General features: G+C 32.9%; 15 protein-coding genes, 2 long non-coding RNA genes and 1 pseudogene across 21 annotated transcripts; 9 read left to right on the top strand and 9 right to left on the bottom strand.

Moving 5' to 3' along the window:
• The first annotated feature begins 1479 nt into the window (after positions 1 to 1479).
• LOC123903785 (KH domain-containing protein HEN4) lies at positions 1480 to 7322 on the top strand. Its single transcript, XM_045953390.1, has 7 exons — positions 1480 to 2312; positions 3651 to 4070; positions 4158 to 4433; positions 5433 to 5627; positions 5732 to 5814; positions 6406 to 6517; positions 6702 to 7322. The coding sequence occupies exons 1-7, from the start codon at positions 1740 to 1742 to the stop codon at positions 6840 to 6842; spliced, it is 1800 nt and encodes a 599-aa protein (XP_045809346.1). The 5' UTR covers positions 1480 to 1739; the 3' UTR covers positions 6843 to 7322.
• A 1090-nt stretch (positions 7323 to 8412) lies between these two features.
• On the top strand, positions 8413 to 11424 carry LOC123903784 (pentatricopeptide repeat-containing protein At5g65570). Its single transcript, XM_045953389.1, has one exon. The coding sequence runs from the start codon at positions 8437 to 8439 to the stop codon at positions 10465 to 10467; it is 2031 nt and encodes a 676-aa protein (XP_045809345.1). The 5' UTR covers positions 8413 to 8436; the 3' UTR covers positions 10468 to 11424.
• A 568-nt stretch (positions 11425 to 11992) lies between these two features.
• LOC123903783 (probable glycosyltransferase At5g03795) lies at positions 11993 to 18092 on the bottom strand. The gene is made up of 6 exons (XM_045953388.1): positions 17786 to 18092; positions 17348 to 17683; positions 15430 to 15716; positions 14686 to 14918; positions 12743 to 12900; positions 11993 to 12374 (listed from the first exon to the last, which is right to left on the bottom strand). The coding sequence occupies exons 1-6, from the start codon at positions 17924 to 17926 to the stop codon at positions 12273 to 12275; spliced, it is 1257 nt and encodes a 418-aa protein (XP_045809344.1). The 5' UTR covers positions 17927 to 18092; the 3' UTR covers positions 11993 to 12272.
• A 10678-nt stretch (positions 18093 to 28770) lies between these two features.
• On the top strand, positions 28771 to 34925 carry LOC123903781 (kinesin-like protein KIN-14R). Of its 3 annotated transcripts, none has more exons than XM_045953386.1 (18): positions 28771 to 29157; positions 29411 to 29709; positions 29818 to 30054; positions 30154 to 30337; positions 30621 to 30730; positions 30825 to 30924; positions 31045 to 31131; positions 31249 to 31422; positions 31562 to 31835; positions 31990 to 32151; positions 32273 to 32488; positions 32576 to 32613; positions 32716 to 32879; positions 32975 to 33226; positions 33421 to 33486; positions 33679 to 33753; positions 33853 to 33918; positions 34168 to 34925. In XM_045953386.1, exons 1-18 carry the CDS (start codon positions 28989 to 28991, stop codon positions 34648 to 34650), a joined length of 3156 nt encoding a protein of 1051 aa, XP_045809342.1. In that variant the 5' UTR covers positions 28771 to 28988; the 3' UTR covers positions 34651 to 34925. The 3 variants fall into 3 exon arrangements, with proteins under 3 accessions (XP_045809342.1, XP_045809340.1, XP_045809339.1); XM_045953384.1 differs by having other exon boundaries at positions 28830 to 29157; positions 29408 to 29709; XM_045953383.1 differs by having other exon boundaries at positions 28844 to 29157; positions 29408 to 29709; positions 32576 to 32879.
• Positions 34926 to 40128: 5203 nt separating this feature from the next.
• LOC123903782 (dof zinc finger protein DOF5.7) lies at positions 40129 to 41918 on the bottom strand. The gene has a single exon (XM_045953387.1). The coding sequence runs from the start codon at positions 41511 to 41513 to the stop codon at positions 40431 to 40433; it is 1083 nt and encodes a 360-aa protein (XP_045809343.1). The 5' UTR covers positions 41514 to 41918; the 3' UTR covers positions 40129 to 40430.
• Positions 41919 to 53444: 11526 nt separating this feature from the next.
• On the bottom strand, positions 53445 to 55708 carry LOC123903780 (probable mannitol dehydrogenase). Its single transcript, XM_045953382.1, has 3 exons — positions 55629 to 55708; positions 54261 to 54377; positions 53445 to 53944 (listed from the first exon to the last, which is right to left on the bottom strand). Exons 1-3 carry the CDS (start codon positions 55706 to 55708, stop codon positions 53449 to 53451), a joined length of 693 nt encoding a protein of 230 aa, XP_045809338.1. The 3' UTR covers positions 53445 to 53448.
• Positions 55709 to 59712: 4004 nt separating this feature from the next.
• Positions 59713 to 62608, bottom strand: LOC123903779 (probable mannitol dehydrogenase). Its single transcript, XM_045953381.1, has 5 exons — positions 62511 to 62608; positions 61995 to 62111; positions 60908 to 61421; positions 60050 to 60203; positions 59713 to 59947 (listed from the first exon to the last, which is right to left on the bottom strand). The coding sequence occupies exons 1-5, from the start codon at positions 62606 to 62608 to the stop codon at positions 59736 to 59738; spliced, it is 1095 nt and encodes a 364-aa protein (XP_045809337.1). The 3' UTR covers positions 59713 to 59735.
• A 3104-nt stretch (positions 62609 to 65712) lies between these two features.
• On the top strand, positions 65713 to 68621 carry LOC123903778 (probable mannitol dehydrogenase). 2 transcript variants are annotated; one of them, XM_045953379.1, is made up of 5 exons: positions 65713 to 65908; positions 66576 to 66689; positions 66792 to 67305; positions 67547 to 67700; positions 68073 to 68621. In XM_045953379.1, exons 1-5 carry the CDS (start codon positions 65811 to 65813, stop codon positions 68276 to 68278), a joined length of 1086 nt encoding a protein of 361 aa, XP_045809335.1. In that variant the 5' UTR covers positions 65713 to 65810; the 3' UTR covers positions 68279 to 68621. The 2 variants fall into 2 exon arrangements, with proteins under 2 accessions (XP_045809335.1, XP_045809336.1); XM_045953380.1 differs by lacking the exon at positions 68073 to 68621 and having other exon boundaries at positions 65722 to 65908; positions 66792 to 67316; positions 67547 to 67613.
• Positions 68622 to 71177: 2556 nt separating this feature from the next.
• On the top strand, positions 71178 to 73181 carry LOC123903777 (probable mannitol dehydrogenase). The gene is made up of 5 exons (XM_045953378.1): positions 71178 to 71384; positions 71682 to 71795; positions 71917 to 72430; positions 72509 to 72662; positions 72768 to 73181. The coding sequence occupies exons 1-5, from the start codon at positions 71284 to 71286 to the stop codon at positions 72971 to 72973; spliced, it is 1089 nt and encodes a 362-aa protein (XP_045809334.1). The 5' UTR covers positions 71178 to 71283; the 3' UTR covers positions 72974 to 73181.
• Positions 73182 to 78223: 5042 nt separating this feature from the next.
• LOC123903771 (probable mannitol dehydrogenase) lies at positions 78224 to 80273 on the top strand. The gene is made up of 5 exons (XM_045953373.1): positions 78224 to 78484; positions 78785 to 78898; positions 79021 to 79534; positions 79622 to 79775; positions 79861 to 80273. Exons 1-5 carry the CDS (start codon positions 78384 to 78386, stop codon positions 80064 to 80066), a joined length of 1089 nt encoding a protein of 362 aa, XP_045809329.1. The 5' UTR covers positions 78224 to 78383; the 3' UTR covers positions 80067 to 80273.
• Positions 80274 to 85341: 5068 nt separating this feature from the next.
• Positions 85342 to 87055, bottom strand: LOC123904305. Its single transcript, XM_045953987.1, has 2 exons — positions 87023 to 87055; positions 85342 to 86411 (listed from the first exon to the last, which is right to left on the bottom strand). The coding sequence occupies exon 2, from the start codon at positions 86407 to 86409 to the stop codon at positions 85342 to 85344; it is 1068 nt and encodes a 355-aa protein (XP_045809943.1). The 5' UTR covers positions 86410 to 86411; positions 87023 to 87055.
• Positions 87056 to 87103: 48 nt separating this feature from the next.
• On the bottom strand, positions 87104 to 87726 carry LOC123903776. Its single transcript, XR_006808176.1, has 3 exons — positions 87697 to 87726; positions 87508 to 87600; positions 87104 to 87113 (listed from the first exon to the last, which is right to left on the bottom strand). It is a non-coding gene; the product is annotated as an uncharacterized LOC123903776 (long non-coding RNA).
• Positions 87727 to 88980: 1254 nt separating this feature from the next.
• Positions 88981 to 96724, top strand: LOC123903774 (annotated as a pseudogene).
• Positions 90158 to 91363, bottom strand: LOC123903775. Its single transcript, XR_006808175.1, has 4 exons — positions 91302 to 91363; positions 91038 to 91185; positions 90659 to 91001; positions 90158 to 90380 (listed from the first exon to the last, which is right to left on the bottom strand). It is a non-coding gene; the product is annotated as an uncharacterized LOC123903775 (long non-coding RNA).
• Positions 91588 to 93383, bottom strand: LOC123903770. Its single transcript, XM_045953372.1, has 3 exons — positions 92888 to 93383; positions 92706 to 92805; positions 91588 to 92614 (listed from the first exon to the last, which is right to left on the bottom strand). The coding sequence occupies exons 1-3, from the start codon at positions 93358 to 93360 to the stop codon at positions 91877 to 91879; spliced, it is 1311 nt and encodes a 436-aa protein (XP_045809328.1). The 5' UTR covers positions 93361 to 93383; the 3' UTR covers positions 91588 to 91876.
• A 971-nt stretch (positions 96725 to 97695) lies between the features above and the next one.
• LOC123903773 lies at positions 97696 to 100609 on the top strand. 2 transcript variants are annotated; one of them, XM_045953375.1, is made up of 7 exons: positions 97697 to 97805; positions 97895 to 97928; positions 98496 to 98671; positions 98801 to 98920; positions 99054 to 99162; positions 99678 to 99829; positions 99963 to 100609. In XM_045953375.1, the coding sequence occupies exons 3-7, from the start codon at positions 98549 to 98551 to the stop codon at positions 100224 to 100226; spliced, it is 768 nt and encodes a 255-aa protein (XP_045809331.1). In that variant the 5' UTR covers positions 97697 to 97805; positions 97895 to 97928; positions 98496 to 98548; the 3' UTR covers positions 100227 to 100609. The 2 variants fall into 2 exon arrangements, with proteins under 2 accessions (XP_045809332.1, XP_045809331.1); XM_045953376.1 differs by lacking the exon at positions 98801 to 98920 and having other exon boundaries at positions 97696 to 97805.
• A 2091-nt stretch (positions 100610 to 102700) lies between these two features.
• On the bottom strand, positions 102701 to 104968 carry LOC123904304. The gene is made up of 3 exons (XM_045953986.1): positions 104913 to 104968; positions 104354 to 104730; positions 102701 to 104275 (listed from the first exon to the last, which is right to left on the bottom strand). Exons 1-3 carry the CDS (start codon positions 104966 to 104968, stop codon positions 103125 to 103127), a joined length of 1584 nt encoding a protein of 527 aa, XP_045809942.1. The 3' UTR covers positions 102701 to 103124.
• Positions 104969 to 105510: 542 nt separating this feature from the next.
• Positions 105511 to 107252, top strand: LOC123904302. Its single transcript, XM_045953985.1, has 3 exons — positions 105511 to 105566; positions 105749 to 106125; positions 106204 to 107252. Exons 1-3 carry the CDS (start codon positions 105511 to 105513, stop codon positions 107250 to 107252), a joined length of 1482 nt encoding a protein of 493 aa, XP_045809941.1.
• Positions 107253 to 115988: the final 8736 nt, after the last annotated feature.

Genomic DNA, 115988 nt, shown 5'->3' with positions numbered 1-115988 from the left:
AATAAATATTAAAATATATGTATGCGGTTTGGTTTGGTTTTGAAAAATTAATCCGATCCAGCGGTTTTCACAAAAGGACATCCAAACACATGAAAAAATATTCTTTTTTTTTTAGGTTTTTGGTTTTTTTATCGGTTTACGATTTTTATTTGGATTGGTTTGGATTTGAGCACCCCTACATAGAGGTGATTGCGATTCGGTTTGGATCGACTTTGAAGCAAAAATTCATCCGATTCAAAGTTAAAAATTACTTGCGGTTCGGTTCAGGTTTGAATTCCTAATTAAAAATATCTTATCCAATCCGATTCAATTTTGTACAGTTTAATTTGGATCGGTTTTTGGATATCCAAATTACAAATTGAAATTTTTTAATTAAATATTAATATTATAAAGACACGGTAAAATAATACTATGTTTGATGTAAAATATAACATATAGTACATTACAAAAATATGTATGTGGTTTTATTCGGTTTGGATCGGTTTTAAAAAATCAATCAAAAATCTAATTCAATCCAACGGTTTTCATAAAAGGACAACTAAACACATCTAAAATTATTCGGTTTTTTTTTTTATGGGTTTGGGATTTTATTTGTATTGGTTTGGATTTGAGCACCATAGTTACTCACTTAACACCCTACTTCACTTAACCAATATGTATTTCCTCTATTAGTATATATCGGATTTGAATCTCTCCAAGTTTTTCTCTCATGTTTATCATGCCTAGGGTTGAGAATAGGTTGAGTCGGCCTACGGTATGGCCTATATAGGCTCAGGCTAGGCCAACCTATTTACTTAAATACTGGCAAAAACTTTTTTATAAGTCTATTTAGCTAAAAAGATTAGACTGCAGACCATTAAAAAAAGCATTTTATGCCTACTATTTCGGTCTATTTAAATAAATGGTCGTGCTAAACAGTGTCCCCAAGTACTTGTTAAACATACTAAAAATTGAAATTAAAAGATAAAGTTAATGTTAGAATGATGACTTTTTATGATTTTATTTACTTATTTTATTTTAAATTCTAATGATAATAAATTATAAAGTGTAAATGTGGATTTTAGTTAAAATGATAAGGGTAAAAGAGAAGAAAAAATGAAAAGCTAGAAGCTATAAGTTCAGAAGTTACTTGAAATAGCTTATGAAAAAGAAGCTATAAACCAGTAAAATAAGCTATAAGCTATTTCTGAAAAAACTGTTATCAAACAGGTCTTTTAGCTTATAATCCATAAGACAAAAACTAAAGGCTAGCTTTTTTTAATTGCTAAAGATACCCTTATTCAATTTCATTCAAATCCAATTTTATGCGTAAGATTCCGTACTTTTCTTTCTCTTTGGATAAAAACATTAAACTCATTCAATTACATTCTGATTAAGTAGCAGATCTGACATAATAATAATAATAATTACAGTATCTTAAAAAATTCACTATTACAGCGTCCCACCTTAACCTCAGCTGTAATACAACACAATTACACTGTTTCATTAACAACAACCTCAATTTCAACTTGTCAACAAATAAAGACAAAAACTGCTTCAAAAAAACCAAACATTCAGAATAATACCAAAATAAAAAAAAGACCCATCTTCATAACCCTTTCATTTCATTCAATTTCCATTTTCTCACACAATTTCATTTTCACCATGAAAATGAAAATACCTTAAAACGACGCATACCCATTAAACAAAACGCAAAACCCATTTCAAAAGTTCAAAACTTTAAACCATTTGATATCAAAATGCAAGACCCAACTTACGCCGCCGTGGAAACCGATTACAAACCACCACCACCGCCATCATCTTTCAAACGTAACAACAAAACAAAACGACCCGTTTTCAAGGTCTTACCCGGTCAGATCGCGTTTCGTGTGGTCTGTCACTCGTCAACAGTTGGTGGTTTGATCGGAAGTTCAGGGTCAATTGTTTCTCAGCTCCGGCGAGAAACAGGTTGCAAAATTCACTGTGAGGATGCGGTGGCTGGGACTGAAGATAGGGTTATTTTGGTAATTGGGTCAATATTGCCTAAAAGGGGGATTCCAGTGGGTAGTGGTGAAATTGAGGTTTCTAGAGCACAAGAAGCTGTGGTTAGGGTTTTTGAAAGGGTTTGGGAACTTGAAAATGAGAAAGTGGTTAATAGTAATAGAGGGGTGAATGTTGAAGTTTTTGGGAAATTGTTGGCTCATAGTTCTCAGATTGGTGCTGTTGTTGGGAAAGGAGGGAAGAATATAAGCAATATTAGGAATAATACTGGTTCTAATATTAGGGTTTGTGCTGCTCCACATTGTGCTGCTAAAGATGAGGAGTTAATTCTTGTGAGTATTACTCTACTAATTATAATTACTATTATTAAATAATAGGATTTATTTTGTATTTGTATGTAAAATACGTGCATCTAATCAAATCAAATCAGACAATAGATATTTATAGATATTTTAGAAAATAACCTTAGACGAAAATCCGGTTAGGAGAATCTATCTTGTGTGTCCTACAGGTTCTCCGAAAGAGATTAGTCATCGCTAACGGCAGTCGAAATTAACCTTAGACAGGTCATGGGTATGTATAAAAAAGTTTTACACGGGCGGGCATATAAATTAATCACTAATTACTTGTGAAAAGATAGTTAATAACTAATTAATATTATTATAACTATTATTGTTGTTATTATGTTATTGTTATTGGTTTGGTAAAAATTATGTTATTGTTATTGGATTTGACTCTAAATTGACCTCTTTGAATTAAGGCAACTCAAATCATTAATTAATGTTTTAATCTAGAGATTATGTGCACACACTCTTGTAAAATAGTTTTCAACTTGCGTTGATAGACCGCAATTTTTCCATGTCATACCACCAATTTCATAATGCATTTGTAAATAAAAGTGTAATAAGGTGGCAAAATGGTGGATTTTCATTGGATATTAGTACTAATGTAAAACTGTTTACGGCGACAATGCATACCAATATACCATTAAATGATCAATAATTTTTTTTCTCAATTGTTAGACTTTTTTTTTGGTCAAGTAGCCTAGTGGCTAGAAAATCCACCTTAAAGGTGAATAAGTGGAGTGTCCCGGGTTTGAACTCGGGCTCCTGCACATATAGTGCGATGTCCCTACCAACTGAGCTAAGCTCACGGGGACTCTCAATTGTTAGACTTATTTAGTAAAAAACATATTAATTGCAATTATTTCCTTTTGGTTGAGATTAAAAGTGATTTGTTGAAAACTGTGGTATTCAAAAAAATAGCAACATTTATTAAATGTAGTACATTTTATTGATTTTTTGTTAAGGACGTTGGTCATCACTTATGTTATTATTATGAGAATGTTGGATAAGGAAGGATTCAAACTAAGCTTAAGAAATTCATTTCAAATACTAGTATCATTATGTTTTTATTAACGGTCCGTGCAATCATGCTCTTGTTTTCTTCCTAAAATTTGGCATGAAAATCATATTACAACGTGCATGTTGTGTAAGATAATTGGAACTTCAATTTTGAGATTATAGGTCTGTGAGTGTGTGCCTTATGATAAATTACAATATGTAACTAGAGGAAACAGGCAAGTAGTCGAAATTAACACCATTCACTTGTCATTGAACCGACTATTTGAATTTCTTTGTTCTTTATCCGGGAACTCGTTTGATTGGCAGATAAATGGTGAAAGTTTGGCTGTAAAGAAAGCACTGATTTATGTATCGTATTGTCTTCAAGATTGTCCACCTATAGCCAAAGTATCTTTGAATGCACCAACTGTTAACTATTCTGATAGGTCAACCTCTAACACACATGAGGATCTTTTTCCTAACCTTAATTCATGGTTACCTCCTTCCATGGAAGGTTTATCTATAAGCGATGCTTCAAAACAGACAACCAACTCTAGCCTTCCCTCGAAAGGTACTGGACACGAAGTTGTTTTCAGACTCCTTTGCGCTAACAATGTAGCTGGGAGTGTGATTGGCAAAAAAGGGTCTATAGTCAGAACTTTCGAAATCGAAACAGGTGCTTCTATTATCTTTGCACCTCCTATAAGTCATTTTGAAGAGCGCATCGTCACCATTTCTTCTTTTGAGGTTAGTCGCGAATTTCAATAAATCTAAATGAAAACACATTTTGAATTGCCATTAGTTGATGTAGAATTGCCTTTTTTTTTCATCCAGAACCTTGAATCTAGTAATTCTCCTGCACAAGATGCTGTTATTCTTGTCTTTGCTAGAATTGTTGAAGATCACATTCGAAATGGATTTCACCCAGCCTCTACCGCGGAATCACCTGTAACTGCAAGGCTTTTAATTGCACCAAGCACAGTAAATTTATTGACTGGTAATGAAGGTGAGGTTATTTCAGAATTGAGAGAAGTGAGTGGGGCTGATATTCAACTACTGCTAGGAGAGCCAATTCCAGATGTTACTTCAGAGAATGATGTTGTTGTCCAGGTACAATTGTATAATTCAAGACAACTATGTTTTTTTAAAGGTTCTTAAGGGTTTATATGTATTCCCTTACACCGTGAGCTTCTGTAATTGTTTAGATCTTGATTTTGTTATCATATGCTGATATCCTTCTTGATAAAAGGATAACTTTTGTCTGTTGCTTAATTTCCAATTTAAAGTTCTTTAATACGGCAAACAGTTAATTATATTTGGCTTGTAGAAATCCTACCTAACTTACAGAAATATATTTCAGGTCCTGTTTGGATAAATAGCTTATCTAAGCGCTTATGCTATATGTGCTTATCATATAAGTGCTTATGTATGACCTGTTTCCATATTATCCATAACAAAGATAAAATAAAGTCAAACTCTCTCAGACAGTTTCACTAGTGCTTATATGCCAGCAGATAAGCTCAAATAAGTTAATCCAAACAGACCTTCAATAAAAGACTTGAAGTAGAAAAATGGTTGTTGTATCCAACAAAATGGTCCTCATGATTGATGATAGTTTCAGGAGCCTTCTGTCTAATTTGTGCATGCTCATTTAACGATGTCTTTTCAATCCTTATTATATATGCATATTATTGGCGCAGAGTAATTCTTTTGTTGCCTGCATAGTTAAGACCATAAATGATAATAAATATCTTATTGTGTTGCACTGTGTTGACTACCGAGGCATTCATGTGCTCAGAATTGACGGGGGGGCCTTGTTTGGATAAACAATTTAATTGAGCGCTTATAGCATATGGGCATGTCATATAAGTGCTTATGTATACTATATATTTCTGTAACAAAAGATAAATGAAATAAACCTTTTTCATATAAGTTATAAGTTGTTTTCATAAGTTATCTTGGAGAGCTTATTAAAATAACTTGAAAACAACTTATGGACATGTCCTAAGCTGTTTTCATAACCAGAGGCTGAGTTTGTTGTTGTGGCTCCAGCAATCTTTTATTACTTTCTGCTAGTCCTGTTTATACTTAGAGAGATATTTCTTGCAGATCACTGGTGGATACAAATGTGTAGAAAATGCGCTACGTAGAATCACTAGTAGAATCAGGGATAATCCTTTGCCAAAAGAGGTGCTTGCTGAAACAAGAATGAAATCAAGTTTTCAAGTAAATAAGGATACTGTTAGGAGTAAGTTTGTTACGCGCAAGAAATCTTATGTTCCTTTTGGGAGGTCTTCACCCCAGGTATTGTTCCCCTCCTTTTTGTTCACCGTCTTCCAATTTCTATTGCATCTTGTTTTTCCTAGGGTTCTTAGTACAAGATTGTTTAAGAGTTTGTATATTTGCAGAATGCAGCGGTGTATCAAGCTAAAACGATCACAGAAACTGGGGAATTACATACAAATTTCACCGAGAATTCGGAACCTAGCAGGTCAGTATAATCCAGCTGAGAATACACGCCTTTGCTGTGATTCTTTCTCACTTTCCATTTCTGTAATATCTTAGATTCCTATAATTATTTGATGTAGAAGCCAATGCCATGATATTATATTCACTACAAGTCAATAAAAATAGGCTTAACTACACATTTGATCCCTTACGTTTATTTTAAGTTTCAATTTGGTCCCTTACGTTTAAAAAATATCAATTTGGTCCCTTACGTTTTCATTAGGTTTCAATTTAGTCTTTTCCGTCAATTTTGTCACATGTAGCAGTCAATTCGCATATGTGGACTGACACGTGGACACTTTGACACAGTGACACGTGTATAGTTCAAACGGTGTTAGTGACAAAACTAACGAAAATGACTAAATTGAAACCTAATGGAAACGTAAGGGACCAAATTGATTATTTTTAAACGTAAGGGACCAAATTGAAACCTAAAATAAACGTAAGGGACCAAATGTGTAGTTAAGCCATAAAAATAACATTATTGGATAGACAAATAACTCGATCTTTGAAGACATCTTCATGCTTCTGATCTTTTTTTCAACCTTTCTATTTTGCTAAAATTTTTTGACAGAGCAAACATTGTTGCCACTGTCACAAACACTACTGTGGAGATTATAGTTTCTGAGCATGTCTTTGGTGCTGTTTATGGTGAAGATGGCGGCAATGTAGATCGAATCAGACAGGTGTGTCATTATCCATCCCCTTTAGAAAGATATCACAAATTCTTAATATATGCTATGAATGACCGTAATTGGGCCGTGTTACGCTTTCTTCTGATTATTTAGTGTGATTTGAATCATGCGATCAATCTTGTTTTTTAAGTGCCAGTGATTTTAATACGGTCTAGTGTTTTGTTTGCGGGAGCAGATTTCAGGTGCAAATGTTACCGTGTATGATCCTAGCGCTGGTACAAGTGGAGGGAAGGTTGTGATATCCGGAACACCTGATCAAACATTCGCAGCTCAGAGTCTGCTTCAAGCTTTCATTCAATCTGGACAAGGAAGCTGATGACACGGCAAACTGCATTTCATTTCATTTTTCAATTCTTCCATCAAAGACAGGAGGAGGTGGCATCAGTGCTTGGTGTACATATCATAATTCACACATCTTATATAGTCACCTTCACATTGTGAATAATAATATTAACATAGACTCAATCTTTCACTTCAAAATGATGGTTACCTCCTATAGACTAACAGACGTTTTGTTTAATTTCGGTTTCTCTCTTAAAATGGCTGAGTGAGCCGTGATAGTTGACACTGTCCCGATTATTAGTACTATCATTTGGGCGCTATTTTGTGCCGTCTGAAAATACACTTTAGAACAATTTGTGTTGATTAAAAGTGTACTGAAACTATGAGGTTTTTAGTTAGTTAGGGCAGTGAAAGGTAGTGTGACCTATCATCTTGCTTCGACCGATAGAAGTTCATCCATTTTCTTTGCTTTTATTTTTACGTATTGATATTGATGTTCATATATTCATTTTTACTATTGGTTTTTACTTTGCCTATAAATAATAATGAACAAAAGGCAAGGATGGCTCCTAGAGAAAGGAAGAAAAAAAAAAAAAAAGGATAAAACATGAAATTAAATCTATTTTGCAAAAAGAGGATATGAATAAGCAGGTTTATTATTTTCTTGTGTCAAGAGAAATCAGATTAAAAGGGCATAGCAATTGTTTGATATATTTAAGATTTTGATCATTTTCAAATCCACAAATTTGGTCATTGGTTTTCACCTCTGCATTTGCAGTTGAATTATTTATGATTTAATAACAATAGAGAAACGAAGTCTCCTTAAGCATGTGGTCAGAGGTTCGATTCCTGATAATGCGTATGGAAAAAATTCGGCTGGGAGGTGAGACTCCACCTTGTGTGTCCTACAGGTTTTCCGACGGAGATTAGTCAACAACGGTGGAAAGTTCGTACCAATATCATGGTAACAAAAAAAAAACAACGAAATCTCCTCGAGCTTAACTTAGTTAGTAGGGATATTGCATGTAATATGCAGGGATCGAAGTTCGAATGCGATCCTTCTACTCTTTTTCTTCTACTCTTTTTTCTTTTAAGTAATCCGATCCTTATGCTTAATCACCTTAAATAAAAGTTAAAATGTGAAATTCTAGTTACTTGACAAAAAATAAATAATAATAATAAACGAAAATGCATGTTTATATGGATTAAAATTGCACATTAGTCTTAAATAAAAAAAGGAATAATTCACATATATAATCAGTGTAATAAGTGATGAGTCTTTACACCATCAATTAATCTTATCCTCCCTCCGGTCCTTTTTATAAGGAACACTTTGAAAAAATTACACAGACCAATGAAACACATTTAACATAGTTATTTTCATTTAATACACTTATAAATTTAAATTTATTCCATGCATACCCTTATTTAATTACTCTTTATTCAACTAACTTACTTATTTTTAAATTCTCTCTCATAATAAATAAGGGCATAAGTGAAATTGAACATTTAAAACATTTGAAAATTGGTCAAAGTTTCTTATAAAAAGGACCAAATTTTTTGCCCTGAGTGTTCCTTATAAAAAGGACCGGAGGGAGTATTTGACAATGGTATTGTAGCATGAAAATATGAATTTATACACTTCACTCATTGCACAATGCGCACACAAAAAATCCATAACTACCCTCAAAGCAGTTCACACCCACATCCTCAAATCCGGTTCCTTGTTCTCATTCTTTGGTCACAAGCTCATTGATAGTTACATAAAATGTGGCATCATAGCTGAAGCACGCAAGCTGTTCGACGAATTGCCCAACAGACACATAGTTACTTGGAATTCAATGATCTCTTCTCATGTCAGCCGTGGAAAGACCAAAGAAGCAATTGAGCTCTTCAATAACATGCTCTTTGAGGGTGTTTTACCGGATGCTTACACGTTTTCTGCAATCTTTAAGGCTTTTTCGGAGGTGGGTGTTTTGCGTCACGGACAGAAGGCTCATGGGTTGGCTTTGGTTTTGGGTTTTGAGGTCTCGGATGGGTTTGTTGCAACTGCCATTGTTGATATGTACGCGAAATTTGATAGAATGAGGGATGCTCGTTTGGTGTTTGACCGTGTTTTGGATAAAGATGTTGTCTTGTGCACTGCATTGATTGTTGGGTATAATCAGCACGGTTTTGATGGTGAAGCTTTAGAGGTTTTTGAGGAGATGGTTGATATGAGAATTAAGCCTAATGAATATACTCTAGCAAGTGTCTTGGTTAGTTGTGGTAATGTCGGAGATTTAGTTAACGGTAAATCGATTCATGGTCTTGTTGTTAAGTCTGGTTTGGAATCTGTTGTTGCTTCACAGACTTCACTTCTTACTATGTATTCAAAATGCAGTAAGGTTGAGGATTCCATAAAGGTGTTTAATCAACTTGCTTATGCAAGCCATGTGACATGGACATCTTTTATTGTTGGTCTTGTGCAAAATGGGAGAGAAGAAGTTGCTGTGTCGGTGTTTAGGGAAATGATTCGTTGTTCAATAATTCCGAATCATTTCACATTATCTAGTATTCTTCATGCTTGTTCAAGCCTTGCAATGCTTGAAGTAGGGGAACAAATCCATGCCGTAACGATGAAACTAGGAGTTGATGGAAATAAGTATGCTGATGCTGCACTGATTCATTTGTACGGAAAATGTGGAACTGTAGAAAAGGCAAGGTCGGTTTTTGATTCGTTGAACGAGTTAGATGTAGTATCCATCAATTCGATGATCTATGCTTATGCACAAAATGGTTTTGGGCATGAGGCACTTCAGCTATTTGAAAGAATGAAAATTTTGGGACTTGCACCAAATGCGGTGACATTTATCAGCATTCTCTTGGCATGTAACAATGCAGGGTTAGTTGAAGAAGGATGTCAAATATTTTCTTGTATTAGGGATAACCACAATGTTGAGTTGACAAGAGACCATTTTACTTGTATGATTGATTTGTTAGGACGAGCTAGGAGATTCGAAGAGGCTGCGATGTTGATAGAGGAGGTGAAAAATCCAGATGCAATACTATGGAGGACGCTGCTGAATGCATGTAAGATTCACGGAGAGGTAGAGATGGCAGAGAAATTTATGAGAAAAATGCTCGATCATGCTCCCGAGGATGGAGGAACTCGTATTCTCTTGACAAACATTTATGCTTCGGCTGGAAAATGGGACAGTGTGATCGAGATGAAAAGTGCAATAAGAGATTTAAGGTTGAAGAAAAGTCCTGCAATGAGTTGGGTTGATATCGATCGAGAGGTTCATACTTTTATGGCAGGAGATTTATCTCACCCAAGAGCTCATGAGATTTTGAAAATGTTGCATGAGTTAGTAGAGAAGGTTAAAAATTTGGGTTATAATCCTGATACCAAATTTGTGTTGCAGGATTTGGAGGAAGAGAAAAAGATTAGTTCCTTATATTATCACAGTGAAAAATTAGCCATAGCATTTGCTTTATGGAAAACTTGTGGTAGGAATACTACTATCAGAATTTTCAAGAATCTTAGAGTTTGTGGAGACTGCCACAGTTGGATAAAATTTGTTTCTTTACTTACTGGGAGAGATATAGTTGCTAGAGATGCAAAGAGATTCCATCATTTTAAAGGAGGGATATGTTCTTGTAAAGATTATTGGTGAACCACAAATTCACAACTGTTTTTTCTTTAACAGATATGAATCACAATTGTTGTATATCAGGATTTGAAGATAAGATAAATGTGCATTTCAAGAACTTTTTTCACTTCCAAGCTTCCAAAAAATCACCGGGGAAAAATCGTGTTTCTTTCGGAAGTAGCAACTTTGGGGTGGGAAAAAAAGCACCTATGTATTGTCAATGCCATTTGTATATTATTTAAATGAAGTTAGATGCTTTGTTTTTAAGTCCTACAGGACGTCGAATAGCAGCGCTGCAGTGGTGTCAATAGTACAAACGTAATGATAAAGTTTGGAACGACAGGTCTCAATTGCCGAACCAAGTTGGAAATATGGCATTCAATATGTGGAATACTTGGTTTTCTGTTAACATTCTGCAGCGCCATGTTGTTCCTCAAGCCACAGATCAGGTCTTGCCGAGATGGGAACATGCAAGTCAAGGATGATTAAAGTGCAATGTTGATGTGGCTTTTTTTGCCGGAGTCGGAGTCACATCTTTGGGTGCTTGCTTCCGAGATAGTGCGGGTAATTTGGTGGTTATATCACGCAAAGGCAGCAGGCTACACTTTCTGTGTGGAAGGTGAAGCTTGGGCACTACTTCAAGCCATGAAGGAAGCTAGACGTCGAGGTTTAGTTAGGGTCCAATTTGAGAGTGATTTACAGGCCCTGGTCAAAGCTATTCATACAAAGAATGGTGGTTTTTTTCTGAATTTAGGTTGCTTGTTGTTGATATTATTAATATTATGTCATGTGTAAACTTTGAGGTGAAGTTCGTTAGGAGACAAATAAATATGGTTGCTCACACTCTTGCTAGAGCGGCCATTTTTTGGACTACTTTCCATAGTTTTGAGAGTATTCCCTTTTGTGTTGAACATTTATTGATTGACGAAATGAATTAAGTTTGTTTGGTTCAAAATAAAATAAAATAAACTTTGATTGCATATTGTTTTACTTTGTGTTAAGCAAAATAGTAAACAGACAGATCTACTAAGATTTGCTTCAGTGTTATTAAACTTGTACCAATCATTGAACTAGTAGGTTAATAATTCAGTCAATCTAATTCAGTTAAAAATTAGGCTTAATTAGTAAAATGGTCCCTTAAAGACATTTTTGGTTTCATATTGGTCCCTTAAAGAAAAAAAGGTCCAAATAGGTCCCTTAAAGAAAAAAAAGTCCGAATAGGTCCCTTAAAGACATATCCGTTAATCAGTTTGGTCCTATTTAGACCTCTTTTTAGGGACCAAACTGATTAACGGAGATGTCTTTAAGGGACCTATTCAGACTTTTTTTTCTTTAAGGGACCTATTTGGACCTTTTTTTCTTTAAGGGACCAATTTGAAACCAAAAATATCTTTAAGGGACTATTTTATTAATTAAGCCTAAAAATTAAACCAATCATCGACGTATATTTACTATGATTTTGTTGTTATTATAGTTGAAAATTATATAGATTGGATTTTGAACTCAATTGCACTTGCACCTACCTTAATTTTCAACTCAACAAAAAGCCTCACAGAAAACAAATAATAAATAACTGTGTGGATGCAAGAATATTGAAAAACAATCTGTTAAATACAAAACTGTGACGTAGTTATTTACAGTGCCTCTCTGGGTATATAAAACTGAAGTAAGGTGTATACAAAACAAGAATGAGTCTTGGTCCTTGTTTGGTTTTACTTCTACACACACTCAACTCTTGTTTACAGGCCAATCGACGGTGAATTAATAGAAGTTAACGAACTGTAGCTTTGATCCTGACGTACATTGATCCACCAAACAAGCACCTAGAATCAGTATTGGATGGTGTGATGGCGTAACCAGAGGTCATACATAACCATATAGAAAGCATCATATCTCACTGGAGGCGAATTCCACTGAAAGTGTTTCTGAATCTGATACAATATGACAACTTTCATTTCAGTTCCACCATATCAACAAATAGTTCAATTGCCAATCTAACATATTAACTTTTTTTGAGTTCAATGGTTTTAAATTGCTGCCGCGGTATAAAGGTTCGTAACGCAGCCGCAATTTAAAATAATCAATTCAACCACTATGGATTAACAATACAGTATATATTTTCTATGCAGTCATCCAATTAAGTTTTACTACCAATGACTTTTCAAACAATATAACTAATGATAAGAAATTCCAGAGTAAAATTTAAGCATATTATTAGCAATGATATATTTTTCGAACTATAAGCAAAGGGTGAAAAACAAACTATTCCATCCACCACGTAGACCAATGAGAAGATTACCTTTACTAAATTATTATGAAGTGTGACAAACTCATCCTGCGATATTTTTTTGAGGATTTGTTTAAGCTGATATACATCACTCTCCTTGAGTACAACAGCAAACTTTCTCCAGTCAAGAATATCGTTAAAAGGAAGGTCATAGTAATTTGATAATATCACTGCAAAACAACATTAACAACTTGAGGTCAGTTACTCGGTTGTCTAAAGATTCAAAACATCCCAATACCATCCTCAAAGGCAGATCAGAGTCAAAATTGTAACACTTAACGATAATTTATTCAAACCAAGTTATAGTTCAAATGTAACCCATGTAACAACTGCGGCAGAAGTATATGCCCAATTCGGATAAGTGACGTTTTCACTGAATTTGATATTTATTATCAATTTACCACCCAATAATTAAGTACATTGACCTTACTAAGGTGATTGGATGGGTGGAAGGTCCTAAATTTGATTCCAAGGCACACTTTGCATTCCACAATTAAAACAGTAAAATAGTTGCAACTATTATTCATTCCTATCAAGAAATCTGCTTTCTCAAATTGAACTATATAGCAGAAACCTATACCTTGATTATTAAAACTCCATATTTCACATGCTTATTACACTGTGTTAAGCATTCCTATGCTAGACCATGTGAAAATCATAAATAAGAATCAGGAAGAAGGATTTGGGGTTGGGACGATCTTGACTACGTGGCAAGGAGGGTGTGTGACGATGGATTTGGAGTTGGGACAATCTTAGTATAAGCAAGAAGGGAATGGGAACTCCAAGAAGGCTGGCCTTGCCATTTCAATGAAGGCACATATTCAACGGGGTTGGGGGGGGGGGGGGGTCAACGGGGTTGAGTGTTATTTTGAGCCCAAGGGGGTTTTGAAAAAGGAAAGATTGCATGCCATAATGGTTAGCACAAAGGATTGGCCACTCGTCTCAGTTCCAAAATGGTGAGAATTCTATTGCACGCGGTGTGCCAAAAAAACCGGAAAAACAAACCAAATTGTAAACCAAACTAGACTACACAACAAGAAACTATATTATCTAAACCAGTTCAAGAACTTGAACCTGTTTTACAAACAAGTTCAATATCCATAATTGAATTTCTGGTACAGTTGATAAACCGGTTATAGCTCAACCAAAACTATCTACTAAATCCAATAACAAATACATTAAGAGTCATGAACGCTGAACCCTAAAATCCCAAATTATATCTCTAAGAATCGAAGCCATTCATGTAATGAATATGAGACTGAGTTTTTCACAAATATTGATATACTCTGCCAGTAACAGTGGGAGAGGCTTGAAACCGGTGATTGGAGATGCTATGTGTGATGCAATGTGAATTATATTTTGGTGCTTTCACTTGAAATTTGACGAAGTTTCATCCCACTAGATGCTCGACTGTGTTTGTTGTGCAAACTCGAATTGCCATTGCAACTGAAGCAATTCATAGTCAATCTTTCTATCTAAATCTTATGCATGCTTAGAAAATTGACGCATTTCATTTTAATCCTGAAACATTCTTTGTTTTCACCCTCAAGTGCTTGCTGACGAAAGAATTTTGATCAAGGGAGAAAGAAATTATTAATGCTTAACTTCTTTTATATTTATAGCTCTTGCTCGTTTATCTATTTTAACTGGATAAATCTTAAGGTTCAAACTGGTTCTGAACCAAATAGGTTATAATCTGTTTAGAAACTGTTTGTGAACTGATTTACAGAGGCCAAGGATAGGGATTGCAATTTTGCAAATGCATGTTTTGTAAACAATATATGAGAAATGCAAGGTAAATTTATCAATCTTATATCATCCATGAAAAATGACAAAAACCATTAGGTAGTACGTATCTAGCTCGTATATGCTTGCATTGTCATATAGGCATACAGTTTTGAGAAGCACAGCAACCACAAAATTAAGGTTAAAAAATATCAGAAAGGATGACTCACCAGGTATGCATCCATAATGAATAGAATCTGCTATGCGAGCACTATTAACCTGTGATCCACCAGGGCATATACAAAACTTACTCCTGTAAAATCTCTTCTGGTACACTAGATGCCCGGTAGCCCTACTAATTCGGTTATTTGAAATGTCAAGTTCTGTGTCATTTTCCCATACACGTGCAAGAATCACTCTAATTTTAGAGTTACGATGACCGGCCCAAAATCCAAGAGTAGTCCTACAAAGCACAAATTTATCAAATTTTCGAATGGCGCGTAGAAATATTTGTTTATCTTATGAAATAAAATATCCCCACCTAGTGAGAAAAGGATTTGCTTTTTGCTGTTGTATGAAATAAATTATCTCTGCATCCAAACTAATTCTTTTGCTTTTGTTTGAAATACTGAACTCTCTATTACCTTTTCATACTATTTTATATAAAATGGATTATTTGTATTAAAACACTGGTTCTTGGATAGCACACCAGCACTAAAATTCAGATGAGCATTTCATTCTGAATTGCAAAATAAATTAGAGATCATAAATCACAAAAATCACTACATTTTTCATGTATTTAGCTTATTACTTCCATGGAAGATATTGAGATCGACAAGGTCGGTACAGTTAACCCACGTTAAAAAGTCAAAACTTCAAAAAACAGGACCATAACAATCTAAAGCGGGAAACAAATTTGATCCACAAAACCTAAGTGGAAGAGGCAAAAAAATATAAATCTTAAAAAGCTTCACCTGTTTTCTACATCATTTCCTCCAGCTGGAAGAGCAAATGGCTGTAGCACTTGAGGGAGAGCAACATCTTTGTGTGGAATGAATCCAACATCATAACTAGGGGAGCACACTGCTCGAATTGAATTCTTCACTAGTAATGGAAGACCTTCTGTTGCCCTTACACCAACATCATGACAAGTAACAAAGAAGTGATCGGCACCCAAGGTTCTGTTCCAATAAGGATACTTGGATATTAAGCTCTCCACGTAATTTTGTACAATTATGGTCATATTCTCATAAGACGTTCCCTGCATAATATCCAACCATGAGATTAACTACATTCAACATAGAAGTGCACTTAACCATCTAAGCTAAACATTCTAAATCTTTGTTACTACTTATCATTTCCTTTTTAGCTGTATATTTATAGCATCAGGGTAATAAACCACCAACAAAAAAAAAACAATTATTTCCATCTCATAAGCAGGGTTTTAAGACGATAGAACATAGGTACATTACTATAGATATCTATGGCTTTTCACTAAACAGATGCAAAATACTCAGAAAACAGTTGATGCAATTCACACCTTAGAATCAATAGAAAGCAATTAGTGACATTTTTGGTATAGTTTTGGTGGGGAACTCAACATAGAGGATATACGTATCTAGATGTAAGTTTTGTACTTTTAACAGTAGCCTAAGACGAGACCATAATCTAGGCCAAGACATCAAGATTTTTGCCGATATTCTCATAAGATGTGCCCTGCATAATTTCCAAACATGAGACTGACTGCATTCAACCTAGAAGCAGGCACTTACATATCCAGACTAAACATTCTAAATCTTTCTTATTACTTATCGTTTCCTTTTTAGCTATGTACTTATGTATGTATCTACAGAACCATGGTAACAATCCATGAACAATTAATCAATTATTTGTTACTATAGTTACCATTACTACGACTCTTTACTAAACAAGTGCAAAAATACTCAGAAAACAATTAACACAATTCACCCCTTAGAATTGGTGGAAAGCAACCAAGTCATTGGGCTCAAGTGGTTAATGAGTTTCACCAACAAGGACGGATTTCGGGAGAACCCGGGTTCGATTCCTGGGTGGAACAATTTCTTGGCCAGGCTTTACTTACCTCGCGGCCGAACTCTGGACTACTAGGGCCCCTTTCCCCTAGGAACCAGAGGGTTATAAACAAAAAAAAAAATTGGTGGAAAGCAATTGGTGATATTTTTGGTACATTTTTAGTGGGTTACAAGATTTTAAATAAAGGTCCAAAATCGTGATTTAGACCGTAACATATCCATTTTTTTATGTCACCGAAACCACAATACAAACACGATTGAATCTGCATTTAACCACAATTCTCTGCAACATCAAGGACTGCAACGGAACCACAACTGTTACCGTTATTTAATACCCTGGTAGGGAATATGGCATAAGGATCTAGATGTAAATTTCACCAAGTCTCTACAATCCTAACCTATTTAGACCGTAACATATCCATTTTTTTATGTCACCGAAACCACAATACAAACACGATTGAATCTGCATTTAACCACAATTCTCTGCAACATCAAGGACTGCAACGGAACCACAACTGTTACCGTTATTTAATACCCTGGTAGGGAATATGGCATAAGGATCTAGATGTAAATTTCACCAAGTCTCTACAATCCTAACCTATGAAGCACGGACCCTCCTCAGATTAGGTGTGTCCCGGTGTCCGACACGCGTAACTTATGATTACACTGAATTATGTCATTTTCTCAAATTATGATCAATGTTGACGTGTTAGTGTCGGTGTCGGACACTGACACTTATGATTACACTTAATTATATCATTTTCAACCACTAAAAACCAAGCAATAAAACACAACATTGCAAATTAAAAGAAAATACAAAATGTGGGAATAAATTATATACCTTTCCACGCATCTTATGACATGAAATAGGAATGAAAAACAAATGAGCCTGATCAGGATCAAGAGTCCGAAACCGACCTTCCTTAATATTCTGAAAGAAATAACCTTCACTAGCATACTTTCCAGTAAGCTTTCTTGGAGTCTGATAAAAAGTTTTAGGATCCCCATCTGGGTATATATAAACCTTAAAATTCTTCTCCATCTCCGCAAAATTCAACTTGAACACACGTGGCGAGTGATAAACATCACCAAATTCATCACCATCATTACCAACAACATCATCTTCTTGCTCTATTCTTCCTGTACCTCCTAACAGCTTCGGAGCTCCGTCTGGCACCTTAAAAACAAAAACAAAAACAAAAACGAAAAACATGAAAAGGGTTGTTACAAAATTGAAAATTTAGAAATGGGTTGGGTTTAGAATATGATTTTGATGTACCTGAGGTGAAGGGGTGGAGTATTGGAGGGAAAGATAGGTGAATGAAAAAAGAGTGAGAATAGCGAGGGTTAGGAGTGAGCAACGAAGAGAGAAGATAGAGTTGAATGAGGGTTGTTGTTGATTTTGCTTAACGGAAGACATGATTGATGAATGAATCAAAAATCAAATGAAGAAGAAAAAGAAAAAGGGTTTGAATCTGTGATTTGAAGCTTTGCTTGAGAATGGAAATTTCTTTAACTGTTCCATGATTGATGATTTCACTTTGCTCTGCTGCCAGCCTACCTATTTTCCTCTCTTTTTTTTATTTTATTTATTTTTTTTATTGTTTTTTGCTATTTTTAAAAAGACAAAAATAATGATACATTCTTACACTACACACCTTGGTAAATATTGGGTCAATTTTTTCTTTTCGGGTTATAGATAAATAAGTGGAAGAATTTTGAGTTTAAATTTCAATTTTATATATAATTTCAAATATATGAATTAATGTTTAAGAAATTTGCCCAAATTTTTGTTATATCATCTTTATTTTAACTTAGGTCAAAAAATATAAATCAAATTTTTGGACAAAATATATTGAAATAATACAAAGTCAAAATTGTTAAAAATAAATAGCTTTAATCCTTCTCTCTTTTTTGATTTCCTATTTTCACATTTGTTGCAATTTTGGTCGTGACTCTTGTTTTTTGTCCTAAAAATGGTGACTTTTGGTGTAAGAAAGATGAATTTTGATCTCAAATGTGATATTTCATTTTTAATTCATCGTTTGAGACAATAAATCACCTTTTAGAATGTCAAAAATCACAATTTTTAGAGAAAAATACGTGTTGGGGACCAAAATTGGACCAAATATAGAAATTGAGGAGCAAAATGTTTGATTTTAAAATAGGTGTTGCCTATTTTCATGAGTTTATATATATATATATATAGAGTCAGGATCCGTTGACACCAACTAGTTTGACACCAAATGTTACACCTCTCAATAACGTTTTAACCGATATAAATTTTATAAAATCCACCGTTGGATTGAAAGTTTACATCATATAGATCATTCGTGTAAAATTTCAGACAAATCCAAAATCATTTGATATGCTATTGAGACACATAAAGATTAACGGCATTTAAAAAAATACAAAAACCGTTAATTTTGATGTATCTCAATAACATATCAAATGATTTTGGATTTATTTGAAATTTTACACAAATGATCTATATGATGTAAACTTTCAATCCAACGGTGGATTTTATAAAATTTATATCGGATAAAACGTTATTGAGAGGTGTAACATTTGGTGTCAAACTAGTTGGTGTCAACGGATCCTGACTCATATATATATATATATATATATATATATATATATATATATATATATATATATATATATATATATAGGGGTTTTCTAACTTAGACTCTAGTTAGGTCTAAGTTAGCAAGGTGCACCTTTTCAATTGGACCAAAATACCCATCCTTTTTAATTAATTAACCAAAATACCCATTAATAGACGCGGATCCAGTGTCGCGCGCGTACCGAAGGACCATGGTTACAGACCGTTGATTCCCATCAGACAGCCAAGATCTGATCTCATCAAGACTGTCTGATCAATCCGACAGCCCAGATCATCCTGATCCATCAGATTCCAGCGCGTGCGCCACACTGGATTACACCCTGGAGAGAGAAAAATTTGCTTTTTAAAAGTAGGACACGTGTCACACAATGGTTGGCTGGACATGATTTTTGTTCATTTAATACTTTGAACTCAATTATTTCGTTGTAAATTAATTTTTTATTTTTTTATTTTTATACCAAAATTCATAATTTTTTTTTGTCTACAAATAGAGACTTGGTTCGTTTGATTTGGACACCGAAAAAAAAATGCAATTTTTCACTACCTTAATCTCATTTTTTGTCTACTAAATACGTTACTTGTGTGTTGTAATTTAACACGCACCACTCAACCAACTCACTGAAACCATTATACCAGGAAAATAGTAGATAATATTCTGGAACTTTTGGTATATTTTATGAAATATTTGGAGACCTGAAACTATTTTTAGTTAATTAAATGAGATAAAACGGTAATTAAAAACTAATGTTTGCTTCTGAAACCATTTTACTGGTAGAATGGTTGCACATAGTTGTATTCTGAAACCATTTTACTGGTAGAATGGTTTCAATGAGTAATTTATTAATTGTGTTTGCTTCTGAAACCATTTATCTGGTACAATGGTTTCAGAGAGTTGTAATCTGAAACCATTTTGCTGGTAGAATGGTTTCAGTAAGTTGATTATTAGTTATTTGCTTCTGAAACCATTTAGCTTGTAGAATGGTTGCACATAGTTGTATTCTGAAACCATTTTACTGGTAAAATGGTTTCAGTGAGTAATTTATTAATTGTGTTTGCTTCTGAAACCATTTATCTGGTACAATGGTTTCAGAGAGTTGTAATCTGAAACCATTTTCCTGGTAGAATGCTTTCAGTGAGTTGATGTAAGGTAGTGAAAAATGAGATTAAGGTAGTGAAAAATTGGGTTTTTTTTTCTGTGTCCAAATCAAACGAACCAAGTCTCTATTTGTAGAGAAAAAAAAATTATGAATTTTGGTATAAAAATAAAAAATAAAAAATTAATTTACAACGAAATAATTGAGTTCAAAGTATTAAATGGAAAAAAATCACGCCCAGCCAATCAGACAGCGACACGTGTCCTGCTTTTAAAAAGTAGATTCTTCTCTCCAGGGTGTAATCCAGTGTGGTGCACGCGCTGGAATCTGATGGATTCGGATGATCTGGGCTGTCTGATTGATCAGACAGTCTTGATGAGATCAGATCTTGGCTGTCTGATGGAAATCAACGGCCTGTAACCATGGTCCTGCGGTACGCGCGCGACACTGGATCCGCGTCCATTGATGGTAATTTGGTTAATTAATTAAAAAGAATGGGTATTTTGGTCCAACTGAAAAGGTGCACTTTGCTAATTTAGACCCAACTGGGTCTAAGTTAGCAGCCCCCATATATATATATATATATATATATATATATATATATATATATATATATATATATATATATATATATAGGCTTATTCTAACATGAAAGACCCTCTCATGTCTTTCATGGTGCACCACTTATTTTATTTGTTGGATTGAATTACCCACAAGATCTTATCATGAACAGTCAGCACTATATCAACTCTCGTTATTTATTTTTATTAAAAAACACAGATCTTTCTTTCTTCTTTCTTCTTCTTCATCAATTCACATATCTAACAATGGTGAAAGAAAAACAAAATCAGTAATCATTTCAAATTTTCAAGATTTATAGTCTTAAATTATCAAGATCTGACTTTTCTACAATGAGATTTAAGAACAAGATAACCATCATGCATAAATTCTCAAAAGAAAATCCATGTCATTTTACTGCTATTGTATATGAAATCAGAGAAGGTCAAGACTTAGTACAAAATATATTTGGAAGCAACAAAAAAAACTTGAAGATTTGGTTTTTTCATCAATGCTGGTACAAAATCGAAAATTTCCACGACCGCATTTCTTTACCCAATTTTTCATAAGCAAATCTCTCTGTCGACCCCCCCAAAAAAAAAATTCTTGCTCTCTACCCATTTAATCTAAATTATGTAGAGGGGATTTGAGATGAACAATCCTCCTGTTTGGGTTTTCTGTAAAAAATTGCAAGATATTAATTATAATTTAGAATGAATTTAGAATTAATTGTAATGAAATTGATATTTTATATTAGTAGTAACCAAGCCCATGGATCTAATTAAAAAAAAGAAAAAAAAGAGGGTGTCCAATAATAAACCACAAAGTTCAGAAGAAGATAGTGGAAAAAGAGGATGTTTGTGTTTGGTTCTACCGAGGAAGACAGGAATGAGGAAGATGAGAAAATAAATTTGGTGTGGAAGGTGTACTCTGATATTTAGTGGGGCCTTTTAATCCAATGATTAAAAATAGTCTTGCATGGTGCAAGACTTAACCCACTTATTCACCCTAGAGATCGCCTATATATATATATATATATATATATATATATATATATATATATATATATGGGTTTTGCTATAACACACCCATTCAATTTCATGAAGGTGTGCTATAGCATCATTCACCTTTTCATTTGGACACAAAATGCCCTTTTCTCCCTCTTAAATTGTGAATAATTGAATGTCTTTTAAAGTCATTTTCATACCCATGTCCATTCTCTCTCTCACGTGTTCATCTTCTTCAAGTGAAGAAGCTCAACTTTAAGAAGCTTCAAGTGCTAATCACTAACACCATTTGTTCTTCAAATGTCATACTGAACTTAATTTAAATCTATACCTTTCATATTTATGAAATAAATTTTGTTATTAAATTCTGTTAATTAAAAATAAAAGAGAAATTGAAATGAAAATACATTCATCCATGGAGAAATTTGAATGAGCAAAATTGGAATGAAAATACATTACCATCCATGGAGAAATTGAAAAGAAGAATATTGGAATAAAAGAGATTGAAATGAAATTATATATAAAAAGGAGAAAAAAGCTTGAGCATTGATTTGTAGAAGATAGCTTTGTTGCATTATACATGGAGTGATGTTTTTCTCTCTCAACAAACCAACCACATGAGCAAGGCAAGTCAAACATGAAGATAAGACAAGAGCTTAGTTCACGGTTTAGTTTAAGTTAAGAAAATAGCTTGGTGAAAAAAGGAATTATGAATTTTTTTAATTAATTAATGCAATTTACAATTATGACCTTTTATTTTTATTGATCTTAAAAGTGGAAAATGGGGCATTTTGTGTCCAAATGAAAAGGTGAATGATGCTATAGCACACCTTCATAAAATTGAATGGGTGTGTTATAGCAAAACCCTATATATATATATATATATATATATATTAACTTTATGATTTCCGGAGCATGGTAATCAAGAGTTTAGCCGCAATGTAAGTAAAATCTGTCCAATAATTATTCCCTCTAGAAATTGAACTTAGGTTCCCCGGAACTATTTGTCCTAGGGGGAACTCATTTAATTATTCCCAATGTCATGGTTTTATTTTCATGAGTTTGACAAAATAGAGGACCAAAAATTCAATTAAGCCAAATAAAAATAAGGCTTAATTAATATTTTGGTCCTTTAGATATATTTTTTGTTTCACATTGGTTCCTTAAAAAAAAAGTTATATTTTAGTCCCTTAACTATATGACCGCTAGTCACGATGATCATTTTCGTTAATTTATCAAATGTAAGTAGTATGGAATAAATATGTTAGTTATTGTATGAAAAATTGGTTGAACATGTTAATTGTTTGAATTGGTGAATGATGCTGGCTTGTGGAAGTGGAACACATTAATTGATTGGCTTCCACTTGATTTAATTAACAAATTTGCTGCAATCCCTCCTCCAAATGACACTAGTGGCGCTGATATAAGATACTGTATGAATGATTTATCAGGAAAATTTTCTATTTCTAGTATGTATCATGCGTTGTGTACTTTTGAAAATGAGGATTATGTCGTGATGTGGAAGTATATGTGGAATTTGAAGGTCCCTGAAGTAATTGGTTGTGGTGGTGTGTTCTTAGAGGGGGTGATGGAGAGTGGTTGTGTGGTTTTTCAAAATTCATTGGGGCTGGAAATGCATATATAGCAGAATTATGTGGAGTTTACGAAGGTCTTATGCTTGCGAGGCGGATGAATTTTACTAGAATTGAAGTTCATGTGGATTCAGCGGTAGTAGTAAAGGATATTACTACAAGGGGCAGTACTAGTATGCAAGGAAGAGCCTTAGTTGAGAAGATTCGTCACATGCTAGATCTTAATTGGAAAGTGGAGGTGCAGCAACATTCGTACTGTGAAGCTAATCAGTTGGCGGATGCATTAGCCAACCATGGTTGTTCTCTGATGAATGGTTGTATTTATTTTGATGATTGTCCTCATGATTTTAGGGATATCATGATGGCAGACAGTTAGGGGGTTGTCACCCCTCGTTTAGTTTCTTTGTTAGTTTCTTTCTGTTGGGCGTTAGTCCTCTTTGTAACAAAAAATGAAAACTAAAATATGGCCTCCAACTGGGTCTTCAAATCTAAACTCGTATTTCTCATTACACTTGTTTCTTTTTCTTCACCACATGAATCATAATACACACACCATCATATATCCACTTTCTTGTTTTGTAGATTTTTTTACATGAATGGTGGCTTGTGAAGCCTCAAAACCAGATCAAAGGTTTTAGGTTTAGCTCTTGCTAGCATTGCATAGAGTAATTTTTCTCTCACAAATATTCAAAAACATGTCAACATTAGTGTTTGGAATCAATTGTTTCCTCTCACAAAAGTGAATCCAAACATACATTTTAATATGTATAACAAATTTTGGTTTAATTGAGTTTGAATTTAATTTTATTCATGTCCATATATTTTTACTTTCAAAGAAAGTTTGATGCAAAAAGTACTGGAAATTTTTTAATTCCATACACAAAATTTATTGTTACCTTAATTTCTAAGCGTGTGTTTACTTTCATGTTCAATGGTCATTCACAGTGTGTTGAACCTAAAGCTCCAAATAATAGCTTCAAACACACTGTGATTCCACACACCATAAATGAGGTTTATCAACTATCTTTTGTTTAGAGTCTATCAATTTTATCCAAAATACACACAATCTTCAATGCATTGAATAAACACCCTTGTGTGTGAATGTGTGATTGTGCTTGTTAGTGACACAATTAGTTTTCTGAAAATATCCAATGTCTTTCAACAGGTGTGTCGTCGGTTCTCAGTTGAATTTCCACACAATTGGAGAAGTTATTCAGCTCATAGTTCAGGAAATGAATGTCAATATGTGGATAGAGTTGCCGGTTTTGATGACTCAAATGCTTCTTCCCACAAAAATCAGCTGATGAGACTTCACAAGAAGCTATGGAAGCTGAAGATAAAGACAATATTGCGAGTATTAGGTTGTCTCAACCGCAGGTTGACGTGGTTTATAATGGTGAAAATGTAGTCTTAGATGTTAAAAACTTACATACATGCTTTGTTCCCACAAAAAAGCAGCTGATGTGAATTCGCACAGTGCAATGAATGTGCAATGAATCTAGTCCATATTATTGACTAGATACATTAAATGTGCAATAAATCTAAAAAGTAAAGTGTCTCTTATATTAAGGACAGGAGGGAGTATTTGTTATACTTTTTTTTACCAAAGTTATTTGTTATAAATAAGTTTTGTTTATCGAAGTTAAAATAGTAAATGTTTAGAATGAATAAAATAAGTACAAATAAGCATAGAAAATAATTTAGGGATAACAAAAAATTCATACACACAATAGTCGTGGCTATGGATAAAATCCACTATTGACACAAGACAAATAGTTTAACAGTAGGATACATGAAGATAAAATAAATTTATATAGTAACTTCCCATAAACAATGGCAGCCCTGAGCATAGTTCGAGATGATAACTTATGTAAATATTTGATGAACATAAATTTATTTTTATAGTATTGTAAATAGTTAAAGGATAATATATATTTTTATTTTTCTAGTAGCAAATGTACTATGTAAATTTGCAAAATTAACTTTTATTTTTATTAATGTATGCATAAAAGATGAAAGAAAAGAAAAACTAAAAATATGAAATTAAATAAGAGATCAAAAAAATAATTATGCACGTAGTATTACATAAAAAGTTAAGGAGAAAATGAATTCTAATATATTTATGGTGTTATGCATGTAATAACTGGTTGTCGGTATTTTTTGTAATTGATATGCGTGACTTCAATGGTCATACTTAATATCCGAAAACGAAGAAATTGTGTATAATTTATTAATATTAAAATTTTATTTTTTAATTTAAGTTTCATAATTGGTTGGCGGTGTCATGCATGTAATTGGTTGGTGGTGTTCTTGGTGATTAATTGGTTGGTGGTGTAAACTTTAATTTGTAGTCTTTTCGGCACACCTTGTGCCGAAGGGATTATTTGGTTAATATATATATATATATATATATATATTTCATTTTTGCCTTTTCAAAAAAATATATATGACTTCAATAGTCATATTTAATACATGAAAATGAGAGAAAACAAATTGCGAGTTATTTATCTAATATTCAATAAAAATTAAAATGTTATGTCATATTATTTGTGTTTTCTTCATTTCTTTAATTAAATTATGCAACATTTAAATTTCTAATTTAAAAGTAAAATTCTTAATTTTAGATTAAGTTCAAAATTAAATTTTCAATCAAGAGTATTCAAGTTTGATATCTAACTTGTGAAAAAAAAAAGTTTGGTTTCTAACTTGAGCAATACTTGAGTTTTTTTATTTATTTTTGTCAATATACTTTAGTTATTTTTTTGGAATATAACGATAAAAAATAAAGAAGTAATAAATAATTTAAGCAATTTTAATAGCTTGGTTTAAAATATAAGATAGAGTAAATTACGGTTCTCTCCAATGATAGAAGTTTGAATTACTCTTATCTCCCTTGATAGAAGTTTGAATTACATTATTCTCCCATCTTATATTAAAGTATACACTTTAGTCCATTTTAGCAAAAATAAATATTTTTGTGATAACTGTACCAAAAAAAATAATTTGTGATAACAATTAACTTTTTTTTTTTTGTTACAAAAGGGGCCTAAGTCCGATAACAATTAACTTTAAATCACTCTTTTATGTCAAAATAATTGAGTCATCATTTAAGAAATTAATTTTCATTTTTTTGAAAATTTTATTATTAATTATATTTCACCATCCAAAACCAAACTTTACTATTAGCATATAGTCGAAAAAACTTCAGCTCACAAGAAACGTATGCTTTTTTAGGTTATTTTTGGCCTAAAATCATTTCTTTGTATTTTTTTCTTCTCGTTTTTAATCTAAATAAGTGATTTTCACATGCTTGAATAAAAAAATAAAAAAAAAAAAGTGACTTTCACATAGATTGAGTCTTTTAATTGCTTTCTTTTGTTGTGATTTCGTCGTCTTGGTACGGCGTTTGATTTTCCGTCTTGTTGCGGTGTTCGTTTAATTCATATTCAAAGATCAACTTCAATTAATTGCAGATTCAATCAATGATTTGAGCATCACTGTTGCAGATCCGGAAACATGGACATTCCAGTGACTTTAATTTTATCATATTATTTGTAGGCATTTTGTTGTTTGTATGCTACTCCCTCCAATCATTTTTATAAGAACACTTTTTTTATTTTTTTATTATAAGGAATGCCTAACCCAGAGAGAGATTACACAAAAATTAAACGAGGGGTTGCGATCCCCAACACATTAGCTAAGAATAAATGATTAAATTGAGTCAGACATGACTCATAAAAAATCATATAACTCTCCAACAAGTATCTATGATTTGCTAAAGCATCTACAATTCCCAATCAAGCTCAATGCCTAATTTTTCAAAGCAACATTCTACATGAGGCTTTTACTCACTCCTGAATGAATCATTTGCACCACCACAATAAAGTCCATATGCAACTCTACATCTCTAACAACCTACGAGCAAGGTTCAAACCTTCTAAAACTCCCCACAACTCTGCTACATAAGCACTACAAGCTCCCAAAAATTTAGCAAAACCACACCAAGCCATTCACCTTCACTTCCACGAATGAGACCACCACAACCAAGAAACACTTTAAAAAAACACACTGACCAAAAAATCTTATTTTTCTTATTAATAATTCTAAAATTTTATTTCAAAATTAACCTTAATATATTAATTTATTCTTGTCTCTTGTAATTATCAATATATACACTACTATTTTTGGCTTTCTCACCATTTTTTTAAGCAACTTCCCACCAAATTTTGAGCAAGTAAACTTGTAAAATTTCAAATGTTCATGAAGGTTCTCATTACTTTCAAAGGCACCAGGAGTTTAGGGAGCATAGTCTCTGGATTCCACCTCTGAATTTTCTTTTGCATATTTCTCATGCCATATTTACTTCATCCTTTTAATGACAAATTGACAATTTGTCTACCTTCTTCCTGACTCTCAATATCTGATTCATCAACAATCTCAATAGCAATAAGTGAATCCTCAACAGTTTCATTAGCATCATGTGAATCTTCAATAATCTCACTTTCAATTTCAAGTAAATCTTCAATTTCAGAATACTTGTTCAAATTAAAATGATTTTTCAGTTTCCCACTACGAGACTTGAAGTCATCTTCATTAGAGTTATGAGATTTCATGCCCATGTTGATGTGAGAAAGATAGGAATAATGGAGGGAAAAGAAATGATACGTGAATATATAGATTTCATTGGGTGGTTGTCCATATTCGTATGACTCTTTGTGTGTTTATAATTTCCCTCCAAATTTTTTACGGGGAATCTAATTAATGCATAACATTGAAATGTATTATATTTGATACAATTTAATAAGGGTACAAATGAAATTGTTTATTTAAGAAATAATAAATTTAAAGAATGTTATAAAAAGGACAAAAAAAAATAATTTTAAAGGGTTCCTTATAAAAAAATCGGAGGGAGTATTAACTTGGATGTGCTCTATCAATTTGGAATGAATGAATATTTTTATTAATATTTTTATTTTTAGACAAAAAATAAACTTGGGAGATACTAACCTGCGTTTTCACCCCACTACCTTGTCCACTAACAACCTCCCTTTCACAAAAGTCGAGATCGGGTTAAATACTTCGTAAATATTTTTATTTTTAGACAAAAAAAAAATTTGGGAGATACTAACTTGCGTTTTCACTGCCACTACCTCGTCCACTAACAACCTTCCTTTCACAAAAGTCGAGACCGGGTTAAATACTTCGTAATACTTATATTATATAACTTTTTTGCGAGACTGGATTATAAGACGGAGTCATTTGATTTAATATAATTTAGTCATGCAATTCAATCAGTAATCTAATGGTTTGATCAATAAAACCATAAACCAATGGTCTTATCGGTTCGATTTTTAAAACACTTACAAAACCGGGTCAAAGCAAGCCAAAAAGAAAAAAGAAAAAAGAAAAAAGAAGGTAATAATAGGGAAAGTAAGGGAAAAAAGTTAAACGGTCCAAAATCGAAAGCATCAACGGTAACGAGAAATTCAAATTTGAAGAATCACATCACACCGCTCACATCCAAATTTTGAAGCACACTGTCTAATCTTTCTTCTTCGCTCCCTCTCTCAATCTTTCTCAAATTTCATTCTTCTTGCCGAGTTACATGGATCCGATTCAACTCAACGATTTTCAAAATGACCCACAAACCCTAATTTCAGATCACCACGATTCAGTTATGGATGATTCCAACGACTCCATTTTTGATTCAATCCTCTGTGATTCCACTTCCAGACTCATTCCAACTGGATTCACTGCCAGATATGAAAACCCAGGTTAGTATCCCCAAATTAAGTTTTGATTTTTCATGAAATTATGCAAAATGATTCGACTTATGCAATTATAAGTAAATTAGGGTTAATTGGGGTTTTAGAGTTCTGGTTTAGGTTTTGATAAATTGTAAATTCAGGTAGTTTGAAAAATGTAACTTTAATTTAAGCTCACAAAAATGTTCCAAGAATTATGAAAGTTCTTATGATTAATATTTATGTATTAATTTTGTTGAATTATGTATGAATTTTGAAGCAGAGGAGTGTGTCATGTTTGTAAATGCGGGAGGGGAAACTTTTAATGAAGCAGCTGGTGGAGTTAAGTTTCTGGGTGACACTTTTTTTGACGGTGGCAATGTTTTTCGCACAAATGAGCCGATAGTGGAAGGTGGAGATTACCCGTCTATATATCAATCAGCTCGGGTGGGAAGTTTTTGTTATAGAATTGATAACCTTTCTCCTGGGGACTATTTTGTTGACCTTCATTTTGTGGAGATTATTAATGTAAATGGGCCAAAAGGAATGAGGGTGTTCGATGTATACATACAAGAAGAAAAGGCAAGCTTCTTCACACAAACTAGACTTTTTTTTATGATTTAACATTTGAGAAACTTATACATACAAGTAATATCTTGAACTCGTTTTTTAACTGAAATGATATGGCAGGTTCTATCCGAATTGGATATCTATGCAGTTGTTGGAGTCAACAAGCCACTACAGATGATTGATTATAGAGTCACTGTGAAGGATGACGGGGTTTTAGTCATAAGATTTGAAAGTATAAATGGAAGCCCAGTTGTTAGTGGGATTTGCATTAGGAGAGCGACAACAGTTTCACCAGTGACAAGTGATTTCATGAAATGTAACTACTGTGCTGCTATGATTGAAATTCCTCCATCACAGGTTAGGGGTGCAAACTAGTTGATATGTGACTGTTTGAAGTGTAAAGTATCATAAGCTCATAAACATTTTATTTTTTCTGCTTTTATTGGATTGTTTCAGATGAAAGTTATGCAGACAAAATCTACAGCAAAGTATGAGAATAAGATAAAGGAGCTCACTGCGCAGTGCGAGCTCAAGGCAAAAGAATGCTATGAGGCGTGGATGTCATTAACTGAAACAAGTAGGAAAATGGAAAAGGTCCAGATGGAGCTGGATCAAGTGACATTTAAGTCACTCACTACTGGTATGTTTTGCAGGGTCTTCCAATGAAACTTATGAAAGTATGGAAATCAGTATTTTACAGAACTTTCTCAGCTTGGTTAATGAGATTTGTCATCATGTATACGTAGGAACTTAAAGATATGATTATTTCATTTGCTATGCATAGCTTATGGCTGTAATAAAATTATACAGTTAGATGTGCCTGTATATAAATTACATCACACATCCTCATCTTTTTAAACTTCAAATGTTTTTGTCCCAGGTCAAAATATTCCTAATTTTATTGTCAATAATTTCTTTGTTAGAACAAACTGTGGAGAAACAAGCCGAGAACCTGAGGAGTATTTCTAACAAGTACGAACTTGATAAGAAGAAATGGGCAGAAGCAATTACTAGTTTACAGGAACAAGTAAAGGTAAATGACAAAGAGCGATGTTTAAAGTTACTATATTTTTTTTCTCACTTCTCAGGAACACATTAAGAATATCAGCACTAAATTTGTTTTTCAGGTGATGAAGAGTGAACAATCTCGGCTTTCCCTTGAAGCACATGAGTGTGTTGATTCAATCCCTGAATTAAATGAGATGGTTTTTGCAGTTCAGGAATTGGGTATGCTTCAGTTACATTATTCAATCTCCATTTTTGTTAGTTAAGACTGAAGAGTTGTACTTTTTTTTGAGTTTTGAAATAGTGTGAATAGTGTTAAGGGACTCCAATTATTTTGTGCAGTTAAGCAGTGTGAAGATCTCAAAGTGAAATACTATGAAGAGATGACACAGAGAAAGAAGCTCTTCAATGAAGTTCAAGAGGCTAAAGGTATGTTATCATGTTTACTTATTTTACCTAGTATAAGCAGACTATGTTTCCATTTGCAAAGAATAATTAAAAGTCAAAGACATTAAATTCTGCTGTGCTTCTGTTATGAATACGTAGGGAACATTCGGGTTTTCTGCCGTTGTCGACCATTGAATAAGGGTGAAATGTCAGCTGGGTGTACAACAGTAGTGGATTTTGATGCATCAAAGGATGGATGCCTTGGAATTTTGACAACTGGCTCCACAAAAAAATTCAGATTTGACAGGGTTTATACACCAAAAGATGATCAAGGTAAGCACAAAGTGTAATAGAAGAACGGTATTTGCTTGATCATCATTAGTCGTTGATGTCATAATTAGTTCATGGTTATTATTATTATTATTTGAACAATTGGATGTTTTCTAAAGACAATGTTTTCTTTTTTTAACAGTTGATGTTTTTGCTGATGCATCACCGATGGTAATCTCTGTGCTGGATGGCTACAACGTTTGCATCTTTGCTTACGGACAAACAGGAACAGGAAAAACATTTACCATGGAAGGAACCGAGCAGAATAGAGGAGTCAATTACAGGACTCTTGAGCACTTGTTTAGAGTTAGTAAGGAAAGGAGTGAAACATTTTCATACGACATATCTGTTAGCGTGCTTGAGGTTTATAATGAACAAATAAGAGATTTATTGGCTACTGGACCAACATCAAAAAGGTAATCTTTATTGGGTTTGCCATTGACATCTCATCAGTGAGTCAGTTTTGTATAGATAGTAAAGCTTTGTCAAGCATGCTAGAATGTGCAATAGTACTAGTCTAAGTAGGAAACTCTAGTAAGCTGAAATGAATTATCTTGAAATTGTGATCAGGTTGGAGATAAAACAAAACTCTGAAGGATATCATCATGTCCCTGGTGTTGTAGAAGCCAAGGTTGACAACATATGTGATGTGTGGAATGTACTGAAGGCTGGAAGCAATGCTAGAGCAGTTGGAAGTAATAACGTTAATGAGCACAGCAGTCGATCTCATTGGTACCAAGCTTATGTCTTTTTCCCCCTATTTCTTTACAGTTTCATGTCCAGGACCTCTACATCAATGTCAGCTTTTCTTTTTCTATACTTGCCAATGATCACTTGTTTCTTGTTTGTTCAGCATGCTGTGTATAATGGTAAAGGCTAAAAATTTGATGAATGGCGAGTGTACCAAGAGCAAGCTTTGGCTTGTGGATTTGGCAGGTAGTGAGAGACTTGCAAAGACTGATGTGCAAGGGGAGCGACTTAAGGAAGCTCAAAATATCAATCGATCTCTTTCTGCTCTTGGAGATGTGATATCCTCTTTAGCAGCCAAAAGTAGTCACATTCCGTATAGGTATCACTACCATTCTCTTTACTGTGTTACCCATCTTGTTATGTAAATGTAAGCTTCAATGATGCTATATTCTTTTGAATATTTCAGGAACTCTAAATTGACACATTTACTCCAAGACTCACTCGGTATGTCTAGCTATTTCAGCTTTCTTTGTGTTTGTTTTTCATTTTTGGGATCTGGTTTCTCTAGGATTATATTGGAAAAGTTTGTTCCATACTTTATTGCAGGAGGTGACTCAAAAACTTTGATGTTTGTACAAATAAGTCCATCAGACCAGGATGTAGGTGAGACTCTGAGCTCACTTAATTTTGCAACTAGAGTGAGGGGCGTTGAGTTAGGTCCTGTTAAGAAGCAAATTGATACAAGTGAACTTCAAAAGACAAAAGCAATGGTAGACTGCTGATCCTTACTAGAACATATTAAATTTATTTCACTAAGCTTTATAAACAATTTATAGTTTTTTCCTTTGACACTTTGGTGGCGTAGCTTGACAAAGCACGGAGTGAGTGCAGAAGTAAAGACGAATCTATGAAAAAACTAGAAGAAAGTTTGCAAAACATTGAGAGTAAGGCCAAAGGAAAGGATCATGTCCACAAAAATCTACAAGAAAAGATTAAAGAACTTGAAGGCCAGATTGAGCTCAAAACATCCATGCAACATCAATCAGAGAAACAAATTTCTCAATTAAGTGAAAAGTTGAAGGGAAAAGAAGAAACCTGTTGTACTCTCCAACAAAAGGTTGCTTTCTATTCAAGATTGACATGTGGCTCATCTATATATTTCTTAGTAACATCGGTTGTGTAGCATGGTTTTGGTATTAAAAATGATAGCAATGTTTGATGTTATAATTACAAACAAATAGCGTAGGTTCTTTGTTTTGGTTATTGGATCATTTGACACTATGTCTAACAAGACACTTGCATCTTCTGAAGGTCAAAGAGCTCGAGAGAAAAATAAAAGAACAGCTGCAGTCGGAGACAGCAAATTTCCAACAGAAGGTTTGTAACACATTTGGAAAACTGCTTCCTCCACTCTTCTCTAATTCTTTATTCTTGCAAAAAATTTGGCATGAAGAACATGCATCAATCATTATAAGATGAATATATTGGAGAAAAGTTTACCCTTTTTTGTTGGATTAAACAATCAGTTTAGTCCAAAAAAATTTGAGCTATTTCTTGTACATTATGCAGGTTTGGGATCTAGAGAAAAAGCTGAAAGATCAGTCGCAAGGGTCTGAGTCTGAATCTTCCTTTTTAAAAGATAAGGTTGTCAATGGCTAGAGTTGCTCCTATTGTACGATATTTTGCATGTTTGTTAAATGAATGTTTTCCATGAACTCTTAAGTCATTGCATCATATTTTCAGATCAAGGAGCTTGAGAGAAAACTTAAAGAGCAAGAGCAGAACTCAGAAAGCTTGCTTAAACAACAGGTACTAATTTGTTTCTGTTGCACAATGCATTTGAAATGTTGTTTGATAACAGTCACTTAATACGTTTACAAGCTTACACAATGGCTGAAGTAAAGTAATAGTAATAACAGTCTAATTTATCTAACTCCCTTCATACACTGAAAGGAGGAGTTTTATGTTTAACTTTTACGATTTTCTATCTCTGGCTTTTGTTCAGTGAGTTTCATTTATATTGATTAAAATAATTCATGTTGTAATATGTCATGGCAGATGAAGGAACTAGAGGAGAAATACAAAGAGCGAGAGCAACAGTGGAAGCAAACTCATTGTTATGTTGAAGCCGTAAAGATGGCTGCCACACCTGAGATAGCTAAAAGCCGCACAAGTGATGAATGTCCAAACGAGATTGAGACTCGCATTTTATGTAGTTCAAACTCGGTAAACCGCCAAATAAGTCAAGACTCTGTTTTGGCAAAAGGGAATGATTCTACTCATCAGATGAGAAACAAAAGGCAGCACAGAAGCAACGAAATTGAGAACCATTATGTCATACCATCGTCCTCTTTACGCGATAGAAAAATTACAAGGAAATCTGATCCACCACCTAAAATTTTAAGGACCGGTAAGATAACATCAAAACCGACTGCCATTGCTAGTCAAGCTCCCGTGTCTCATAAGAGAGCTAGCACAAGCAGAGATCAGGCTCAAGGAGTTAAAGAGAGGGACAGTAAGAAGAAAATATGGTCAAGATAGAAGAAGGATTTTTCATGTAATAACAATTGACATTGGATATTATTTGTGTGTAATTTTTAGGTAGAGTTTCCACCTTCTCTTATGATGAAAGTGTGATTGAATTTATTTTGTCTAGAAAATACAGGTTATACACAATCATGATTGTGTAATATTGAATGAAGGTTATACACACTATCTCAAAAATTATAATATGGGTTGTGGTATTGTTTTGTAATTATGCTTACTGAGATAATTGACTCTTTTTTTAATTTAATATTTACATAATTCTGGTTTCATTATACATTTTATATAATTCAGGTTTCACTACACCATTATACATTCAGGTTTCAATTCATTTTTGTCAAAAGAAGCAGTGTTAAAATCTTGACTGTATTATGAGTTATATACTCAGTGTCCCACAATTGTCAAAATATGTTGAAATTAACATGTAAAAGAATCTTTAGGATAAAAATACATTTTAATGTTCATATATATTATACAATCTCATATACAATATAGATTTGTCTTCACTAACAAAGTGTGGCATACCTGCAGATAAATACTTAAGTCCTCTAATCAGTTAAATTAGTCTTCCGCTCATAGATACATCGATTTTTCTGAAAAAAACCTTGTCTTCCAAACTCTTCATTCTTTTGATGAATAATTTAATTATATACATTTATTTCGAGTAGATAGACAAAATAACAATAATTGTTAAAAACTTTGATCACGGTATTCAAACTTCAATCACAATATCCGACCAAATAATTTCAAAAAATTTATCAATTTAACGACGAATAACTATATTTATTGGCATCACTAGCCTAAAACTAAAACTTTTGTTTTGTCACCATTTTTGGTTAATTCAATTCTTTCTGCCATGATTTTTAGTTTCGCACTACTTGTCACAAGTAATTAAACACATTATTTATACTTTAAAATTACTTTAGTTTATGTCAAATGGATCCCGATCGATAGTAATTAAAAATACTTAAGAGTAACAAAATGTTAGTTGGTTTAGTGGTGATTGGCGCCGAACTTGGTAGGGAGGACCACGGTTCGATCCTCCGCAACTGCATTTGGGAGGGGACTGAAACCACTTGATGCCAGAACTCGCCCCGAACTCTGGACTACTAGGGCCCCCTTCCCCTAGGAACCAGAGGGTGAAAGTCAAAAAAAAAAAAAAATACTTAAGAGTAATATTTTAAATTATAATATAATAGAAATAAATGCCTATAAAATATTAACAAGTGATCAAAAAAAAAAAAATTAACAAGTGAGCTAAAATTGTGAGATTTAATATGAGTTCTCAAGAGTTTCATCAATTAAAATAAAAAATGAGTACTATTTCAGGGTGATATGTTAATGTGGACCCTATTTAATATACCACCATTGAATTGAAGATGCTTTAAAGATGAATATTTTAAATGCGCCCATAAAATTGTGGTTAGATGTTCGATTCTTATTTTCAAATAAAAAAGAGTAAAAAGTTACAACTCCCTTTAAAAAAAACTAGAGAGACTATAACCAGAGCTGACTATAGGTCTATGCAATTTAGGCCACAATACAAGATTTTTAAATTTTGAATTCTCAAATTAAATTCGAATGTATAAAAGTCTTGAAAATATATTTTACCACCATTCAACTGTGACTAAATTAACCATACATATATAAAACTCGAAATCCTCACATATACCAATATTTAAAAATATAACCAAATCTCCATAGTGTTTAAAACAATCCGACTATAACCACGCATTGCTCAAATTATAGGAACTAAAAGTATATTTAAACCAAATAATTATAAATCCATGAATATGAACTATATAGTTCTCTAGTGATCTAAGAAAATTTGTTGGTCTTTGTATATCTAGCAATCTAGCATCATGTCTTCCTTTATGTTTTTGGTCATACATATGATTGCATATATTCTTTTTTTAGTACTAACTCTCTAATTCTTAGAGAAAGAGTATCGATAATCCAGAACTCGAGACTGCGATGTAAATTAAACACAGATTCTTCCGAATGATTCCCCATCCTAAAAAATTTACTGGTCTTTGTATAGGTTGTGTCATGTCTTCCTTTATCATTCATATGATATGATGATTGCATATATTTGGTTAGTGGAGGAAACTATCGAGTGATTAAAGTGTGGTGTGGGCCAAAGTTTTCGGCGTAGGATAAGGAACGAACAAGAATGATGAAAATTATGGATGGAGTATAGATTTTGTTCTTGTATATGTCATGAACTTCTTGCATACTATTACTATTACTATATGGAAGTTGTAAAATGACGGTTTTCACACTATCAAACACAACCAATCCAACAACATATTTTACAAAAGTGTCTGTCTCAAACTCACGTTAATCACGCAACTTCATGTTCTTCATATTTCGTATGTCACTATTTCCTTTTCGTTTTCTGTTTATATCCTTCTCTTGCATGATTCTTGTGACTCATTTGAACAACCCCTAATTAACAAATTAAAACACACGCATATGACATATAGAAACACAAAAGTATGTCCACAAGTTTTATCTATTGTTTGGCCGGATATCTTTACGCATATTTGAATATGATCTTGTAGTTGTGCGTGAGTTTCAGTAATATTTGCTATTTTGTTTACGACAAAAAAAGAATTTATAAAAAAAGGTTAACTCGATGGGTTGGTAGTAACACCATATTATATATGTAAGATTTGGGATTCGAATTCAAGACACTCACTTATTGACTTTAAAGTTAAATTTTTATTTAAAAAAAATGAATTTTATGATAACTAAAATTGAAATGATCGATATTTAATATTTTATCAAATTTTACTAAAAGTAGTAAGAGTTTATTTTTAGACTTTTCCTTTAGAGGTTCATATATTTTTTTTACGCAAGAGGTTCATATGTTTGACGGAAAAGTGTAAACTTTGAAACTAAAGTTGCATTTGTTTTTTATTATAGCAATTATATTTTATAGGAGATGAGCCAAAGTAACATTTTTGGCAAGTAGCCTAGCCCAGTGGCTATAAATTTCATCGTTAAGGTGAATAAATAGGATGATCGAAATTTGAACCCCAACTCCTATATATATAACTTAATGTCCATGTTAAGTGAGCTAAGCTCACAAATTGTTACGATAAGAATAAGAGGCTTGCCAGAAATAATTAGTTAAGTACAGCTCATTTAATAAAAATATTGCATTAAATATTCAGAGACCTAATTGTTTTTTTTCGTTTACTTACATAGACCTAATTTGAATCATGATATATCTATTTACTATTAGTCATTAGAATAATTGATAAAAATATATTAGAAAGTTCTGGTGAATTTAGTTCAGTTGGTAAGGACATCTCATTTTATATGCACGAGCCGAAGATTGAATCTCAGACACCTTACTTATCCACCTTTAAAGTGAAATTTTTAACCATCACGCTATCTGACAAAAAGATATTAGAAAAAAAATGATATACAACTCATTTGTGACTAAATTTAATTCTTTTTAACGGTGGGTAAAACTTTATTATATTCTTGGTAGATGTTCATTAATTAAACTGTACAAATATATGGGTAAATTTCAGTTTTAAACAAAGTGAAGTAGATTGCATGAATAAATATATGAATAGAAAAATGTGAAGAATGAAGGAGTAAAGAGGTGTAGCATATAATAATGCAAATGTTTGACGCATTTGTGGGGTCTAAGTTCTTTGGAGCCAACAATGAAAGTGAAGAATAAAGACGACAAGCAACAAAAGTTATCCTCACTCACTGCTTTGCTTTTTAACTCTCTTTGCACATCACATAGTGTTCCAATAAGAATCGATATAATCGATAGTTAGTTGGTTTAGTAGTAATTGACGCTGAACTTGATAGGAAGGATCACAGTTCGATCCTCTACAACTATGATCGGAAGGAGGCTAGAATTGACCCCGAACCAGATCTAAGGCGGTCAAGTGGGTCGGATACTGGTGGTGAAAACAACAAACTAAACATGTCAATACTTTAGAACTACAAGAGAGACATCAAATCTCCACCAAAAACCTCCACCAAGTCGAACCACGACTCTTTGTACTACTTATTGGGGAGCTCTGAGAAGCATCAAATGAAACATGTCAATGCTTCAGAACTACAAGAGAGACATCAAATCTCCACAAAAAAACCTTAAGACATTAGATTCATGGACACCTCTCTTATAAATCGAATTACTCGCATTAATTATATAAGACTTAACTACTCACGCTTGAAATCTCACTATATACATATGTGTATATATGCGTGTATATATATGTGTATATATGCGTGTCTGTTATTGAAATAATGTTGACAGTGTTTCATTCATTGAATTCACTTTAAAGAAGCACTTTATCAGACAGCACCAAATCACAGCACACTGCAAGAGAGAGAATAGATAGCAGGGCTATAAACAGAACTTGATAACATATAGTGCAGGGCTAATAAGAGGGCAAGCAGCGAAATCTACGCCCAGCCACTGCGTGTTTTGTGTTCTATTGCTTACTTGCTCATTACTCAGAGACTCACTTCTCTCATAGATACAGTAACAGACATGCTAATGCTAATGCTATATATCCATACTACTACTTCATTTCTGCACAATATATAATTTTCTTTTGTTTCTATATACTCAAACTTATTATAGCATAAAACAAATCAAAGATATCACATTCAATTCTTCTCTCTCATTCACTTAAATTCACAACACTCCAAATCTATCCTTCACAGATCCCAATATTATCTATGCTATGACTGTGACTATTAGTGAAAACGGTAAAATTATTACTTTCACTACACCCTACTAGCTAGTGTAGCTAGTACCTAGTAGTGTGGGTGTGGTGTGGCTTCAAAAATTCTATAGTCATCAACAAATTAATTAATTCAAACTGGACTTAGTATTCAAATATAAATCCTACTATTGAGATTGTTTTACCGTATAATTTAACGGTACGATCTAGACTGTCTGATCTCACATCAACAATTTAAATTTATTACTACGTTCAACTGTGCTACTAGTCATCCTTCAAATCTTAAAATATTGTGGATAAGTGCTTTCGGTCATGATGCCGAGTTTAGACCTCAGTAAGGTTGAAGTACTCTCCGTACAGTTTTTATTAAAAAAATTGCTATAAATTATGGTAAAATAAAATTATGTTTTAAAAAATTTAAATTGCGGTCTCAATTATATGTTGCGTAGGCATTTTCTTGCTGTGCAACTGATATTGAAACCGAAATTTAAAATTGTGGGGTTAGCTTCTATTCAATTTCATATATGGTATAGAGTGCATGTAAAGAAAAAGCACCAAATTTTGCTTTCTCTTTTATATGTAGGACATATAATAAAGGCAACAATTAATAGTGGAGGAGGATCCACATAAACAAAAAAATTTGTAGGGCACAAGAAATTATGTACTAAAGTACTGGCTAAAATTAATATTAGTAAGAATAAGAATTTAGAAAGTAGAACATTAATTAACTTATATATGAACACATGAGGCATTGTAATAATTTGATATGATAAAAGATTATAGTCTTAATTTTCCCATTTGTTACATGACATATATGTTTTCTTTTAAAGCCAATGTAAACACCATTACATAATAACTAACATATTCCTAAAGAAATTTGATTCAAATATCAAAGTTGGCCTATTAAATAATTTCTTCCTAAGTAATTTCTAGAAAAATCTCTACCTCATACTTAGTCTCCAATTTATATTCGCAGTGACTCGCTGTGATTCTGAGAACTTCACTGTGATTCCAAACATACACCGACTCTCCGAATCTCAATCCTCCCTCAAACTAGGGCAAAGCACTATATTGCTGCTGCACATCACTCCAACCATGAACACCGCCACCACCACCACCATTCCAGTTGCTTCCACTATCATGTCCACCACCACCACCGCCGCCACTAGCAGTTGGTGTAGCAGCAACAGAACCATAAGAATTACCAAAAAACCACTCAGTTGGTGTATCTCCACCATTTATACTTTCTCTTCTTGAATTTCCAACAGAAAAATTTCCACCATCTTGCTGCTTTGTAACCTCAAGATTCTGAAACAAAATAGGTTGCAATGGTTTCTCTGTCTGATTATTTTCTTTCTGCTGATTTTCTCCACCACCAAACAGCATAGATAATCTCTGTTGCTGTAGCTTCCAGTGCAAGTCTTGGTTCATAGAACTCAATGATTCAATAGAAGAAGCAACGTTACTATGAATATTCATTGAGCTCATCCCTTGAATTGCACCATTATAATTATTATTATTTCCAACTGAAAAAGGAAAATTCATAGCAGAACCAGCAATAGAATTTGAAGAAGCAGGGTAATTATTATGATTCATAGCAGAAGAAGTTTCTCCAAAAGATGAAAACTGGTTAAATATTGGAGAAAGATTATGATGATTTTGTTGATGTTGAAGTTGAAGCCTTGGAAAAGGTAAACCAGTACCAAGATGAAAATCCATGGAAGGAGAAGAAAGAGAATGAAGAAATTTTAAACCACCAACAAGCTCTGAAGAAGAAGCAGAGTCTTTTGAATTATCACAAGAGAATCTTGATGATGATGATGATGGTCTCATTTTCTTGTTTTTTCTACATCCGCCGCCGATCGGAACGTTGCGTAAAGCTCCACCTTTAGTCCAATATCTTCTACATGTTTTGCAGAAATGTCTTGGTTGTGTTAAGCTATAGTTGTTGTAGTAGCAGAATTTTGTGTTTGGTGAATCACATCTTGGACACTTCATGTTTTGTTCATGTGGTGGTTTTGTTGTTGAAGTTGAAGATGATGAACATGTTTTCTTACCACCACCACCACCAGAACCTTGTTGGTTGTTGTCTTTGTCTTTTGGAGATTTTGAGGTTTTTGTTTCATCAGGTGACATTGTTTTATTTTTTGTTGAGAGATAGAGTTTTGGGAGTAAAGTAAGAAACTTTAGCCTAATGGGGTGGAAAAAAGATGTAATAATTTTATTTTTTCAGTTTCTTTTAGAAGAGGCAAAGATATTGAGAAATTGAATATGCATGGTGGTGTTGTTGAGTTTTGATGAGTTGGTTTTTTTTTTTTGTTTGTTTGTTAAACTTGTGATTGTAATGAAAGAGGGTGAATGAGAAGTTTTTTGTATGTGAAGTTGGGTAAGTAGTCTTTTTCAGATCTAATGGAATAAAGAAAGCTGCATGTGTGTGTTGTGTATAGACATAATTGTGTATATATGGGATGGGATATGGAAGAAGAGAGGTATAGAGACGGAGAAAGTGGGGCACAGATGGCACTAGATCATCCAAAACAGTTGTGTCAGTATGAAGTGATCCACCACTACAACAAAACTAGTATTAGACACAAAATTTAGATAGAATTAAAGACTAAATAAATTTTGAGTTTAGTTTGGATCTCCAGTTATATCCGACTTTCGAGCATATGATTTGATGAGATCTCTGCAATACTTTATAGAAGATGGATAGTTGTCGTCTGATATGATGGTGAGTTTCAATTTGTTGGTTGTATGGTTGGAGTACCCCTTGTACTATCCTTAATAATTTTTTTGCTTATAGAAGATGGATAGTTCACGAGTTTTTTGTTTTAATTTTTTTTCTTTCTGAATGTGCAAATTCTTTTGGTTTTGGTGACGTCAAAGTCTAATAAAAAAAATACATATGTGGCAAACGAAGGTTGACAAAACAGCGTGTGACATGACAAACGAGGATGATGTGGAAAAGATGATGCTCAATCATCCACTTAAAGAGTCCAAATCCAAAAATGAATTTGTAGAGAGAAACCAGATCAAAAAAACGAAATTATAACCAAAAACATATTTTTATTGTTTTTCTAGATTTAAAAATTTGACTCATATTTCTCTAAACACAATATTTATGTTATAGGTTGTACTAAAAAAATGTTGTAACGTGTGAATGTGTGCAATAAGTAACGGAGAAAATTCGGGTTTTTATTCTTTACAAGCCCTTAATATGGTTTACTCTAAAATTGGGGTTCTTAATGAGTGTGGAATTGTTAATCAAGTTCTATGCACTTCAAATTTGCAAATCCTATTATAGCTAGTGGCACAAGCTAGTAATATTGTTGTTTGTTGTTTTTGTATTGCGTGATTAGTACACATAACTTTCCTTTCTCAGCTGGGACATGTTTAACAAACTTTTTCGTCACACATGCATGTCCTTTCTTTCTCTTTTAAGTTACATGTAAACGTGGATTTTGACACTTGTTTTTTGCATAAGATTCTTGGTCACAAACATTGCGGACCAAAATTATGTATAATCACTTTATTACGTACTCTTCATAATCAGTACTATTGGTTTTGGTAACTAGCTCATAACAAGGTAGGTACCAAAGATCACTTAAAAATGTCCTCAAAATTCTCATATTCTTGGAGGGTTTTTTTATTAGAATTTGGGTAAGTTTGTTATGAATTTTTTCAAGAAAAAATCTATAATTTAATTATTTATTTTTAATCGAATACTCTTAACTTATAGTACCATTGATCAAAACTACGATGACTAGTATAAGACATAGTCGCCGTTGTAAGGATGTGAGCAATTATATTTTGCTTGTTGTTTTACAAATTTCAGCTTAATTCCAATAACACTAGCTACTACCTAGTGGCTATTGTACAACTAATTGCCATTGTTCCTCACAAGATTCAAACTTGCCACCTTGAAATTATAAGACTAAGCTCTTTCTCAAGGCTAAAGTTTTTCTTCTTCTTAAGAATAAAAATCACTTTTATCATTCTTCTAAATCCAAAACAAACACCCACATAATTTTGTCTCTAAATATTCTAACTTTTAAACATGAGATTTGTAGTTTTTGCCTCAAGACATATTTATTGTTTAAGTCACATTCATGTTAACATATTCAAGAGTAAATTAATAGTTTTACCTTAAACTCATTTAAAATTAGTTTTCAAAAAACAAACACATCCTATTAATTTGTAAAGGAAAAAGTCTAAGGAATATATTAATTAACAATAGAGTGTAGCCCATACTATTTCTTAAGTAGTGTTCAATTTAAAGCCATAGTTTATTCTCTATAAAATCAAAAAAAGTAGTAACTAATCGTTAGTTGGTTCAGTGGTGATTTATGCTGAATTTGGTAAAGAGACCACAATTCGATCTGTTACAACTACGATCAAGAGAGACTAGAATCACTTGATAACTAGCTCCCGAATCAGATTAGACGGCCCAGTGCACTGGTCGTATAAAAAATTAAAAAATAGCATTAATTAACAAACACTGTCTTACCTGCAACCTAGTGTTATAGAATTGATAAAAAGGGATGCAAAACATAAAGAAGTAAAAGAATGAAAATTAAAAAAGTAAAGGATTTTAATAATTGTGATGGTACATAACCTACATGATAACAATAGAATATAAGCTAGAATTGGAAGAAGCTATAAGAGAAAGAATGAGTGAGTAGTGTGGAGGGATGGTAGAAGAAAGAAAGGGAACACAACACAAAAACAGACAGCAGTAGTACAACAGAACTGGGTGCTCTGTACACTGTCAACACCGTGTCTGTCTATTTTCTTTCTTTGATACGTCGCTTTTCAACCAAAGATTAACTTTACTTTCCATTTCATCATCAAAGCCTCAAACAAAAACCTCACACGTGTGTGATCTTTTTTCTTACATCCCTCTATTAATCTTGATTAAACCAGTTCATGAGTTGTTTAGCTTTCGTTGATTGCACTTAATTAATTAACTCATGCTCAATTATAGAACATACTATATATATTAGACTCTGGTGTCATTAGTCGGTCGGTTGAACCATGAACCAGATCACTAATAAATAAATATTAGCACTGCTAAGATATACGTAGTGAAAATCTACGAATGCAAATATATTTATTTGTCAAAGTAAATGACACGCCAATCGCGAACCTCATATGATACAAATATTCACGAAGTTAAGCATTTCATTTTTCAATATTTATTTTATTTGATAAAAAGGAACTAGCTAGTAGAACAGATGTTTAACTCGGGCAAATTCCTAATTTCAACCAATTGTATCAGCTGGTCAGTCCAATTTTGAAAACATTGATTTTGGCTGTAGGGATGGCAGAAAAACCCAAACCCAATAGACCCACCCGAACCCAAACCCAAGTTAACGGGCGAAACCTGAGTTGACTGGGTTTGGGTGTGGGTTCGGGTGGCACCCGAATATATGGGTGTGGGTTTGGGTAGTATCAAACCCACACCCGAAACTCATTCACCCACCCGTTTATATATTAAATTACCTATTTACTCCTTATGTATTTATATAAGGGTAAAAGTAGGGTTTTGCTCATTCCTTTCCTTCAATATACGATAGACTAGAGCGGCTGTATGGATTGCTCCTTCACTCACTATTACTCCTCTTCCATTCCTTCACTCACTCGAATGATGAAATGCTTATCTTATTACTAGTATTGCTGCTGCTTTAGAGCTTTTGACATTCATATGGATGTTTTGTAGCGATGATACCCTATTATGTCATTTCTTTGTATTTTGCTCCCTTTTAATTTTATAGTTATGTTTTATTTGGTGTAAAATTTATGAACTATATTACCAAATTATGCTAAATTTTGCATTTTATCAAATATAGTTCGGGTCGGGTTTGAGCAGATATTCAATTTTACGTGTTCTTGTTACAGGTTTCGGGTTTGAGTGAAAAAACCCGAACCCAGCGGGTGTGGGCGTGGGTTTCATTTTCCCACCCGAATACCATTTGGATTTGGGTTTGGGTCCGAATATATGGGCGTGGGTTTGGGTAGTATCAAACCCACACCCATAGGCACCCATTGCCATCCCTATTTGGCTGCCAAAGGAATTATTGTATCTGTTTGGATACTCTCTCCCACTGCATGGTGTAGTAAACTGTAAACTACATAGCCATTTGGATAGAAAAGAGAAAATGGTAAATATTTACTATATTTCTTGTAGTTTGGATAATTCTTGACAAATGCCCTCGTGTGATTTCAACTATCCGATCTTAATCAAATGACATATAATTATAACTTTACAAAATATATTTCAAACACAAACTTGGAATGTGAATATAGCCTTGGTAATGTGATTATTATGTATATTATGATGATATAAATGTCAAGTGACTAAGTTAAATGAAATAGTCAAGTATTGTTTAAGCCGTATAATTCCATTAGCTCCTATTACGTATGTATTGATTGTATTGTATGTTTAGTTTCTGATTCTCACCGTACAAATCATTTCAGATGGTCTATTGAGAATTGAGGAGATTGGATTTCTCACGATTACTGCGTCAATGCAGCAACGTTCGATAAAAAAATGAATAAACGAGATAAAAAATGTGTTAATCTGTCAAATCAATAATACATGAATTAGAGCTGTTCGATTATAAATCAAAGGATAAATTTGCTTATTGCGCATAGCTCCGTGAAGCAGCTACGACAGAGAATCTAGATCCGTGAATTGAGCTCGACTAATCAAACCATTCATATTAGAACAATGTGAATGTGTAACCTAAGTTGTCAATCCTAGTACATATGGACACATGGCCCATCTCAATCAAACCACAACCCCTTTATTTGCCACTTAAATTAATAAACAGCAGATTGAGCAAGAATAGTACAAACCCTATAAAAGTTTTGTTCAGTTACAAAAGGAAAGTTGATTAATTAATTGAACTCAAAGACTCAGATTTTTTTTTATAGTCTTTTATTTATAAAAAAAAAGTATTAAAAACAAACAAGTACTAGTACTACTAGAATAGACCACACATAAACCTTAGTTTCTTTTGGTCTACATGTATTATTAAAATTAAATTGATTGAATCCACTCTGTTTGATGTCTGTTTCTATATTTGAATCTGACATAAGGAAGGAAGTACAGTTATGAAAACACTCATAACTGCAAAGATACCCAATCTATGATTTTAACGGTTGTGATTAACAATTTACTTGTTTGTCTTGTTATAGCTTAGTTGATTCAACATAATACCTTTCTGGGAACAAGGAGATCGTTAATTTTTTAAAGTTCAATAATAATAATAATAAAAGTCACCCTTTTACTTTACTTTGAGATTATTATATGCAAATTAAAGTTCCAAATAATCAAGACGTTTGGTCTAGTGGTGAGAGATTTAGCTAGTATACTATAGGTTCCGAATTTGATTCTCAGCTTATTGTAAACCAAAAAAATTCCAAACAATCAAGACATTGAGATTAAGTAGTTAATAAGTTCTCTTTAAGACAAATCATTTTGGTGAAATCATATTTGTTTATGGTAAAGATTATTTTTTGTCAAATTTTACTTACTTTGCGGCCGAATTCTGAATTATCGAAATACCTTTCACTTCTGGAAACGAGAGGATTAATAAAAAAATATTTAAAGCTTCAAATGCAAGTACTAGTGAGGACACTGGACATGTCTCTTATTGCCAGCTATTAAGAAAAAGTGATAATGTTCTACATTAATTGAGTTCATGATGATAAGTCAATTAAGACAAGAAACAATTATTAAACTTATTTTAATTAACATTGAACTTCTTTGGATTGATTTATTTGTCTTATACACTGGTGGAAGTACTGTACTTGTGAAACTATTTAGTGAAATTTATGATAACAACTTATGACATTGATCATAAGTTGTTTTTAGTTTATTTTCATAAATTTATAAGATAATTTGTTCATAGATTATTTGAAAATTATTTTACTTTATCGCTTGTGATAGAAATAATTTATATTATGCTTAGAAGTATAGTTTGTATTAGCGATAAAAAAAATTCTCAATACTTTTGGCTAACAAATAATTTTAGAATAGTTTGCATTGATATTATTGTGTTGTGTGTCAATTGCAATTACATGTCACGATGGTATAGTTATCATGTACTATTTTTAAAATCCGATTTTGAAGAATATTGAGATATAAGTTATCATGTATATAGTATATATATGGAAAGAAAAATAGAGTGTTTATAAAGATGGAAGCACCGACTAAATATTGTGTTATATGGTTGAGAAGAAACGTGCAAAGACGTACGTAGGAATATTGCTATAGTGATCGTGAGTGAGAGAGGGAACAAACAAACATGTGAGTGATCAGTGAGGGTGGCTGGATTCTCGTGAGACCAAACCTAAAACCATACTCATAACATATATAACATTACGTTACATATGATATATATATATGTATGAATATGAATATTACTAGTATGAACAAGTGTTTTATTTCCTTCAACGTTACGTCTCACGAGTTACATCCTTACTATAACTACTTTTACCATTTAGTACTTCGGCATTCAATTTTCAGCTTCTTGAATAAGCAGGTAGAAATAAGAGTGTATATATGCACTTTGCCGCTATAGGCTCAAATATGATCAACATAATATATAAATAGTAGAAGCAAATAATAAAGATCAAGCGAATTCTTCGGTACACATTTTATTTAGATGTGTATTGGTACATTTGTTAATGTGGACAATTTTAATAGGTTTACAATTAATATTTATTAATTTTTCTATATTAAGCGCTATATGAGGACCAATCATAATTATCTACCTCAGCGGTGTACCGGTATATATTCAAATATAAGATGTGTACCAGAGTGTTCACCAGAAAAATTTACTGTTGTACATCCTTTGTTACCATATCTCAATATTGGTAGGAATATCACATTATATAACTCAAAAGGTGAATTTTTAGCCAATAGAACTATTTGACAATTTTTTTTTATATTATGAATGCCCACTAATTATCGTAGGAGCAAATGAGGTGTTGGAATTTCTACCACGTATTCCGGATGCAATAGAGACACTAACACTCTTAATGTTTTAAGAGACAACCCCCAAAGAAACCCAAATTTGGATTAGGTTTGTGCCTTCCAATCAAATTAATTCCTATAATTTCTTCTCTTTTAAATGCTGAATTTTCAAGAATATCAACAACTAACTACAAGGAATTCAAAAGTAGAAGTTGACAATTACCTATTTAGTGGCTTGCTGGCACATATTGACATGAAGGAAGAAAACCATTTTTGAGGATGATTTACGGGGCTAATGCTACGATGGACCACCTTCACAAGTGGTCTACCGTGGACAGGTGATCCACCGAATATGAATTTTACAAAATTTACTATTGGATTGAAAGTTTATATCGTATAGATTATTCATAAATTTTTTAAATTTTTTTGAAAATCATTTGATATGTTATTGAGACCCATCAAGATTTACATTATTTAATAAACCGTTAATCTTGATGTGTCTCAATAACATATCAAATTGTTTTCAATTATTTTAAATTTTTTCATGGATGATCTATATGATCTAAACTTTCAATCCAACGGTGGATTTTGTAAAATTCGTATTCATTATAATGTTACCGTGACTGGTCCACCATGGACCACTTGATGAAGTGGTCCATATTAGAATTTACCTGATTTATGGGGTTAGTTCAATCCAACGACACTATCCTTAAAATGGTTTGACAACATAAACAATTGGTAACACCATATCCCTATGAACATTTGCCATGTAGACATCATTTTTTTATTGATTGGAAAAACCCTCAAGAAGAGTGAGTCAAACTTAATTGTGACAGAGCATAAGCATACTCCATAGCTAGCTAGGTGTAGTGACCTTCTACGTGACTCTCATGGCAAATGGCTAACAGGGTACTCTCGTAAAATTGGAACTTGTAATGCTCTTAGTGTTGAGATGTGAGGGGCGTACTTGGGTATGCAGATTACATGGAGACAAAGTTTTCACCATTTTTAGGTGGTCAATGACTAAAAAATTCTGGTCGACAAGATCATGGAGAATGCCAAAATCAATAGTAAATTGTCTACTTTTGTACGTCGCATTCAGGAGTTTTTGGAGTTGAATTAAAAGATGTATTTCAATCACACCTAACAAAAGGGAAATAGAAATGCTGACTGATTCACTATTTTTAACTTTTCTATAAATTCTTTTTAAATTCATATTATGAAAACTTCTAGTGAGATTTTAAGTTTTTCTTTTTAGGCTTAATCCCTCTTTCTCCTTCAAAAAAGATTTGTACTAGATTTATTTATTTGATCGATAGAAATAAATGTTAACGACAAAATGCAGAAGCATGCTTTATTTATTCTACGCCTAGCAAGTATTAAGGTTCTTCAGATGAACAATCGCTTTCACTTCTCTGATTGCAACATATGGTTGACTACTTGACTCATCAATCTGAATGTCATGAAAAAGTAATCATAATATAAAAAAAAAAAATCAAGTTATGTCCTTTGATGAGTATGATCTTTGTACATAGCTATAGCTACATACCATGCCTGCATCAGAAATCTGTCGACTGATAATAGTACTGATGCTGAAGCCGTTTTTATTATTCATAAAATAAAATAAATATTTTCTAAGGATATGGTGAAAATCGATAAGCATGCATGCTATGCTGTCACTGTTATGCAATAGTTCATCCAATCCTAACTCTTTCCCTTTGCTCCTATGCTACACTTCATTATTCATATTTTCTTGGACAAATGAGTTATATAGATGTGTGCTTTTGGATTAATTACTGAGTTATATAAATATAAGTATGTATTATTGTGTTTGTACTGCGCTCTCGGTGGATAAAATAACAATTTAGTATTTTAGATAACTTATAATTGAAATAAAAATTTGTTATGCGGCTTAAAGAAGAGTTTTTGTGGTCGTTTTTCTTCATAAACGATTTTAAAATTAAACACGATACAATTAAAGTTATTACAATTAGTCACTTAATTTTTAACAAATTAAACACAATTTACATGTTTGAACTCTAGCATAGGAATATAATGTCCATCAATTCCTCAATTCTCCAATTATCAATTGTCTTTTGTCCAACATCATTTACTTCGTGTCCTCCTTTTATTATTAATACCTTCTTCTAACATAACAATTTTAAAATTAAATATGGTATAAGTGGAGTTTTTTATTTTTTATTTTATTTTAAAGAGTTAAAGACGAACTCACACTAAGTAATGAGATATGGAGAATTGCAGGTTTGAACCTGTGCCTCAAACATATCAATCAAACATGTTTAACGTTTTTTAACATTTAAGATGTATTTATGAGACAATTTTAGTTGAGCTAAACTATGATTTGACATTTATATGCTAAAGTACGTAGCTCATTGTAGACTTATGATAGATGACAATAGTTGTCCCCGGTGCCAACAGAAACCTGAATCCATTATGCATGTATTGGGCGAAATTTTGGTCTCCAAACTTGATAATTGGGCGAAATTCTTAAACTTAGGTCTCATGTCTTGGCTTGAATGGAACCTTGATAATGACGATATTGAAAATACACCCCGAAATTGGGTGACTTTCTTTGGCGTCTCTATCAATGCTTTGTGTTAAATTAGTACTCCAACCTTCGACAAAATTGGCTTCTTCATATAGCTAACAAAGTGCAAATGGTAGTTAATAATATTATTAAACATGCGGCTTATATGGAGAGCTATGGGTCCATCATTCTTATTAGATGGGAGCCTCTACTATAGATACTCTTAAGTTTAATGTAGATAGAGCGCATAGTAAAAGAAATGGTTTCTCAGCTTGTGGAGGATGTCTTAGAGACTCTCGGGGTGGTCTTATTCATAGTTTTTATTGCAACCTTGGCCACAATAATTCTTAAGGTGCTGAGATGTGGAGTTTAGTTCATGCTACACATATTGCTTGTCACCTTCATCTTGACCGTGTCATTTTTGAAACAGACTCCACCCTTGTTGCAGTTGTTGTTCTCAATCGTTTTACCACCATATTTGATCTCAAACCTCTCTTAGAAGAAGTTCTTAATATACTTAATCTTCCGGATTGAGTTGTCATTATTCAACATTATTTCAGATAGGCCAACTCATGTGCAAATTTACTAAGCAAGAAGGGATTTGATGTTCATTTTCTCCCAATTTTAATTATTCCTAATTGTAATTTTTTACATGCTCTTTTAGGTTGAGATTACAAGGGTGTTACCATCTCTCGATGATTTAAACCTTTTATTATATATAAAAAAAAAGTGAAGGCACCAAAAGAAATACTCTTGTAAGTAGAATATGTTGTGGGCCAATAAGTGACACACCCTTATCAAATAGATTACTAGACTCATACCTCCAAATTGGATCTCATACCATACCAACATAAAGTACACATTTCATATCCATTAATTAACTTCTTTTTCTTTTATTACTGCAATGAAAAGATTTTATTCAGAAATACCGTGATTATAACAATTTTTATATTATCAATCAATTATAATCTTGAAATACTATGAAAAAAAATTATAATCTTGAAATCACTAAAAATGTTTCACTAAAATAATAAGATTTTAAAGTCACAAGATTGTTTGCAATTAGTTGACAATATACAGTACATCAAAATTAAACTCTATTAAAAATCAAATAAAGTATTGTTATTATTATTTATATAATGATAAAGCACTTTTCTTTTATTGCCATACATAGTGTTTTTTTTTTTTTTTGATAAGCATTGCCATACATAGTGTGAAATTGCTTGCTAAGCTAGCAAGCTTATTTTTTTGTTGGCTTTTATTGCCATACATACATTATACATGTAGTGAAATTGTTTGTTAAGTTGGCAAGCTTATTTTCCTAATGTATTATGAAGCTAAGATACCTATTAATCAATATGAGAAACATTAAGAGTGTTAGCCACATCAATGACAAATCTGTATTTAACATCATTCTTTGCAAGCCTCTCAAAAGCAGTGTTCACATAATCCACAGGAATCACTTCAATATCTGCTGTGATATTGTGCTTTGCTGCAAAATTAATCATGTCTTGGCTTTCTTTCATTCCTCCACCAGCACTACCAGCAATTATCTTCCTCCCTAATTTATAAAAAAATGTTTCTTAATTAATTCCAAACAGAAATTATTCATCAAGAGCCAAAAATATTATAGATCATTAACTAAGACATTGAGCTCTGCAAGTGGTTAATGAGTTCCCTAGGATAGATCGTTCGGGAGAACCCGAGTTCAATTCCTGGTGGTAACAATTTTTTGTCAGATTTTTCTAACCTCGCGGCCGAGAAATTATCGGGTCTCTTCCCCTGAAAATCAGATAATTAATACTAAAAAAAAGAAGTTGATTATAACTTACCAAACATCAAAGGCATATATGGCAAGACAGGAGGTGTAATTGATGCACCAACTAAAATCAATTTTCCACATGTCTTTAACATATCAATTAATGGGTGGAGTGAGTGAGGGCCTGAAACTGTGTCTATGATGCCATCCATTGTGTCCTTCGCTTCCTAAGAAGAAACAAACAATTAAACAAGTTTAAATACATGTTTTTGTCCTATAAAATATAAAAAATTTTCTTTTAGATTCATTTTCTATAATATGTAGTTGAAGTGACAGATATCATTTGAAATTTATACATAAACAAATGTGATGTTTCGAGTTCAATCATAAATAAAGATGTCAACCTAATAATATCGGCATTGCCAGTTGAATTATGGTTTACGGATTATTCTCATTCATTTTTAAATGGCTCATCTTTGACATCAAATTCGACAATAAGGAATCGAATTACACATTAATCATTTTTTTTTTTTGGCATTAACCTTCTAATTCCCATGGAAATTGGGAAGAGGCTCCCGGTAATTCAGAGTTCGTTCGGCCGCGAGGTTAAGAGAATCTGACTAAAAAATATTCTTACCAAAAATCGAATTTGTATTCTCCCAAATGATTTCGATCTAGAGGGAGTTCATTAACCAATTAAACAAATTTATACTTTAAAATTACAATGTTAAGCTCGATCACCACTTCAAAATCATAATTGTATTCTAATTACCTGTATTTGTTATTGATCACTGATAAGCAAGAAAGAATCAGCACCAAGTCTTTCCAAAGCTTCCTCTTTCTTTCCAGGAGAAGTACTTATGACAGTAACTTTCATGTTAAAAGCCTTGGCAAACTTAACAGCAACATGACCAAGTCCACCTAATCCAACAATACCCAAATGTTGTCCACTTTGACACAATCCATGATGCATCATTGGGCTATAAACTGTTAATCCAGCACATACCAATGGAGCTGCACTTTCTAGTGGTAACCCTTTTGGAATTATAATAGCATAATTTTCATTAACAACTATTTTATTTGAGTATCCTCCATAGGTTATTGATCCATCATAGTCATGTCCATTGTATGTTGCAATTGTTTTGGGGCAGTAACTCTCCCAACCCTTGGAGCAATTGGAACATGTCCCACATATTGGACCCACTCCTGCTATGTCACCAATTTTGAATTTTTTGACATTTGGACCGATTTTTATCACTTCACCCACTATCTCGTGTCTAAATTAAATTTGCCACCATTAGCGAAAAAAAAAGGTAAGAAACCTAGATTATATATGCAATGGCAACCAAAAAATGCTCCATAGTGATCGATTTGGTGGTTGTAAATGTTAAATCGATAGTTAATATTAGTAACCACCGGTAATTAGTTAGGTGACTTTTCACAAATGAGTTTTTAAATTGGACAAAAACTTATTTGCAAACAAAATTTGACGACCAAAATTTTCAAATCGATCACTATGAAGATTGAAATATCCCGATCACTACATTTGTTGCTATATTTCACATTGTTACATAAATTAACCAAGAAATATACCCGGGAACCATGGGATAGATGCTATGACTGCCTAACTCGTTCTTGGCAAAATGAATGTCTCCATGACAAATCCCACAATAGAGTATCTTCATGGTGATATCAAAATCTCCGTTTACCCTATAATGTTCGAAGTAGACAATGAATTGTAGAAGAAACAATAGATGATATATAACCATATAAAATTTATTATTATTATTATTATTATTATTATTATTATTATTATTATTATTATTATTATTATTATTATTATTATTAGAAGAGTGATATATTAACTCCAAGAATAATTAACTCTTTAGAGTTACTCCGTTTCTTCACCCTTAATTTTGTTTTAATCCAATGAATTAATATTAATTCTCATTAATAATCACGTGACCTCAGCGGCCTTTATTCCTTACAATATTTATTTATTTACTTTTGTCAAATTTCTTTTTTTGGTTTTCACCCTCTGGTTCATAGGGGAAGGGGGCCCTAGTAGTCCAGAGTTCGGGGCGAGTTCTGGCATCAAGTGGTTCTAGTCGATCCCCTCCCAAATGCAGTTGCGGGGGATCGAACCGTGGTCCTTCCTACCAAGTTCAGTGTCAAACACCACTGAACCAACTCACATTTGGTTACTTTTGTCAAAATTTATGATTTCCTTTTTCAGTCTATATTCAGGACTTCCTTTATTCTATCAAGGACTAAAATCACAAAGAGTTAGTTGTCATAGGTGAAAAAAGTTAATTAAGGAGTAAAAATTACATTTGGGTTTAAGTTCCAGAGAAGGTGAAAAATACTAACACTAATAAATAACTAATTATTGACTTTTGCCGTTTAAAAAAAAAGAAAAAAAGAGTTGTCGGTATTATTATCTTGTAATTCTTTCCCATGTCAAAGATATATATAAAATATATATTCAAAATAATCGTATATAAATGATTACGTGACCATAGAGGAAGATTTATTCTTGCTGGTACTAATCTCATGCATACTAAGCTCAACGCCATGGCAATTAAAGAAGCAGTAGAAGATATTATGCAAAGAGGCTTATCCCATGTCATCTTTGAAAGTGACTCAAAAGTAGTAGTTGATGCTATTCATTCTAGGTAAGATGGACTATCTGAATTTAGTATTTTGATTACTCACATTAAGAATTTATTATTGATGAATAACAACTTTGAGGTCAAGTTTGTTAGCAATGGTAACCTATTCTATATCTAGTCGTTGTGTCTTTGAGTCAATTCCTCGCTATATTAATAACTATTTGATTAATGAAATGCATTGAGTTTTTTTTTATCAAAAAATAAATAATCATATATAAATGAAAAGTAGACGAACATCAAACTCCATTTAAAAAACTAGTATTATTTTATTATTATGTAATTTGTTTACCTTCTAGAGAAGTGGAAGGGGAGAGAGAATTCCTGAGGAGTCTCTCGCTGCCCACCCAAAAGCAGGTACTTCCTTTTCATTTGATAATGTGTTTGCCATGTTGTATCAAATATTAGAATATGATAATAATAGGTTATAAGAGTATGAGAAAATGATAATTTTATTGATCTAAAAATGTTTGTTGAGGACTAAGGAGGGAGTGAAGATATGTTATATATATAGTGTGGCTGTGGGGTTACGTGTTGTGCTTAGGAAGAAAAGCTTCAAAATATTCATATATATATATATATATATATATATATGTTGAACATTGCAAAGCTTCAAATATTCATATTCATATATAGAACATTCCGATTAAGGTTATTTTTCAAACTTCAAACTTGTTCACTTGGAAAAGAAGACGAACTTTTAGACTTGAATTTCAAAAGGATAAATAAATATAAAAAAAAAAAATCAGGTGTAAAATGAATATCTAAACATTATCGATATACATGTTTAATTAACATACATCACCAGTGTAAAATAATTTTACACCGACGTCCAATAAAAAATCCCCTTTCTTCCATGTCATATAAGTTGTTTCAAAATAACCATATATTTATAAAAATATTTTACAAAAATCGTGCATATCTTTTAAATCCATAATATAGTTAGTTTTTTCCCAATAAATATACAGTTAGATTAGTGGTGGCGTCTAAGGTAAGGGCTCAGGTATTTAAAAAATACCGATGGATTAAATAAATGGTTGAGATCTTTTAAAATAGAAAATGAGAACATATAGAATTATCTGCATTCAATTTTATCCTCATGTTTCGTATTCTTCTCCCTATTTTCTCTGTTTTCATCGCTAACTGCTCAAATCCAGAAATTGAAGCCTCATCCGCAACCACAGTAACAATGCTTCATCAAATAGAACCTGCAACCACAACATCTCCCTGAACGAAAATCTAGTTTCAACTCTTACATCTTCATATTCCTTCAATTCCATATGATAATTGCTTTGTTTTTTTTAAAGAAACCAAAGATCCATATGATAATTACTAATTGATTATTTTAAATTGCTTCATTATAAAGCCTGGTCTGAACTTCTGATTGCATAATTAGATTAACAATTTTTTTTGACAATTGATAATGGTAACAATTGTATAATTCGAACAACTGATTACATATAAGTAATGGATCCCCTAAAGAAGAGAAACCATGGCGATTAACAATTGATGATGGTGTTGTTGTTGCTCGCTGTAGATTGTGCAATGGGTGAAAGATTGTTAGCGAGAAAAAGAGAAAAGATGGAGAACATACGAGAAAAACATCACCGAAACTCATGAGGATAAAGTTGAATGTGGATATGTGTAGTTGTTCTCATATTTTATTTTAAAAGATCTAAACCATCTATTTAATCTAATGGTATTTTTTAAATGTCTCACCGGTGAGGGACTTGATAGAGCCCTCACCTTAGACGCCACCTAGATTAGTATATACTTCTTTGGAAGCCCCTAACATGGACCCTATTTATTTTAGTTCATCCATCCTCCTCTTCCTAATAATTTTTTTTTGAAGGACTTGTTGAAGTACATTGAAAAATGTAGTATAAGATAAGGTCTTGAATGGAAAAATAAGTCAAAAATGTCACCGAACTAATATTACAAGAACGTAACTAAATACGTCATTGCAGCCACTTATAAGTATATAAGTAAAATTAATACAAAATTAGGGTAATTGTCTGGGCAATGGATAAAAAAAAACAATGACATAGTAACACTTAATTGATTAAAGAACTACAATACCACAATTTATTTAATTAAGATCATGTTACCATGTGTTTATAAGGCCACAAATTATACAATAAAAGCATAGTACCTAAATTTGCAAATTTGAAGATATTTTTGATTTACAATGAAGTAGAAGAATGAACTTAAAGTTCTTATATATACTTCCCAAATTACTCACTATTAGATTAAAACTAGTGACTTACAAGTTTGAACATGTAGAATCAATGCGATTTTCAATCTTGCTTTTCTCGTTTTCAATGTTGCTTTTCCATTAATTACTTAAGTAACATGTATTATAAAAATGAAAATTTCTAGAAAACTATTGTTCACTACCTGTCTTGCCGACTGGTCGGTGGTCAAGTCTATTGTATAGTCAAATCAAAGGGTTTTCAAGTGTGGCTAATTTTAATTGGCCACTTGTATGGCTATGACATGACATTGCCAATTAGAGTACCCCACAATTTCTATAAATTTTATCTTCTCTCATTCACCTCTCATCTTTATCTTTTCTTTTCTAATGTTTTTTTTTTTTTTTAGTTGTCTAGCTTTTGTCGGTTTTTGTCATTTCGTATGTAAATAGTTGCATAGCCCGTCGTCGGTTACTCATAACATTCCTACTAGTGTTCTTTAATGATTATGGTTAGGTATACTATGGTAATCAACGAGTGTTTTGTAGTCAAATTGAAAACATTATGACTAACTGGAATAGGTGGCACTCAAATGGAGCTTACCCATGCACAAATGGAATTGTCTCGTGCTATTGAACTAGAAGGTGGGAGCAACTAATTAAGTGGGCGTCTGCAGGACCGAAAACAAAAGACTGACCTTGTATGTACAATTATGTAAGCAACTTAGAAATGGGACATGTCTTGTTCTTCTTCTAGAAGTTGAGATGCTGGATGGAGATTAAGATGAACAAGAGGAACCTACCCTTCTTTTATCCCCCGTAGATTCCATTTAGGTCGCCATTGTTATTAATTTTGAAGTTGAAACATTTGATGAAGTCTTTAACTTGATATAATTTTTTTTGTCTAATTTTTAAAATTTATTTGATTTACCTTGTAACAAATATAATTTTGCTTTCAGGTTGTACTGAGATTTTTGTTTTATGTTATGTATAAATTTCATTCTGTCTTTCATGTTATTATTTTTGTTTTTTGTAACAGACTTATTTACTATTTAAGTAACGGACTATGTGTTTCTAGGACCAACATGTTATAATAACACTTGAACCTATTTTCTATCCATACATTTTATTTACGCGCTTAATTATCGATACCTTAAGACAATAAAATAAGCTCATATTAAACTCGTATTAAGAAATGTGACTAAATGTGTACTAACCTCGTGGTTGAAGTTAGTTTTAGTAGCTTTCGTCCATAAATACAAAGAAATCGGTAGATTTGAACTCGGTTTGAAGTTTTTTTGGAGTGTTTTTTGTTTTTTTGAAACCGATGGAATGAGGGGAGAAGGTGGTGGGTTGCTTATATACGTTAGTATAGTCCACTACTTAAGTAGCAGACACTTCTTCTTCGAAAAAAGTAGCAGACACTTTCACCTTGTTCGCTACTTAAGTAGCGAATGACAAAAAAAATCAATTTTTTTCCTAGGGTCTTTGGGGGCGTTAAGTCATAGAGCGTTTTTGAATTTGAATATTTTTTAACCATCCAATTTCTAAGTTGCAAATTATTCGTTAATTAAGTAGCAGTCATGAGTATTTTAATTTAGATAATTAGAAGGGCGCAGGAGAAAACAAAAGAGGTGCCAAAATAAGTTCTGGAAAAATTAACATGAAATTGGGCTTGGGGTGGACTGACCCGTAGTTTTGTGAATGATACCCTTATCAAATATATATTCTATATATACCTCCCATTTGTATCTCATATTCACACATTTCGTATTCTTTAACTTCTTTATCTTTTTTGTTCAAAAAAAGATTAAATTCATAATCACATCATTTAAAATTAAAGTTACAAGACTATTTGCGATTTGTTGACAATATATAGTATACGAAAATTAAACTCCATTAAAAAAATATCAATAAAGTACTTTATTTCATAATGATAAAATACTTTTCTTTTATTGAAATACATTCATGCGGAAATGAATTCTTAAATCCCTTATTTACCTGGCGCCAACCTAATAAAAGATTGAAGTACCAAATCCTTAGATCACTTGAGAGAGGCCTATGGGACATTATGAGATAAAAAGCTCGTCGTGGATCAAGATCAGAGAGCTACAGGTACAATGAATACATATAGTGAATGATAGCTGAAATTGCTTGTTAAACTCACAAGTTTATTTTCCTAATGTATTATAAAAGCTAAAATACCCATTAATCAATATGAGAGACATTAAGAGTGTTAGCCACATCAATGACAAATCTATATTTAACATCATTCTTTGCAAGTCTCTCAAAAGCAGTGTTCACATAATCCATAGGAATTACTTCAATATCTGCTGTAATATTGTGTTTTGCTGCAAAATTAATCATGTCTTGGCTCTCTTTCATTCCTCCAGCAGCACTACCAGCAATTATCTTCCTCCCTAATTTATAAACAATGTTTTCTTAATTAATTTCAAGTAGAAATTAATCAATAAAAGCTAAAAATATTATAGACCAATATTACAAAGTTAATCATAACTTACCAAGCATCAATGGCATATATGGTAAGACAGGAGGTGTAATTGATGCACCAACTAAAATCAATTTTCCACATGTCTTTAGCATATCAATTAATGGGTGCAGTGAGTGAGGGCCTGAAGCTGTGTCTATGATGCCATCCATTGTGTCCTTTGCTTCCTATTGAGAAACACACAGACAATTAATTTATTTTTTAATATTTTTTTTAAATCAAACGGACATTATAAATTTAAATATATTTTTTGGTTTTTCAAAATATAAAATTTTTCATTTTAGTTTTTTTTTTGTTCTCACACATTCTTAAATGACTCATTTTAGTTTTTATATTGTTCATTTTTATTTTATGTTAGAGATAAGTGATATTTTGAGACAATTTTGACATGAAATTCGACAATAAGGTGTCGAAATCCATTAATCATGCATTCGACAACATGTATTTTTGAATGATCTTTTTTTGTAAACATGTATGTTTAGAACATTATAAAACAAAATGAGCTCAACATTTTTTTTTAGGTTCATATTTTTGTTATTTTTAGCTTCAATTTTTTATTTCTATTTTTAATTCTATTTTTAATTCATCGCATGTTCAAAAAAGTTTATTTTTCAAAAAAAGAACTTAGTAAATAAACATTTTATAATATTCTATACTTGTCAGTAAAATATCAATATAACTTTTAAGAGTTCAAGGATATTTAAACAAATTTTATTTTAGTATGGACCATAAATGTATTTTTTGTTAAAATTGTAGGAACTAAATATTTATTATTTTAAGTCAAAAAAAAATATTCATTATTTAAATTGGAACTAAAATTATAAGGACACAATTTTATAAGAAAAATATATATATTTAACTATATTAATACCTTCAATTGTTGTTGATCATTGATGAGCAAAAAAGAATCAGCACCAAGTCTTTCCAAAGCTTCCTCTTTCTTTCCAGGAGAAGTACTTATCACAGTAACTTTCATGTTAAAAGCCTTAGCAAATTTAACTGCAACATGACCAAGTCCACCTAATCCAACAATACCCAAATGTTGTCCACTTTGACACAATCCATGATGAATCATTGGACTATAAACTGTTAATCCAGCACATAACAATGGTGCTGCACCTTCTAATGGTAACCCTTTTGGCATTATAATAGCATAATTTTCATTAACAACTATTTTATTTGAGTATCCACCATATGTTATTGATCCATCATAGTCATGTCCATTGTATGTTAAAATTGTTTTGGGGCAAGAATTCTCCCAACTTTTGGAGCAATGGGAACATTTACCACATGAACCACATATTGGACCCACTCCTGCTATGTCTCCAATTTTGAATTTTTTGACATTTGAACCGATTTTTATCACTTCACCCACTATCTCGTGTCTAAATTAAATTTGCAACCATTAGTTAGTGAAAAAATGTAAATAAACATAGATTCTAGATGCAATGACTATTAAAAAAAATGCTCTATGATCGATTTATAGATTGAAAATGTTAAATTGATCACTAATATTAGATACCACTTGTATTTAACGATGATTAACAATTCAGTTTCTAAATCAGACACAAACTTAAGCAACTGATTTATAGACCAATTTGACAATTAATTTTTTTTTTAAATTGACTACTACGAAGATATCGAAATATTTCGATCACTAAATTAGTCACTATATACCACATTGTCACATAAATTAATCAATCGTCTACCTCATACGATCAAATGATATTAACTTTTCAACTTTACAAAACAAAAATATGAAGTTCAAGATGTATTGTCTAATTAGGATTAGTCTCTCCGATCATTTGAACTTGTGAATTAGTGCAGTGAATCCATTTCCAATTAACTTGTTTTATTACTTTCGATTATATTGGACTATAACTTATAGTTAAGATTTAACTTCGGATCATGTTTTTGGATGTTGAAGAATGATTAGCTATAACAAGAAATATATATACCCGGGAACCATGGGATAGTTGATATGACGACCTAGCTCATTCTTGGCAAAATGAACATCTCCATGGCATATCCCGCAATAGAGTATCTTTATGGTGATATCAAGATCTCCATTTGCCCTATATGATCAAAATACACAATAAAATGAACTGTAGAACAAATAATAATTCTTTTTGGTACGTGAAAAAATAATAGATAAACTATAGTTATATAAATTTCTTTATTATTTTATGAGGAGTATTAACAACACACTCTATATTCCCGTTTATAAAAAACAAACTTATATAAATATTTTGTGAACCATAAAGAGTTTGTTGTTAGTATTATTAAGCAATTTGCTTATTAGCATAAAGAGTCGTTGTGTCTTTGAGTCAATTCCTCACTATATTAATAACTATTTGATTAATGAAATGCATTGAGTTTCTTTTTGTCAAAAAATAAATAATCATATATAAATGAAAAGTAGACGAACATCAAACTCCGTTTAAAAAACTAGTATTATTATGTAATTTGTTTACCTTCTAGAGAAGTGGAAGGGAGAGAGAATTCCTGAGGAGTCTCTCGCTGCCCACCCAAAAGCAGGTACTTCCTTTTCATTTGATAATGTGTTTGCCATGTTGTATCAAATATTAGAATATGATAATAATAGGTTATAAGAGTATGAGAAAATGATAATTTTATTATTTATCTAAATGTTTGTTGAGGACTAAGGAGGGAGTGAAGATATGTTATATATATAGTGTGGCTGTGGGGGTATGTGTCCTGTTTAGGAAGAAAAGCTTCAAAATATTCATAGATGTGTTTGAACATTGTAATTAAGATTTTTTTTTTTTTTTTGCATTGAAATTAAGAAATATTTTTTGAAATTTCAAACTTGTTTACTTGGAAAAGATCAGACAAGACCTTTCAGGCTTCAATTTCAAAAGGTTAAATAATTAAAAATTTGGTGCAAAATGAATATTTAAACGTTATAAATAGCTTTTTTTAAAGAAATAATCAACTTTTTTTATAAAAATAATCACTTTAAAAAATATTACATATACATGTAAATTTTTTTAAAAAATTAGAATGTAAAAATAATCAAAAAAACGTTTAAAAATGAGATCCCGCTAAAAGCAGCTTTTCAAAAAAATCACTTTGTATCCAAAATTAAAACATGTTATATCTAAAAAAGCAAAAAGTTTTTTTTTTTGGATAAAAAAAATCTCCATTTTATCACAATAAAAAAACTAATAAAAATAATTTTTATTATAATAAACGAACGCAAAATAAATTTTAGTTTTATAAAATTCCCAAAAACTAATCCTATCAAATTCATTATTTATTCTTGTTGATTTTCACAATAAGTTTAATTTAATTTGAAGGTTAATTCTGACTTTAAATGGTTCTTACCCCCCTCTCAATAGCAAAATTCATTATTTTTTTAATCAATAACAAATGGATCCATAAATAGCATTTGACTTAATTTTGAGAAAGCTTACGTCAACTGAGAAGTAGACATACCTCATTCAATATGTCATATGTCATCAAAAAAGGAAATACCTCATTCAATATATCAACTTACGTTGAATTCTATTTTTGGTTTGCTAGCTTGTCAACATCAAAATCAAATATATTAAAGGGGTCTTATTAACATAAATATTATATACATATAATTTTCATATTAAAATGTTTAATATGATACTTAATTATGAAATTCTTTAGTTTATTGAACTAGTCTTTTTAGTTTATCTCTTTTCATGTGCTTAAATTTTAAGATTTGGTACTTTCATTTGAGAGTTGAGTCACAACGAAGATTACCTATAAGCTAGATTAAAGTGCTTCATCAAATACCGATAGGTGCATACGTCAAGTCCCCATGACCCTTATGGGCTGGGCCACACAAGTGCTACAATGGCAATTACAAATTTACAATGGGAAGCTACCAAAAAGCATAAGGACTTTATTCGTCAATATCAAAATTTTAACTTATGGGGTTTGTAACTTATAAGACGATATTGAAGAAAGAAAAAAAAATTATTTGATAACATTATTTTTATGAGCTTATAGCCTATTTATACTAGCTTATAGTTTAATTTGATAATAAGTGTAACAGCACAGGCCCCACCACCTTAGGTGGTCCCGGCACTGCCACCTCACGATATTCTCTACGTAGCTCAATTGGTAGTGGGAATTGATTGAACACGTGCTTGAACCCCAGGGTACATGGTTCGATTCTCACGGAAGGCAAAAACTCCACTAGAGAGGGAGGTGGAGAAGATCGTGAGGTGGCAGTACTGGGACCACCTAAGGTGGTGGGGTCTGGGCTGTTACAAAAATTGGTAGTGGAAATAGATTAAACTTGTACTTGAATCCAGGGTACATGGTTCGATTCACACGGAAGACAAAAACTCCACTAGAGAGATGGGTGGAGAAGATCGTGAGGTGACAGACGGGATTGCCTACTAAATACGTAGAAAAAGGGTTCGGGTTGTTACAATAAGCTAATTCAATTAACTTAAAACTTATTACTTTTTATTCTAATTTTATCTCTAATATTTTACTTGAAAAAGTTAAAATATTAATAGAAGTTTTTTTTTTTAAATATCATTTCGTATTTATATGTTTGTTCTTGTTAATTTTATTAAGTACTTCAAATTCAATTAACTATCTGATATTTTTTGTCAAACAAAGTCAAGTTGATTATTATAAAATTAAATTGCATACCTTAAAATAATACTTTGCATATACCGAATAACTTGAAATCATTAATAATAGACTACAAACTAATATTTGCACCAAAATTTGAACTAATATATGTACCAACTGACTTACAATTAATCATCAATAATAAAGTTGAAACTAATATTTACATTAATATTTGTACTAATCTATTCTATACTATATATATATAAAGTGGATACAAATTTTTTTAGTGTCGACTTTTCATAATACCAACAATACTCTTAATTATATTCTTTTTAATAGCAAAAATTTTTTATTAACAAACTCACTATAACATAAGACGTGTTTTTTTTTACAAGCAAAAATCTTTTATTAAAAAACTCATCAAAACAAAAGTCTTTTTTTTTACATAAGTTTGCATAATAAACACAGACAGACACGGAACGCGCCCTGTCTGGTTGCTAGTACGTATAAAGAATGATTTAAAATCTTTAATAATATATTTGAACTAATACTTTATCTATATAAAAAAATATGCCCACCCATGGTACCGTCACTGATTAAGTCAGTGTCGATAGAATGAGTCCGCCATGAACATCGGCTCTTAAAGTATGTGACAATGTTGTGAGTTCTACATCAAATATATAAAAGTGTGCTTAAGGCTTTTACACTGAATTAATCTTTTGAGTTTGACTCTTCTCATATGCTTAAATCCTAATATATTATTAGAAAAAAAATACTTTTTAGATTTATTAAATAATCAATATAATTGATGACATATTCGTGCGTTTGTAACGAAAAAAACTTCGTGCAGTTGACCATTTTCCATTAACAAAACCATGGAAGTTTATAATGGCAGGATCGACTTATGGGAGAAGTATTTTTTTGACGGAAGGATGTTGAGGTACATTGGAAAATGTAGTACAAGATAAGGTCTTGAATGGAAAAATAAGTCAAAAATGTCACCGAACTAATATCACAAGAACGTAACTAAATACGTCATTGCATCCACTCACAAGCATAGTATATAAGTAGCACTTCACTCTAATTAAGCTCACCACCGATCACACTATATTTTCTATAACATAACATATATATATCTTTTTCACCTATCAAGAAAGTTGAATTGAACAAGAACTATATACATACAGATAATGGCAACACAATATGAGTTTGAGCATCCTAAGAAGGCTTTCGGTTGGGCAGCTAGAGATACTTCTGGTGTTCTCTCCCCTTTCAATTTCTCTAGAAGGTTCATTCACTCACCTAAAACATTTTTTTTTTGTTTTTGTTTTTTTTTTTTTTAATAAACACAATTCTCTTTCATTCTAAATTCAAAGTTAAAAAAATCCACTTGGATTGGTATGATGGTATTGACTTGCAACCTAGGAGTATGCTTCTTTTTGAGGTCTCAAATTTGATTTTCTCTGGTGTCAATTTGAATTGACTAATTTAGCTTCTTAAAAAAAAAAGTTCGAAGTTAAAAACATTATTTAATAATAAAATGTAGAATGAATTTAATTTTGTTATGAATAATATAGTAGATGTTCATTAAGCATGGACCTATTTCCTTGACCCATGATATTGTCCTATTAATAGATCCTATATATTGTCGTGTAAAGATACATTTTGAAGAGATAATACAAACTCTATTTTTTCTCTCTTCTCCCCTTCATCTTTATTCTTCTATATTTTTAGTCATGTTTAAATTAGTTTCTATTCTTTTTTTTTTTTGTTGACAAAATTAGTTTCTATTCTTCTATATTCTATATATATATATATATATATATATATATATATATATATATATATGAAAAGAATAATACAAAACTTTCATCTTCTTTATCCCTACCCTCTAGCACTTTAAGTTTATTTCTAACAAATCTAAATATCTTATTTATTGGGACAATATTTTTTAGGGAACCAAGTGAGAAAGATGTAGCACTCAAAATATTATATTGTGGAATATGTCACTCCGATCTTCATAAGATGAAGAATGAATGGGGCACTATCAACTATCCATTTGTTCCCGGGTACATACTTTCCACTTTTATTCATTTTTTATGAAACTAAATTACATATAAGTGAAGACATAAATTCAATTTGATTCTAATTAATGTAACAAATATTTACAGACATGAAATTGTTGGCATAGTGACTGAGGTGGGAAATAAAGTGAGAAAGTTCAAAGTTGGTGACAAAGTAGGTGTGGGATGCCTGGTTGATTCTTGTCACTCATGCCAAAATTGTGCTAATAATCTTGAGAATTATTGTCCCACATTTACACTCACTGATGGTTCCAAATATAGTGATGGAACCGCCACGTATGGCGGTTACTCTGATTCAATGGTTTCGGACGAGCACTTTGTGTTTCACATTCCAGATGAGTTACCTCTTGATGCCGCCGCACCTCTGCTTTGCGCTGGTATCACAGTATATAGTCCTCTTCGATATTTTGGACTCGACAAGCCTGGTTTGCATGTTGGTGTTGTTGGTCTTGGCGGACTTGGCCATATGGCTGTGAAATTTGCCAAAGCTTTTGGTACTAAGGTTACGGTAATTAGTACATCGCCTAGCAAAGAAAAGGAAGCAATCAAAAACTTGGGCGCAGATTCATTTTTAATAAGTCGCGACAAAGATCAAATGAAGGTACAAAAATGGTCACTAGTTAACATTAGCGAACATTTTTCAAACTAGTCTTTGAATTGGTCACAAAATTATTTAGCAACCGATTTAGATACTGATTTCAAAATTTAGTTGCTAAATCGGTTGCTATACATAGACTAAAATAATTCGGGCATGAAATCATTAGCTAAATAGTGAATTTTTAGTGGTGATTTGACTCTAAAAATATGTTTATGATTTCATAATGAATTGGCACAATTTTTAGGCTGCAATGGGTACTTTGGATGGTATTATCGACACAGTTTCAGCAGATCATCCTCTATTACCTTTGATTGGTTTACTTAAGTCTCATGGAAAGCTTGTAATGGTTGGTGCACCTGAAAAGCCTCTAGAGCTTCCAGTATTTCCTTTACTTGCAGGTACAAGAATAATACTATGATGCTACATGTCCTTATAAATGGTTAAAATTAAAACATGAGTTTAACTTAGTCGATAGGAACATCGCATTATATATGTAGAAGTCGGGGTTCGAACTTCAAACACTCCACTTATTCATGTTAAGGTGAAATATTTAACCATTAGGATACTTGACAAAAAAAAAATCTGAACCGTCCCGCAAAGGTAACTCAGTTAATATCAATGAAGGGATTGAAGTTCGAACTCCGAATTCTCCACTTTTTCATACTTATAATTATAAATATAGTCATTGGATTACTGGACAAAAAGTAAAAGATAAACAGAATTAAACTATGGAGCTTGAATCTCACAAATATTTTTCATTTATTTTGTAGGGAGAAAGATAATAGCTGGAAGTTTAATTGGAGGGATAAAGGAGACTCAAGAAATGATTGATTTTGCAGCAAAGCATAAAGTAAAGCCAGATATTGAGATAATTCCTATTGATTATGTTAATACAGCAATGGAGCGGCTTCTTAAAGCAGATGTGAAATATCGATTTGTGATTGATATTGGAAACACATTAAAACCAAGCTCTTGAATTTGAAAGGATATATGTTTCATAGAAAAATTCAGTGGTAAAAAATGGAGTACTTAAGTGTAGCATACTACCATGTTCACCAAAAATAGAAAAGAATTCAGTGTATCACTAGCCAAGGAGATTTTATGCTAGTATTTGCATCATAATGATCATCATAATATTGTTATGGTCGATGTCATTTCTAGAGTAGAAACAAAATAAGTTTTATATGTACTGGTATTGTGTTTGCTTTGTTGCAAGTGATATAATTTTTATTTTAATTTCAGTAACACTCTAGTTCAGGGAATTCTGGTTATCTTGAATTCGACTGAAAGATAAATAAAATTTGCTTAATAATTGTTCCTACAAAAAATTAAACTCGAATTATTTTGAATAAGTTGTTCCAGAGGAAGCTCAAGTGATATTTTTATTTTATGAAATCATCAAACTTTTATTAAATAATAGAAAAAATTACACCAAAAATCGTTTATTTTATTTTATTGTAACACATTCGAGTCATCTTTAACTTTATTTTGTCACATTTAAGCCATTTTTTTTATCAAAATGTGCACATGTTAATTTTTTTTCTTTCATTTTCCTATTAAAAAAATGCTGAAATATTAATTTTATTAGTAAACTTATTTTTAAAAATTATTTTTATCTTATCATAAATAAAGAAATTCATAAACAATGAATATCTTTATCCACTCCATCATCTTATTCCTTAAATTAAAATTCAAAATTCCCAAATTTTCATTATTAACCGTCCAAGTTGCTTGAACATCTTCACTTACATTCCTTAAACTTATATACCCTAAATAAATTTGCTAAACACAAAAAAATCCCCAAACATAACATTATACCACCCTCCGATTCTAGATTTAACACTCCTTCATCATCTGGTATCGAAAAAATGTTACGGAATTCTGACTTAGAAATATATCAAGTACTACTTCATCCTTGATTATAAGTAAACTTCTGATAATTGATATGTCCGATCTATTTCCTAACAATTGCCTCTGGATGGCATCAATTTCAATAGAACCAATATATTATAGACCAGATATAGCGAGGAATCAACTAAATCAATATTTTATGATGAGATTTTATAAAATAAAATAAAGCATGACACAAGACTTGATCAAATTTATAGTGTTGACCATTTTTTTTGAAAGGTTGCAGTGTTCAAACCAGATGATTTTTTGAAAGATTATAGCATCTATTTAACTTTGACCAAACTGTCGTCGGATCGATAAACAACGAACACTAAAAATCATCTTTGCACCTTGAAACGTTGTGTTGGAATTTTAATATAAGGCCATAGATCATAAATACAAATTATAGCATATCACTACATGAGATTGAATCACGAACGACTAGGATTAAGGAAACAATAGTCATAGAGCAAGGTACGAGAGATTGAACTACCTTCATCACCGTTAGATGATTTTCACAGTACATCAAACGTCTGATAAGATAACGTTTAAATAATTAAGCGGTTGAGGGTAAACCTTCTCGTTGAGTTTAACTGAATAGTTTAACCGATCGCCGTTCATTCAGAAACAAAATTTAATCAAATAAATCATTAACACATGCTTACTAACTAAATTAACTAACCCTAATTTATATTAAAAATAACTTTTTTATTATAAAAAAACAATATAATTATTTTTTTACAACCATATAATTATTGTGAATCTATAATTAATCAATTAAATAATTAATCAAACATATTGGCCATAACTCCGATCCTAAATTACCGCTAGCAGGGCTTTTCGTTGACTAGTAATTAAAACCAAATTTTTTATTATTTTTTTTACTATCGGTATCAAACGTTAGTTAGTTCAGTGATAATTGGCGCCGAACTTAGTAGGGAGGACCACGGTTCGATCCCCCGCAACTGCAATCGGGAGGGGGCAGGAACCACTTGATGCCAGAACTGACCCCCGAATCAGATTAAACCGATGGTGAAAACAAAAAAATAAAACCAATTTTTTTTAATAGCTTAGTGAACGTCCATCTTACCATCTATGCTCCTTCTTTGTTCCTGGTCAGGCTGTTTTGAGCGGTCCAAATACTCCAAATGTTTCTACGTGCGCAATTACATCACTGTAAAAATTAAGTTTACACAAGTTGAAGAATGTGACAAAAATTGAAATATATTTGCGCAGCCTAAGCAATCTTAATGAAATATCTGTTATTCATTTTTTTTTAATAAATAAACTCTTTGGTTCTTAGGAGAATGAGTCGATAATCCATAATTTGGTCTTGAGGTTAGGAAAGTTTGATATAAAGTTGTTCTCAGCAGACATTGATCTCGAGTTTTCCTAAGCGGTCCTTTTTAAGATGAGCTTATTAAACTCTTAAATCCAATCTCTCAAGTATGAGTAATTAATTTAACATAAGCATTAAGATTTGAACGAAGATGTGATATTCATATTTTTGAGTGATTATTAATTTTTTTGACGGATATGAATTATTAATTTATTACTGCTCCGACACATTTTGGACCCGATCAAAAATATATCTGCAGAAAGATGAAAAATGGTTATAATCGAGTTAATTTTGAGAGTAATTGTAAAATGTTAATAAGTTAAGGACATTTTAAAAATAAAAAGTTGTAGGTCCTTTATCACATCTAATACTAAGGTCTAACTTTTATCAAAAGACAAATAAATTAATAGAGTAGTTTATAATATTGCAACAAGGTATATTTTTTGTTTTTTTATAAACACAAGTGTGTATATATTTCGGTTAATAAAATGAATTGTTTGCGTTGCAATTGAAAAAAAATGAAGAATATGTTTTATTAATGTATATCCGTACACTTTGATCGATTCTTCCAGTTCACACACACAATACAAGACAATCCTCACATGGTAGCCCTTATAAATACTCCATAAAGCATCTCCAATAAGCATCGCTTGTAATAATTGTAATAATATCCGTAAACTTTATGCTTAATAAATACATAACACAACCTGTATTTGAGGACATAATTGAATTATTATAACATATAGTTTGAAATGGCATCAGAAAGTAAAGTAGTAGAGCATCCTAAGAAGGCATTTGGATGGGCAGCTAGAGACACTACTGGTGTTCTCTCCCCTTTCAATTTTTCAAGAAGGTATAATTCAATTATAACATATAGTTTGAAATGCATTTTTCTAACTCATCTAACTCATTACATGTTAATTACACATGAATGAAAAGAAGCAGACAGTGCGTCATCCTTTCTGGATTTTGCAACAAGTTGCGCCACTAATATTTTTTTGTTGGCGAAAACAGTCATCCTATGAAAGACAGTTAGACAAACATTTTTGGACCTAGGAGAGACAATATTGTTGCATTAATTGAAATTAATATTTGATGTTTTGATCTATGATGTTGTCTACAAATTAAATTCACTTCTTTGGTTTTATAGGGAAACAGGTGAGAAAGATGTAGCATTCAAGGTGTTGTATTGTGGGATATGTCACACTGATCTTCATATGATACACAATGAATGGGGCAATTCAATCTATCCATTAGTTCCAGGGTATGTTCTTAACTCGCTCTACGATTATAGTTTACTCTTCCGTTACTTTATAATTGTCGCGTTTTAAGGAAAAAATTATTTGCTCAATTTGGTTATAATTGATGTAAAAATTAAAATACAGGCATGAACTTGTGGGTGTAGTAACTGAAGTGGGAGGCAAAGTAGAAAAGTTTAAAGTTGGAGACAAAGTAGGTGTGGGATACATGGTTGATTCATGCCGGTCGTGCGAAAATTGTGATGAAAATCTTGAGAATTATTGTCCCCAACATACAGTTACATGTGGTGCCAAGTATCGCGATGGCACCATTACATATGGAGGTTACTCCGACTCAATGGTTGCAGACGAGCACTTTGTGATCCTTATTCCTGACAACTTACCTCTTGATGTTGCCGGTCCTCTCCTTTGTGCTGGTGTTACAGTGTATAGTCCTCTTAGGCATTTTGGACTCGACAAACCTGGTATGAATATAGGCGTTGTTGGTCTTGGTGGACTCGGTCATATGGCTGTGAAATTCGCCAAAGCTTTTGGTGCTAATGTTACAGTCATTAGTACATCGCCAAGCAAAGAAAAGGAAGCAATTGAACACTTAGGAGCTGACTCGTTTCTAATAAGTCGCGACCCAGATCAAATGCAGGTACAATGCAGTATATAATTCATTTGATTTTATGTGAATTTCATTATTTCATAAATTGACAGTGGTAACATTTTATAGGCTGCAACCGGTACTTTGAATGGTATTATTGACACAGTTTCTGCGAGTCATCCTATCTCACAACTGATTGGTTTATTGAAAACCAATGGAAAACTTGTAATGGTTGGTGGCGTCGCAAAGCCACTAGAGCTTCCTGCATTTTCTTTACTTGGAGGTAAGCATATGAAAAATGTTTCCATATATACTCCAACAAGATGGTTGATGAATCATGATAAAATTCAAAATGTGCTTACTTGTATTAATTTCACATTATTTGTAGGGAGAAAGTTGGTAGCCGGAAGTTTGATCGGAGGGATAAAAGAGACTCAAGAAATGATTGATTTTGCGGCAGAACACAATGTAAAGCCTGAGATTGAGATCGTTCCTATTGATTATGTCAACACGGCAATGGAGCGTCTTGCTAAAGCAGATGTGAAGTATCGTTTCGTGATTGATATTGGAAACTCACTGAAAGAAAGCACTTAAACTTTGTAGGATGTATTCGTAGAATATGATTCGCCGGTGAACAAATAATAACAGAAACATTTAACTTTCAGAAAGTTTCAATGTATCACTTGTTGAGGATATGCTAGATATCCATGTTTATTATATTGTTGTGCTGTAATTTAATTTCTATGTCTTGTAATCTGCTATTTTTAATAAAATCTCTTTGGTTTTTAACATTTTTCTTAAAGATATCCTTGTAATTTTCAATCAAATACAGCATTGTTAAGGATCAGCTGCACTGATCTTGCAACTGATGCAAAATTGCCATTGTGGCAATGCTGCAACGATCTTGTGATAACATGGACCCTCCATGGCGGAGCTACTCTAGTGTGAGAGGGTGCAGCTGCACCCCCTGGACTGTTAATGTTTACATCAATAATCCCATGCTATTTATGTTTTGCACCCTCTGAATTTATAACTTTGCACCTGACGTGACCCATATCTCCTTTCTGTGACTTGCTTTTGTTTCTTGCATACATCGATTTACTACTTTTTCATTATTGATTGATCAATTAATTAATGGAAAATGCAAAACAGTGCTCCGGGCACGGGTTAAGCATGTTAAAATAGAAATTTTATCTTCAAATACGTGTATTCAATGCCTCAAAAGTACAAAAAGTTGTCTTTTCGATATAAATTTTATTTTTTATTTCCTTTTTAGGTATGCTTAATAAGTGCTCGGGAACACTGTTTAGCATGACCCTTAATTAATTTTTAATAAGTCAAAAATGCATTAGGATTAGGAAGCGCACATGATATAAGATATGAGGTGAATAAGTGGAGAATTCAAGATTCGAACTTTAACTTCTGCATATAACATGCAATGTCTTTATCCAATCGACCAATTAATTGAATTAAACTCGCGAGGATGAAAAAATGAGGATTTTATTTTATTTTTATTTTTTAAAATGAGGAAAAATATTTTGCACCCCCTGGCCCGGGGTCCTAGCTCCGCCTAGTACGACATAGCTTGTCGCGTGATCTTCTTAGATACGGAAGATGAATTGAGAATCTATCAAATTCAGCAAGAAATTGCTCCGGTTTTCTCACACTATGCAGATTGCTCACGTACCTCATGATTTCGTGGACTGCCTAATGGAGAAAAAGACACCATTAAAAACATTGAATCTATCTAATATAAGCCAAATTTGTATCGTTTAACTTCGACCAAACTGTCGTCGGATCGATAATCAACGAACACTAAAAATTATCTCTGTGCCTTGGAACATTGTGTTGAAATTTTAATATAAGGCCATAGCTCATAGATACAAATTATAGCATATCATTGAATCATGAACATCTAGGATTAGAGGGAGAATAGTCTGAGAGCAAGGTATGAGAGGTTGAACTACCTTCATCACCGATAGCGTTTCAAAAAGGTTTTCACCATATGTCAAACTAGAACTATTAAAAACGGGTCGGGCTAAAAGGGTCAGCCTATTAGCCCACGGTCTTGGGTGGGCCAAACCTCAAAAAACATAGCCCAAATGCAATCGGGCTTTTTTGGGTCAAGGCCATGTAGCCCATATAAATATCGGGCTGGACGGGGTTAGCCCATTGGGCTTCAGACCGGCCCATTGTAAACAAATTTATGCTATTTTTGGAAAGCTTGTATTGGTTGGTGCACCTGAAAAGCCTTAGAGCTTCCAGTTTTTCCTTTACTTGCAGGTACAAGAATAATACAGTATGATGCTAAACATGTACTGTACTTCTAAATGTTTAAAACAAAAATTAGGAAAATATAATGCATCAGAAATCAAATTACCAAATGGTTCCATTGTCACCACTTGTTTTGCTGGCACCATTGTTTTTGATAATGACTTTTACTTAACTGATGCATTATATTTTCCTAATTTTTCTTTTAATTTGATTTCTGTCCCTAAGCTTAGTTCTCAAAACACCAACCATTAGCTGAGTTGAATCATGGACTTTACATTCTCAAAACACCAACCATTAGCTTAGGACAGACACCAAATTCTCCTTGTATCAATTCTGTTAGTAGCTTAGATTCACATAAGAACAACGATTGTACATTGTGGCATAAGAGATTTGGTCACTCATCTGATGTAAAACTCATTGAAATCAATAAAATGTTTTCATTTGTTAAATTTTCTAAGTCTTCAAATCCTTGTGATGTATGTTTCTATGCTAAACAGAAGAGATTACCATTTTCTAATAGTTCTCATATTTCAACTAATAAATTTGATCTTGTTCATATTGACATTTGGGGATCATTGTCCATTCCTTCCATGATGGGTTACAAGTATTTTTTAACCATTGTGGATAATAAAACCAGATTTACCTGGCTATATTTCATGGAGCTTAAATCAAAGTACTTATGATTTCTCTTCTCACACTCACACTCATACCAAATCTTCACATAACACTCCAACCTCATCAATTCCAAATACATCTTCACCTCACATAACTCAAAATGACCAGAAATCACTTCAAAATAATTCCATTGATCAAATTGATCTTCCTTCATCACCAAGCAACCATATCACCACTTCATCCAACAATGACATTCACCCCATTATTAACACTGACCAACCCATTAGAAAATCTTTAAGAGAATCCAAACCTCCTGGTTATCTACAAGATTACCATTGCAACCTCTCATCACTAACAAATTCCATGGTTCTTCTGCTGATACACAGTTCAATCATCATCTCAGTGTAAATTTCCTTTATCTGCATTTATATCATATGATAATGTTTCTGCTGCACACAAACAAAACTAACTAACAGACTTGATAACTTCTGTTACAAGTAACTATGAATTTAACTCAATTCACTGGAAGTTTAATTGGAGGGATAAAGGAGACTCAATTCACTCAGATATTGAGATAATTCCTATTGATTATGTTAATACAGCAATGGAGCGGCTTCTTAAAGCAAATGTGAAATATCGATTTGTGATTGATATTGGAAACACATTAAAACCAAACTCTTGAATTTGGCAGGATATATATTCAAATATTTCATATAATAATTCAGTGGTCAAATGGAGTAATAATAAAAATTAGCTTATAGAAATTCAGTGTATCACTAGCCAAGGACATTTTTATCCTCTTATCATCTTCTTCCTTAAATCAAAATTCAAAATCCCCAAATCTTCATTATTAACCCTCCAATCCAAGTTGCTTTGGTAAAAAAAAACCTCCAAATTGCTTGAATATCTTCACTTCCATTTCCTTCTTTAAACTTAAAATTCAAAATCCTCAAATTTCAATAAACCCTAAATTTATTAAGAAAAATCCCCAAAATATATGTTTCCGCACTAAAGTATATGTCATAATATATTGAGCATGTATATCTGATTAATCTTTATTGATTTAATTCCAACAAAAGATTCTTACTTTTGCATAAAATAAATATTCTTTTTTTTTTGTTACAATAAAATAAATATTCTTATTCTAATCCATAACAACAAAATACCTTCCAGCTACTTAAAAAAACCTCTATTCTAACCTCTTTTCTAACAGTTTTTGAAGCAAATTTGTCGATCAAGTCGTCATGTTATATATTTTTGAAATGATCATTGTCAGTTGCTATCAAAAGCCAATAACTCTTATTTGTAAGATACTCAAATAAGAGTAGTACATAGTACAAGTAAAACTTCAAATTAAAATCTACTATACTATATATTAATATTTTTTAAAATTAACTTAATTTTTTTTTAGAAACTACCATATAATTTTTTTAAGCCTCTTGCAAATGGAAGTTCGGCTTTATAGCGCAACCTGCACTTGTGCACGATTTACATCACTGGAAAAATTAAATTTATAAATTGAAGAATGTGACAAAAATTGAAATATATTTGGGCAACGTACGCTATATATCTTAATGAAATACAGTATGTTATATATTGTTTCTACCTACGCTATTACATCATTGACTCATTAAATTATACCAAATCAAATAGATATAATAAAAGTTGATAAAAAAGTTAGAGCCAGGAAGGAATCCAATAATATACATCAAACATAAACTCAGGAAAAAAGTTATTTAGGCAATAAAATTGTTGGGTTAAGTGTGATAGATAGTTAAAGTCTCATATCGATTATGAATATATATCACGATCGATAATCCATATTTTCAGTGATTAAAAATTTGAGTAAAAATGTAATATCCTAATTTTTAGTGGTCTTGGGTTATTAAACCATTGTTGTAGTATAAGAGGTTGATTCATTTGTTGTGAGAAAAAACAACAATGGATATTTTGTTGGATTTGATCTTTCATGAGGTGTAGTTTTTTTTTTTTTTATACGAAGTTTCCACCACCGATTATGTGTAGTTAATAGAGGTGTTTTCAGTTGGTTGTAAATTTTACACCCGAGAAATTGGTTGGTTCTATGACGAGTTAATTCAACATGAACATTAATGAATTAAATATTGATGCGGCTTATATTTTCAGTGTCTTAAGGTTTGGATGGAAATATGAAATTCATATCTATGGGGTGATTATGAATTATAAATTATTACTCCCTCCGTCCCAAAAAGAATGACCCAGTTGACCGAAACACGCATGCCAATGCATAACTTTGGCGACTAATATCTTTAATTGTATAATAGTAAAAATTATAAAAAATTGATATTTTGAAAATACTCATCGAGACGAATCTAACAACATCTTATATGTTAATATTTATTTTTATTTATTAGTAGAAAAATATGGTCAAAACAATATATATGAATAGTGCATATATTCAAAATGGGTCATTCTTTTTGGGACGGAGGGAGTAATTTGTTATTGCTTCGTTGCTTTTTGGACTCTCGAAAAAAAAAATCTTTAGATAAAGACAAAAAATAGTTATAATCAAGTCAATTTTGAGAGTAATTGTTAAATTATGGTGAACGTAATCGCCAATTGAGACACTGATTAATATTAATGAGTTTGGGACATTTTTAATAGGTATAAGTCCTTTATCACATCTAACACTAGTTACTACAATCTAACTTTTATCGGAAGACAATTTTAATAGTCATTTATAATATTGCAATAAAATGAATTGTTTTGAGTTCCTATTGAAAAAAATGAAGAACATGTTTTATTAATGTAAACGTTGCATTCATGAAAGAGAAAGAAAAGAAGAAAGGAAAAAAGTAAACGTTGCATTCATCAAAGAGAAAGTATACAAAATCCTACACAGTTCACACAAGATATGTTTTATAGATAACAAGATATGTTATATAGATAACGTAATCAAATGCGTGGACACAATAACACAACCCTCACATGTAGCACTTATAAATATCTCCATAAAGCATCTCCCATATCTTTGTAATAATTGTAATAATATTATCCATAAACTTTATGCCTAATAAATACATAACACAACCTGTATTTGAGGACATAATTGAATTATTATAACATATAGTTTGCAATGGCATCAGAAGGTAAAATAATAGAGCATCCTAAGAAGGCCTTTGGATGGGCAGCTAGAGACACTACTGGTGTTCTCTCCCCTTTCCATTTCTCAAGAAGGTAATTGAATTATAACATTTACTCGGTTTGATCATTTTTATAAGAAACAATTCATTTTTTAGATTTATTGAATATCTAATCAGATACATTAATTATTCAATAAATTTTAAAAGTCAACTTTTTTTTTTTAAAAAAAAGGACTACAGGTAGTAGTTTGAAACACATTTTTCTAACTCATTATGTATTAATTGAATTATCCGTAAAAAAAAAGTATTAATTGAATTAATATTTGATGTTTTGATCTATGTTGTTGTCTACTAATTAAATCAACTACTTTGGTATACATCACAAAACATTTAGGGAAACAGGAGAGAAAGATGTAGCATTCAAGGTCTTGTATTGTGGGATATGTCACACTGATCTTCATATGATGCACAATGAGTGGGGAAATTCAATCTATCCATTAGTTCCAGGGTATGCTCTCAACTCGCTCTACTACGATTATAGTTTACTCTTCCGTTACTCTATAATTGTCGCGTTTTAAGGAAAAATTATTTGCTCAATATGGTTATAATTGATATAAAAATTAAATACAGGCATGAACTTGTGGGTGTAGTAACTGAAGTGGGAAGCAAAGTAGAAAAGTTTAAAGTTGGAGACAAAGTAGGTGTGGGATACATGGTTGATTCATGTCGCTCGTGCGAAAATTGTGACGACAATGTTGAGAATTATTGTCCCCAACTTACAGTCACTTGTGGTGCCAAGTATCGGGATGGCACTATTACATATGGAGGTTACTCCGACTCAATGGTTGCAGACGAGCACTTTGTGATCCTTATTCCTGATAACCTACCTCTTGATGTTGCCGGCCCTCTCCTTTGTGCTGGTGTTACAGTGTATAGTCCTCTTAGGCATTTTGGTATTGACAAGCCTGGTATGAATATAGGCGTTGTCGGTCTTGGTGGACTTGGTCATATGGCTGTGAAATTCGCCAAAGCTTTCGGTTCTAATGTAACAGTCATTAGTACATCGCCTAGCAAAGAAAAGGAAGCAATTGAACACTTAGGAGCTGACTCGTTTCTAATAAGTCGCGACCCAGATCAAATGCAGGTACAATGCAATATATAATTGTGAATTACATTATTTCAGAAATCTACAATGGTAATCAATAAACTAATATTGTGTAACATTTTGTAGGCTGCAAAGGGTACTTTGCATGGTATTATTGACACAGTTTCGGCGAGTCATCCTGTCTTACCGCTGATTGGTTTATTGAAAACTAATGGAAAGCTTGTAATGGTTGGTGGAGTAGCAAAACCTCTAGAGCTTCCTGCATCTTCTTTACTTGGAGGTTAGCACAAAATGCTAAATATGCAGTTCAAAATTAATCTGCAGTACTTTGATACTAATTTGTATTAATTTCACATTATTTGTAGGGAGAAAGTTGATAGCCGGAAGTTTAATCGGAGGGATAAAAGAAACTCAAGAAATGATTGATTTTGCGGCAGAACACAATGTAAAGCCTGAGATTGAGATTGTTCCTATTGATTACGTCAACACGGCAATGGAGCGTCTTGCTAAAGCAGATGTGAAGTATCGTTTCGTGATTGATATTGGAAACTCACTGAAAGAAAGCGCTTAAACTTTGTAGGATTTATTCGTCAAATATGATTCGCCGGTGAACAAATAATAACAGAAACATGTAACTTTCAGAAAGTTTCGATGTACCACTTGTTGAGGATATTTTAGATTTCCATATTTATTATATTGTTGTGTTGTAATTTTCTATGTCTTGTAATCATGTGCTATTTTTAATAAAATCTCTTTGGCTTTTAACTTTTTTCTAAAAGATATCCTTGTAATTTTTCAATCAAATATAGATTTGTTAAGGATCAGCTGCAGCTGCACTGATCTTGCAACTGAAGCAAAATTTCCACTGTGGCAACGCTGCAACGATCTTGTGATAACATGGATCCTCCATTCCATCTAGCCCGACATAGCTAGCTAGTAGGGTGAACTTCTTAGATACGGAAGCAGCAGTTTGGAGCGACCTCCATGACATGTTCACTCAGATAGGGAAGCTTTTTAATGGTCTTTACTACCTCGCACCAACTCAGAACCCTCATCTCATCCATGAGTCCATAACATAACCGCACTTTCAACCTTTGGCATCAGTGTTCTCTCAGATATGCATGTTTGTGAGATTTATTACCTTCAAAACAAACTCGTTTATCTTTTCCTTCAAGTTCAAACAATTGCACCGTTTGATTTAATCCATTGTGATATTTGGGGAGCATATCCAAAATCACAAAAAATTCGAGGGCTCGTTATTTTCTTACCATCGTTGAGCATTTTACTCGTTTTACTTGAGTATATCATATGAGTTTTAAATCTCAAACTCAAACTCTAATGAAATATGTTTTCTCTTGGGTTCAAACTCAATTCCATCAAGACATTAAGTTTTTGCACGCCGATAATAAGGAGAATTCACATCAATGTGTTCCTCTCTTGACAAACATGACACCATCTTTCAACACACATGTGCCCATACCCCTCAACAAAATGTGGTAGTTGAGCACAAACATCGCCATCTTTTAAATGTGGCCTATGATTTAAGATTTCAAGCTAATTTGTCCTTACAATTTTTTGGGGAAAAATGTCCAAAGAACATGTTATCTTATATTATCAACTGTTTGCCCACACCTATACTTTCCCACAACAATAGTCACTTTGGCACATGACGCACAAATTAACAAACATATAATTATTATGTTTAGAAAAGAAAAATTATAAATTATTTTACAAAAATATCATTTAATAACAGTATGAGGAAAACAAATTACAAGATTGTTTGATATATTAAGTAGAGTTGTTAAATGTAGTGGCGGAACCAAAAATTTTGTTTCGGGTGGGCTGCTAAAAATTTATTAGATATAAATTAAAGAAAAAATAGAATATGCAATTATTTATTTCAGTAAATCATCCCATTCAACTCTAAATTAAATATAAATTTACATTTCGTACAAATATTAAGTCATAATAAGTATAAATTTGGTCATAAAAAATTTAAAATATATACCTTTAGATAATATATTTTTTGAAAAAAAAATAGAAATTGTTCTTTTTTATTGTTATATACCTATGTAAACCAATATTTCTTTTTTATTGTCCCCGTCTGGTCTGAAATTAAAATTCAAGTTGAGTGGGCAAGATGTACCCGTATTTCTATTGTGAAGAACATTCGTAGCAACATTGTAGAAATCATGGTAATTGGTGAAATCCTTTTCGTCAAGATCTAAAGATACAGACGCTGAAATATCACTCCACTATTTCGAGATCGAAGCTTTCTTATAAGATTCTTTCTTGGACAAGAAGGATAGAATGTGATCGAGAATCCGATCAGGAACCGAAGCTAGTAAAGTCTTCATCTTCTACTCCTCTTCGAGCTTCAACTTCTTCTCCTCTTAAAGCTTCAACTTCTTCTTCTCCTATTCAAGCTTCATCATCTTCCTCGTCCTTGCCATTTCTTCTCTATTCAACCCTAATTCGACGAACGTACCCTAGATTACACGAGTTCGACGAACCCTAGAACTCTAATTCTTCTCCGATTCAATTTTGCTTCGTTTTTTAGGCTTTGTTTCCATAGTCTCTTTACACTAGCAAAGAAATATCAATGAAAATTTATAATTATAAACCAGTAACGTTCAAACATGTAAGTTAGATATTTTTTGTTTAAACGTATAAGTTAGACATTCTTCGCTTTTTAAAGAACTTTTCCTCGTTTGATTCCCTATCTTTTGCTAACTTTCTGATTTCTTTAGTAAATTCCATTTTCTCTCCCAAATCAAACTATTGCATGCACATACCAATTATATTGATAAAAATTTAGAATGAAAATCACTTTATTTTCTTGTACTTATTTAGTTGTCACTCTTGGTTGAAAATAACTTGGTACAAAATTTAATACAAATAGATGGAAATAGATTTTGCACCGTTTGGTAACACTTCATAGACTTATTAGGATGTATATGCAGTTGAAAAAATTGTTATAAGCATATAGAACCTAAGGTTTCATACCTCTGCTCAATAGAACAAATTTGGAAAAGTATCTTGTGAAACTATCACTGTTCATACAATTTTGTTGACCTTTAACAAGATTGTAACATGCTACTAGAAGGAAAGGATAACGAAAAAATAAGATATTGACACACAGACTCCATCGAACTTCCACATATGTCTGATTAAAAACAAATTGATTAATGATAGTAAAACAATATGTTATTAAAAAATAACGTTGAAGCATCGTAATGGTGAAGCAAAAAAATATACCGTATAATCGTGGTAATGTATTAGGGTATTACACACGAATCGCAGTAATTCTTTCGTATCAAAATCATCATACTTGGAATCATAAGGATCGACAACCGTCATAAAGTCAGTGCATTTATACTTCCATCCAAGTTTTGCATCGAACAACTCATTTTTCCACCAATCCAAATATCGAATTTGATAAGAGCTGTTATTTAGATGCTCTACCATACGAAATACCTCACACAAGAAATATGCACTTGTGGTCTTATCCCACAACAATGGGTGTGAAGAAACAATATGTATATTTGACCTACAAAAAACAAACAAAAAAATAGTGTAAATAATTCGACGAACGTACCCTAGATTACGCGAGTTCGACGAACCCTAGAACCCTAATTCTCCGATTCAATTTTGTTTCATTTTTTTAGGCTTTGTTTCGATAGTCTCTCTGCGCTTGCAAAGAAATTGATCAATGAAACTTTACAATTATAAACCGATAACGTTCAAACGTCTAAGTTAGACATTTTTCGCTTTTTAAAGAACTTTTCCTCGTTTGATTCCCTACTTTTGCTTACTTTCTGAGTTCTTTAGTTAACTCCATTTTCTCTCCCAAATCAAACTATGGCTTCCAACCCTTCCTCCTCATTTAAGTGTAAGTCCATCATCATTGAAGATATTGATGAAGAATGAGTCATTCAAACTCTTAGACAATCCAAGGTATAATGATCCTTTTTTCCTCAAGACCTAATTCTCATGTTTTCCTAGAACCTTTTACTTTCAAGAAATACATGAAGGTTGTTGAGCCATTCTTTCCGCTTCATCCTACACATCCTTTATTGACTTTCATCACGCCTATCGATACCTCTTTTCTAAGCACATTGGCCTATCCAAAATTGTAGGCTAATGAACAGTGGCGGAACCAGGATTTTTGTGGAGTCTGGGCAAAATTGAGAGCTTGAAAGAAGAGAGACGAAACATACCAAATACTGGAAAAATGTTTCAAACACGAACGAATTCACAATAAAATAAAATCCATTCTAACCAAATCAATTTCACAATACTTAATTCAAAACCACACATTATTGTCCATTTTTATCATAAAAAAATATATTTTTCATATTTGAAAGAGAATTATTGTCCATTTTTTTATTGATATATATCTATGATTGTCAACTTTTCATAAAAGAGTGTCTTTGATTAAATGGCTTGAGGCAATTTTTTTTTCCTCTTTGTGCCGGGTCTCGAACCGAGTTCGTCTAGGTTGAGAATTAACTCCTCAACCGAGTGACCTCTCGGGAGACGGGCAATGTTTTGTTCTTCATCAAGTGCATGGATTTGAATAAGTGGTATTGAATATATTCCTTTTTTTTAACCAAACAAACTTAATGTATTTCATTAATTATCAAAAATTTAATACATGAAGGAATAATCTCAAATCTATGAAAACTAGTCCAACAATTTGTCGTCCCAGCTAAAGTGTGAGCACATGAAGAAATAATCTCACGACCTCTGCACAGGCACGCTAAGAACAACTAGGCTACATCTCGAGTTTGGTAATATAATGACGCAAAAACTATATATTTTTATCACTACAAGAAAACATGCATTTACTGGCGGCCAAAAGCCCTCAGTAATGCACAAATTTCGTCTAAAATGCATGCATTACTGACGGCCTTGGGCCCTCTGCAAAATACTCGCCAGTAATGTTTACTGACGGCCCAGGACCGTCAATAACATTACTGACGGCCTGGAGCCGTCAATAATGCCAAACGTCAATTCAAAGTTCTTCCTCATTTATGACGGCCAGAAGCCGTCGGTAATGCATTACCGTTTGGAATATTGTGACGGCCTGGAGCCGTCAGTAATGCTTACGAATTAAAAAAAAAAATTAATAATTTAATTATTTAAAAATCAATATTAATATTGATTTTTAAATAATTAAATTATTAATTTTTTTTTTTTAAATTCTAGTTTTAATAATTTATTTTTTTAAAAAAAATATACTGCATAATAAATAATTAAAAAATATTAAATATAATTTTATTTGTACAAAAAAATATTAAAATTTAATTAAAAGCATAATATAAATACTTAACATAAGCATAATTAAACATAACAATAATATTGTCATTAAAAAAAGAAAACAATTAAACATAATATAAATTGTCGTTATGTTATACAAATAATTAAATCAAGAACAGATAATTAAAATTACACATCAAGGTTGGTCAGGCGGCTGATATAGTGGTCGCTTCCCCTTGCCACTGTATGTTGGCTGACGCGACCTTCCTCGGCCTCGGCCTCTACCTCCCTCATTTATCGTGACTCCGGGGAGTGACGTTCGCGGAGGTCGTGCCACAGGCCTATGAACGAAGTTAATTGGGGCTTGATTGGGATCAAAGCTGGCTTGATTCGGGAAGAAGTTGTCTTGGGGTTGATTGGGGTTGTCATGTGGGATTATGAAGTCTTGTTGATATGGATTTGATGATCTCTGTCGATGGTATTCGGTGAAAGCAGTTTGTTGATTATTTCTACCGCTTCCGCCACTACTGCTTCCACTTGTTTGCCCAACAGGATCAACAAATTGTAAATGAATTGGTTCATTATTAAGCATTTGACTCATATCCTCTATGCTTCCAAGCCAATCCATCAGAAGGATGTCGCAACTCACCTGACATTTTTCTCCTTTCATAGTTTTCACGATGCCATGTCATTTTACTAGCAGTTTGCATCGATGCATACAACCTTTGCAACCTTGGTATTATGGGTAAATAGAACATCGCCTTTCTTGGGATTGGCTTCCTTCTGACTGACCGTGAATTTCTTGTTACACGATATCTTGGTTCTTGACAAAATTTACATTCAAGTAATGCACCGTCATCTACACCAAATTCGTTGCTATAGTACAACATACACCCGTTAACACAACAGTCAATTCTCTTCGCTCCGAGTCCTAACTTTGCAACCAATTGTCTTGCTTCGTAATAATTTTTTGGCAAATCAAGAGGACGGTCTATTGTTATATCCAACATCAGTTTCGTTATCAAGTCCATGGTGTATTCTGAAACAAGACATTCAGACTTGATACCCAAAAGTCTAATACACACCGTTAACTTTGAGTCTCGAGAGCCTTCACACAACGGTGTATTTGTCTCTTTCAAAAGATCAAAAAATCGCTGGGCTTCCTCATTTGGTCTCTCGACGTTAACATCAGCGTCATATTCATCATCAGCAGGGTCGTCGACATCATTTGGCACATAAATCGGCGTATTAAACCCAAGGGCATTAGTTATCATATTGTCCATCTCATTAAACGGATCATAATGCTGATGATAATATTCGGGAACAACAACGGGCTGAAAAACACTGCTTGAAGCACGATTTTGATTCACGGGAACAGTCGTGGAACATCCCTCGCCATGACTTGACCAAACCCAATAATTAGGTTGGAATCCCTTTTTATATAAATGAGACCTAATTTCATCTTCGCTCCGTATTCTTGTACATCGACAAAGTACACACGGACATCTAATTCCCCCTTCACGTATCACAATGTCATTATATTTTACTGTATTGATAAACATTTCGACCCCTATTTTAAATTCCTCTTTAACCCGGCCCCTCTTTCCAGGATTATGTCTATCGTACATCCAATTACGATTGGTAAAATCCATATCTGCGTAGTTTAATTAATATATAATTAGATCAATGTATTAAATTTATTACTTTATTTTTCAAAAGTATTTTGGACATATATATATGTCTACTCAACAATAACATATATTTATCGTTGTGTTTTATGATTTCAAAGAATACTAACTTTTTATTTTTATTTTTTGACGCAAATTATAAACTTTTAACATTTTATTTTTAAAGTTTATGGTTTATTAAATCTAAAATACTAAGTTTTTTAATATTTTAAAATACTAAGTTTATGGTTTATTTTTAATATTTTAAAATACTAAGTTTTTTAGTTGACAAAACTACCGACTTTTAACATATATATTATCTTTTTTTAAATTTAATATTTTTCTTTTATGGATTATTATTTCACAAAATACTATTTTTTTGAAAAAAATAAATAATTTTTTTTTTTAAAAATATTTACTGTTTTCGAAATTTTCAAATTTAAATATATATATTTTTTTTTACAAAAACAATAATTTTTATACATAATAATAATAAAATGTTAGTAACAAATTACCAAGTACTAATTAATAACTATTACTAAGTATACGGTAAAAAAAACTATCACTAAGTATTATAAATTAAAATTACATTACTTACTTGGGTGCCGGGTAGAGTCTTACTTGGCGCGCTCCTAATTAACCACAAACTCCGCTCCTAACCCACGACCTCCGATGACCACGAGAATTTGCTAATAAAAATGGTAAACAACAAATATTAGAACATATACATTTAAATAACAAAGCAAAAATTTTAACTTTTTCTTTTTAAAAATACACAAACTGTTAAAATTTATCTTTTTAAAAAAGAATTTTTTAAAAATTTCGGTTTTAAAAAAAAGAATATAAATATACTGTTTAATAAATTTAGAAAAAAAACTTTTTTTAATTTTTTTTTTACTTTTTTCGAAATAATCAAATTTAAATATATTTGTTTTATTTTTTTTTTCAAAAACAATAATTTTTATACATAGTGATAAGAAAATATTAGTAACAAATTACAAAATACTAATTAATAACTATTACTAAGCATACGGTAAAAAAAAACTATCACTAAGTATTATAAATTAAAATTACGTTACTTACTTAGGTGCCGAGTAGATTCTTACTTGGCGCGCTCCTAGCCCACGAACTCCGCTCCTAACCCACAACCTCCGACGACCACGATAATAAGACTTGCTAATAAAAATGGTAAACAACAAATATTAGAACATATATACATTTAAATAACAAAACAAAAATTTTAACTTTGGAAAAGTAAAACACAACACTTACCACTTTTTGGATGAAAATATGAAAGTTGAAAGTATGAAATTTAAGAGAGAAGTTAGAGAAAATTTAGAGAGAGAATGAAAATGTAAAAATGAAGTGAAAGTGGAATGAGTTATATATAGGAGAAGTAGGAGAAGTGAATAAATTATTAAGTGTAAGTGCAAGTGACCGTTGCATTTTTTTCAAATTCGAACATGCATTACTGGCGGCCAGCAGGCGCCAATAATGCTTAACGGTCAAAAAATACTGACGGCCTGTAGCCGTCATAAAGTTTGATGCATTACTGACGGCCTTTATGCGCCATAAAAGCGCAACGGGTACAGGTAATACTGACGGCCTGTAGCCGTCACTAAAGCCTACGCGCTTTTTTACAATACTGACGGCCTGTAGCCGTCACTAATGACCAGTCTGAATTTTTTCGTTCTTCAAGAAAGGAAAAATGCATTACTGACGGATGAAAGCCTTCACTAATGTAAAAATACATTACTGAGGGCTTTTAGCCCTCAATAAATTTGGTCAGTAAAATCATGTTTTCTTGTAGTGTATGTTTTTTTTTCAAACAAAAAAAAAATTATTGGGCCGAGCCCGGGCACGTGCCCAGGCAGGCCGAGCCTTATATCTGCCTATGCTAATGAACCGACTTGTCAACCCGACCCATTTTTGACACCTCTAATATTAAATGAGTAAGAGTCTTTATATAATAATTCAATCCATTAATGTGATCAATTTAACAGTTAGGAAAATCAAGAATGAATTAGTCCAAGTGGTAAGGTAAGGGTCTTAGTACTCTTAAACACGTGGCCAGAGATTCGATTCTTGTCTCATGCATATGGAGAAAATTCAGTCGGAGAGAAAAATTCACATTATATGTCCTACATATTCTTCGACGGAAATTAATAATCACTAAAGGCGGTAAAAACCTCGTATCAATATCATATTAAAAAAAAATGTAATCAATTTTTTTTTTTTTGTCAACTGGCTTGAAATTCCACCCATAAGATGGATAAGTGGGATGACCGGGGTTCGAACCCCGGCCCCTTGCATATATAATGCGATGTCACACCAACTGAGCTAAGCTCACGGGACAAAAATGTAATCACTTTATCCTGTAATAATTCTCAACCCCTCCCTCCTTACCTTACCCACATGGGCAACGTGATTAAATGCGCCGGTACAATACAATCTATACAACCACCTTCTGACAGCCCTTATAAGTATCTCATTCATAATGTAACTACCATATAACTTAGTAATCCTTTGGACATTTTTCTTAATAAATATCGTATAGCACAACCTCATTTTGAGCACATAATTGAATTATAACATATAGTATTGAATTATAACATATAGTTTGCAATGGCATCAGAAGGTAAAATAGTAGAGCATCCTAAGAAGGCCTTTGGATGGGCAGCTAGAGATTCTACTGGTGTTCTCTCCCCTTTCAATTTCTTTAGAAGGTTTACTTCACTAATCACCTCTTCATAATTTAATCCATATTTCTAACTCATTATATATACTTAATTTTTTGTATCATATTTCCCAACTCTCGTTCTATTAGTTTCAAGGAAATTAAAATGATACACCTTAAGAGCAAAAATCACCTTTAAAATTTATTGAATAATAGATATATCTAATCTATATTATAAATCAAATATATTAGTTATTTAATGAATATGAAAAGTGGTTTTTTTTTTACTTATAAGTTATATTAGTGATGAAATGGTGTAAACAATAATTTTGATATCTGGATGTGTGATGCACTGTCATTATATTCTCTGAATCTATTAAAATTGCAAATACATTCCGATCAAATGTATTTTTGGTTTATAATTTTATGGACTAAAATGAGGACTAAAATAACTAATGACACTACAAGAAAATCTGCGTTTAGCTACGAAGCCACTTGTAGCTAATGCGTAGCTAATCGCTAGTAAAACAGTGTTTGCTACGCATTTGTTGTGAATTAGCTGCCGTATAGGTCCTAGCATGGATTAGGCGGCAAATCACCTATCAAAACATTTCCTAGCTAATTTGCAACTAATATACAGTAAATCCTAGCTAGTTCCCAATTAATACCTAGTTAAATAATATTCAAAAGTTTGTGTTTCCTAACTAATTCGCTAGGATATTGCCACAAATAATTTCGCAATAAATCTCTAGCTAGACATTCCTAGTAATTTGGCAGCCATATCCAAGCTTTTAATTTTATTTATTTTTAATTATTATAAAAAGCTTTTTGAGAACTATTTACATAAAACACATTTTGAAGGTTTCTTAATTGTCTGTATGATTAAGCATTTGTTTAAATCATTCAATTTTAATAATCTATTAATAGTATTTTCTTATGCAAGCCTATATATACTTGGTGAATAACATGAAAACACAAGTTGAAAGTAAACATTACTTAATACTCAAGAAACTTAATCAAGCTAAAATTAAATCATTCAATTGGATTCAATGATCATCCAACAAAAAATCAATTCAATTGAATCCAATGATCATTCAATTGTGAACAATACTCAGTACCACTACTAATTAATTTGTTTTTTTGTATTTAATCATTCAAACAAGTAAAAAACTCCGTGTCTCCAAACAAGTTTGCACAACTTTCTCCAAACTCCCTTTCATTGCTCCACCATCTTCAAATCAGCCATAGCTACCTGTGTCTCCATCTCCCTCTTCACTATCTAACACATGATTACAGACATAACAACAAAAGCAAAACACCTTAATAACTAACACAGATTAGAAAAATATTCAGATCTAACAACATGATAACAAGTAGAAAAAACTGAGGTGATAGATGCCATAATATGCAAGTCTGCAGTAGTTGATGCTATAAAACTCAAAATTGTATCATTCCATCAAGTTAACAGTTTTCTAATGGTACTAAACAAGCATACATGTGATCGATTTTAGCTAAAAAAATATCACTAGAAAAAATAGATTGGAAATAGTGTATCACCTTAATTCCTGTGAACTTTTTCAGCCACATCAAGTTGCATTGGTGCTTTATGCATAGACCGAATCATCGATAGGATTGGCTCCAACATTGGAGCCAACTGTGACTGGACAAAGGAAGTCATTGCTCTATCAACAGCTTTTTTGATAAATTCTTCTGATGTAACTATTATGTTTGCCTCTGCAGATGAAGCAGGCACAGAACTATTAAGGTCTAAGCTGCGACCCACAAAAGTGTTTCTCGTCTTCTTGTAACCAAACGATTTTGTCCATACTTTAGAATCAACTATGGGATGACTGGAGAAGTCCTCTCCATACTTTTCCAGCATGGCAGTGTCATATGACTCCTGACAAACATTTTGAATATAATAATTAACATCAACCTACATTCATATTACAATTAACTTTTTCAAAGTTGAAGTAACTTACAATATACGTTCTTGAGCGTTGGGAGATATATTGTCCATCTGTCTTCTTATGAACCCGTTCATATACATCCCTATATGAAACTTCATGTTTCAATTCCTCTTCCTATGTTCACCAAATTTGCCAACAATTAGCATCTCTATATGGACTTCGTCTCTAAAAATATCGGTGCAAGTGTTTATAAAGAAAGTTACAACGATTATTGTAATATGGAGCCTTACCATCCTCTTCTTATGTTCACCAAAGTTTATGGAGCCTCCTGTGTGCAAGACTGCATCAGGTAACCAAAGCCAAAAGGTACAACATGTAGAAAAATCAAATGCTGCATAATATTATGCAGATATCACCCAATTCTTTTGGACACCTAACCTACTCCATTCCTACACAACAACCCTCAACTAACCCCTTTCATATACATCAGTGCACAATACAACTTCACCAGAAGCAACACCACTACACCAGTGAGATGACTAAAATTAGACACCTATATGTGAAGGAAGATCTGATGCAGTAACTAGAATTGTATTAAAAATCTGATGCAGTAACTAGAATTGTACTAAAGGGACATATATACCTGGGGAATGCTGAGGTGGATTACGACCTCTCCCTCGACCAAGTCCACTTCCTCTACCTCGGATTGTCATGTTATTATATCTAGATACAACTTGTTCTTGTTTTTGTTAATAAGTAAAAAAAGTCCATTTTGTAACATGAATTGGATGGAAATTAAATACACAATGAAACAAAAAATAAATACACTGTTTATATCAAAATAAATACACAATGAAACAAAAACTCATTGTTTGTCCACATCTTCATCTAAGTATTCATTATTGACACTGTATTCATTGTCATCGATGAATTGGTCAGTAAGTGGAGCACTCTTTGACTTATGTATATCATTTATATCCACATCTTCCATTGGGGAATTTGCATCAAATAAAGAAAATTCTTCATCTTCTATGACAACATTGCTTGTTCCAAAGGATCCATCATCTTGATAATAATCACTAGCATCCAGCTCATTCAAATCAAGTTGCTCATCATTGAAGCTCTCAGCTACGAAGAGTTTTCGTCTAACTTTGCAAGCTGCCCACCAATCACTACTACCCCTAACATTGCTTTGTGGGTACATTGTATAGTACACTTGTTGTGCCTGTGAAGCTAAGACAAAGGGCTCATTTGAGTTAAGCCTTGATTTGGGTTTAACGTCAACTAACCCATATCTCTCATCTACCTTAACTCCATTAATTGGGTCAAACCAATGACACCGTAAAAGAAGTACCTTGTTTTGAGCTCCTATATATGACAATTCTAATATCTCTTCAATAATGCCATAATAGTCTATATCATGCTCACCATATATGCTTCCTCGAACACATACTCCACTGTTGTTTGTAGCTTTATTTTGACCATTCTGCTTAGTGTGAAATCGATATCCATTAACTATTATGCCATTATAACAAGTCACTGATTTCAGTGGACCATAACTCATTTGCCGAATCAATTGATCCTTAACTTGGCCGTCACTTACCTAAGAATAACAGTAGATAATTATTTATAATATTCAATAAAATGATTGTAAATGTTAATATCTTATGTTCAACAGAAGTGAGAAGACTCACTTGTTGTTGTATCCAACGACTGAAGTCCCTGTCCCGAAGTTCTAATATTTGATCATCGGTGATACCAAGGTTGGATTGCCTTAGCGAGTCCTCAAATTGTCTAATCAAAATAACAAAAATTAATATTTAATTAACTTAATTTAACTAAAAATTCATCAGAAAGTTAGAGAGATTAAACTTACTGGAGAAATGGTTCAACTTCTTTGCAATTTACAAGCACATAAGTCTCTGCAATTTGATACTCACCATCTGTCAAGAATCTTTTTTTACCTTTTCCAATAGGACGACAAGGATATTTAAAAATAGACAAGCATTCATCAATCATACACTGCCCACCATCATCATTTCGAGGAACTTTAGTGTGCCTTGTTTGCAATTTGGGATCAAAATACATCGAAGCAAAATTGGAAACCTCTTCTAAATTATATGCTTCACAAATAGATCCTTCAACTCTGGCTTTGTTTCGAGCCTTTCTTTTCAAATATAACATACACCTCTCAAATGGATACATCCACCTATACTGCACAGGTCCTCCAACCTTAGCTTCATATGGGAGATGCACAACTAAATGCTCCATCACATTAAAGAATGCTGGAGGAAAAATCTTCTCTAATTTGCAAACTATTTCAACAATTGAAAGCTCTGCATTCTCCATAACTGAAACACGTAAGCAAGCAGAGCAAACTTTTGGGTCTTTGTTTTCTCTATCATACAACATGCAATGGTTAGGACATGCATCTATTTTCTCATACCCTAATCCCAAGTCTTTAACCATTTTCTTTGATCTATAAAAATTTTCAGGCAATTTTTCTGTCTCTGGAAGCATGCTCTTTATTATGACAATCATCCGATCATAACAACTCTCACTCATGTTGAACTCTGACTTCAAATTCAAAAGTTGAGTTACAGCTGACAACTTTGTGTGCTTGTGACACCCAACCCATAAAGGTTCATCAGCGTCTCTTAGCAAGGTATAAAACTTTGATGCCGACGGATTGGGATCCTCCTCCAAATTTTGATCTTCTGAAAGATCATCATCCATGGCATCTATAACCATATCCACGTATGGATTCCTTGTCTCCATCTCTTCATCATGGACATTTGACATTGAACTACTATCTCCCCATTGATTCTCACCATGAACAGTCCAATTCAAGTAATCTTCCATAAATCCATGTTCATACAGATGTTTCTCTACCCAAAATGTTTTCTCCCTAACATAATTCTTACATTTAATACATGGACAAAAAATGCGACCCAATGCGTCAGCAACTCCCAGTTGTCTTTTGGCAATCTTAATGAAATCATCAACTCCATTCTTAAATTCTTCAGTTACTTGACCATTATTATCCTTTCTTCGCAGCATCCAACTTCGATCGGGTCTCATGATTATGGTTTGAGGGAACTATTACAACTTGTTAGAACTACCCTACCTACCTATTCATTGACAATAATGATTAGAACTACCCTACCTATTCATATAATTTGACTTATTAGTACTTCAACCAACAAATAAGCTGAAACACATATAAGCTGAAACACATATAAGCTGAAACATATAAGCTGAAACACCTAAATGTACCTTCATCACTTGAAGAATAGTACTGCATATTTTGCTGGTTCTTAATCATGTGAGACTCACTCTTAACTAAATGTATTACAAATAACACCTAAACTATTTTCTATTCCTTTTTCCCAAACAAAATAGATTTAAATTTTCAACCAAATACCAAAACATTACTAATACTACTATGAGGTTAACAATATTATTCAATATACATCTATGCACATACAAGCATCAGATCACAATGTATCATTCTAAACTTTTTATCTCATAATATATATATCACATTCCATTTACTTACACACACAAGCATCAAATCAAAATCAAAATTCAAAACAAGAAATTGAGTTGATAAATCACAAAAGAGAAAAAAGTAGAAGAAATCGATTACCAGAACAGAGAAAATAGGAGTGAGAAGTAACTTAATAGTCTCTAGATTTTGAGGAAGCGATTCAGATAAAGCAAGTGATTCTGAGTGAATTAGAATGTGATTTTGAGATGATGTGAGGAAGCGATTCTGACGAAGCAAGGATGATGTGAGATCGAGGAAACGATTCCGACGAAGTGATTTTGACGAAGTGACGAAGCGATTCCGACGAAGTGACGAAACGATTCCGACGAAGTGATTCTGGTGTGAGATTGAGTTGCGATTATGGATCGAGAAGCGATTCTGAAATTTTGCGATTCTGAATCGAGAAGCAATTATGGAGAGATCGAAGCCGATTCTGGAGAAAAGCGATTTTGGAGATGAGCGATTTTGGAGAGAACGTGATTTTGAGAGATGAAGATTATGAGTTATTAAAAATAAGTTTTTAATTTGTTAAATGTAGTTATAAGTAATGGAGTAAGAAATTGTAAAAAAAAAGTAATGGAGTAAGAAAAATAAAATAATCAATAATAGAAAAATAAAGTAATAAGTGATGGAACAATAAAAAAAATAAAGAAAAAATGAGTTAATAGAAGTCTTTTAGGTGAATAGGTTAAACAGAGGCATTTTTAATTGGGATTAACTAGAAATCCAGTTTGTAGCAAAATTCTGGTAGCAAATCCTGTATTTTCTTGTAGTGTGATAGACACATTTAATGATCAAAATGACTAACATCAGAGTGACAACACCTCACACAATCAGAACAAAAATGATGTATTACCAAAATTTAATATTTCCACTAATAAATTATTAAAACAACGAATTTGGATCAGGGTCGGTCCAAGAGTAACACTATTAAGTCCTTAGATCTACAACAAAAAGATATTATTTTATTAAACAAAAGATCCCACGTACACAAAAAAAACTTCATATAGTTAAATTTGCTTTTTAAGTCTCACTTACCTTTAAAAATTATTGGGCCTACCATGATTTTGTTAGGGTGTGTTAATTGAATTAATATTTTATTTTTAGATCTATGTTATTGGCTACTAAATTAACTCAACTTTGGTGCATCAAAACTTTAGAGAAACAAGTGAAAAAGATGTAGCATTCAAGGTGTTGTATTGTGGGATATGCCACTCTGACCTTCATATGTCAAAGAATGAATGGTACAATACCATGTATCCATTTGTTCGAGGGTATGCTTTCAACTCTTTTTATGATTATCATTAGTACTATATCCCTAAATATACAAGTTACATTTGAAAGAAGAAAACATGTGTCGTTAAAAATACATCGTTCACGGTGTTGATTACAAAATAGTTGTTCAAATATCATCTCTCTTAAAAATAAGTTTAACAATCGACCTTTATCATTATTAATCAAAAATGAGTTTTATAATAATTTTCGTCAATTTTATTATAACAAACAATAGGGTAGGGACAAATTTAATATTTATTAAAATTTTATTAAAAATAGTAAGGGAGAAGGTAACATATATCTTAGTTGTCATTGTACTTGATGTAATGAATGTAATTTTTTTTTTTGAAGAAACAATGTAATGAATGTAATTAATACAGGCATGAGCTTGTGGGTGTAGTAACAGAAGTGGGAAGCAAAGTAGAAAAATTCAAAGTTGGCGACAAAGTAGGTGTGGGCTACGTGATTGATTCATGTCGATCGTGCCAAAATTGCGACGACAATCTTGAGAATTACTGCCCAAAATATACAGTCACATGTGGTGCCAAGTATCGCGATGGCACCATTACATATGGAGGTTACTCTGACTCAATGGTTGCGGACGAGCATTTTTTTATCCGCATTCCTGATAACTTACCTCTTGATGTTGCCGGTCCTCTCCTCTGTGCCGGTGTCACAGTATATAGTCCTCTTAAATATTTTGGACTCGACAAGCCTAGGCTTCATATAGGCGTTGTTGGGCTTGGCGGACTTGGCCACATGGCTGTGAAATTCGCCAAAGCTTTTGGTGCTCATGTCACGGTAATTAGTACCTCGCCTAACAAAGAAGCAGAAGCATTAGATCACTTAGGAGCTGACTCATTTATAATAAGTCGCGATCCGAATCAAATGCAGGTACAATACAATATGATTCATTTGATTGTGAAATTCATTAATTTGACAATTATATAATCAAACAAACTTTTTTCGCCCAAGCGCGACCAAAATATTTTCACAAATAAAATCAACCAACACACAAGAATTTTCTACCAAAGAACTGCGTGTAGCTTTGATTTCCCCATTGCACCCGGGGATACGTAGGAGCAAGAGACCACTCTTGTCAAGCACACTAATAAAAAAATCTTTTTTCCCTTTATTTAAAATAAAACTTTTTATTTTCAATTCACATTCAATAATAATGGAAGCAAACATAAAACTAACACCTAATTAAGTGTTAAACTAATTAACGGTTTCCGTTGGATACAACGGATGCGAGGGGTGCAAATACCTTCCCCTCGCATAACCGACTCCCGAACCCGGAAATGGTTGCGAAGACCATCTTTCCATTCTTCCAAGGTTTTATCGATATTTTCCTTTTCCTTCGGGAATAAATAAAGTTCGGTGGCGACTTTACTGTCTAGCGAGCGCATTTCCGCCCGCGCATTTTTCGAGGCGCTTCACTGTTAAAGTTCATCTTACGACAACTTGCGATTTGCTTTGCACCAGTTCTCTTACTTTCAACTGCATTGATGGAGGAAAAAAAACGTTAGTAGTTCAGAAAACAAAATATGACAATATCAAACAAAAAATAAAGAATTAAAATGTTACAAATAAATAAGACAAAAGACTTCTAATTGAGCTACCATGATATACTTTCTTCTACTAAAAAAAACTCTAGCTTTATACAGTAATAATTAGTTAGAAATTATCACTTCAATGTAAAAATCATTAATACATTGTTCATCACGATACTTAGCGGCATGATATCATACCTTTTTTACAAGGAAAATCTTTGCCTTACACAAAAAAAAGACATGTTTTTCTAGGGGGTGCGGAAAGTACAACTCTATGAAATATTAGCATGGGCCAATATATAGAGCTCGCAGGACGAATTGGGCCGGGTAACAAACCCTTATATATAACACTTGTCCCTGTTTTTGTTCAAGCTCTATAGGGTCGGTTGACGATATTCACAGATTGTGTTTTCAGAGTTTGTTTTCTTTTTCTTCTTCCTTTTTTACATCACATCCTCGTTCTTCACCGTTCTCAATCTTTATGAATTTGCATGTTTATTTTCAGGTCCTTTCTGCGTTATATTCTTGCTTTGCTCAAGGTATTTTCCTTCTTTTTCAATTCTAGTTAACAATTCAATGAAATTTTATGTGATTAGGGTTGAATTAGGGCTTTTTTAAGGTAATTTTGTGAAATTGAGTGTCGTATGATTGTGGTAATTTTTAATTATTTCCTTTTCAATTCTAGTTCATATAATAATATGTTCAGTGTTGGTTGGAAATATTCAAATCTGTGATTTGTGATCTGTATGCATCTAGTTGAAAGTTCAATAAAGTTTTGTGTGATTAGGGTTTTAAACCTTTTTTTTTTTTTTATAACTAAATCTTGTTAAATTGAGTGCCTTGTGATGTAGTAATTTTAATTTTTGTTCATTATTCAATATGTTCAGTGTTGGTTGGAAATATTCAAATCTGTTTGGTGTGTTTCTGCTTGTGCATGCTTCCTGTTTTCTTTCAGCCAGACAATGAACAATAAATTATCTGTGATTTGCTATCTATATGCATTTAGGGTTTTAAATCTTTCTGTCCTATTTTGTCTTCTATTTAGTTTCTGCCTGTTTGATTATGCTATTTGTCTTATTTGATTAAAACATTAAATAAATAAACAGGACGTCACAAAAATAAAGTTTGTACGAAGTTTGATTAAAAAAAAAAAGGTCGTATGAGGCCTGCCATGGACCACCCACGGAATAAAGGACGTAAGAAAGCGCCTATCGGCAGCGTGAAGAGGCCCGTCACGGGTAAAGTCGTGTTGAGGCCTGCCTGGGACAACTTATGGGATGAGGCACGTTTTTCTGGAAATCTTGACAGTGTTTATGGAGCCTTTAGCAATGTTTTTGATAAAAGTTTCACTAACGGTATCTTTTGTGCATATTTGAATTCTTCAATTTAATATCAATCTGTATACCATCAGGAGCATGAGAACAAATTGATTGAGGTGGCCATTAAGCAGACACTGGAAGAACGTGAGGCAACGCGGCCCTTCACGGGTGAAGGCGTGAAGAGGCCTGCCAGGGACAACTTATGGGATGAGGCACGTATTTCTGGAAATCTTGACAGTGTTTATTGAACCTTTAGCAATGTTTTTGATAATAGTTTCACTAATTTAGTTTCTTTTGTGCATATTTGAATACTTTAATTTAATATCAATCTGTATATACCATCAGGAGTATAAATGGATGAAGGAGGCCATTAAGCTGGCACTGGAAGAACGTGAGGCAATTAGAAAGCGTCTGAAAAAATGTATGGATGAGGAGGCTGAAATGCATAGAACTGGTAAGAGAAATAAATTGAGTTTGAGATTAAGAATGGAAGAAAATGTAACTAAGACTATTTACTATAGTACTTTCATTAAGAGTTTGGAATATTGTGTGGGTTATGCTATGTTTGCTAGAGAATAGTACTTTCATTAAGCGTCTAGTAGTGGCATCTTTCTGGGCTGGTTGGTGACTGCTCCGGTAGTCTGGAATCTGTGGGGTGTCTTTCCGATCTAGGATTAGGAGGTGGATTTTGATTAGGTGGTATTTGTTTAGGGTTTTTTTCTTTGGGTGTTCTGCATATATACGGCACCTATGTTATGTAGTTCTTTTTTTACCGGTCTCAGTTCGTCTTGTGCAGAGACTGGTTAATAATAAATTTTGCCGTTTCAAAAAAAAAAAATTGTACTGTCTTTGTGGTGTAGAAAGACGACCAATTTCTGCATGTTTGTTTTTTGTTGTTAAGTTTTAGTATTATAAACTATATTTTGATTTGCAACCCAATTAATCTTTTTTTTTTTTGTGTACTTGTAGGTATAATAACTGGGGGTCGCTTCCCAGGTGATATCGTGACGAGGCCTCCCATGGACCACCCACGGCATAAGGGGGGACGTAAGAAACCGTCTATTTGCCACTCGAAGAGGCTCATCGTCATTTTGTGGCTTACCTGGAACAACTGGGATGAGGCACGTTTTTCTGGAAATCTTGACAGTGTTTATGGAGCTTTTAGCAATGTTTTTGATAAAAGTTTCACTAATTTAGTTTCTTTTGTGCATATTTGAATTCTTTAATTTAATATCAATTTGTATATACCATCAGGAGCATGAGATAAAATGGATTAAGGAGGCCATTAAGCAGGCACAGGAAGAACGTGAAAAAAAGAGAGAGAAACGGAGAAAGTATGAGGAGAAGAGGGCTGAAAGAAAGATACATGGTGAAGAGAAAGAAATCGAGTTGATGGAGGAGGGCTTTAAGCAGACACTAGACCTTGAAGCTCTTTCATTAGCTAAGCTGATTAAATTGAGTAAAAGAGTTAGCAAATCCAAATTGTGCGGTGGAGAGAGAGAGACAGAGAAAGTATGAGGACAGGGCTGAAAGAAAGAAAGAAAGAAAAAAATGAGTTTGAGATTGAGATTGGAAGAAAATGTAATTAAGAAAGTGAGTTTGAGATTGAGATTTGTGGTGTAGAAAGACAACCAATTTCTGCGTGCATGTTATTGTTAAGTTTTAGTATTATTATAAACTATATTGTTAACTAGAACACATTTTTTCAGCTGAAGCATAACTTTAATGTGTTCTAATTTTCACGCACTTTGCAATATAAAAAGATAGAGTCTAGTCGAGTCAAACTATGAAATGAGACAAAAAATTGTACTGTCTTTGTGGTGTAGAAATACAACCAATTTCTGCATGTTTGTTATTGTTAAGTTTCAGTATTATAAACTATATTTTGATTTGCATCCCAATTAATCTTATTTTGGAGTACTTGTAGCTATACTAACTATGGTGTTATCTAGCTAATTTCTTTCAGTAGTAGCTAATGAATATAAATAGCTGGTTATGCCTAGTTCTTGGTCTTTGGATATACTCTAAACAGTGAACCTTACCATCAACTTCTGCCACATCATTTCTTAAAATAAACTTTTTTTTTACTCAAAAACAACGTTATTCATTTAATTCAATAATCGATAGAGCTCTTCAAAACTACAATACGAACGAACTTTTGAGAAATTTGGTAGATCACTTAACCACTAACCACTAGGCTATAACCAATTTTGTTAATAACTAGTTTTGATCCCGTGCCCGCACGGTTACACCAATTTTTTGTCATGCCTTTCTGTTTATTGGACTTCAAAAAAAATCTGATTTTTTTAATAATAAAAATCAGTATTTTGTTTTAAAATAAAAAAATTAGTTTTAAAAATTACTCATTTTTTAAATAATAAAAAATCATTTTAGAATAATCCAAAAAACAATTTATTTATAAAAATAATAATACGTAGCAATTGGTTTTAGAACCAATAGTGATGAATAATTGGTTTTTTTATTATAAACCGGTTTTGAACCAATTTTAAACTAACTGAACTAATTTCATAAAATAAATTTGTTTTAAATGGAAGTGAATTTAGTTTGGTTTATGTTCATGACCTTGCACATCCCTAGAAGAAAGAACAAACCTCGTTTTTAGATATTCCATCAGACCATAAAGGACAAAGTGACGATGTATTAATCCTTCATAAAAATTGACGAATCTTACACCCAAGAAAGAAAAAAATTGTTGGAATTGGCTTGAAATTATGTTCAGAAAAAAACAGGTTTTGAATCTTCCTCCTGCGCCAAGAGGCTCTTGCGCTAGACGCAAATGAAGCAGGAGTAGTTTTAGCTGCTGCCTCCTACGCGAGCCTATTTATAGGCAGCGCGTCTTTCTGACTTTTGATGTTCTTTATTGCTTCCGTTGTTTAATCTGTTGATTTGTTATCATCGCCGTTCTTACTTATTTGCTTGTTTAACCGTATTTGCTTCACAATAAAAGTGATGATTCATGATCTCTTATGAATTATATGCAAGTCTAAAACTATTTGACAAAGGAAAGCTTTGCAAGAAAAAAGTGATCGTCCATCTTATCTTAGCATAACTACGCTTGGTAAAAAGATGAAATAAACACTATCAAATGACAACGAAACAAGCAGCGATCACATGTGACAGGTTCATATGCAACAATAAGTTCAATCAATTGCTCAATTCGTTATTGTTTTCTAGTCTCAACAAATGCTTACTCTATATTTTAAAGGTTCATAGGTGAAAGTGGACAAAAGCTTTTGATTCAATAATAAAAATAAGCAATGGATTCTTCCATATTGTTTGTTACCTATTGGCCAAACTGTAGCCAAATATCACTTATTGCAGAAATTAAAAAACTTTTATTTTAGCATATTTAATCATGAAATCTCAAAGTAAAGGGTGTCTGCAAAACATGCTCAAGTTTAAGAAATCATCTTCATTATTAAAGAGAAGTCCACCCATACAAGTTGTAAGATTTTTCCTAAGCTATTTCGAGGGGCTTATGGACATAAGCTAAAAATCGCTCATAGATATGTCCTAAATTATTTCCATAAGTTCTCTCAAACATTTAAGACAGATATATATGACATAATCCTATATAACCCTTAATTTGTACTCTCTAAAATGGTTTCAAAGTCATTTAAATTATCCAGAGATAGAAACAGCCTGAAAAGAGAACATGTGCCTAACTACTTAATTATGAAGCACCAACACTTTATATTGAAGACATGTATGTTGTCTGACTCCGACACATGATTACATTCAAACGATTTCTATTTACTCCCTCGCCGGTGAGTCACCTATTTGGTCCCTCACGCTAGCATTCACCTAGTTAAAGGATGTTATCAATAGTAGCACATCCCAGAATACCAGAACAAAGCTCCTCTATTTATTATTATTATTATGAAAGAAAAGTTGAATACTATTTATTTGAAATAACCGACAAAAAGAGAGAAGAAAAATGTTAAGATAAAGATAGAACTAATTTAGAGAGACTTTAGGAAATAAATGAGGGAGTCACAAAACCGTTTACAACAATAATAGCTATGAAAATGGGTATTTCAAACCCATTCAAAGATCCTGCAACTGTTTCTATATTCTTCATAAAAAAACTGTTTCTATATTCAACTTTGCAGCAACAAAAAAAAACCATTCAAAGATCAATTCCACTCCCTTAAAAAACTTTTTCCTTGGGATCTTTTTGGTGGCGATTAATCAATCAATCACAGTATTGGGACCCGTAAGACAAAACATATGAAGCACTATATTGAACTGGAACAATATAGTACCAATATAAATGTCAAAGGTAACATATGACTATTCTATTGTTTCACTGAATAAAACTCTACCAGTTAAGGAAATTAATACGGCACAACTAGTTTCTGATACTAGGGGCCAGCAATGCAGCACCCATGGCTTCTACAGGGTTATATCTCCTTCATTAACCAAGAATAATGCCAGCAAATTCTCAGAAAATCCACCTACACGCACCACTCCATTCTGAGTGGCTGGTATCGGGCCGATCCTCGAGTCTTCCAGATTCCAAAAAACTAGCTGAGGCACAGCGTACCCTGCCTCTCCATACTTCCTAGTGATTTCTTGGTAATCAGTCTCCCAAGAGTTTGCAGACGCTTCATCAAACTCCATGTCACTCAATACAAAGATCCTTTTAATCATCCGATCCTCCTTAAGATTCTCTTCGATAGCCACATCCAATATGCAATCAAACACCCTCTGGAAATCAATGTTAACCCCCCGTTCCATATCCTTCACAAAATTTGTCTTGGACCTCAGATCATCCCCCTCAATTACATGAAGGTCAGGCTCGGCACTGAAATTAATAACCTTCCCTTTCCAAGGTTTGTCACTCAATTCAGACACCAACAATCCAAATGCCACAGACACATCATTGGTCCCACCACACACAGCAAGACAGTTCTTCATTTTTCCTTTCACAACAAAATCATCAACTATTCTATCCCACTGCCACGTACCATCTTCCCTTTCCAAAGACTGTATAACCTTATGGGGAAGCATACCTTTCAAAGACCCTATAGCAGTCTGCCCCATCTTCTCTAATTTTCTTTTTCTTCTTTTTGAAAGACCCATCCACTCAAAACTTAAAAAGTTGAATTCTCCTTGGACATCCGAGCAGTATAAACCAGCGTGTTGTTTCTCTTTCAACTTCATGTTCCTCATCCGTTTTCTTATCTTTCTGGTGAGATCAATGTTAGACACTCGAAAATAATTCTTCTTTAGAACCTTCAGTAAGCTATCGGTGAATAATCCTCCAGATTGGTTTTGGTCTTCAAAAAAGGTTTCCGCGGATAGTTGGAAATTCTGGCATGCCGAAAGATGAATGGCATTTGGGATATCAGAAGTTTTCCTTAACGAACTTAGATATCTCATCCTTGGTTCTTCACCTCGGACCCTTATCACTGAATGTTTTGTACTAGTCCCGATCTGCTCATGTACTCCTTCAACCAACCCGCCACATTTGCAACAATCAGTTACAATATAAAACAAACAGCCCTCGGGTACACTCTCCGATAATTGTCTCATTACTCCATCTGAAATAAATATATACAAAAAAAATTAGAAATAATCTTATATATATATATATACAAGATTATGAATGAAATATCTACCTCTTATGTCACCCTTGTTAGTACGTAAGAACTCAATATTTCCCGAATTATTGTTATACTGTTTTGTTGAAGTCGAGCCACCGTGTCCCGCAAAGTAATATACAAGAATGTCTCCTCTTCGTGCTTTCCTAAACATATCCATGATTGCTGTTACTACATCTGAACAAGTGACACATCTATACTTTCTGTTTTTCAATTTCGCATCCACAAAAAGTTTTATATTTCTTTTCTTAGCTTGATAATATCTCAGCAGTCCTTTTCTGAACTTATAAGCATCATTAACAGCGCCCTGAAGAGATCTAACACCGTCGTTACTATAGTAGTTGAGTCCAACAATAACTGCATTTATAGGAACCCCATGCCTCCTCGGACGAGGCCTGTTTCAAACAAATAACATTTCATATTTAATAAAATGATTTTAGAAGGAAAAAAACAACTAAAAATGGTAAAATTTCTAGCTACATCACTAAAAGCTTTTCCGATCATAGCAACATGTTTACCATTTCTAGCTACAATTTTTGTCCATAGAAAGAAAAGGACTTTAGCAAACAGAACAAACTTTTGCAATTTTGTCCAAATTCCAGAAGAATGATTGAAACTTGAAAGTAAAAGCATTATATCACCAGTTCAACAAACATATAGCTTAAAAGCAAAATTTAGAACAAATATAATCTAACTAGATATTTTTCCTACACAAAAGACACACACACAGTGAGGAGAGAGGCAAAATACTATACACACAGACAACACAATTCAACAATTTTGTCCAAATTTCAGAAAAATGGTTTGAAAGTAAAAGCAGTATAGCACATTAGCTCCAGAGCAATAGAACATTGGCACATTTTCTCGATTTGATTTATAGTTAACAAATGGCACAAACTATTTATACATAGTTTGTGCCATTTGTTAACTATAAATCAAATCGAGAAAATGTGCCAATGTTCTATTGCTCTGGAGCTAATGTGCTATACTGCTTTTACTTTCAAACCATTTTTCTGAAATTTGGACAAAATTGTTGAATTGTGTTGTCTGTGTGTATAGTATTTTGCCTCTCTCCTCACTGTGTGTGTGTCTTTTGTGTAGGAAAAATATCTAGTTAGATTATATTTGTTCTAAATTTTGCTTTTAAGCTATATGTTTGTTGAACTGGTGATATAATGCTTTTACTTTCAAGTTTCAATCATTCTTCTGGAATTTGGACAAAATTGCAAAAGTTTGTTCTGTTTGCTAAAGTCCTTTTCTTTCTATGGACAAAAATTGTAGCTAGAAATGGTAAACATGTTGCTATGATCGGAAAAGCTTTTAGTGATGTAGCTAGAAATTTTACCATTTTTAGTTGTTTTTTTCCTTCTAAAATCATTTTATTAAATATGAAATGTTATTTGTTTGAAACAGGCCTCGTCCGAGGAGGCATGGGGTTCCTATAAATGCAGTTATTGTTGGACTCAACTACTATAGTAACGACGGTGTTAGATCTCTTCAGGGCGCTGTTAATGATGCTTATAAGTTCAGAAAAGGACTGCTGAGATATTATCAAGCTAAGAAAAGAAATATAAAACTTTTTGTGGATGCGAAATTGAAAAACAGAAAGTATAGATGTGTCACTTGTTCAGATGTAGTAACAGCAATCATGGATATGTTTAGGAAAGCACGAAGAGGAGACATTCTTGTATATTACTTTGCGGGACACGGTGGCTCGACTTCAACAAAACAGTATAACAATAATTCGGGAAATATTGAGTTCTTACGTACTAACAAGGGTGACATAAGAGGTAGATATTTCATTCATAATCTTGTATATATATATATATAAGATTATTTCTAATTTTTTTTGTATATATTTATTTCAGATGGAGTAATGAGACAATTATCGGAGAGTGTACCCGAGGGCTGTTTGTTTTATATTGTAACTGATTGTTGCAAATGTGGCGGGTTGGTTGAAGGAGTACATGAGCAGATCGGGACTAGTACAAAACATTCAGTGATAAGGGTCCGAGGTGAAGAACCAAGGATGAGATATCTAAGTTCGTTAAGGAAAACTTCTGATATCCCAAATGCCATTCATCTTTCGGCATGCCAGAATTTCCAACTATCCGCGGAAACCTTTTTTGAAGACCAAAACCAATCTGGAGGATTATTCACCGATAGCTTACTGAAGGTTCTAAAGAAGAATTATTTTCGAGTGTCTAACATTGATCTCACCAGAAAGATAAGAAAACGGATGAGGAACATGAAGTTGAAAGAGAAACAACACGCTGGTTTATACTGCTCGGATGTCCAAGGAGAATTCAACTTTTTAAGTTTTGAGTGGATGGGTCTTTCAAAAAGAAGAAAAAGAAAATTAGAGAAGATGGGGCAGACTGCTATAGGGTCTTTGAAAGGTATGCTTCCCCATAAGGTTATACAGTCTTTGGAAAGGGAAGATGGTACGTGGCAGTGGGATAGAATAGTTGATGATTTTGTTGTGAAAGGAAAAATGAAGAACTGTCTTGCTGTGTGTGGTGGGACCAATGATGTGTCTGTGGCATTTGGATTGTTGGTGTCTGAATTGAGTGACAAACCTTGGAAAGGGAAGGTTATTAATTTCAGTGCCGAGCCTGACCTTCATGTAATTGAGGGGGATGATCTGAGGTCCAAGACAAATTTTGTGAAGGATATGGAACGGGGGGTTAACATTGATTTCCAGAGGGTGTTTGATTGCATATTGGATGTGGCTATCGAAGAGAATCTTAAGGAGGATCGGATGATTAAAAGGATCTTTGTATTGAGTGACATGGAGTTTGATGAAGCGTCTGCAAACTCTTGGGAGACTGATTACCAAGAAATCACTAGGAAGTATGGAGAGGCAGGGTACGCTGTGCCTCAGCTAGTTTGTCCCCCTGCTTTGGTGTCTAATTAACTAAATTGTCAAATTCTTTTCTTAGTTTCTTACTACTCATAGCTACTTATAATTATTTGCATTTTCCCTATTCTAGATACACACACATGTAGTGAGCAGAGATTTGAGAAATAGAAACACTACACATACTGAAGAACACACTTTAGCAATTATCTACATTTGCATTGTAATAGAAAATACGGAAACAACTAAAAAGTAAAAACATGGCACAAATTATGTAGAAACGGTACAAATTATCCAACAAAATGAAGGACCTCGCTGATACATAGAAACAAATTGTCCCAAAGCTGAACAAATTTTCATCAACACAACATATAATTGGCACACCAAACAACTTTTTAATTAGGTAAATCAAATCCACATTATTATTTATTATTAAGATAAGAAAAACTTGACAAGTGCAGCAACCTAAATCGTTGAAGCATTTTATCAAACAGAAATTGATGTTAACTTGTTCTACCATGGTTGAAGCATTTTCAACAACAACAACAACATACAAAAAATAAAACACTTCAATTCAACCCCCAAAATAAAAGAAAGAACGCAAGATTTTAAAGAAAGAACGCAAGATTTTAGAACAATGAGATTACCTTCGGGGAAGCCAGCCGCAAAGAAGACGATTGCAGAGAACAGCTATCGACAGAAAACTGAATCAAGGATATGATTGCAGGTGGTGAGTGTTACTGAAAAATGAAAAATGTAGTAGCGAAAGCCTAGAATAGAAAACCTTACCCAAGATCAAACCTAGAACTTAGAGATGGGAGTGTTGATCTAATCTCTAGAACGCCTGCTTCACGTTCGATTCCTTTCTTCTCCGGATGAAGGAGGCGACGCCGTGAACAGCGAAATTGAGAATGATGAGCCAGCCCCTTTTGAACGTGTTAAATCCCGCTCCCGTTTCCGTTCGTCTGTGCTTCTAATTCTATTCTTGTATATTTCATTACTCTTCTTTCTTTCTTACTTTTTTCAAAATAAAAAATTATTAGTAGTAAACAAAAGTTGAGTGAAAAAGGTCAAAACTCAAAACTCTTTTTTTCTTATTTCAAAATAAAAAATACTAAGAAAAACTTTTTTTTAAACAAAAGTCAAGTATAATATCTAATTGCATATATACACTTAATTTGCTCCAATATACGCTTAAAGTTACTGCATATATGCACTTAAAGAATTAGAGAATTTGATATACACATATATATATATATATATATATATATATATATATATATATATATATATATATATATATATATATATATCCAAAATATGAATTTTTTAAGTGTAACTTTAAAAATTAGAATTTTTTAGAATTTTTAAATTTTTTTAGAATATATAATTTTTAAAATTGTATATAACTTTTAATATATATATATATATATATATATATATATATATATATATATATATATATCTATATATATATATATATACTCTAAATTAATAACTATAAAAAAAATTAGAATTTTATTTTATAATTTTTAGAAATATTAGAATCACTTTAATTTTTAGAATTTTTTTTTAAATTTTATTTTAAAAAAATATTTGCCACGTCGAAATTTAAAAAAATAAAATAATTGTCATGTGTACGTGCCACGTCATCAGATTTGCACAGTCAGTTTTCCAATTGTACGCCCAGGGGGTAAACGATAGAATCTTAACTATGTAGGGGGTGATTAAAAAAGAAAACTATGCAGAGGGTAAATCAAAATTAGCTAACTATGCAGGGGGTAAATAGCTATTTACCCTAATAATAACTATTTATAGATAACGAACACTTTACTTTTTAGATTCATTGTAAAATGGTGAACATTAATTTTGCAATGAATCTAAAAGGTGAACATTTTCTTATATATAAAACTAGAAGGAATATATATTTAAGAATTTTTCTCAAATGAATAAATCTACCTGCCAATTTCTAATGAACCTTAATTTTTATTCATCTAATGTGGCAGACTCTCGAGCATCAATGCAGATGTCGCAAACTTTTATATATCATGATTACGATGATGATAATGCTTATGTTTTGATGATAATGCTATCTGACTGTCAGTCTGGCAAGTGGAACAAAACTGATTTAAAAATGTTTGCCCCTAAAACTATTAAGGTTTTGATGATAACAAAGTATTAATAAACAATTGGATGGACTAAAACTTTAATTTGAGTGTGCAGATATTAGCTTCAGATAAGCTCTGAGTGAACTTCAGAAGTTATATTTTCAGAACTTTACAAGCACTCAGAAGATGTTGAACCTCAGAAGTTACAATCTTCAGATGATGAAGTCGTCAGAACTCCTTAAGGTCTTAGCCTTATCAAACTCTGATGATCGTCTTGAAATCTGTGAAGATTCTCTCTTGCAAGTCAACTCTTCTACAAATGAAGAAAAGGACCTTTCAAGCTTGATCAGAACAGCTACTCACATTTTGTCTGTCCACTATTGAGAACGTGGGATAGCAGACTTGTTAGCTAAATAAGGAAAGTCTTCTCTGTACATGGTCAAAGTATCTGAAACTCTTACTCAGTTTTGGAAACAACCAAACTATGTCAAGACAAGTTGCTTGAAGACAAAAGGTTATCTACTTCAACGGTCATTTCTGCAACGACTCTTTTCTAGCTGTTTATATATATACTAGAAGGTTCAGTTATAAAAAACAACAAGAGAAATTATCAAGGATCGTATACACGCTGAACAAACTCTGAACTTCTATATACAAGCTCTGAACATCTGATCTAGTGTTTTTGCACTTGTAATTCAAATACTCTGTACTCATTGTATTTGCTCTCTTAGGTTCTCCTAAGGATCAGTTGTATACTTTCATTCACGTTACTATTTTCATACCTGAAGAAGTCTCTTGCTTGTGTGCTTGAGCATAGTTAAGAAGTCTCTTGCTTGTGTGCTTGAGCATCTGTAATCTTGTGTGATTATAGTGAAATCCCTTGGAAGTGCAAGGGGACTGGACTACTCTCGTTTTGTGAGAGGAACCAGTATAAACTGCTTGTGTGCTCTTTCTCTCTCTCTCTTGTTATTACTTGTGTTATTTATCCGCTGCTAACTTAGTTAAGTTAAGAACTTCGAAAAAGTTTTAACTTAGCTAAAACATAATTCAACCCCCCCTTCTTGTGTTTTCACACCTTCAATTGGTATCAGAGCACTGGTCTGTTATTTTCACCTAACAGTGAGACAGTAAAGATCTTGTGAGAACACTATGTCTGGAGGAGACGATAGTAGTACTAGAACTGGTAAGGCTAGAACTGGTGAGGCCAGTGGTGCTGGTGGTGGTCCTAGAAATGCCTTTGGTTATGACTACTTAAGCAATGAATCACATGAACATAGTGGCTATAGAAAAGCTCCTATATTCAATGGTGATGCATCATTATTTGAGTGGTGGAAAGAAAGACTGTATAGTAATATCACTGCCATTGATAATGAGTTGTGGGATTTGGTTGAGTTGGGAGTGACTTTCGAAAACTTAAATGAACATGGAAGATTGCCCATTGTGGAAAGAAGGTTACTCACACCAACTAACTTAAAGATCTACAACAAGCATCATAGAGCAAAAGACATTGTTATTGGTGCTATAAGACATGAAGATTATCTAAGAATAGAAAACAAGTCTTCTGCTAAATCTATCTTTGATTCTATGTGTGCTACCTATGATGGTAATGAGAAGGTTCAAGAGGCTAAGGCCAGTCTCTTAATAAGGCAATATGAACTGTTCACTATGCAACAAGATGAAAGCATTGAGACGATGTTTACAAGGTTTCAAATCCTTGTATCTGGGCTTAAAGTTCTTAAGAGGAGTTATTCCACCTATGACCATGTTCAGAAGATTCTGAGAAGTCTTCCTATTGCGTGGAGACCTAAGGTCACTGCAATAGAAGAAGCTCAAAATCTCAAGACTCTGAGTCTTGAGGCTCTGATAAGCAATCTCAGAAGCCATGAGATGGTTCTGAATGCTGATTCAGAAGCTAAGAAGAAGTCCAAGTCTGTGGCCTTACAGTCAACTAGGACTCCTTCTAAAGCTCTTAAGACTCAGCTTCTTGACATTGAAGAGGAATCTTCTGCAGATGGTCAAGAGGAGGAAATGGATGAAGATGAGTTTGCTTTATTCACCAAGTTTCAGCAATGGAACAGACTCAACAAAAGAAACTTCAAAGGAAACAGTTCTAGAAACTTTGTCAGCAAGAAGGTTGATCAGAAGAACTGCTTCAACTGTAAGAAGTCAGGACACTTTATTGCTGACTGTCCAGAAATGTCTGCTAAAGATAAAAGCAAAAGATACAGCTCAAAGAAGCAACAATTTAAGAGTAAATTGAAGAAGAGTCTGATGGCTACTTTTGAAGAGCTATCATCTGAGGAAGAAGTTGAGGAAGAGGAAGAGGCAAATCTGGCTCTAATGGCTTCAACTGACTCAGATGCAGACACAGAGGATGAATCAGAATCAGATTCAGAAGAAACAGATGAGGTATTTTCTGACTGTTCTAAATCTCAACTCATAACTGCACTTAACAAGGTCATTGAGAAACATTTCAGAGTGTTAAGTAAACAAAAAGTTTTACAAGAAAAGCTTAACACTCTGACTGAACAGACAGAACACTTTCAAGGTCTATATCAAGAAACTCTGAATAGAGTGAATGACTTTGAAAAGGGTTGTGCTGTGTGTCACAAACCTATTGATGAGCAGGAAATAGCTCTTCAACAGTTTGTGCATCTCAACCTTGGGAAGAGCAAAGCTGCTAATAGAATTTATAATGTTTTGAGACATAGAGGAGAAGGAATTGGCTATGAATATGGTAGAACATATTCAAAGCTGAATACCTTTGTCAAAAAGGTTGGAAAATCATTGGTTTATTATGTTGCTCCATCAAGTGAAGAGGGAAAGAATCCTGGTATCTTTGAAAATGAGGATGATGATCTGAGAGATTTGGAAGCTGATAGCTCAGAGGAACCAAGTTCTTCAGGATCTGGAAAGAAAAGCTCAGAAGATAGAAGTTATTCAGAACTTGAGAACATTAGTTCAGAAGTTCTGAAAACTTCAAAATCTGAGACTTCAAATTCTGGAACCAAAGGAACTTCAGTACCTGAGACTGGTCAATCTAAAAACTCTGTTATTTTTAAAAGGAAAAATTCAAACTCCAAACCTCAGATGCAATATAGGACTAAGATTATTTATGATTCTAGAGTCAGTAGATATAATCAATCATAACAAAGGATTGATGATAAATACAAACCCTGGAATCATAAACAATCCAAATCCTGGAATAATAACAGATCTCAAACAAAGAAAAAGTTTCAAAAAGGTTATTATTCCAAACCAAGATCTTTCTCTAACACTAAACAACATAGTAAGCATTTGTGGACTAACAAGCGTGGACTCAGAAGATGGGTACCAAAAGCTGAAATAATGTACCATTCAGATTTACTGACTAGGAAAGGATATATCCTACCTAGAGCATGGAAACAAGTCCTATGCAAAGGAAGAAAGGCTTATGTCCTAGACAAATGGCTGACAAGTTCTCAAGTTAACAATCAGAACTTGAGAAATGAAGAGGAAGAATACTGGGATGACTTTATCATTAACTATGATGAAGAGTTCTACCGCAATGATTAAAGTTGTTTCTCATACAGCCTACCACTCAGAGAAGTATCATGAATCACTCATGGTATCTGGATAGTGGATGTTCAAGGCATATGACTGGTGACAAGCAACTATTTTCTAAGCTGACTATGAAAGAAGGAGGAACGGTTGGTTTTGGAGGAAATCAAAAAGGAAAGATAATAGGTACAGGTACAGTAGGTAATTCTTCCCTATCTATTAATGATGTTTGGTTAGTTGATGGACTCAAACATAACCTATTGAGCATAAGTCAATTTTGCGACAATGGTTATGAAGTTGTCTTTAATAAGGAATCATGTACTGTGACTAAACAATCTGATAAATCCACTGTATTCAAAGGTCTGAGAAAGAACAATGTTTATAAAATTAATCTTTCTGATTTGAATGAACAAAAAGTGGTGTGTCTTTTGACCTTGAGTGAAGAAAAATGGATCTGGCATAAAAGGTTAGGCCATGCTAACTGGAGGTTAATCTCTAAGCTTAGCAAGCTTGACCTTGTCAGAGGTTTACCAAAAATCAAATATCACTCAAACACACTTTGTGGTTCTTGTCAAAAAGGAAAGATTACAAAATCATCTTTCAAACCCAAGAACATTGTCTCTACCTCAAGACCATTGGAACTTCTTCACATTGACCTGTTTGGGCCAGTTCACACTGCCTCTATCAATGGAAAGAAGTATGGATTAGTAATTGTTGATGATTACAGTAGATGGACTTGGGTAAAATTCCTAAGAACAAAAGATGAAGCTTATGATGTATTTAGCACCTTCTGCAAACAAGTTCAAAATGAAAAAGGCTACACTATTTTAAAAGTTAGAAGTGATCATGGTGGAGAATTTGAAAATGAACCTTTTGAAAATTTCTGTGAAAAATATGGGATCTTGCATGAATTCGCTTCTCCTAGAACTCCTCAACAAAATGGGGTTGTAGAAAGGAAGAATAGAACTCTGCAAGAAATGGCCAGAACCATGATGCATGAAACTAATGTAGCAAAGTTTTTATGGGCAGAAGCTGTAAACACAGCATGTTATGTTCAAAATAGAATCTATATCAGATCTAAGTTGAACAAAACTGCTTATGAATTGTTCAAAGGAAGAAAACCTGACATTTCTTATTTTCATCAGTTTGGATGTACCTGTTACATCTTAAACAACAAAGTCCATCTAAAGAAATTTGATGCTAGAGGCTATAAGGGTATCTTTATAGGATACTCTGAACGCTCAAAAGCATACAGACTGTATATTTCTGAAACACATACTGTGGAAGAAACTATGCATGTCAAGTTTGATGACAAAGAGCCTGACCAAGTGTCAGAGCCTGTGGAAGGTTTGTCTAAATTTCAGGTATCAGAGGATCAGTGTTCAGATATTCCAAACTACTCAGAACATCCATTCTCTGAAGAACCTCTGAACATGATCATTCCTACAGACTCTGAACATCAAAGAACTGAAGCAGCTGCTGAACCTGCTGTTGATGAGTCTGATGATGATGAATCCCCTAGAAACACCTTCAAATACAAATCATCACATCCAGAGGAACTGATCTTAGGCAACAAGGATAGTCCAATAAAGACAAGATCTCAACTGAGAAATGAGGAATCTTTAGTTGTGTTGGATATTTGAATTGGCTTAATTTTGCTAAAACAAATATACTAACAAGATGTTGGAAAACATGTTACAACATCATATTTATTCAAGGAAATCTCGCGCATTTATGAGAGCATCTGCTATTTATGGAAATCCACTTAAAGAGCACGCTCAATGGAGATTTGATCTGATCAGGAGTTATAAGGATAAGACAGACTTAATGGTACAACGGTATGATCACAATTATCCTATAAAGTCCTTTAACACTTTTGGAAAGTCTTGATATACTCTTAATGAAGATTGAAAAAGTATCAGATCATCCTTTATGATTCTCAAGGAGCGTCTGAACATTTGTGAAGTAAGAGGAGCGTGCTAGATCATTATATATACGAAGACCAAGCTCAAGAATAGATATCTCATTGAAAAATATTAGTTACACATATTGAGTCTTTGTTGAGTCTTTGTTGAGTGTTTTATTATTTGATTGTAATTCTTGCTTGTGGATTCTATAACACAAGTTAAGAAGTAAGTTTATTATTTTAAGGTGACTCCTAAGCTTTGAAGTACGGAGTTTACCGTGTGTGATTCACTTGAAGCTTTTAAGCAAAAGTGAAGTGTTGTCTTGGCAAGTTGTCGCCACATCTTTCCCAACATTGTATAATCAACACAGGTTGTGTTGTGTGAGTGGAAGTGAGATGGGATCTCATGTCTAGGAGTTCCTAGGCAGAAGTTGCATGAGTAGTGTCGAGGTTATAAGACGTAAACCAGGGGTTTGCTGGAGGTCTTAGTGTAAGGCGTAAATCCTAGGGTTTGCTGGAGGTCTTAGTAACTAGAGCTATTAGTGGATTTCCTTCCTGGATTGGTATCCCCCAGAGTAGGCAGTTGGCTGAACTGGGTTAACAATTACTTGTGTCATTTATTTATTTTCTGTCAGTTTTTATATGTTATATAAGATGTGCCAACAAAAGAAACAACATTAATCATAAAGTAGTTGTTGGGACATCTTAGGCAACATCATTCTAGTGATACCAGAATTTCAATTGGCATCAGAGCAGGCACCCTGTTCTGTTATTTTGGGTGAGCTCCAGGGAGAGTACTTTCTGGTACAATGGATAAAGAAGGAGGGTCAGTGTCTAAACCCCCCTTACTGACAGGTCCTGAGAACTATGATTATTGGAAATCTAAAATGGAGGCTTTCATAAAATCAATTGACAGTAGGACATGGAAGGCTGTGTTACGTGGATGGGAACCACCAATGGTTCTTGACAAAGATGGCAATAAAACTGATGTCAAGAAGCCAAACGATGAATGGACTAAAGATGAGGATGATCTGGCACTTGGCAACTCCAAAGCCTTGTATGCTATTTTTAATGGTGTGGATGCAAACATGTTCAGGCTTGTTAAGAGATGTATTACTGCTAAGCATGCCTGGGAAGTTCTGAGAAAAGCTCATGAAGGAACATCAAAAGTTAAGCTATCTAAACTTCAGATGCTCAAAACCAATTTTGAGAATCTCAGAATGAAGGAGGAAGAAACCA

The sequence above is a fragment of the Trifolium pratense genome, linkage group LG2, assembly GCF_020283565.1.
Source record: "Trifolium pratense cultivar HEN17-A07 linkage group LG2, ARS_RC_1.1, whole genome shotgun sequence".
In the NCBI taxonomy this organism is placed as follows: domain Eukaryota; kingdom Viridiplantae; phylum Streptophyta; class Magnoliopsida; order Fabales; family Fabaceae; genus Trifolium; species Trifolium pratense.
This window is presented reverse-complemented; position numbering and strand designations above follow the sequence as displayed.

Excerpts from the sequence above, each read along its gene's own strand:
- LOC123903785 (XM_045953390.1), top strand. The coding sequence starts at position 1,740 with ATGCAAGACCCAACTTACGCCGCCGTGGAAACCGATTACAAACCACCA. Across the intron at positions 4,434-5,432 it reads AGAATGATGTTGTTGTCCAG|ATCACTGGTGGATACAAATG; the intron begins GTACAATTGTAT and ends TATTTCTTGCAG. Across the intron at positions 5,815-6,405 it reads GAGAATTCGGAACCTAGCAG|AGCAAACATTGTTGCCACTG; the intron begins GTCAGTATAATC and ends ATTTTTTGACAG.
- LOC123903784 (XM_045953389.1), top strand. The coding sequence starts at position 8,437 with ATGAATTTATACACTTCACTCATTGCACAATGCGCACACAAAAAATCC.
- LOC123903783 (XM_045953388.1), bottom strand. The coding sequence starts at position 17,926 with ATGTCTTCCGTTAAGCAAAATCAACAACAACCCTCATTCAACTCTATC. Across the intron at positions 12,901-14,685 it reads TCATTATGGATGCATACCTG|TGATATTATCAAATTACTAT; the intron begins GTGAGTCATCCT and ends GTTGTTTTGCAG. Across the intron at positions 12,375-12,742 it reads TTCATAATAATTTAGTAAAG|ATTCAGAAACACTTTCAGTG; the intron begins GTAATCTTCTCA and ends ATATTGTATCAG.
- LOC123903781 (XM_045953383.1), top strand. The coding sequence starts at position 28,989 with ATGGATCCGATTCAACTCAACGATTTTCAAAATGACCCACAAACCCTA. Across the intron at positions 29,710-29,817 it reads TATACATACAAGAAGAAAAG|GTTCTATCCGAATTGGATAT; the intron begins GCAAGCTTCTTC and ends ATGATATGGCAG. Across the intron at positions 31,836-31,989 it reads ACTGGACCAACATCAAAAAG|GTTGGAGATAAAACAAAACT; the intron begins GTAATCTTTATT and ends AATTGTGATCAG.
- LOC123903782 (XM_045953387.1), bottom strand. The coding sequence starts at position 41,513 with ATGTCACCTGATGAAACAAAAACCTCAAAATCTCCAAAAGACAAAGAC.
- LOC123903780 (XM_045953382.1), bottom strand. The coding sequence starts at position 55,708 with ATGAAAAGGAAGTACCTGCTTTTGGGTGGGCAGCGAGAGACTCCTCAG. Across the intron at positions 54,378-55,628 it reads CCCTTCCACTTCTCTAGAAG|GGTAAACGGAGATTTTGATA; the intron begins GTAAACAAATTA and ends CGAACATTATAG. Across the intron at positions 53,945-54,260 it reads ATCTATCCCATGGTTCCCGG|ACACGAGATAGTGGGTGAAG; the intron begins GTATATTTCTTG and ends AATTTAATTTAG.
- LOC123903779 (XM_045953381.1), bottom strand. The coding sequence starts at position 62,608 with ATGGCAAACACATTATCAAATGAAAAGGAAGTACCTGCTTTTGGGTGG. Across the intron at positions 62,112-62,510 it reads CCCTTCCACTTCTCTAGAAG|GGCAAATGGAGATCTTGATA; the intron begins GTAAACAAATTA and ends TTGATCATATAG. Across the intron at positions 60,204-60,907 it reads ATGATCAACAACAATTGAAG|GAAGCAAAGGACACAATGGA; the intron begins GTATTAATATAG and ends GTTTCTCAATAG.
- LOC123903778 (XM_045953379.1), top strand. The coding sequence starts at position 65,811 with ATGGCAACACAATATGAGTTTGAGCATCCTAAGAAGGCTTTCGGTTGG. Across the intron at positions 66,690-66,791 it reads AACTATCCATTTGTTCCCGG|ACATGAAATTGTTGGCATAG; the intron begins GTACATACTTTC and ends AAATATTTACAG. Across the intron at positions 67,701-68,072 it reads AGTATTTCCTTTACTTGCAG|GGAGAAAGATAATAGCTGGA; the intron begins GTACAAGAATAA and ends TTTATTTTGTAG.
- LOC123903777 (XM_045953378.1), top strand. The coding sequence starts at position 71,284 with ATGGCATCAGAAAGTAAAGTAGTAGAGCATCCTAAGAAGGCATTTGGA. Across the intron at positions 71,796-71,916 it reads ATCTATCCATTAGTTCCAGG|GCATGAACTTGTGGGTGTAG; the intron begins GTATGTTCTTAA and ends ATTAAAATACAG. Across the intron at positions 72,431-72,508 it reads GCGACCCAGATCAAATGCAG|GCTGCAACCGGTACTTTGAA; the intron begins GTACAATGCAGT and ends AACATTTTATAG.
- LOC123903771 (XM_045953373.1), top strand. The coding sequence starts at position 78,384 with ATGGCATCAGAAGGTAAAATAATAGAGCATCCTAAGAAGGCCTTTGGA. Across the intron at positions 78,485-78,784 it reads CCTTTCCATTTCTCAAGAAG|GGAAACAGGAGAGAAAGATG; the intron begins GTAATTGAATTA and ends CAAAACATTTAG. Across the intron at positions 79,776-79,860 it reads TGCATCTTCTTTACTTGGAG|GGAGAAAGTTGATAGCCGGA; the intron begins GTTAGCACAAAA and ends CATTATTTGTAG.
- LOC123904305 (XM_045953987.1), bottom strand. The coding sequence starts at position 86,409 with ATGGATTTTACCAATCGTAATTGGATGTACGATAGACATAATCCTGGA.
- LOC123903770 (XM_045953372.1), bottom strand. The coding sequence starts at position 93,360 with ATGGAGAATGCAGAGCTTTCAATTGTTGAAATAGTTTGCAAATTAGAG. Across the intron at positions 92,806-92,887 it reads GAAGTTGAACCATTTCTCCA|ACAATTTGAGGACTCGCTAA; the intron begins GTAAGTTTAATC and ends TATTTTGATTAG. Across the intron at positions 92,615-92,705 it reads GTCGTTGGATACAACAACAA|GTAAGTGACGGCCAAGTTAA; the intron begins GTGAGTCTTCTC and ends TGTTATTCTTAG.
- LOC123903773 (XM_045953375.1), top strand. The coding sequence starts at position 98,549 with ATGAGGCCTGCCATGGACCACCCACGGAATAAAGGACGTAAGAAAGCG. Across the intron at positions 98,672-98,800 it reads GGGACAACTTATGGGATGAG|GAGCATGAGAACAAATTGAT; the intron begins GCACGTTTTTCT and ends GTATACCATCAG. Across the intron at positions 99,163-99,677 it reads GGCTGAAATGCATAGAACTG|GTATAATAACTGGGGGTCGC; the intron begins GTAAGAGAAATA and ends GTGTACTTGTAG.
- LOC123904304 (XM_045953986.1), bottom strand. The coding sequence starts at position 104,968 with ATGCTTTTACTTTCAAGTTTCAATCATTCTTCTGGAATTTGGACAAAA. Across the intron at positions 104,731-104,912 it reads ATTTGGACAAAATTGCAAAA|GCCTCGTCCGAGGAGGCATG; the intron begins GTTTGTTCTGTT and ends TGTTTGAAACAG. Across the intron at positions 104,276-104,353 it reads TAACAAGGGTGACATAAGAG|ATGGAGTAATGAGACAATTA; the intron begins GTAGATATTTCA and ends TATTTATTTCAG.
- LOC123904302 (XM_045953985.1), top strand. The coding sequence starts at position 105,511 with ATGCTTTTACTTTCAAGTTTCAATCATTCTTCTGGAATTTGGACAAAA. Across the intron at positions 105,567-105,748 it reads ATTTGGACAAAATTGCAAAA|GCCTCGTCCGAGGAGGCATG; the intron begins GTTTGTTCTGTT and ends TGTTTGAAACAG. Across the intron at positions 106,126-106,203 it reads TAACAAGGGTGACATAAGAG|ATGGAGTAATGAGACAATTA; the intron begins GTAGATATTTCA and ends TATTTATTTCAG.